The 144,179-nt window shown below is 44.6% G+C and overlaps 2 protein-coding genes across 5 annotated transcripts; one reads left to right on the top strand and one right to left on the bottom strand.

Annotated features, from left to right (window-relative positions):
• Positions 1-23,957: 23,957 nt before the first annotated feature.
• LOC146896197 (uncharacterized) lies at positions 23,958-31,594 on the bottom strand. Of its 2 annotated transcripts, none has more exons than XM_085699118.2 (4): positions 26,153-31,594; positions 25,674-25,741; positions 24,930-25,091; positions 23,958-24,779 (listed from the first exon to the last, which is right to left on the bottom strand). In XM_085699118.2, exon 1 carries the CDS (start codon positions 31,505-31,507, stop codon positions 30,953-30,955), a length of 555 nt encoding a protein of 184 aa, XP_085555244.1. In that variant the 5' UTR covers positions 31,508-31,594; the 3' UTR covers positions 23,958-24,779; positions 24,930-25,091; positions 25,674-25,741; positions 26,153-30,952. The 2 variants fall into 2 exon arrangements, with proteins under 2 accessions (XP_085555244.1, XP_085555254.1); XM_085699128.2 differs by having other exon boundaries at positions 25,044-25,091.
• Positions 30,872-118,071, top strand: Klf7 (KLF transcription factor 7). Of its 3 annotated transcripts, none has more exons than XM_048459111.3 (5): positions 30,872-31,006; positions 32,038-32,277; positions 72,042-72,672; positions 105,794-105,917; positions 111,838-118,071. In XM_048459111.3, exons 2-5 carry the CDS (start codon positions 32,176-32,178, stop codon positions 111,887-111,889), a joined length of 909 nt encoding a protein of 302 aa, XP_048315068.1. In that variant the 5' UTR covers positions 30,872-31,006; positions 32,038-32,175; the 3' UTR covers positions 111,890-118,071. The 3 variants fall into 3 exon arrangements, with proteins under 3 accessions (XP_048315068.1, XP_085555228.1, XP_048315069.1); XM_048459112.3 differs by lacking the exon at positions 30,872-31,006 and adding an exon at positions 31,728-31,829; XM_085699102.2 differs by lacking the exon at positions 30,872-31,006 and having other exon boundaries at positions 31,726-32,277; positions 72,042-72,669.
• The last annotated feature ends 26,108 nt before the right edge of the window (positions 118,072-144,179 follow it).

Genomic DNA, 144,179 nt, shown 5'->3' with positions numbered 1-144,179 from the left:
TTGGTATAAGCAATGAACACCATGTGCTTCTTTACACACACAAAATCAATGAGTTTTTTTTAAAATCATAGAGTCACACAATGGATAGATATATGTTCAAGGCAATAAAGCTCTGCCCACCTCCCATGTCATACTCAACAAGACCATGAACATGGAAAACATAGGTAAACCCACACGAAAGTGAATTTTAAAGTCATCCTTACAAAAGCTCTTTTTGAGAATGCTTTACAGCACGCACACACTGAATTAGCAAGTGGAACAAGGACATCACTGTCAAAGAAATGGACAGGTATGCTTTGAAGATGCAGGCTCCAAGTTGCTTAGAGGAGCATCTTTTCAAGACTTAGAGTCCTACTAGGTGGGAGATGCAGGTCCAGTCTGGGAATCCTCTGTGTCAGTATCTGTCTGTTTGCTCCTCCCCACTCTCTGTCCCCTCCTTCCCAGAGAAGCTGGGAAGTCCAGATGAAGCACTGCTACCCCAAAGAACCAAAATCCCGCAGACATGGTAGGGTAATGTAACAGAGACTGAAAAGTTATCTAGCTCCACTTATTTCTGTTCCTAAGTTAATGTTTTCTATTTCCTGTGTTTAATACATTTTGGTATGAACTTTCTCAACTACACACTCTGAATTAAAGAAAGAAGTGCCCCCTCCCCAATGTGTCCAGAAGAGGTTTTCACTGGTCCTATCAGATTCATACAAATCCTCATGCTTCAGTACACGGCTGAAAGAAAAAGCATAAATAGGCTCGAAATTTCTCCCACACATCTTATTTATGTGATTACTTTTCCTTGCAAAGAATTTGCCTCTTGTTGACCTTTAAAACACTTATTAGAATATTTAGCAGTTATTAATGCATGTGTGCATTCACAGAAAGAAGCTAGCTCTTTAGTTACTTCCTGCTGGGACTAATTTAGGTTATAGTATCGTGTATGTGAATTTGTAAGTAATGGAGTCCAAGAGTGGATGGAGGGAAGACTCTCTCAACTTGGGGAAAGGAACCAGATTAGCCAGCAGGTGCAGACACGGAACTCACTGCCTGCTACATTTGGGTTTCTAGATCCAAGCAACCAGACATAGGGCTACTGTTGCCCATCACCATGGCTAATTTGTTGTACATGTGTCACCACAGCAAATTCCAGAGACTGGTTGGGTTCAGTACTGAAATAATTTTTCCTGCAGTTCTGGAAGCTGAAGTTCAAGTTCAAAAGCATCATAGAGATCAGTTTCTTCTGAGCATGCTCTCTCTCTCTCTCCCTCTTTGCCCCCTTCTTTCTCTCTCCCATTTATAGATGAACATTTTCTTCCTGAGTCTGCATTTGGTCTTCTCTCTGTGTTTGAGAAGGTCACTTGACCTAGTAGACTAGGGTCCACACTAATGACTTTATTTTCATTCAGTTGCCTCCTTCAAATTCCTTCCTCCAAACACAGTCACATCTGAGGCACTGGAAGTTAGCTCTATAACATCCAAGTGGGTACGGGGTATAATTTCAACAAGGTGAAGGCTCCTTGACCACCCTGACTGCATGCATTTCAGCTAAGTCGCAGCTGAAATGGTACTGGAGAGTAGCTTTCTTTGATCCAAACAGTCTTTACACAGCTTTGTGAAATGTCTTATTGTGTAGCTATTGAAGAGTTTGTTGCTCTTTGTGCCGGAGATGGCTGCATTCCAACAAGGAATGGAGTGTTTCCTGCCCCAATTCTGTAATGAAAGAACTAGAGGAAAGAAAACTGGGTATATTATGGCTCCAGTCACTGCTACAAGATATTCAGGCATACAACTTTTCGTCCCATTTGGAGGTTTTGTTTGCTTGCAAAGAATGCTATTTTTGGGTTGATGTAAAGTTCAATTCTTTTTCTCCCCATTCAATCCCACCTGAAGTGACGCGAATTTGAACGCTCCGACATATAGTGAAGAGGGTCAAAATACAGTTGGCTTGCTAAGTGACCACACAAGATTCTCTTGCTGGCACTTGCAGGATTTTCTTTGACTGACCAAGTACTTTTCTCCCTAGAAAGTAAACAGAAAACAGCTGTCGAAGAAATGGGTCAGAGAAAATGTATTTGGTCAGGTGCAGGATAAACAGATCATAGATTCGCTAAAATTGTCCTAAATAAAACAAAACAAATCTCCTAGACACACACAAGCCCAACCTGAAGGCTTTCAAAGACAAAACAAAGCAAAGCAAAGCAAAAACAATGAAAAAAATCAAATATATTCATGGGTGGTTCATAATTATCTTAAATTTTGTTTCCTAAAGCTTGATTATTAGAATTATAGGTGATCAAAATATAAAAAAAAATCAACCCAAAACACAGAGTCTGAAGAGAATTGTCCTATGACGTCATGTGTCATGGAGGGCTGGAGATCTGGAGCCCTCTAAATCATAGATGGGATGAAGCGGTGAGTACTGACTGCTCCATCAGGCAGGAGGAAACACCAGACTGACAACAATAAATATAACAACAACTTATTTTTTAGATGACAACCTATTCTTTTAGCGACTAGGAAAGAATGGAAGAAATACAGGATGAAAATAAACAGAACAAAGGTGAGGGATGACTCGGTAGATAAAGTGCACGTTCTACAGGCATGAAGACCCGTGTGCAGCAGAGTGCACCTATAACCCCAACGGAGGTAGTGGAGTCGGGCAGAACTCTAGAACTTTCTGCCAGCCAGTGGACCGTAGATGGGAGGCTCCAGGTTCCGTGCCAGACCCTTGCTCCAGGATTAAGGTGGAGAAGCTGAAGAGGAAGGCAGTTGAGGTAAATCTCCAGCTTTCACAAGTACATACATGGCACATACACCTAATACCACGGACACACCAGCATCACACACACACGAGAGGGGGGAGTAGAGAAAGGCAAAAATCCAATTTGAAGAGGAAAACACAAAAAAACTATTGATTTCATCAAAAGTGAAACAAAATGATTGCTTTGTGTTCGCAAAGAGAATGAGAAATTTGAGGAATCTGGTAGGCAGGAAATTTCAGTGACCTTTTTGGGTTTTTTCCCCTGTTCTCTTTCAATTGTCTCCACCCCTTAGTAAAACTAATACTGTTGCCATTGTCAGCTAACATGAGAGAATTCTGGAGTCCAGGGGAAACTTAGGGGTTTCCCCCCGAAACTCCTTTGCTGTGGAGGATATCTCTCAGCCTTCTAGCTTCCTCATTGAATTTTCTCTTCCCTCTCCTTCCTCTCTCCATCCTTAAATACCAATAGTTTTGTTCTTCCCCGTCTTCTCCCGTTCTTGGGAGATTGTCACCTCCCCTTGCCAGTGACTCCCACCGCGTATCTGAGCCACAGCTCCCAAAGCCAGCTTGCTACAGTCCACCTCTACCTAAACACAGCAGACTGAAGTTTCACCACCTTTGATTGTGGTGGCCAGCTTCCAAATGACCCCCGTAATCCCCACCCCTTGGTGTTTATGCCACTGTATACATACAGCTTTTTATGCCAGAGGGAAATCATAAGTTTAACTCAAAAAACACTGGAAATCGATGGCCCTTGTCCTCCAAGCATGGGTCTTAGAAGCAGCTGCAGCTTCTTTAAGGCCTCTTGCCCCGCTCACTGTCGGTGAGGGCTGCTGCTATATCATGAAAATGAGCCCCATAGAGACCATGTGTTACAAATGGTACCCCCTGCTAGCAACCAGCACCTACTTGCTACCCACCTTGCCTATTCTAGCCAGCCAAACGAGAAATAGATTCTCAGCTTTAGTCAAGCCCCTGATGCCTGTAGTCTTGGCCAGTACCTTCACTACAGCAGACCCTGAATCGGAATCATCTAGCTAAGCCACTCTCAAATACAACCTCACAGAAACTACAAAATAACAGTGTTGGTTTGGGCTACTATGTTTGGGTATTTTTTCATGTTACAAACATATATCCAATACTCCCCACAAAAGCCCATAGCTCCTGCATTTCTCCTCCCAGGTGTCCACACCAGAATCCCAGTTCATCAGTTCATGCAACAACTAATGACAACTTTGGCTAAGATGGTGGGAAGAAAGTGAACTAAAGAGATATTTGCAAACATTTTTGGAGTTTGGGGGCAGGAGATATGGCAGAAGGTATTAGAGAATGGTAGGATGTTGGGATGAGAGGCTTGTTCATTCCGCTGTAGGTTTTCCTGAGCTTTAGTTCAAGTGGAAGGTAAGAAAAATCCAATCATGACGGAAAGGGGGAAATATCACTAATATGTCACCTTTATGGGAGAATGCTGACAATATTTCACATTTCTGTTCACAGTCTTGAAATTTCCTCTATGTAAATGATCACATTTTCTATTTATAATAATACTGTATGTCATTGGATTATTCTACAATGTATGTAGCAAGAAAGGATGATATTTGTCTTAGTTAGCATTACTATTGCTGTGATAAAATACCATGGCCAAGACAATTGGGGAGGAAAGGGCTTACTCAGCTTCCACTTCCACACCACTGTTCATCATTAAAGGAAGTCAGGACAGGAACTCGAGCAGAGCAGGAACTTGGAGCTAGGAGTTGGTGCAGAGGCCATGCAGTAAGTGCCCTTACCGACTTGCTCCTCAAGGCTTGTTCAGGCTGCTTTCTTATAGAACTCAGGACCAGCAGCCCAGACGTGGCACCACCCACAATGGGCTGGGCCCGCCCCCATCAATCACTAAGGAAAAGCCCTATAGAATGTGCATAGCCCAGTCTTGTGGAGGCGTTTCTCAGTTGAGTGATGGTGCCAGCTTTTAACATGTTGGCGTAAAACTTTCCTGTACAATGTTCTTTCTGATCCTGTGACAGGGACCACTGCACAGCGTCTCAAGCTAGGGTGAGTTTATAACTAAAATGACAGGAAGAGGCACAGCGTTTGATGAGTGGGATTCAGCCTTACACAAGGTGACTGGGCCCATCTCTCAGCTGTGTTCTGCCTCTTCCTTGGTGTTTCTGCACTCTTGTGGCATGGTGACGTTAGGATCCCAGCCTGACCACACCCAACATCAGCTCAATGGAGCCAGAGGTAGTACCTTCAGCTAGCTTGTAGGAAAGTCCTGGAGTTCACTCTGATCAAATGTCTACCCCAAAGTTAACCATTACACCAGCTGACAAAAGCCAAACAAACAAAAGAGTATGCCATGAAATACTACATGTGAAAGCTGACAACAAGCAGGTGAGCTGCAGTAGGCACGCAGAAAGAAGCTGTTAAGTTGAAATGTAAAAACAGGGTTAAGCAGAAAATTGTCTGAATATTAGAAAGTGCCACTTGTACCCTAACAAGGTTGGGGGTGAACGGTCTTGCAGGTATCAAAGAAAGGATGACTTCCCTCCTCCATCCACGCCCAGCTATCATTTCATTTCATGCTGGGTCAAAGCATCCTCTACTTTAAGTTCTGAGAGAGAAAGCCATGCCCAAGCCAATGTACCAATGTACTGTTGCTTTTGAGAATCTGATCCCCAAAGACCCATGGGACTTGTGGAACAGAATGAAAAAGAGACCTGTTGGGGTTGGGGGCGGGGGTTGCTAAGGGCAGTGGACTATGGATCCTACAAGGGACCTACTGACACCTTCCCAGTTCGCTGAAATCAGTTTCCAGCCCAGAATCCTGGGTGGATTCCATGGCAGAACAGGGCAGAGTATGCAGATGGGACACCGCCTCAGAACGAGTCTGTCTCGTCAGAGCACACACCCTTCCCAGGAGCGGCCAAAGGCTTTGTCCTTGAGAAGAGGGCTGGGAGAAAGTGAGTCAGAACTGGGAGAAGCAACCAGGGCAGGCCTGCTTGTTCGGGGCACCACGAGCTTTCTACTTAGACTCCTTAAAACGTGGTCTGATAAATGCTCTGGCTCACTTGGGGTTAGCTTTGAACCCACCCAACAGGCTGGAATGTTTAAGGACATTTTGGGGAGCAAACGCCCATTTTGAAAGCATGACCTACAGCCAATTCATGCTTTCAGTGGTGTGTCCCTTCTCATGTATGATCAGACTCCATTTTCTGTCTTCAAGGAGAGCTAATTAATTCTAATGTGCGGAGCTAAAGGATATTTCTTCCTGACTTCTGACCTCACTTCTTTTCAATTCATTTTTTTTTAACAAAAGTACTTCAGAAATGGCAAGTGACACCCTGTAGAAGCACAATGAAGGGGAAGAGGTACACTATAAAAGCATATATTGAGCCAAAAAGACAAAAAGGTATTATAATCCTCATTATTACTAGCAATGAAAACTGAAGTTATAAGCCTGCATTCAGAAACAAGAAATGGGAAAAACGTAGCAATGATTTGTTTTTTGAAGCAGGAAGGGCAGTACTCATCAGCTGGTTTACACTGGTTTTACAGGATCGGTTGTGAATGCCTGCCTTCCAGAGCCTGCATGCTCACAGGAGAAAGAAGCAGCAGTATTCACACTTCAGACCCCAACCCCGGACACGAGACTGATGAAGTTTTACTCATTAACTGCCGCACACTTCTAACAATAGCCTCCAGATATGCTCAAACCCATCTTTTACTGTCTAATTTGGGACATTTTCTGGTATAGATGGTCATAAATCTTGTGAGGAATATTGCTTTCTTTTTTTAAAAGAATAAATGGTGATTCCAAGGCGGGGGCAGGGAGCCTCTGTCACACCCCAACATGCTCTCTCTTCTGCGCTGAGGTGCTCCATACAGGCTTGGGAGCCCATGGGTGCCAGCAATTCTCAGTGACTGCCCCACACAGAAAGGGCACACGATCAAATCTTCCTGCTAAGGCCATCTTGTCTTCCTGGAATTTGTAATATTTTACTGATATGGATGGGGAATATTTTTGAGAGTGCACAGTCATGTTAAAGTAAATACTCTGGAGAAATCCTTTCAATTAAAATTCAGAGGGTTTAGAAATCCGGGCTAGAAAGGATTTCCCTGACCTACAAAACCTAATAAGATTTTTTTTTACTTTCCATTTTATCCCTTCTTATACCTCCTAAGTGTGTGTGGCTGCCCTGCTTTCTTACCTGGTGGCCCCATTTAGCTCTGCCCTCTAGACATTTCAGTCAGCAAATGGCTTTCAAGAATATTTCGAGAAAACTTGACATACTGATCTACTCTCAAGCTCAATGATTTTTTTTCTGATGTAAAAGATAAAGAAACCACTCACGTGTGTAGGTGTGTGTTATAAGTATATGTTCATGTAGGTGTGTGCACACTTCTGTATGTGAGTCCAGAGGTTGGTGTTGGCTGCCTTCTTTGATTGTTTTTCATCTTACTTTCTTAATATTTTTATTTACTTAGTGTGGATGTGTGCACACATAGAGGGCAGAGGACAGCTTCCACCATGTGGGATCCAGAGATCAAACTCGGATTTTTAGGCTTGGTAGCCAGTACCCTTAGCTCCTGAACTGTCTTGTTTCTCTCCACCTTATTTTTGAGACACATCTCTCATTGAAACAGAGCTCGTGGTTGCCTAGGATGACTGGCCCATGACCTCAGAGATCCATATCTGTCTCTCTGTCTTCCCCGTGCTAAGGGTTATAGATGTGTGCTGTGATGCTCAGTTTTGTGTGGATGCCAGGATCTGAACTCAAGTACCACACTTGTATGGTGCGCACTCTCCTGACTGAGCCATCTCCCTAGCCCACTGACAGCAAAATGCTTTTAGTCAAGGGAGATCTGACTAGGATTAGTGGTACATGTTTGTGATAAGAGCACTTGGGAGCCTGAGACAGGAGGCCAGCCTGGGTTATGCAGCAGCAACACTGCCTGAAAACAATTAAACAAACCAAACCAAATAAATCAGTAAAACTTCCCCTCCAACAACAACAATAAAAATTAACTGGGAGATAGGCAAAATCTGTGACGACTGATTAAGGGAGTTAATGCAAGAAAACAGGGATGGGGCTGGAGAGATGGCTTGGTGGTTAAGTATGTTGCTCTTACAGAGGCTCTGAACTCAGTTCCTAGCACCCATACCAAACAATTGCCTGCAACTCTAGCTCCAGGGGACCCTAGACCCTCTTCTGGCCTATGCATGTGCACATACCCACATGCAAACAAACAGGCACACATGCACAAATAAAAATAAATAAATACTAAGAAGACCTGAAAGGAGGGCAAGCAAGGATGAGATGTTTCTGTCGGCATATGGATATGCAGTTAGGAACCGTCCTCTCTCCTGTGGAGATCAGCTGCGGCTTTTCATTTATCACATGCACTATGAATGTCTGGGCTGAGAATTTCTTGGTGAGTTTCACACAACTGCATATGTGACATACAAGTCCAGTTTAAGTACAGTGCCTCAAAATAACTCCTTGACTATTTAGAGTTCTCACTATACAATACTAAATGCTCGGGCTATCCTAATGGCAAGTAAACTCTCTTTCTCTGTAAATGTGTTCTCATTAGGACTCTGGTTAAAAGAAAAGATATTCGACCCAAATTTGTTAAAACACCCACATTAGAGCCAAGAAGCAGGAGATGGGTGAGATGAACGCAGAGTGCAGAGTGCTCATTAGAGTCTACTCTTGTTGGAGAAAGAGCTAGAAACAGTGAGTTCCCAGAGAAGCTCGGGCCAGACACTGAGGAGGCCTATGCCTTGGGGCCTCCAGGCCAGAGCCTGCCCAGAGCACCGAGAAAGCGCCTAGGTCGAGTAAATGCCCTGTGTGACCTCCCATCCTGTCCTAGTGCCTAACGATGTGTTCTGAAGCTATGACAGCCACTACTGCCGAAGACCCAGCATGCGAGAGGAACAGGGGTTTGTGGAAGACTATGAAGTTTAACTGCACAGATCATCTCATGTTCAGTCATCAAAACCCACGGAGGCACTCGCTAAAATTTCCACTGCCAAGGGTAACGAGTCATGACCTCATTCTCTCTCACACCAGTTTTAGTGAAGATGCTAAGAATAGCAAGCAGGAGCCTTTTATTGGATTTTCAGAGGACACTCTGGGGGCTGGGAAACAACTGTCACCTTCAAAGGCTGCCCCCAGATGGCAGAAGATAAGCAAAGTGTCTTATGTACCTCAAGAACCAGGGCAAAGGAACTCTAAGAATACTACACAATTTCTCTCTAAAGAAAGCACAAATTGGACTCCTAGGTTTAAAGGTTCAGGGTTATCCTTAGAAAAACATAAAGGGCTGGGTACGTGCCCCACACTCAGGAGACAGAGGCAGACGGATCTCTGTGAGTTCAAGGTCACCCCAGGCTATATGAAATTGACCCAGTCTAAAAGAGAAACAGAACCAGGTTGTGATGGCTCATACCTTTAATCCCAGTACTTGTGAGTCACATGACTTTAATCCCAACATTAGGGAGGTGGAGACAAGAGTGATATGGCTGGGTGGAGAGAGGAATATAAGGTGGGAAGAGGCAGAAGCTCAAGGCATTCAGTCTGAGGTCTTGTAGAGACAGGATACCCCATTCAGTCTGAGGATTTCTTAGAGGCTGTTCTGCTTCTCTGATCTTTTAGTTTTCACCCACTAATATCTGACTATGGGTTTTTATTGTTAGAATTTGCACTACGCTCCAGTTTGGAGTAGAAATTTGAAATAATACCCTGGAGCTCAAGTTGTGCTGTGCGAAGAACACAGGGCTTACTTTACTATGCCCACTATATAGATTTGTATATAACTTCTAAGTTATTACAAGTAGGAGTACCATGTCTGCTCTTAGCATTTTAAGGCTAGCAACATCAGGAAGTATCCCGAGGACCAAGAAGTGTGGCTGTTTATTCAGCTGACACGGGCTTATGAAGATTCTCAGACCCAATAGCTAACCTGGAACAAATGAGACTTTTCTCAGAAATTATAGTAATGGAGCAGGAACAGTAGCTCCCTAAAATCTAATTCCTCCCCCAAAGGAGGCATCATTTGCGAAATGGAAAGATTGCTACAGAAAATTAGCCCTTACCTCAGAGTAAAAAGGGATAGGCAGGTGAGGGTGCTATCCTGGAGCTTCATGGTGCTGCTTACATACAAGTTCAGAAAGAGGGTATCAAGGAACCTCAGCTTGAAAAAAATTTCTCTTTTTAACAGGTATGTGTGCATGTATGCTTGTGTGCATTCACCCGTATGTGTGTGTGAGAGAGAGAGAGATGTGTTCATATGAGTATTTGTAAGTCAGAGTTTTATATCTGGTGTCTTTTTAAAATTCTTTTTTATTTTTTATTTTATTGATTTTTATCTAGCTCTACATTTCTCTCTGGTGTCTTTTTTGATGGTGACAGTTCTCCATTTTATTTGCTGGTGCATGGTCTCTTGCCAAATCCAGATCTTTGCAGTTTCGGCAAGCCTAGCTACCCAGCTTCCCCAGGCGAACCCCTGTCTCCTCCTGGAGAACACTAGGATCACAGGAGTGTGTCACACTGTCCTAGTTAGGGATACTATTGCTGTGATGAGACACCACGACCGAAAGCAACTTGGGAAGAAAGGGGTTTTGCAATCACAGTTCCGTGTAAATGTTCATCATCAAAAGGGCAGGAACTCCATCAGAGCAGGAACTGGAAGGCAGGAACTGATGCAGCAGAGGCCATGAAGGAGAGCTGCTTACTGGCTTGCTTCAATAGCTTGCTCAACCTGCTTTCTTGTAGAACCCAGGACCCTCAGACCAGGGATGGCCCTACACACAATGAGCTGGGCCCTGCCACATCAATCACTTACATTAAGAAAATGCCCTGTAGTATTGTAGAATATTATTTTAAGATGTATTGCATTTGTTTATATGGAGGAACATTTATGTAATGTTGCAAAGATGAGTTGCATTATTTATGTTGCATTTCTTTAACTCTGTGAAGCTGTGTTACTTTGCCTGTCCAAACCACTTGATTGGTCTACTAAAGAGATGAACAGCCAATAGCAAGGCAAGAGAAATCATAGGCAGGGTTAGTAGGCAGAGAGAATAAATAGAAGGAGAAAACTGGAGAAAAGATCAAGGAGCAAGAAAAGAAGGGGCCAGCTACCCAGTCACACAGCTTGACACGGAATAAGAAGGAAAGGGAAAAAATATACAGAAATAGAGAAAGGTAAAAACCCAGAGGAGAAAAGGTAGATGAGATAATTTAAGTAAGGGAAAGCTGGCAAGAAACAAGCCAAGCTAAGACCAGGCATTCATAAGAAAGAATAAGTCTTCATGCGAATTTATTTGGGAGCTGGGTGGTATGCCACTAAAGAGCAAAGAGCCAAAAAAGTCGACAAAAGAGTACCAAACAGCCAACAACACGACAGCCCATTCTTGTTGAGACGTTTCTCAATCGAGGTTCCGAAGTTACTCGCCAGGAAGGGGCACGACAGCCCATTCTTGTTGAGACGTTTCTCAATCGAGGTTCCGAAGTTACTCGCCAGCACAATTGACCCCTTGTTACCTTGACACACACACTTATTGTAGGCACCCAGGTCGTTCCCGACCCCTTGTTACCTTGACACACACACTTATTGTAGGCACCCAGGTCGTTCCCCATTTTTCCCGAGGCGCTATGCAGGGCTGTTCTGCTTCCTGCTTCCACTGTACCAGCTTGAGGGTGTAGCATAGAGAGAACTCGCCCTCTCCTGTTATGATAATTTCACCAACGGCCCAAGGGTGTAGCTTAGAGAGAACTCTCCCTCTACTGTTATGGTAATTCCACCTGCAAGCAAGGTTCTCGCCAAGGTTCCTGGGTCAGAGAAAGAAAGGTTCCTCTTTTCTCTGTTCAGCTGCTCTTGGACATTGGGTGCGGCCCCCTGATTTTTCTCTTTCCTTGTTCCTGATGGGGGGCTGGTGTCTTTCTGCCCCACAGTATATATACCCTTTCTGCCCCACAGTATATATACCCGACTTATGCTTAATAAAGCTGCCGTTTGCCACTTGCTCCTTGGTAGATGAGCCCGGTCTCTTATGTGTGTCTGTGTGTTTCAACCCTTTAGGATATTAATCCGTTCTCGTGGGCTCGGTTCGGCAAAGCGCGCGCCTGTTTCGAGGTTCGGGTGTCCACAGAAAAGCGCGGAGGCAACAACCTATCACTGTGAAGCCATAACTTTTCCTTTTTTGTTCATCCCCCGAATTCCATATGGATATCAATGTTACAATATCAACATTCTAAATTTTAAAAGTCCCACAGTCTTTAAAAATTCAAACACTTACAAATTCAGTCTCTTTAAAATAGTCAGTCTTTTTTAAAATCCAAAGTCTTTGTAAAATCCCAAAATCTCTTTAATGGTTCAAAGTCCCTCAACTAAAATAATAAACTCAGTGTCTAACGTTTGGGATCCACTCACTATATGCTGGGCTCATCCAGAGGGCATGGGTGCCTTCTCCAGCTCGGTCCTCTGCAGCACATTCTGCTTGTCTTCCAAGTTTCGACAGGTTTTGTTCCGCCACTGCTGCTGCTCTTGGCGGCCGTCCCATGGTGTTAGCATCTCCAAAACGCTGGCATCTCTGGCAGCTGGGCTCTTTCCCCAATAGGCTCTCCTGGGCTCTCCTCGATATTCCAACCTTGACCCGCAGTGCCAAGCCTCAGTTGCTCTCCACGATCCCTGTATGACTTCAACACCAGAAGTACCTGGCTGACTTTTACACTACCAGGCTTGACTGCCAGCATGAGGTATAACCTTGGCCCCCTCTGGAGCACAGCTTCTGTGTGTTGACCCCGAGGAAACACTTCCTAGAAGATTTTACCTCAATGATGCTCATGTCCTATTTGTTTGTTTTTCCTTTTTATTTGTTTTGCTTTGCTTTTTGAGACAGGGTTCTCTGTATCACAGCTCTAGCCGTCCTGGAACTAGCTCTTGCAGACCAGGCTGACCTCAAACTCACAGGGATCCTCCTGCCTCTGCCTCCTGAGTGCTGGGATTAAAGGCGTGCACCACCACCGCCTGGCCTGCTGATCTCTTTTTAATCACTGCCAATTTCTCAGCTCCAGCTAACCAGCATCGACTATCCCAGCAAAGCAAAGGTTCTACTTCAGTGCACTGGTCTCTTGATAATCATCTCAGTTGATTCTTCAGCTCCAGCTGACCATCACCACCGATTCATCACACCAAATGCACAGGAGAGTCTTTGCTCCCCTCTGAAACTTCACAAGCCCAGTCTCCAATGTCTCCCATCATCCTTACCTTTTTTCTAAATATTTATTTTATTAATATATTTTTATTGATTTGGAGGAAATTTCGCATTATGCACCCCAGTCCAACTCATTCCCCAATCCTTCCTTATCTGCTCTCCACCCCTGCAGCCTCTCCAACCCACCACACAAAAGAAAATTAAAATATAAGATAATTCTTTAAAAGAAAAAACAAAACCAACCAAACAGAACCCTTTGCTCCTCCATCTTTCCTGCCTCTTCGTTATATACTCCTTTGTTGTTGTGGCCTTGGGAGCTGTAGTGTGCCACACAGTAGATCCTTTGCCCAAACAGCTGTACTTGCAAATGCTCATTGCAACAAGTGTTGGTCCGGTTCAAGGCCTCTGACTCCTGGTACACCATCAATGCTGGGCTCTCACGAAAATGTCTCTTGGATAGCCTGCTGTTGCCCTGAGTCATGGAGACCCTGCAGTACGATTCTGCAGGACCAGTCCCTTGTCTAGCCCCAGCAGGTCATAGGTGGGGTTGGCCAACTCAAAACTCTTGATGTGAACCTGAGTAGTAGTTGGGGTCAGCCTTCTAGCTCTTCAGCCTTCCTACATGCATGGCCAAGGATGGGGTCAGCTTTTCTATGTGCAGAGCCAGTTCTCCCAGGGCTGTTTGAGGACTTGGGCCAGCTCTCCCATATCCACACCACTGGGACCAGTTCTCCTGGGGAGGGGGGTGGGGCAGGTCTTCCGCTGAGGCAGCTGGCTAGCTTAGGCCACCAGGGCCAGCTCTCCCACCGTCTCTGGTATTAACATGGGTACAGCTGTGGTAGGAGCATTGACCCAGACATGACCTTCGGCTACAGCTCAGGCCTGGATGTCATCACGTTGGTGAGTAGCAGCACAGGCCACTCAGATTGGTGTGACCTTGGTAACAGCGTGGCCCTTAGTCACCAGTGTGGCCTCAGGTGGCAGTTCAGACCCTGGACATTCATATGGCAACGTTCTTATTTTACACACTCCTACAGAGTGTGTAAACTACACTGAGCTTTGAACACTGAATGACTTTCTAGCCCAAACTTCCAAAGTCCTTCCACAGTCCTTCCCAAAATAACATGGTCAGGCCTGCCACAGCAACCCCCCACTCCTGGTGCCAAATTGTCTTAGTTAGGGTCAATATGGCTACGGTGAGACACCAGGACTAAAAGCAACTTTGGGAGGCAAAGCTTTGCTTCCCTCCCAGCTCTACAGAGCAGGCTCATCATCAACAGTGTGGGCAGGAACTCAAGCAGGGCAGGTGCTGGAGGCAGGAGCGGAGGCAGAGGCCCTGGAGCGGTGCTGACTTCTGGCTTTGCTCAGACAGTTTGCTCAGCCTGCTTTCTTAAAGAATCCAGGACCACCAACCAGGCCAGGGATGGCACCACTCACAATGGGCTGTGCCTTTCTCCATCCTTACTAATTTAAAAAATGCCCTCCAGCCAAATCTTAAGGATTCCCTCATTTCAGACAACTCTAGCTTGTGTCAAGCTGACATAAAACTGACGAGACATCCTCCAAGCTTTTATATGGACGCAGAGGATCCCAACTGTGCTCCTCGCTTTTGCACATCTAGTTCTTTATCCACCGGATCTCCTCCCTTACCCCTCCTCTACCTTTAGTGTGTAGCCTGGAGCTTTTATTCAAAAGCACTTAGCAGCTCTGTAGTCTAGATGGGGCTGTCTTCTGTGCTGCCGGGTTGTCTGGTGGTGCAGGTCTAAAGGTTACACCTGGAGCAGCAAAGCCCTCCCTGATAGCCAAGGTGAAGCCAGCCAGGGACCAGGAGTTTTCCAAACTGAAATTCTGAGGACTTTCGTGCCCTTCCTCAGCACAAAAACACTGAGGACTGTGGAGATCCTGGCCTGAGTAGCCTACAGGATTCCTCAACAAACTCAGCTTACAAAAGACTGTGGGAAAGTTGGAGGGAGAGACACACAGCAGAGAACAATTATAAACAAATGGTATAGATTAGCCTAGAATGTTGAAACAGAGTGCAGCATGTCATTTAAACATCATTAAATGATAATATGAGGAGGATCCGGGGGATAGACTTAAGGTAGAGACCCTATTTCCTGAGCACTGTGGGAATTCTTACAGCAGGCTGCTTGGAGGCCAACCAAAATCTCCTAAATCAAAAGTACATTTTTATTTTGACATAATTTCTTTAAAAATTCTCTGAGTTACAGCTAAACTCGCAGAGTGTATGGACTCAGAGAGATAAGCAATAGTCTCTAAGGATCAACATCTATGCTTAAAGTTGGAGTCAGGCCGAGCAGCGTAATGACTGCCTGAGCGGTGACCGAGCAGGGCCAGAGCGCTGTGGACACAGTGTTTCTAAGCAACGCAGCCAGCGAAACGGACCATGGTGCTGGCGCTGCGGTTTGAATGCGATGTGCTTGTGTGTGTAGTCCCTAGTTGATGATACTATTTTAGAAGGTAATAAGATCTTTAGGACGTGGTGTATGGCTTTTTCTTTTGGGCCACCAACCAGCTTCCAAATCATGGCAGGGAGACTTCTTATTAGTTTTGAATGCCCTGTCCAGCTTAGGCTTGTTTCTAGCTAGCTCTTTTGACTTAAATTAACTTATTTCTTTTTATCCACCTTTTGCCTGAAGGCTTTTTACCTCCCTCCCTTCCTCCCTCTCTCCCTCCATTCATTCCAGTCCCACTTTTCCTGTTTCTGTGTCTAGCAGGCTGGCCCTGGGTGTGACCCTCTCTTTCTCCTTCCTCCTTCTTCTTGAGCCTAGATTTCTCCTATTTATTTTCTCTGCCCACCAGCTCTGCCTGTCCCTCACTTTCTGCCTATCTATTGGCTGTTCAGCTCTTTATTAGGCCAATTAGGTGCCTTAGGCAGGCAAGGTGAAAGAATTGCAACACAACTTTACACAATTAAACACACATCCTTACATCATTGAACAATTGCAGCATAAACAAATGGAACACACCTTCACAGGTTAAAGTCATATTCCGCAGCATAAACAAATGTAACATGTCTTTATATAGTTAAATAATTCCATAACAAGGTGGGGTCTCTTTGGAAGAAGTGACTCATCAGGCTGGTCCTACTTCCTGTCCACACTGTCAGGATCCAAGGAGGGGAGGCAGTGAAGCTACAGGCTCCTGCCACCCCAGCCCTACCTGCCACATAACCACCCCTCCATGTTGGACCCTCTCTCCTTAAACTGGGGTTCTCCCTTAAGTTGCTTGTCAGAAATTCACTCACAGTGAAGATAAAGTAACTGACACACATGGCGTCATTGTGGGAAAGAGAATGAGTTGCTCAGCATGTGCTAAATCAGCCCAGGGTTAGATAGGAAGGCGGACTGAGCTCAGTGTAAGAAGGGTGTTTGGGAAGGCTTCAGTACAGCAGGGTCATTCGATACATCACCCTCAGAGTTCTGACAGGGCAGGCACAGACAAGCAAGGCACACAGGCTTCCATTTAGCTCACCTGGCCTATCTCTCCGTGATTGTGCAGACTAGAGGGGCTTGTTTTATCTTTCTGTGCCTCACTATTTTAAATAGGTGGACAGTGGGTAGGGTTGTGCTTCCCATGTTATTCTGTGTCTACAACACCAAGGTAGACACAGGATAGCATGTGTCAAGCCCTAGCACAGGGCCAGTGACACAGCAAGCTTTATGTGCACCAGCTGTAACTACCAGGCCTATCTATTTTGTAGGCCTAGGTGACGAAGAGTTAGGAAGGGTACCAAATGTGTTAGACTATGAAATCAAGAACTTAAAAAGACTTTTGACAGGAAACATAAACAAAATATGAAAAAGTGACATTTAATAACAGAAAGTCCAATGGGGATAAAATAACAAGAATGAGATTTTTTTGATAACAGTGCATGAATTTAAAAGTTTTTAGCTGATTACATTTGATGTAAGTTAATAGATACTTGTGAAAACTAAATTGAAGTTGATTTAATAGAAATACAGTGTCCAACACTGACCCTAAACTGGCGGAAATACAGTTGGAATTCCATTTCATATTCTTTGTAGGCATTGAAAAGTGAGTGCATCTAAAGTAATCAAAATCTGATGGATTAGATGAAAACCTTTTTTCTAAGATTTAATTTTTATTTTATGGACATGTGTTTTGCCTGAATGCATCCATGTATATATGTATGTATGTATGTATGTATGTATATACACACACGCACATATGCATCACATGTGTGCAGTGCCTGGGGAGACCCTTTTCTGGCATCATAATTTCTGGAACTGGAGATTGTGAGCTCCCACGAGGGTGCTGGAACTGAACCCTGGTGCTTCACTGTTGAGCTATCTTTCCAGGCCCTAGACACATACCTTAAAGGGAAATGTTTGTTTCAAAGAAGAAAAGACTCTGGGGAGATTTAGCCAATGTGGTCCTTAGGGGTTGTTCAGAAAAGGGTACGGACCTATGGGGTGGCAGGAACTAAAGGAGACAGATGCACACCCAGCGTGAAGAAGTGAGACATCAGGCAGACATTTAACTCCTGAAATGACTAAGAAACCTAAGCCAATCAGTTATGACACTCAAAGTTCTTCCCTTGCAAGGGTCATCTACTGTTGCTGCCCACTGTCCCCTCACCCTAGGCACTTACCATGCCAATATTGATGCCCCCAGACGTCTCCTCCACCCCACAATGCTAGAAAAAGAATCCCAACATCTCACACATGCTAAACAAATGCACCAATACTGAGTTCTGCTCTTGGTTGGTTCTGAGACAGGGTCCTTTCTATGCAGCCCACACTGACCTGAAGCCTGCAGTTTGCCCATCTCCACACCGTGTGCTGGAACTGGAGGTGTGTAGCATCGTGCCTGCGGAAACCAAGCTCCTTGAAATCGCTGGCATTTCTCATCTTCTCACACTTTCTGCTGTTTGCTACTCAGCCTCAGTCTCCCTAGTTATTTTGGTGGCACCTGACTCTGCTGATGGATAAACGTCTTCCTGGCCCTACTTCCCCTGCAGGAACTAGGACTGGTGAGTTCGCCCTGCTAGGTCACTTCTTTAATACCTGCTGTGGGAAAAACCTTCTGTATGCTGTGAATATGTGTTGCTCTTATTGGTTGATAATAAAAGTTGATTTGACCTATGACAAGACAGAATAAGCCTAGGAAAGTCAAATGGAGAAAGAGGGAGAAAGAAGGGAGAGAGAGAGAGAGAGAGAGAGAGAGAGAGAGAGAAGCCATCCACAAGAGAAGCAAGATGCTAGAGAACAGGTAAAGCCACAAAGCCATGTGGCAAAAATGTAGATTAATAGAAATGGCTTAATTTAAGTTGTAAGAGCTAATTAGTAATAAGCCTGAGTTATTGACCAAACATTCTGCATTTAATATAATAATATAATTTTGTTTATTATATTATTACAAATATTTACAAATATTATTAAAAATTTGCCTGTTTATTTGAAACTGGGTAGTTGGGACAAGAGAAAACTCTGCCTCCATCTATACTTTCATATTGAAAGTGTTCTCATATTTGCCTACATTTTGTTTGTTCTTAGGGGGTCTCCCTTGGCTGGAGGCACATTGAGTATGACCATGGTGTGGCAACATTTTCTAAAAGCCAAGGCTGGGAACATAGGGGTTCAGCCTACTCACTGTAAACCCATGTGGAATCTGACCTGAATTTAGATTTTCACCCAAGAACATCTTATTACCTTGGCAACTTATATTGCCAGTTATGATTTTTGTCCATATCCATTTCTCTTAGTTATTTTGGTTGTTTTACAGAGAGAGAAACCTGCTTTAATGATCCTCTCAGCTGTGTTACTCTCCTTGGTTCTCATTTAGATCTGTCTTCGACTAACATGTCAGTTCTGAAAGGGTAAGAATCACATTCATCCTTGTAGACCTAATCCCCAAACTAGTGCTTGTCAGGACAGGTCAGCAATTGCATCTGAGTAACTGAAATGATACAGCCCCCAATGACAGAGTCTGGGTGGTAGCCTCACCAGAAGTGAAGCACCTGTAGCTCAGTTCTCCCTGTTTAAAAACCAATGACTAAATTCACAGAGGTGAGATTTTTGTGTTCTAGGGACCTTGATTCACAAAGGAAATTTACAAGGGACTAATTTATACAAAAAAAATCACAACGTGATTAGTATTTAATGGAAGGCCTAAGTAGAATGATAAAGGGAACCTATTACATTTATTTTTCCCCTTTATATTTTGTTTTTGCCTTTCTTTAAATACAAAAAGGTTTTTGTATTAAAGATCTTGTTTTTTATTGCATTTATTCATATGAACCTCTGGGAGTAGAAGAAATAATAGGCAAGTATGAAAATAAATAAAAATTGATACCATGTGTTTATCCAAGTGTTAGCAAGGACAATCTTGTATAAGTCAGTCCACTCTGAAAATGAAATCACAGACTAGGAGGTTGCTATGGTAAGGACAAACCAGAAAGGGGAAATTCAAGGTTGCCAAATACTCACTGTGGAACTTGTGAAGGAGATATCTCTCAGCCCAAGTAATCTTGAAAGGCCATTTGTACGAAACCATCTCACCTCCTGATGATGTGGAAGAAGCTTGTAGTTAGTGTCCTTGCCAGCATTGCTGCTGGTTCATAGGAAGGTCCATTATCATTCCATGCTTTGTAAAGTTTCTCTTCTAAAAACAATGTAGCAAATCTGAGTGTATTTGCTGATAGGCCTGTGTTAGGATTTAGCTCTAAGCCTGCAAAAGCTCCTCAGCCTGCCGGGAGCTGTTAAGGTATGGTGGGACCTTTAGGAAGTGGGGCCCATTAAATAAACCTTGTCACAGGAGTGTATATACCCTTGGAGGATACACTGGCACTGGAGACCCCGTTGTCTCTTTCCCTCTGCATCCTGGCCGCCGAGAGGTGACGAGCTCCCCTCACATCACGATGTGCTGTGCTGTCACAGACCCAAAGAGATGAGGTCCAGAAACCATGCACCAAAGCCTCGAAAGCCATGAGCCAAAAGAAACCAGTCTTCCATTTTTTTCCTCATGATGAAGGGAAACAGAAACAACTGGGAACACCTTATAGAAACATAGAAAGAGGTTTGGTGTGGTGGCACACGCCATCAACCCCAGAACTCAGGAGAATCACACATTTGAGGTCAGACTGGGCTAAATAGTGAGCGTCAGATCAGCCTGAATCATAGAAGGAGGATAGCCTATCTTTAAAAACCAAAACAACATGCATGCTGAAGCCTATAAATTAAACATAGTATAGATAGTATTCATATATACAGAAAAATCCAGTAACTGAATACTAAAGTCCCCCGATGCTCAAGGTCCTTCTATAGAGGGGTAGAGTATTTGCATATAACCTCCACACATACGCCTGTGTATTTTAAATCATCTCTTGCTTATTCATAATACTTAATATGATGTAAATACTTAATATGTGTAAATACTTGTCACACTGTATTGCTTAGAGAATGACTGAAGAAAAACACTTATACATATTGAGGACACACTTTGGGTATATGAGTGCCTCTCTGCCCTGTGGTTTACTGAATCCACAGCTGAAGAATTCATGTTGAAAAACAATGGCATGGAGGTCTTTCTAGAAATCCTGGAACTTTTATTTTCTTGAAATAAACTTAATATCATCTGAAGTAATGTTTTCTTTGGTTTAACCAACTGCACAGAACTTGTCATAATGTACAAACACGCCTGGAGAAGTAATCTTATTTAAAACTTTATTTATCATATTTTATTGAAAAAGATCATGAATTCTGTTTATTTTCTATATGTGAACTTATGTGATGTACACACATGTATATATATATGTGTGTGTGTATATATATATACATATATATATATATATATATATATATATATATATATATAGTCAGGTGCTTAGCCATAGACATACATGTGAGTCTATGTACAGAGAGAGATCAGAGGTCCACATTGTATGTCTTTCTTGATTACTCTCTACCTTATATAATGAGATAGGGTTTCTCACTTGAACCCAAAGCTCGCTGACTCAGCCAGTATAGTTAGACAGCTTACCACAGTGATTCCGTATGCCTGCCTCCTGAGTGCTGTGGTTACAGTGGGTTGCAGTGCCCACTTGACACTTAAGTGGGTGCTGGGGATCTAAACTCCCATCCCAAAGCTTGTGGATCAGACATTTTACCCACTGAGTCATCTCTTCAGCCCTAAATCTTGTAAATTATTTGAAAAGCAATGTGTATGTTTCTACAGATGGTAGGAAATCCTCTGTAGGCTTGATCTCAGAGAGATTCCATCTTCTCAAAGGGGTTATGCTGTACGCGTGTGCAGAAATAACGACCGAGCAAAGGAACTGATCTAAAGCAAGCACTCCTCCTATTGCAAGAACCCGTACTTCAGAAAAGCAAAGGTGGCATTAATCTCTAGCACGGGGAGGTCTGGTGGCCTCACCTTTGGATGGCTGGGTGCAGAGAGACTCTTTCTGGGTTGCACTGGTTTTAGTCTTTGCGAAATGGGGCTGCTTTGTCTTCCCAAGTAGTGACACCCAACTTGAATGCAATGTAGGCAAAGAATATTTGTCAAAGAGCCAAAATGAGATAACCCCCAGGGTAAAACATAACCACATTGATCTAAAGGAATCCTGTAAACAGCAAGGAGAGTTGGTTGAGAATGGGAACAGTTCCAGACAGGCACTGAACCATTATGTCTCTGTTGAGACTGCTGGAGAGAGTGTCTTGGCTACTTCTGAGAAGGGCAGTAACCACCACTAAAAGCTGTGGACTTTCTACCCATTCAAATAAGCATTCTTGGTAAAGAAAATTCAGTAGAATTCAAATGAGCCACCAGTCAGCAAAAAACTGCTGCTGACATTATTAATCTTCCAAATTACTCAGATCCATCATATACATAAAAACTCATCATCGGGCACTTGTGGAATAGGTATCCTTCACTTAAGAAATGGTCCCTGTCAGCAAAGTTTGCAGTACAGAGACTTTCTATCAAATCAATCTTATTTTCCCATTGATTTCCATTACAAAATCCAAGATGCATTCTGCTGTTAACTACCATTAACGGCCTACGGAACCCTTTGGAAATGGCACACGTAAAAGAAAAATGATAATATCCCAATAAAAGTGACATTGATATTTAATATATTAATAATAACATTGTGTTGTATTCAACATGTCAGAACAAAAAACATTCAGGCTAAAATATAAAACTGCCTCACATTCACAAAGGCAAACAATCCCTAAAATATGGGACTTAATTTATCACTACCTTTATAACTGTCTGGCGTTTCTATCCTTCTACAGTAAAAGTCACCTTTTATCATTTAGAAAAATCTTCTCATTTCCTGCTGGTTTCTTTCTTTAAATCTTTGTTCAGAAACCCCGGTACTGCACCTAGATGAGGGAAATCAGCCTATCAGGTTTAGTCATAGTGGCTCCACTCTGTGCTGCAGGGATTGAGGGAACTGACACTCCCTGGAAGGGCGCTACCGAAGTTAGCTCCAACCCCAGTAAAGCTAGGGTCGATGCTTCCAGTGCTTTGTCCAAGTCCTAGGACAGAGCCTAGGAACTGTCCAACGACGGTCTGACACTGTCTGACATCTCTACTTACCGTGTTATTTTCAGCCTATACCTTTGCACTACCTGTTGTGTGTTTGACGGAATGTAAGCTGAATGACTAAATTCCCATGACTTTGCTCCCTCTTCATTACTGCTTCTCAGGTCTAGTTTTTCAAACTAGGCAAGTTATTGATGATATTGATTTCTATAGGAATCATGTCCTAATGGTGGGATTAAACATCTATCTAGACATAGAGCCTGGGCAGACACTCTTTTGACAATGGGCTTTTGCTGAATTTTTGAGTTCCTTACTTTTTCGTCATGTTCTATGAAGTTTTGTTAAACAGCAGGTCACTCAAGTTAGAGGGAAAAGCAAAACCGACTGCACCTAGTCCGTGTCTGCTACCAGTAATGCACCTAGTCATCTTTTTACCCAATTTGGATGACCTAGTACAATGCACGCTTCAGTATTCTGTGTTGGCCTTCACATTTTACGTTGAAACAAATATTCTATTAAACTGTTACCCACAGAGTTCTGAAATGTTAAAAACGGGAAAATTGGGGTACAGCTTGAAGTAAAATCAGTAGACTAAATAGTTTTAATTTGTTAAGAGTCCTTGGTTAATTCAACCAAGACCCCCCCCCCTTTTTTTTTTTTTTTGGCTGATCATGTTCAGAGTCCTCACCATGTCAGTGTCTCAATACTGAACCCATACAGAGAGTGAGGTCCATGCTAACTAAGCTCAGAAGGAATAAATGGAATATTATTTATAAATATTTTTTATTGGCATTAGCAATCATGTTGGTCACAGTGGCCCTTCCGTTAGGAGGCACATCTTTTCCCTGCAGGCTGAGCGGGAGGGACGTCAAAGTGTGAGCAGAAGGTGAGCATTGAATGGCAACTAAGACAGGCATTCAACCTTTAGAAACATTGTTCTGTAGACATGTGGCGGTCTGGATGAGGCATTTCTGAGGTTGTGCAGGAAGAAGCCTGCCACTGGGGTTGTGTTCTCAGAGCTCAAGGCCTCGCCTTATTTCCAGCTTGCCCTCCCTGTCTTGCACTTCCAGTTCAAGACGTGAGCCCCTGTTTTCTGCTCCTGCTGCCAAGCTGCCCCCGCCATCATGGATGCCAACTCTCTGGAACTGTAAGCCAAAAGTAAACCTCTTTAAGTTTTCTTGGTCATGGCGCTTTGTCACTGCAGTACAGTGACTAAGGCCAGAGGCCAGATAAAGCTGGCTCTTCTTCCGACTTTGAATGACAGGACAGCTTTCTTCTCTCTTCTCGATCTTCCATCTCAGCCTTCAACATTTACACCTCGTCTTGTCAGTTTTTAATCCACCTCCTGTCAGACACTCTTGTTTACACACTACCACAGAACGCTTCCTAATCTCTCACTTTATTTTAATAAGAGTGTTAAGGGACGAAAGTTATGAATACTTGAAAGTATTTTTAAATTTTTATTACAATTATTAATGCATACTAATTAGACACATTAATGAGCTTCAGTATGATATATCCATGCACGGAAAGTATTTATTCGTGGTAAGACCATTTGTAAGACGGACCCTCATTCAAATGCTCCTCCCTAAGACTCCCCTTCCCCATGAGAACAAAGACAATATAATGCAAATACATTCAATTCTGTTGCAAAGTGAAACTGCAGGTCTGGCAAGAGATATAAGGGTTTATATGCCAATGAAAGTGAGGTCAGGAAAGCCACTGGCAAATGGGGGGTGCAGAGTTAAACTCAAAATGCAGGTAAATCAACCAGGCAAGGTAACTAATTTGCTGTGTCAGAAAAGAATACTGCAAATACAAAAGAACTGAGATCTTCCAAGATGTATATGAAGTCTCACATTTTACAAAATGTTTCTTTCTTTGATTATGCTGCAAAAGTCTAAAAGACAAAGTGACTTAGGAGTTGAGTAATCCCTCCTCCCATTGAAAGGTTTTACATCCTTCCGATATATATGGATAGCCAAAGATGACTTGGAAGAGAAAGCAAATCGGATTTATTGAATTAAGCAAAGCTATGTGTGTGATGAGGGCCTGAGGAAGACTGCATCTTAGTGCTTCGGCTTGCTGAAGAAGACGTGGCAGTTTGCTGAACATGGGGGCAGTTGCTGAAGAAGATGTGGCAGTTTGCTGAAGAAGACGTGGCAGTTTGCTGAACATGGGGGCAGTTGCTGAAGACGTGGCAGTTTTCTGAAGACGTGGTAGTTTGCTGAATATGTGGCAGTTGCTGAAGATGTGGCGGTTGTAGGGAGTCTGACGAGACAAAGGGCATACAAAGGAGAGTGACAGACTGAGCAAGTCCTCAAGGCTGCTGCTCAAATGCTGCTGCCAGTGTGGGGCGGGACACTTGCCACAGGAGGATCTTAGGGGAGACAGTGGGAAGTCACAGGGTGACACTCTTACTTGCTATGGGTCATTTTGGAGGAAAAGAATCCAATTTTTGCCACAACTTCAGAAGAGTAAGGAGAAGCCAGGGTAACCCAGAAAGATCTTGCTTCATTTTCAACTCAAACTTACTCAGCACAACATCTTCCCTTGAGAGTTTGTTGAGATCCCAGACAGGTGCTTCATATTTTGTAGACAAAATCAAGTGAATAAAATTGATGTTTTAATTAATTCCATAATTAGCACAAAGATGGCCCAAACCACATTTTTTTTTGCTAAGTACAACACAGAATAATCTTTTTAAAATTGTTTTTGTTGAGCTATACATTTTTCTCTGCTACCCTCCCTTCCCCTCCCCTTCTATTCTCTCCTGTGAGCCCCATGCTCCCATTTACTCAGGAGATCTTATCTTTTTATCCTTCCTGCGTAGATCCATGTACATCTCTCTCATAGGGTCCTCTTTGTTGTCTAGGTTCTCTGGTACTGAGGCTGGTTTTCTTTGTTTTATGCCTAAAAGCCACTTATGAGTGCTGGTGGGAGAGCAAACTGGTACAGCTGCTTTGGAAATCAGTATGGCAATTTCTCAGGAAAATGGAGAAACAGCCCATCTCAAGACCCAGCAATACCAAAGGATGCTTAATCGTACCACAAGGACTATGTTCAACTATGTTCATAGAAGCCTTATTCATAATAGCCAGAATCTGGAAAAAACCTAGATGCCCCTCAACTGAACAATGGATAAAGAAAATGTGGTATACTTACACAATGGAGTATAGTACATAGCATTAAAAAATAATGGCATCTTGAAATTTGCAGGCAAATGGATGGATCTAGAAAAAGCCATATTGAGTGAGGTAACCCAGACCAAGAAAGACAAATATAATATGTAATCACTTATAGAATAGATATCTTAAGACTTAAAGGTTTTTTATTTTTTTGAGAATTCCATATATAAGCACAATGTGTTTTAATTAAATATACCTCCTTTTCTCCCTCCTACTATTTCTCTCCTATTTCCGTACTACCATTCCTTCCTCATTTCATCTTGGTTTTAAAATCCACTGCTACCTACATTTAGCATTGAGTTTTAGTTTTAAATAAAATTCCAAACAAACTCTAAATTAAAAAAAATATTGCTCTAAAATTCGGTCTCTGTTTTAAGTAGATGTCCCTTGAGGAAGCCTTACTAGTCCTAAGCATAGGAGGATAAGTTATCCATATATTAATAAGGCTGAACTTACCTCTTGGCAATGCATGCCTTAGTTATGTCCGTGAGTGATGTGTCTGTATCAGCTACTTTCATGTCATCGTGGTTCAGTACTCATCAACAACTTAACAGAGGAAAGGCTTATTTGGGCTTATGGTTTTGAAGAGCTGAGGTCCATCCCCACAGGGAAGGCATAGGGAGGGCTCTGTGTGTGGTAACAGGATCATGGAGAGAGTGGTCCCATCTAGTGGACCAGGAAGTAAACAGAGAAGAACAAGACCCAGGCAGGTACATCTTTAAAAATCCTATCACTTGCTGCCTACTTTGGAAAGCCAGGTTTCAACTTCTAAAGTCTCCACAACCTTCAGAACAGCAAGTACTACCAGCTGGGGAATCAAAAATTGAAAACACAAGCTGACGGAAAGATATTCAGATCCAAACCGTGCTTTATATACATACACAATTAAAATGCTTTTAAGATTTATTTCATGTGTGTGAGTGTTGCACCTACATGTGTGTATGAACACCGTTTGTGTGCCTGGTGCCTGCAGAGGTCAGAAAAAGGTATCAGATCTCCTGGAAATGGATCGTTCTGAGCCATGATGTGGGTGCTGGAAATCAAACCCAGGTTCTCTGCAAGAGCAGCAAGCATTCTCATCCACTGAGCCATCACTGCAGCTTCTTATATTAAATTACTATTAATAAAATATTCTCATTTCTGAATTCCATGGCGTTAATATTATTCATTCTTGGGTATTCCCTGTAGTATCACTTCCAAAGTAGTTTATTTATTTGCTTATTTAAGGCAGAGTTTCACTGTGTAACCGTGCATTGTCTGAACACACAGAGATTTGGCTACCTCTACCTCCCAAAAGTTGAAATTAAAGGTATGGACCACCACCTCTGGCCATTATTATTGAAAATCTTATCATCAGTGTTTCCCAAGACAATGCTTACCTCGGAGGCAGATTTTGGAGTCAACCTGGAGGGATATCTATATCTGAATCTGCTTCTGGTACTTAACAGACATGGAAGAATGAGAAAAATACATGCATTCTCTAAACTTCTTCAAACAGACCAACACACCACAGTAGTAAAGACCTGGTGTGAACAACTGGCAGCCGCCAGATACTGCAAAGGCATTCAATACGTGAGTCAGAAAAGTGCAGGCTACCTTTGTTCCCGTGATCTTAATTTGTTGATTATTTCGTACATTGACATACTTAACATGCATTTTTGCAATGTGAAGCTAAGATTTCTAGGCTATTAAAAAATACTGAACAAAATCCTAATACACTCTGAATTGTTGGTCAGCGGAGTCCAAGAGATTCCCAAAACAACATAGATCATTTCTGTTGACCTTGGTTGCCTCCCAGAGGTTTATGGTAGGTCCCCTGTTGTTGAAGACAAGCACTTCCGAGGCCGGACCCAAAGGACCCGAGCTAGATCTGATCTGAAAGATTCCTCTCAGAGGACTAGTTTTCATAGCTCTGGAAGGCACTATGCAAGTGTCCGAGAGAGAAGCAACCCTACCCAGCTGGGATGCCTATAAACCACAACAGCTACCACCATGGCATGGCAACCCTAGTGGCACTCATCTTGGTGGTAATCAACCAACTCTGATTGGTCTTAAGGCCCCTCACCAGGAGGGAACTCACGCCTGGTAATGGAGACCAAGTCAAGTACCCAGGGTTAGTAAGGTCACGGATCTTGGAGGAAAACCTAGTCCTGCATCCTTACACCCACAGGGGAGTGGGGCTCTCACCGTCATCAAAGGAGTGTCCGTTTGCAATAGGCAGATACCAGAGCAGAAAACCACAACTTGTCAAAATTCAGAGAACAAAGAATCTCGAGATGCCCAGCCTCAGTTGCTCAATCTACAACACAACTCCTGCGCCTAAGGCTCGGGAACCACCAAGGAAGGGGAGGCAGAAGACTGTAGAAGCTGAAGGACCAGAAATCCGCTGTGAAGCTGTGTCTTCTAAAAACCCATGATTCCTCACGCTTTGATATGATGATGTTGGTTGTTTTGCTCTTTGGGGGCCCCACCCAGCTCCCAAACAAATACACACAGAGACTTGTTATTACGTATGAATATCTGGCCTTAGCTTGGTTTGTTTCTAGCTAGCTTTTCTTAACTTAAGCAGCCCCATTTATCTTTTTGCCCCTCGGTTTTTTACTGTTCTCTCTCTCTCTCTCTCTCTCTCTCTCTCTCTCTCTCTCTCTCTCTCTCTCTATTTTGCCATGGATGTCAGGCCCCCTGGACCTGGAATTACAGACAGTGGTGAGCAGTCATGTGGGTACTGGGAACTGAGCCGTGGTCCTCTCCTCCTCTTTCTCACTCCTCGATCCTCTCTTGATTTTTTCCCCCTTCTTTTATTTATCCTCTCTGCCTACCAGTCCCACCTCTCCTTTCTCCTGCCTTACTATTGGTCATTCAGCTCTTTATTAGACAGGTGTTTTAAACAGGTAAAGAGACATAACATCACAGAGCTAAACAAATGTAACATCTTTGCATTATTAAACAAATGTTCCAGAACATAAACAAATGTAACACATCTTCAAATAATATTCTACAGCATTATGCTAACAGGGAGGGGGGAAGTGTCACAGGCCCACCCCTGGGCAAAGGATGCAGGCAACTAAAGAATGCTGAAAGCAAGAGAAATTTCTCCAGCAGTGAGCTTCCTGTTGGTTAGACTGTATCAACTGGTCAGCCCTAAAATCATATACATACAACAACACTAAAGGGACTGAGCACACGTACATTTAGACACATGTATGTGCGTATGTTACACAAAAACACATATATACATAGACAAGTATAACAATAACAAAGAAGAAAAAGGCCATGAATTTGTGATGGAGGGGAGAGAACGTGGGAGGATTTAGAGGGTAGAAAGTGAAGTAAATTCAATATCTAAATATGATGAATGTTGGAAGCACACCCTTTGGAGTGCTTTGTTGCATACATCTCTTAGAATGAATTCTCTAATGTCCTATAACACTTTGGAAAAAATTCAAAGTGTTGTTTGTAAGATTTACTTTGTAAAACTTTGTAGGTTGGGTGTCTGAAAGTTACATGGAGAAAGCTTCAATGGCAGTCCTCCAACCCACTAGAGCAATTGTTATAAACATATCTCAACCTAAAACCAAGAAACCCAATATTTTGCCAGGCAGAGCCTCATGCAAAAGTCTTGTAAGTCAGGCACTCATGAGCTTGAAGCTCTGCCAGGTCACTTCCTGCCTATCTGATCTTTGTCAATTTATATACTAAACCTGGAGATCTTTGTCCATTAAGTTAGAATAATGAGAATCCCTGTTCTGGGGTCGTCCTGAGGGTTAAAGGAGGCATCACACACAGAGAGCACAATGTGTGAGATTTACAAAATCTTCAAACTCAAAAGTTAAGATATATTTTGTTTAAAAAATGGTAATAAGCTGGGTGTGGTGGAGCACACCTTTAATCCTAGCACTCAGGAGGCTGAGACAGGCGGATGTCTGTGTTCAAGGCCAGCCTGGTCTACAAAGTAGGTTTCAGGACAGCCACAAGCTTCAGAGAAACCCTGTCTCGATTAATCCAAACCAAACAAATAAAAATGGTAATAGTAAAAATGCAAAAATTTAATTTCCCTGAGCCTTAAATAACAAATCATGAAATCTTGCCTTGATATTTTCTCCTGTATCCAAGTTCTTTTTCTTCTCTTATTACTCATGAATACATCTTCCGCACTAGGATCTCTCAATGGATTTCTGCCCAAGTCCTACAACCAGGTAGTGATGGGGGAAGAGTGGTGGGCATAAGGTCTTCTAACAAATTAATGCAATGGCTTGGGATCTTGCTTTCTTTTTCAAGACCCTGCTTGGTTCCCTATGGAGCCTATTAACTCAGATGCTCTTTAATTTCCTTGCTTAAAGTCTGAAGACAGTGACAGCTAACATTTAGTGCTTTTAATAGTGACATACTACGCGAGGTTGATTGCAAACGGTATTTTGTCTCTTTTGACAAATAAAGGCAGAGATTGGCATTCTTGTTCCTGTGATGGGTAGGCAAAAGCCCCCACTCCGCCATTTGCTAAGGTGGCAGTGGCAGCACCTTCTCCAGGAAGATATCAGTTATAAAATTAATTTGGTTACTTTGATCAACAGAATCTCAGGAACTGAAGGATGAATAAACTGGCTTTTCTTCAATCTTAGTAATTTGTTTAATTTCCTCCGAAGAATAGGGAATTTTTGTTTTACAGAACAAAGTCAATATTGTTATCAATGGACGGGAAAGGTATGGAGTTGGTGAAATAGTGTCTTCCACTGAAGGTAGTTTCTTGTACCTAAGTACCGAATTCTGAAGTCATTCCGAAAGTAGTCCAGCTTTCGGTGTATTTTGGAGAAACTTGTACCACACTAGCCATTTAAAGTCAAGCAATTGGGCAACTCTTAACCACGTGCCCTGCGCAGGTTTCCATCTCCGAGTTTGCAGAATCTCTGCATCTCTAAAGCCCTGCCCCATCCCAGCTGTTTGCACGACTCCAGGAAGCTCCTGGATAAACCTCGTGTAAGGATTCACTAGCTAGCTGCCCGCTCCCATCTGCACCCTAATTCTACCCAGGCTCCCTCTATTCTCTTTCACGCACACTCAAAGACGGGCACCAGTCCCTTAGCCCGGTCTCCAGTTCTGGCCAGAGAAACCAGAGGGCGGTAGGCGATCGGCGGCGCGCACGAAGACGCGCGGGCCGGGGCGGGGACAGCGTGCGGCGTCGGGGGCGGGCGCAGGCTGCGTCTCTGTGCAGCTCGCCTTTGTTCTCTGCCATTGTGAGGCACTTCCTCCTCTGGCTCTTCATTTCTGCACCGCATGGGGAATTCGGAAGGGGCTTTTGGGGTTTACTTTTGGGTATGTGACGCTGTCCTGTGCTTGGCCTCTCCCTCGCTGCCCTCCTTCCCATGCTTGTTGGGGAGGCCGAGCCGCTTGCTCCCCCACACCCCGACGGCTGCGCCGCCACTCAACCGGCTGCACCGCAGGAGGCATCCCAACCCAGCACCAGGGATCGCACCTCCCGATCGGCCACCGGGGCGGCGACCCGTTCCCTCGGATGCGCACAGGGTCCGGGCACCAGCGGCCCGGGAAGAGTCCCGCAGCGTGGGTCGGAGGCCAGCGCGCAGCCCAAGCCCGGGCGCCCCGGCTCCCAGGAGCCAGCGCTAGTGTCGCAGCGACCCTGCCCAGCGCGATCAAGCTCCCCGGCCGCAAGGCGGCCGCCTCAGCCCCCTTATATAGCCCTCTAAAAATAGCTTGCCTCGCACCGCCTTGTAAGGCAGCAGGGAGATCCGCAGCGCGCCAATCGGAGGCCGCTGTCGGGGCCAGGCCCCGCCTCAGGGCCCGCTCCGAGAGCCGCATTGGTCCTCAGTGACTTCATGAGCCCCCTGTTTACCTTACATGGTCACACGCGGCCTAATGGACGCCCTCCTCCGAGATCCCACGGCTGCGCGCAGAGCCCGGCGGAGGGAGGGAGTTTGGGGAGGGGGAAGAGCAGGAGGAGGAGACAAGGGGGGGGGGGGACTACAAACTAGCGAGGATGGGGTGGGGGGTGGGGAGGGAAGGGAAGGGGTGGGGGGGAGAGAAGCGATCGCGAGAAAAAAAATGCAACCTCCCAAAATAAAGAGCAAAGATTGCATTAGGAGCGAACAGCGCTGCAGATATAGATGGCAGCTTCGTGTCAGTGAGTTTGCGTCCCCTTTCCTGATCCACGAACTGGAGTGATTAGAGCCCTGGAAGGGAATCGTTACTCCCGTGAAGTCCCCTTTTCCTGGCAGTCATCTGCACTGTACACGCTGGATCCCTCGCTCCATCCACCCCACTCACTCGCTCCTCTCTCACCTCCTCTCTCCCTCTCTCCTGCATTGATTTTTTTTCTCTCCTTTTTTTAGTTGACTGAAACAAAACAAAACAAAAGGGCCACTGGATGTCTGCCTTCTTGGGGGGTGAGCCAGACAGACTGACAAACAAACAGACCCAGCTGAGCTCGGGGGAGGGTTTCTCCTCCGGTTTTGCCCGGCAGCAGCAGCATGGACGTGTTGGCTAGTTATAGTATATTCCAGGAGCTACAACTTGTCCACGACACCGGCTACTTCTCAGCTTTGCCATCCCTGGAGGAGACCTGGCAGCAGGTGAATGATTTAAATTACTTGTGTAAATCGTGTTGCGGCGGCGGAGACGCGGGGGCTGCGTTGGTGTGGGCTTTGCATTGAATTTTTAAATTTTTTCTTATTTTCTTATTTATTTTTTGTCTGTGTGTTGTTTAAAATGTTTTCTGAAACAATCATATGCGCTTACCTCTCCACCCACCCCTAACCCCTTAGTGTGCTGAGCTGAGCCGGTCCTAGCTGCCTGCGTTTCTGTCACCAACACACATCCTTGCGCACACGTTGTCGGGCTCACTGTCCCCCAGCAGAGACCTGCTGGTGAACTTCTGGGGTTTAGAGGAGCCAGGTGGGAAGGTGGTTGAGCAATGGTTGACAGGATGCCACGCTCCCAAATTCAGGAGTTCTGACCTTCTTAGTACTTAAATCAGGCTCGTCTATTTCAACTGGTGCTGAGGACCAGTCAGCTCTCTCTGTGTGTGTGTGTGTGTGGGGGGGGGGGTCAGAGTGTTTTCCCCAGTTATTTAGCGAGTGTCAATAAAGAACAGGAGCTTGATTTTTAGATTAGTAAGTGAGCTGTAGAAATAGAAGCCAGGTGACAAAAGATGCCTAAGGATATGTACAAGGAGGATGGGAAGATGGATCTTAGGCTGACAACGCATTGTAGGTTTCCTCAGCTAACGCCTCCAGAACGAACAGCCAATACCGTGTCCTTGTTTTCTTTTTTGTTTGAGGTGCCTCTCAGGTTAGCACTACCTTGGACAAAGGGTGGTGTGTGCTTCCTTGCTTCCGACTTTGTCCTAGAGGACTAGTTGAGAGACTCCTAGGGTGCTGAAGGGTACCGGTGCCAAGTTGGCTTGGCATGGGAGTGAGGTTGAAGCCTGACTGGGGACAAGTTTACGGGGCTTTGTGAAGTGGAATAAAGAAAGTGCTGGTCAGTGGAAAGTGCTGGGTCTGCTGCGGAAGCAGTGGTTTTTCCAGCACCGATTAGGAGCTGCTGAGGGGACATTCTGCAGGAAAGATGGTGGTAGGTGGGGGCAGGGCGGCTGGGGAGAGGGGACACGATGGAAAGTGGAAAGTCCAGGAAGACCGTCCAGATTTGGAAGTCAGGAGTGTGAACTTGGACAGTTCATCCGAGAGAAGACCACTTGCCCTTGGGGAGGGCTGTGCGATCCTTGGTGTGTGGCTGCTCCTGTAACTTCCCTGCTCCGTGACAGCAGCTTGTTAAGGCTAATGAACGGCTGGGTTTTCTCTGCCAGGATCGAAAGCAGGATTTGCCAGCTTGAGGCTGGGGTGTAACAGTTGCCGCTTTAGGAAGAGATGTTTACCTCGTGGTATAAGGAGCCAGTGGCAAAGCCCTTGCTCTTCAGACGGTGCCATTGTTACTAGTTGTTCTCGCTTGGCTAGAAGCTGTGAGTTTTCCTCCAGGTATTGGTGGCCTGTGTCTGTGAGTCTGTGCAGGGCATGCATTCCAATCGGAAGACTGGAAGACCTTCGCGGTTGCTGTCCTTTGCTAAAAACACTCAGCCACACCAAAAAGGAGCATGCATCCTTTCCTTTCATCCTTAGCAAGACTAGGTCACATGAAGGAGCTCACTACATCCCTTTCCTCCTTTTCATTTCCCTTGTGAAGTAAGCCAAAATGTTGCCAGAATTTCATTTTCTGAGCAGCCTTCTTTTCTCCCTATCAGCCCATTGGTGTGGAGTCAGTGGCGTATTAACAACCGTCTAGACTGGTTAGGGAAGGGAATCTGTTGATTTAGTCAGCCTGCCCCAGGCAGCCCTTGTTTGCAACTAGCTGGTTAGTGTTGGAGGGAAGAAAGTTGGCTTTATTTGTTACAACATTCCCTCCTGATGAATCACACAACTTTGTTTTGGTTCAAGTTTTCAAGGTAGTAAAGCCTGCTCGTGGAGCCGGGTGGGCTCTTTAGAGGATACCTGCTTTTCTAGATCTGCCTAAAGAATCCAGAAGGTACAGCTTCAAGGAACCATCATTGGCTTGACAATTAGGGGATGCATTAGATCTATTGTTTCCTCAGAAGCCAGCTCTGCTCTTCCTCTCCCCCTCCTCCTCCCTCCTCCATCTCCCTCCTCCCGCTTCTAGAAACCTCTAGCTTAGTGGGTTTTTTTTTAATGGCTAGGCAAAGGAATTCTCATGTCCTCTCTTATTTCTTGCCTCAACTGTCTCCAACTGCCGTCTTCTGTCATCTTAAAATCCTTCTCCAAGTCCACATGGAAACATAACTTGTGGGCAAGCACTTGTAAACAGAGTACCAGGGCCAGGAGCTCCCTGCGCCCGACCCTATGCACAGCTGCTCTGTATAGAGGTAACTAGGACCTGAGTTCATGCTGGTGACAAAACCTTAGCCTTTATCTCTTCCTTCCTCCCCCTCCCAAGCCCCCTTGCTTCTGAGTCTAAGGGGTACTGGTGGTTTTATGCAACTGTTAGTTCACAATTAACCAGATGGTGAAATTTTAAGACTCCTTTGCTCAAAACAGCTCAAGAAGGTTGCTACAGAAACCCAGGCAGGAGGAAGCTGCCCGATGGTGCTATGGGACAGTCGGAGTCTAGAGGTCAAATGAGGAATCATTATTAGATGTTTTTCTTAAAGTGTACAATATACCTGGCCTCGGGGACGTGCGGGAAATAGGGGTACTGATAATCTCATTTGGTTTCTAGAGAATGGTTTTGGATGATAAATCCAAGAACACCTGTGCATTGGAAAATTGAGGAGGTGCTGTTTGTCTTCAAACTTAGGCTGTGGGATAGTTTCCTGTGTGTGTGAGCCTGTGAGAAAGACACTTTGACATGGATACTTAGGCAGTGAGAGTCAACCAGAGTTCCAGCTCCCAAAGTTGTTGTTGGTGTAACTAAAAATCCACATGGACACCCCAGATAAGCAGCCCTCCACCTCTGGCCCCTAACTGCGTGCTTAGGCTCCTGGCCCACGTAAGATCATGTCTGCCTGTCATATAGCTGTAAATCATGCATGTGTGCTTATGTGGTCTATTATTCCGGGGGATTCAGCTGATACAACTCTGAAGGCTACCAACCTTAAGCTCTCGAAAAACCTTCAGGAAATATTTCAGAAGCTGTTTGGACAAAAGTTGAAAACAGTCAAGGCTAGGACAGAAGCTAGAGTAAAATGTAGGGGACCATTTGATGGCAAAGCGAGGTATATCCATAAAGTCAGGAGAAGTCGGACTCTTTGAACTGACTGCTGACTCAGAAAATAAAAAGCTTTTCATATAGGACATTCATTTTCTTCCAGACCCTATAGAGACTTAGAATTTTTATAGATTCTTTATTCCCGGCATGCTGTTTCACGAGGGCAGTCCCGAGTAATGATAACAAGTATTATTTGCACTTAACTTTGCTACATGTCATTGAGAAGCATGGCATGCTTGCTTGAAAACTCTTATGGAATTATGTTCATTGTTAATGCTGATTCATAATTGGCAAATGGGGTCAATTTCAGGCCTCTCTTTTGCTTGGAGAAAATTTTCCACTGCTACTGGAAACAGATAAATAAATCATAGAACATCCTTCCCTCCTCCTCCTCCATCCCCCGTTGTTTTAAACTAATGGCAATCTTGGCTTCTGTGAGGACTAAAGTGTCCCCATAACTCTGCAATTTCATCTTGGTTTCGGGCGTTCTGAAACACTTTTTATGAGGGCTTTTGGTATGGGGCATCTCTAGGGAGAAAACCTACAGAAATGGTTGCCTTCAGGAACAGCCTCATGGTACCAGAGCTGGGATTTGGTGTGTGAGGAGATCTTGCATTGCCTCCCACGGACCTGGGCAGCCAGGTGCTACCTCAAGCAGCAAGACAAAGCAAACTGCAGGATCTGTCCATCTGCAGGTTTGCCACTGTCCCAATTTGCAGGAAACCTTATCATGAATTAGAATTTCTTGGCAACAGCACCACCCTGAGAAATTTGTAGACACAAAGGAGCCTTGGCAACCACGCTGAAAGGATGAAATAGCTGGCTTTTTTTTTTTGTTATGTGATTTGTGTGTTCGTCAGTTACTGTAAATCTATTTCTTTATTTGAAACAGTGTCTTGGTAGAAAAAAAATCAGAACTGCATGATTATGAATATTTTCTGTATCAATGCAGTCGCTGAGTGCATGTGGCTTTAAAAATGAGAGCACATGTGAGTGCCATCAATCACACACTTAGCCTTTTTGTAATAGATCCATCCACTTTTATGTTCTTTTAATAGACACGTCTTCGTGTGGCTTAGGGACTCGCACACATAATCATTCAGTCTACCTGTTTGCAGTTTGGTATTTTAAAGTAAGCAACGATCTCAGTGCAGATACTGGTACTACACCTGTCCTCAGTAAGGGAAAGGAACCCGCTAGTCTTTGTTCTCATGCATCTCACACTGCTCACCACTGTGAGGAGACAGGGATGTTGGGTTCCCTTCCATTTAAAAGGCAAAGTGGAAGATACTGAGTGACAGCTTTGCCCTGAGATGATTTATGGGTGGGTATATTAGAGACCTTAAGTGTTCCAATGTGTCTCTTCTCTCCCAGCCCCCTTCTAGATAAAAATGCCTATTGAGGCTAATTTGCCTCCTCTTAAATGGGGATAGTTTAGAGAGGGTCAGAATGGAGCTTTTAATAGCCATTCTCTTATGACTCTTCAAGTTCTCCCTTCACAGAATCCCTTTTATTTTAGCTGTTGGAGTATAGGCTCCACTTCCTTTGTGCAGTCCCAGCTAGCTCATGGCGGTAGGGTACCTCCCCCAATATTTGACCTGCTAGTTGGTAGATGTACCTGTCTGGAGTTTTTAGTCGTTCTTTCTGGACCTGTTACTGGTGAGTGTATACAATGCCTCCATGGTGCTGGCTCACCTCCTTGGAAGTAGCACACATGTTGGAGCTGGGATTTGCTGAAAGTTTAGGACAGCTCCCCGACTTGACATGAACCATGCCAGAGACTTTGTGTCCTACCAGTCCCTTTGTTCTGTTGAACCAGCTAAGTTCTTGCTTGTCATAAACAGGTGGAAATGTGTTAGCCAACTCTACCAAGGAAGGAACCAGAAAACTCTACAGCTACTGACAATACTTAATCATTAATATTATATATAAAACACTGACAAACTGGAAAATACTCCTCTTTCCCCCACATTATATACCCACTTTAGAACATCCTCAAGAGAAAACACTCTTACTAAATCTCATTTAGAAGTCCCCCAAATAAAGTCTTGCCATTTTTAAGATGTGTGTTTGCCCGAGTAGTTCTGACCCTGCCCTCCAGTTGCCGTGCCTGCTCTGGTAGTCTGCAGTCTGTTTGTCCCACTTCCGTTGCAGGAGCTCTGTCTGCCACATCCTTTGTGTGCGTGCTCCAGCTGAGTCAGCAGCTGCCTTGGGGAAATGAGTCCCAAACGTCCACCTGCTTGAGATACAAGTGACCTCCGGTTCCAGAGGGAAACCATTTCTGATTGACCCAGTGATAGCAATAGTCCCAGTGATGCTGTGTGGGACTTAGCTGTTAATAAATATTCTATTTATAAAGGTATATTAAACCTGTTCCATGGTAAATGTTTCATTTATTAAGACTTGATGCAGACTGTGGTGTTTGAGTCATGCAAAGTTGAATAGGATTGCTGATTCTGCGCCATGCTGCTTCACCCCAGAATGGAACATATCCAACATTAATGCAGAAAAGGTCGCCACTGTAAAAATGACCTCTTCGTTGCTGTCCGTCGGTACCTGTCTTTTTTCGCCAGTGGACTTGTTTATTTCAACCAGGCTTGAGCTTTGCTCAGTTCTATTGTGGGCAAGCTCGGGGCATGGTGGAGCCAGTGAGCACCAGTGTGACTTCATATATTCATAATGTCCAGGAAATGGCGTCTATGTGTGTGCCATTCGGAAATGACTTGACGTAATTAAAATAATTAATGTAGAACCACGTGCAGTATCTATTTCTGAATATGGATTCATTAACATTTCCTGAAGGTCATCTTGGAAGTCTGGCCTCTAGCTTGTAACAAAGCTAAGAACATAAAAGTCTTATAATTTTAAATCTTGAAAGGGGTTCTGGTTTGCGCAACCCTGAAATACTGGAGTTGAATCACTGTTAATACTGATGACTCCAGAGACCAGGACTCAGACACTTGAGTACGTTTCAAATAACTGCTTATGAATATACTTCAGCTAATTTCTCATTCTACCATCCCAAAGAGACACAAGAAAAATCTTCCTTTTACCTTGGAAATGAGAACAGAATCAAAACACACACACACACACACACACACACACACACACACTTTTGTTTACATTGACATCACCCGGACCTAGAACAAACCATAGAATACTTTAGGGAAAATTGCTTCAGCTTGACCCTTCTCTCACTCTCAGTAATCTGTAGTGGTTTTTAAAAATAAAAACTGTGTTCTGCTCTTGGTGTGAGGCGAGATACCCATAGTAATAATGCCACTCTTGTAAACAGTGGTGTCATGGAAGGAGTAGCAGGTTGGTGGGGAGGTGTGTCCAGGTATAGCTCCTCACAGGCTGGGTGGAAGACGGACCTGGGGTTGATAAATAAGCCAACAGTTGCCAAGTGTCCCTGTGACACCCTGCCAGTCGGAGGACTGCATAGAGCAGTCGCCTCTTCATGGTCCAGTTCCTGACAGTCTTCTCTGAAGCGTGCTCGATCCTCTGGAAATGTAGATGGATGTGGGGCTGGGATGCATAAGGTAGGAAGAAATCCAGTCTCACAAACGGATATTTGTACGGCTGCTCTGTCACTCCAGAGTGCAGAACCCTCTTTCTTCTTGTCTACCCCCTCACACTCCCTGCTAGTTCTCATGGGAGAAATTCTCCCTTGAAACTTACCTCATGGTTGTCCTTTGCCTTCTAAGAGCTTAGAAGCTGAAATTCCGCACAGCACCCCCACAGTTAAATTCTTCTGTAATGCCTCAGCGCTGTGCTCTGGTCTCTGGTCTCTGTGAATGTGATGTGCTGCAGGGGTTTCAGGTTGTTCACCGTCACCAAAGCTCTGACTCTTCTCCCGTCTTCCCTCTTCCTTTTGTGAATATGGCAACCCTTCTCACGACCTAGCTGCTTCTCTCCAGCCGTCTTTCGCTGCTCTCTGTATACTCTATAATAAAGAAGTTCTAGATTGAAAAATTCTTTGAGTTGATACATAAAATCAGTGTTAAATCTTCCATTGAGCTGGCTTTGGTGTGGTAGCGCTCGCCTTCAAATTTGGCCCTTTCTGTCACTGCTCTGGAACTGTCTTTGTGTCTCGATCACCTCCTGTGGTCAGCTTTCAAGCCTCCATATTAGTGCCTCCATATTACACTTTAGGATAGGTCTAAGACTCTAAGGGTCAAACTGTTCTAAGGCCAGGCCCATATCACATTGGCAAATTCTCCCTGCTCTTAAGAGTAGCCAGTGGCATCCAAATGAGGCAAGTGGCTTTATCTATCTTTGTTTTTTTTTTAATTTAGGGTTTCCCCCCTTTACCCTTTTTCCACTTCTTCCCCTCTGCAATTTTCTTTGTCTAATTTCTGTATCCTTTAACTTTCAGATGGTTGCTGTATTTCCCAAGAAACCACCCACCTGTTTCCCTTGTCCTCAGTCACTAGCAACTGCTTCTATTTTTTTTAAAATGAATTGTGTCCAATTCTTTATTTCCTTGCAATCTTTTCTTGTTATACTCTTTTCTACTCGGGTTATATTTCTTAAAACAGTGTGCCTTAATTATGATTTTGATAGTTACCCTTTAATATTTACCTGCTAGGTTTTAGTAAATCCAGTAGAGATTCCATAGTTCCTTGAATGCTGGTGGTGGCTGTGGTTTAAGATGAAATTTTTTAACGGTGGTTCTTAGTCACACAGACTAAGTAAATGGTATCCCATTGGGAGAGACTCAGTCAGGTTTCTAGATGATTCTAGTATGTAGCCTCAGATTTGAGCCACTGATATACAGAGGGTTAAATATCAGTCATTACATTAGAGCATTTTATTCCTTGTGCAATTTGAAAATAAGATTGCTGGCCGTTTCTAAGGAAGCAGAACAGAGCTGTTCAGTATTCCTTATCCTGCTTTGTTGAGATGTTGAGTTTTGTTAGGAGTAGCTGCCCAGGGGTTGTCCCACCCTTCTTTTGTTTTTCCAAACTTGGTATGTCCAAGGCAGTTCTGTTTGGCTCACATTTCCTATGACCCACCCCGAGTTTGCTTAACCTGGTCAAATTCCATTTCTAGAAGCTTTGTGGTGTTGGGTATTAGTATCCAGTTAGTGACATTTCAGATAATTTATCCCTGGTAAGTCTGCAGTCAGGGTTCTCCACTTAGCTCAGCCTGCTCTGTGATTTAAAAGGAATCTATGTGTGCATGTACGCCTGTCTATCAGATGGTACAGACAGGCATTAGGGTCCACTTCTCCATTTTTCTTACTAACCACAGTGTTTGAAAGTAGACTCTGCTGATAACAAAAAAAAAAAGAAAAAAGAAAAAAAAATCAAAGGCGCCATCCTTCTAGTAAGAGGAACAAAAATAAACTGTAGAAAAATGACTGCTGGGGCCATTTGGGCGAAGAGGCAGCCTCCAGATCCATGGAAGGCTTGGCTCCTGTGGTAATGACTGTGCGCATGTGGTGATATTCACAGAGCAGCTTTAGAAACGCCTCTTTCTCAAACTGTGATGTTTGCAAAATTGCATCTCCTGTAGCTTTGTCCTTTCATCTGTAAGCTGTCTTTGAAGGGGTATGGTTAGCAAGAGAGACCTCCAGGACAAGCTTAGGGCTCCGAGTTGAAGGATGCTTTTTGGAACGCTCAACCCAGCTGTGAAAATGGCAATTAGCCATGGAGCGATGGCCCTGCAAGGGAATGTCCACCTGCTTTGGACCCCACACACATTCACCTTCCAAGGCCAAGTGAGCAGAATTCAATGGGTGGTTATAGTCTTGGTGCTTACTTTTGGAGAAGGGGCAGATTTGTCCAATCTACAAAGGAGTGGAAACAGATACTACCTGCCCCTGACTTTTGAGCCTTTGTGTTTTGTTCATCTGGGGACCAAAGTCTCTGCTCATGGGCACAGTTCCTCCTCTGGCATTGGAGGTCCCCTGTGAGGAGGCTGTGGGCATAGCAGTTCTTCTGTGATTCTGCTCATACTGAATTCTGCATTCAAAAGTTGTTAGCCCTTAACTCTAAGTCCTCCGCTGTGACTCAAGATTCTTACTTCCTTTAATAATGACCAAAAGATGATTTACTCTGCAGTAAAGAGTTTCACATTAGCCAGGCAGCAGTGGCGCACGCCTTTAATCCCAGCACTTGGGAGGCAGAGGCAGGCGGATCTCTGTGAGTGTGAGGCCAGCCTGGTCTACGAGAGGGAGTTCCAAGACAGCCAGGGCTGTTACACAGAGAACCCGTGTCTCGAAAAATCAATCAATCAAACAAATTTTCACATTTGTTTATGAGCACCTTAACAAACATATATATTGAATTTAAAAGTTCTAAGGGGCTCATAGCCTCTTGACATTAACACATTCATTCTGTAACTAGGAAGCAAGAAAATATTACAGAATTTCCTACTCAGGGGTGAGAAAATTGAGGTGGAGATGATTAAGCAAATTATCTTACTGTGACTGCAAAGTGAACAGGTTGCAACAGTGGTGGTGGATACGCTGTGGTTACTGTTCTTGTTATCATAAAAGGATCAAAATAACACCTAATATGTATCAGATCCTTCCTAAAGATTTTCTCCTTTGAGAGTATTATATGTATGGTTTTATTCTCTCTTCTGCACAACCATGTGAAACACGCAGTGTGCCCGTCCCACTTTACAGATAGGGTCACTGGGGTTTGGACATCCAGTGGCTTCCCTAAAGTTACATGCCATAATAGTGGCTTGGCAGAATCCAAACCAATGCTTCCAGTTTTGTATGTATACGAACTCTTGGTATGGTAGGAGACATACAGGCACAAGTCAAAGATATGGCTTGGTACCAGCTGACCGATAGCTGGTTTATGGGACATCTTGCTTTTTGAACCTTGGTCTTTGTCCTCTCTGTATGTTCCAGGTAGGTGCTCTACATGGTTAATGTTTTGTCCTACACAAATTACGTGGAAGTGTAGTTGGAACCTCAAGGTCACTGCCCACTCTGATTCCTTACCTGGAATGGAGTTGTTGGTTCCCAAGAGTTGGCTCTGTGACCCACCCAGCTAGTGCTCCTAGTACTTAGAACCGGGCAAAGGAATGCACTGACCCTGGAAATCAGACCCAGGGTGACATCCTTGAAATTTTCTTGGCTTGTTCATACAAACGTCCAACCTTTTCCCTTTCTTTTGTGCCCATCTTATTTTTAGCTACTTCTCCTGAGTTTTTCCAGTGTGCACTCTCCCCTCCCCTTCTTCTTGGAGCCAGAATTAGGCGCATATAACTTAATACAGTGCTAGTTACCACACCTCCCATTTCCAGCTCACCTGATGACTGAGCTTACAGCAGCTTATGAGAACAAATCAGGTTTTATGAGATCTATAAATATCTCAGATAGGAATTTTATTTCATTTTCCTCCTTCAAATAAGACATAATGGAAGCACTCACATATACGAGGAATATTCTTTCTGTGATAAAGTGGGGTGTTTGTGAATAGGCCTCTGAAAAGCAATCATTTGATATGGCTGTTCATGTTAGGAGTTTTCTCTCGGGGAGGGGGCGGAGCTGCGCGTTCACTGCTATAAAACTCAAAGATGATATCTTGAAATTTCAAGTTTGGTTCAGCACCTATGGAGAGGTTTATTTTACAGAAGCCAGCCTGTGTATGGACTGCATCCCTTCCTTCAGTGGATTTTGCATCTCTTGTTTTTTTAAAGATAGAGAAACAAGACTAGGGGAGTCCCATTGAGCAATAAGGCTGGCAAACTTCCAGAAGGCGTCCTCAGTTTCTCTAGTTGCTTCCCTTCCAGCTGCCTTCCCTTCTCTCCCTCTCTCCACTTCATGGACTGTCCTAGGAGGACGTCAAACCACTGCACAGCACTGAGGATGCTGTTTTCTCCCAGGTTTAGATTTTCAAAATGTGTTGAAGCTGCTTCATTTCCTTAAGGTGTGTTAACCAATACCTACTAATGGAAAAGCCTCTTTAGTATTGCTATTAATTATTATTAGCCCTTTCCTTTGAATAGTAGCTGCAAGGAACTTGTGAACCATGGACACTAAGTCATGCATTTTAGAGCGTGGGCTTCCTTTGCTATACCGTATCCAGTGCTACCTTTAGAAGTTTATATATAGACTTAACAGAGGTTTTGTTGTTGTTTGCTTTGGTTTTGAGGGGTATTTTTAATTTAATGCCAGACATGACCACTGAAGTTATTTTTTCTTCTCTTTTAGCACACATTTCCCCTCATCTCATCCCCATTCTCAGGGACTCAGTTAACTAGACTAGAATTTAATTTGTTCTTGAAACAGTGAATCATTTGAACTAAGTGTGCACAAGCCAGATGAGGATTTTTCCTCTAATGTTATTTGTTTGCTCATTCATTCATTCATTCATTTCATTCATTTTCTGCTTAAGTCTGAATCCATGTGCAACACGGTTCCAGGATTTGGCTCTGTGCTTCTCCTCTGAAGATGGATCTTTTGTACTCTTCAGTTTTCTGACGCGTGTTGTGGAGGTAGAGACGGGAGCTGGACTGTCAGACACACAAACGGAGTCCAAGGCTCCGCTGGCTTAAAGCTGTGTCTTGTTTGACTAGCACACATGTGTCAGTCTCCTTTATACCTTAGATGCTTTGGGACAAGTTGGCATCTTCTTCAATTCACCTTGTCTCCGATGTTCACATCCCCCTACATTTGTGACTCCATGCATTTGGGGCTGACCCCTAGACTAGCAGCACTCTGAGGCCCCGCACCTCCCAGCAGCTCCTATTTGGGGACAGCCCTGACTCCTCCATCACTCTTATAAGCTGCATGACTTTGTGCATTCACTCAGAATCCATTTTAATGTCTGTCTCCATCTCTCCCATCTTGTTGAATGTCTTTTCTTTGGGGCTGATTCTGTTTTATAAGGCAATTTCCAAATTGCATCTCACTTTTTCCTGGTCATCCAGGTTCTGTTGTAGATGACGGAAATCTGGGGTGGAAAAGACCATCTGTCTTGCCCCTCCCCTGCCCCGCTGAGCAGCTGCTCCAGCGCCCATTTTTTATTGGTATCGGCAGCACTTTCCAACTTGGAAGAAACTGACTCTGGGTTTCCTGTGCCCTGCAACCCCTTCTTCTTCTAAATGAGAGTAAAGTGGAATTTAAAGACGCACATACAGACACACAGACAAATAAACAAAACAAAACCCCCAAACTCTTCAACCCCTTCAGTGCTATTTCTGCTGACATTTAAAATTAAATAAAATTTAATAAATAAAATTAAAACTCAAAATCCCTTTTTTTCCCCGCCAGACATTGCTTGCTCATTAACAAAAAATGTTTTTGTCAAAACCCTGACGTAGAAACATGTGCAGAATTCTGCTGACACTTCAGCTGCGGGGTTTTTGTTTTGTTTTTTGTTTTTTGTGGATGTTGACTTTGTGGGACTTGAAGAAGTGGTGCTCTTTGTACTAAAAAGTCTTGGTATATAATAAAAGACTTTCTAAGGCTCAAGGGCTTTGCCCTCTTCTTGCCATTGACATTCAGAAATTGCCAGCAAGGCACTTGGCCTTCATTTCTAGTGCATTCAGAATGCCTGTATACATTAGGGGTGCTTAAAGGAATTATTCCTTTCTATTGGCTTCCTTATATAACTAAGGGTATCACTTTTGTTGCCCAGATGGGATTTTTTTCTTTCAGGGTCTCTTTTATGTCCCTTTAAAGCAATCTCTTTGAGTGGCTTATTATGAGTTATTCCCCTCTTTCTCCAATCTCTAATTATTTTTTTTTTCTTTTCTAAAATACCTGAATGCTAAGTCGTGACTCAAGGTCGGTCCCAATCTCTCTTTCTCTCTCCCTCTGTGTGTGTGTTTGAATAAGTTTTAGAATCCACGTGCCATTTATATTACTGTGTGAGTGAACCACTATTAAAATGTTTCAGAAAATATTTCTAGCAAGAAAAGAGAAAAAGAAAGAAGGAGAAAGGAATACGGGCAGACAGGGTTTGGGCATGGAGGGACTGCGGAAGAGAAACAGAATGCAGGCCCTTTGCTCTACCGAGATGTGCCTGCCGACCTTTTCCTCCAGCCTCTCGGTCACGAAAGTCCGAGTTCTAAGGACTAGAAGTCCAAGAGCTCTAGACATTTCGTGGGCATCTCTTCTCCTCCCTCTCGATTTGCAAATAACCTGGCTGAGTTTTAGGGGCCATTAAGTCCAAGCCAGGATTGGTCTCTCAAGACTTGTGAACCCTCTGTGCAGTAATATAAACACATTTGCATATTAGCACAGTGCATGGTGTGGGCTCGGCTCGGCCTGCTTGGGGCAGTGCTTGCCAGGGTCAGCTGTGCAGGTTGTGTGAGTGATGTGCTAAACAACACAGCGCCACCTTGGGAGACAGCTTTAGTCCCCTTCAGCTTTCTCTCTGTCCTTCTAATGCGAGCAAGGTCAGCGTTGGAGTATTCCTGCCTTTAGCCTCGCCATCCTTCCCTCCCATGTTTTCACTTTCCTTTCTTTTGATTTTATTACCAATGCCATTACTACTATTTTAAATGAGGAGAAGTTCGAGATCCAGGACATCTGATTGGCAGACATTCAGTTAAAAGCTTATAGTAATCGTTTTTCTTTTATGATTGTCCCACATGAGCGGATATTTTTAGTAAAAACTTTTTTGGCCGTTTGTTTTGTTTTTTTGAGGCAGGGTTTCTCTGTGTAGCTTTGGACACTGTCCTGGAACTCGCTCTGTAGACCAGGCTGGCCTTGAACTCACAGAGATCCGCCTGCCTCTGCCTCGTGAGTGCTGATATTAAAGGTATGCACCACAACTGCCCAGCAATAAAAACTTCTGAAACACGCGTGGCTGTAGTGAGGAATGGTGCACCAGCAGGTTTGCTTTTCTCATAGAAGTGTGTGATGGCGAACGAAGTGGTAGTGGCTGGAAAACGTGAGGGAGTCAGTGTCATAAGCGCAAACCGGAACAGATCGGCAGGTTCTTTTTCCCTCCTGCGGTGCGGGCATGGAAGGACAGGACTGCAGTCTGCAGATGACACGAGGATGTGAGCACCTGGGCGCCATCCCATGGCATCCCGGACTGTGTTTTCTGGATTGTGGTGGGGTCACTGTGGTTTCAAGCTTTGAACTAATGCTTCTTGTCGACATTTAAACCACATTTTTTTTTTATCATTAAAACATGTTGACGTATGTAAAATCAGTTGTGCGTGCGCATGTGTGTGTGCTCACATAAGAGCATGCAGAGATGAAGAAAGGCTAGGTTTGAGGGTGGGACTGAGAGCTCTGTGTCTGAAAGTGGATCTGTTTGTCTAAGTGACTCATTGACGATGAACTGTCACATGCTGTTCCGTCATGGGAAGATGGGGACTTACCTGGACAGGAAGTCCTGGGCTTACTGGGCCCTCCGAGGCTGGTTTCTCTGAGGGTCTTGTAAGTTTCTACCACTGTAGAAGTGAGGCGCAGAGCCGTGTGTGGCTGTATTCGATGTAGCCTCTTGTCTCAGCTGGAGATGACCTTGGTGGGAGTAGGGAAGGGAGGGAGGGAGCACAAGTTTTCCAGTAGGAGGGAACATTGACCTTGGATGGAGTTGCCGCAGGTAGGGAAGGACGTCACGTCTTCATTAACTGGACTGGCCAACCTCCGTGACCTCTTACCTGAGGATGCTCGTGCTTGCCTGCCTGCTGTTCAGGACAGGTCTCGTGCTGACAGGACTTTGAGAATCACGTGTCAGTTACTAAGGACATTCTCAGCCTGTGGTCCCAAGCACTGGGAAGGGATGTCGCTTGTAGGTCTGTGAGAGATGTTCTGTCCTCCTGTTACTTGTGACGTAGCAAGAGTGCAGTGTCTGTAGTGGACAGCGCCCTAGGGCTTCTTCAGTAGTTTCAGATTTTCTAGATGGGAAGGCATGGGCTGGTGTGAGGTATGCCCGGGTACCCCTTTTATCATGTTAGTCTAGCACCCCAAAAACTCAACTAGTGACAGTGTTCATGTAGAGAGGGATGCCTCTGAACGGGGTGTTGCTTTTAGCATGGTTTACTTTTTTTTCCCAGAAATCATTTAATACCCTTCACAGACAAGAAATTCCATCAATTCTTAATATCTCTTAATGCGTTTTTTATCAATTTCATATCTCGATCAATTTACTTCCTCTCAGGTCTCTCTCCTCTTTCCTCTTTCTGCCCTACCAGTAACTCGGTGAGTTCAGTTTGTGCGGCCTGCTGTACATGCCCGTGGGGCCACACACAGGAGAACAGACAGCCTACTGTCAGCTGCCCATTGCTCCTCAGCTAGGACTGGGTGTCTGGTAAACCCTTCCTCCTGCGTGCTGGAATGCCGTGCTGGAATGCAGGCAACCGTAGCTTCTGAGTGCACGTGTACTGCAGTCCTGCCGTGCCCAGGAAACAGCATTCCACAGCCCTTGTCCTCATCCTGCAGATCTTACGTTCTTTTTCCTCCCTTCCTGTGATAGTCCCTGAGTCTTGGGAGGTTGATATAGATGCTTAGGGCTCTGCACTTGGCCTAAGTTTTTATTGCTGTGATAAAACATTGACCAAAACCAACTTGGAAATGGCTTCTTTTTCTTCCAGGTTATAGTCCATCGTCAAGGGAAGCCTTGGCAGGGACCTGGATGTAGGAACTGAAGCTGGGACCATGGAGGAGTGCTGCTAACTAGCTTGCTCTCTCTGCTCGTTTAGTTACCTTTATAACATAGGCCTGCTTGCCTAGGTGTTAAGCTCCTACAGTGGCCTGGGTCCTCCTATACCAACTAGCAATTAGAAAACACTCCCATGTCCACAGACCCGTCTGATTTGAATAATTAATCTTCAAGTTCTGTCTTCTCAGGTGACCTTAGGTTGTGACAGGTTGATGGCCGAGGTTATGACAGCACTCTACAGTCACTCATTCGCAGCCCTTTGGCAGGTATAAGCCACTGTAGTGACTGCTGCCCACTGACAAAGAACCTCTTCTGGCAATGAAAACACAGAGCTACCTCGTCTATGGGTATAAAGAGATATTTAGAAAGCAGTCTGACAACATGAGCATTTACACAAACAACACCAGCAGGTTCTACGTGAAGGTCTGCGACCTCCTCAGCTGTGGGCTTGGCTACATTTACAGTATCAGGCATGAATTCCTTCTTGTGAATGGGTCTCAAATCCACGCAGAAAGTGGTTGGTTACCTCCATAAAGGTCATGCCACCAATACATCTTACTGAATGTATTGGTACAATACAAGGTACATCTTGCTAGGCAGGGTTTTGTAACATTCAGGGTCCACCACTGGGTAAGTCCCATTGAAGATATGATCTCTACCAGTTGCCTTCATAGCTTCTTCTGGCACCGTGAAAGCTGACCAGCAGAGAGGGTGTTTCCTGTAGGTACTGAGACTGATGTCTCAGTGTCCTGCAACCAAAGCATGGTTCACTAGTTTCTTACTACTTTTTACAAGGTTTATAAACGATTTTATTATTGTTGTTGTTGTTGTTTTTGTGGGGGGAGGAATGAGGGAGGTGAAGAGAGGGAAAGAGAGAGAGAGAGAGAGAGAGAGAGAGAGAGAGAGAGAGAGAGAGAGAGAGAACGTGCCCCTGTACAGGTCATGGGACTACTTTGTGGTGTCAGTTTTCTCCTTCCTCCTTTACTTGGGTTCTGGGATTGTGGTCTTAGGTTGTCATTGTCAGGTTTGTGCATAAAGTGCTTTTACCCAGTGAGCCACCGGTTGACTCCAGTTTCTCATTCTTGTCTAAGAAACCAACACATGTAGATGGTATATGGGAGAAAGCTGGTGTCAGCCCTCAATAGCTAATGAAAAGTGCTGTAGGTAGAGCAGGAGGGGTGCTGGGACATTTCCTTTTTCCTTGTGTTTATAAGCCAAACTGAGGCACTAGGGGGGCAGGTGAAGACTGGGTATGTAGCATGTGCTAAGAGCACTAAGAATTTGGAGAATGAAGGACAGATTGGGATAGAAAGGCGATGGAGACTTTACCAAATAACAGGAGCCATGAGAGTGGATAGTGGGAGCTGAGGGGAGGCTGGCAGAGGGGAAGGTATTGGAGAGGTGGTAACGTGGGCATCTAAGGGGGAAGCACCACTTCTAGCCAGCTGCTGCTGCTATGGGGGATACAAAATCTGCTGACAGATCTCAGATTTCAAGAGATGCTAAAAAAAAATCAAGACACAGCAAGAAAGAGCTAGAATTTAAGAATTGTTGTTTCCTGCTTATTTTCTGTCTAAAACACTGGCAGAATAAAAATATTGACTGTTCAGATAAACATTGTGGGCTGGACCCAGCCTGGGTGTTTAGTTTATCTATCTGTTAGGCTTGTGCAGTTTTGTGCCTCTGTGTCCCTTCAAAGTGAAAGTTTGCATTTCAGGGTGACATTGGGCAGTGGTACAATCTACCAGGACTTCTTGGTCTGTCTGCTTGAGTAGGCAGACTTGGAGTCCAGTGCGGTCTCTGGAAGCTCACAGCTCCTGACCATCCTGGCTCTAGATTTCCATGAGGAAGGAGAAGTGAAATTGGGCAGGGATAGTCCTCAGCCTCCTGACCCACTTCTGTAGGGATTTGCTGGGACATATATTTGGCTCAATTTCCCAGAGGGGCAGTTTGCTTCTGGGGTCAGGAATGTAACAGAATACTTGAGTACGTTGCTAGGTTTTGCCACCAATATGATTTACAGGGAAGTGGGGCCATAGAATGCTTGAGGTATGAGTTGGTCAGCCTCTTCATCTGGACAGCCGCACCTGTCTCTGTAAACGTGAATACTTGTGTATATTGAAGGTGTAGCTTTGATTTTTTTTTAAAGAGAGGATTAGAAAGGCTCAACAATTAAAAAAAAAATGGTAAATGATTTAGATTAGGTAGCAGCATTTCAACTCATAACTGTGACAGTTAACTTCATTTGAAAATAGTTTTCTTCAAAAATAAAAAGATGAAATATGTCCTAAAATAGTTCAGAAACTGACTGGTGTTGTCCCAGGAACCCTGACCCCGGGACCATAGAAGTAGCCAGGCCAGGGTGGTGATATTTATATTCAGAATCTTTGCTCCCCTTAAGTAGGTCCCCTTTCTCCTACATTGGGGGCCCCTCGCTGTGCCTTTCTCCTCAAAGCATGCAGTCACTCATTTTTGAAGACTTTATTTTGAAATAATTCTAGACTCATGGGAAGTTTCAAAAAAAGAGTACAAAGAGACCTATGTGTCCTTTACCTGGCCTTCTCCAGTGAGACCTACACACCCTTCCGAAGGCTTGTTTTCTTTTGAGACTTTTCTTAGGAGTGTGGCGAGGTAGGAGAAATGCCTAGGAAAACCATGTGTTTATGAGCAATAAGGACTGGGTTGGGGGGGCTCTGCTCTGCTCCAGCAGGGGGTGGGGGGTGGGGGCTCTGTTCTGCCCTAGCCTCTGTACCTTTCAGATGATAAAATGAAACCCCCAAAAGCCAATCACTTTCCTTCTATAAACAAGAAAAGAAAAAGTAATAAAGCTATCTGTTGTGGATGCTGATGCACATAAAATTTGAATATAAAACATAGGAGAATTCAGATGGATAGTTCGGGGGAAGGGACGAGGTGTAAGAGGATCCCAAGAAAGGGGAACTTGGACTTTCTATAACTTTCTGCTCTCTTTAAATGCTTTTGGCCTTCCTGTGGGATCATTACTTCTTCAGTTTTAAAGAGCAATCTAGGTATGGAGTGATGGACCAGTTATGTTTTCCCGTGCTTGTGTGTGTGTGTGTGTGTGTGTGTGTGTGTGTGTGTGTGTGTGTGTATAGCCTTACAGTTAGCTTGATTGACAACAAGGTTCTTATTTGGTTTGCTGGTTGGACCATTAAGAGAACTCTGTAATAGCCACTGCTGCTTTCTCAGCAAAGGCAATAAATGGATCTTTCCTCTTCCTGTAGCCTTCATGGAGTAGACGCAAGAGCGAGAGGCAGGTGAACGTCGGATACCAGCTTTGTTATTGATGAAGCTGCATATAGATCCATCAGATGTACTCTCGATCTAGCCCCTTTATGTCTAACCACTTTTGCCCAGAATTGAGCTTCCGGTGGGCTGATGTGTAATCGTCCCCGTCCTTCCCGGCTTCAGTGGAGCCGCTGTGTCTTGGCCCGTGATGGGGTAGAATCGGGTAGAGGGCAGCTCCTCTCCAGGGAGAGGTACAGGGTGGGCAGGAGGTGACAGCTGAGCTGTGTGCTGACCTCTTCTCTTTTTCTGTTTTCTTTTCTCTTGGGCAGCAGTGAGTGGAGTAAAAGGAATTCTGGGCGGCTGAGTTCCCAGGGTACCTTGAAAGAATTTCCTTTCATCAGTGAAGGTCTCGATGGGAAATGGAGAGCAGCAGAAGACAGCTTTCCAGGGGTGTGAGGGGAAGTTTCGGGGAGGCCAGGGGAATTGAGGGGGAGGAGGAAAGAGAAGAGCAGTACCAGCAGATATTGGCCTTGCTCAGGGGCAGGGTTAGAGGGAATATTTCCTCTTAGTGTTGGAGAGAGTGGCAGAGTGGAGCTAGTGCGAGATGACTTAGGGAATAACTTTCGGACCCTCAGTGCGCAGGTAGTGTCAGTAGAGCAATGAGAAGACAAGAACCCTGGCTGCCCAGCCTTCTACTTCCCTGTTCTCTGTCACTTTACATCAGCACAGTTATCCCCACTCCTGAAGTCAACCGGCCTTGCTAGAAGAATCCCTCATCTACCAACAATGGGTGGGCATGTGAGAATGGTCATGCACATTCATTGTAAGCCAGGGGATGCTTGGTCTACAGCTAGCTATAACCCAGGCTTCCCCTCCTGTTTGTTTTCTTCCATTCCTTCTGTTTAATTCCTCCTTCCTTTGATTCTTCCTTCTCTTTCTTCAGTTGATAGTTAAGCTCTGTGCTACGTGTTGAGGATGCTATAGTGAACCAAAGGGGCATTGTCGCTGTTTCCATGGAGATTAGTGTACAGGGCTGGAACAAGAAGGGAGGAGAGGAAATGTGGAAGAGTCAAGTATCCCTGGGACAGGAGGAAAGGGACGCGAGGCCAAGAGTGGATGGTGTTCAGACACATCTGACATAGCCAAGGAATTTTCCTACCCATCTTTCTAAAACTGGCCTCCCAGAACTTTCCCCAGATGTGTATAGTTATTACTCAGAAAGACTCTAAAAGGGAACAGATATTTGATAATTCTTGCAGCAACTCTTGAACACCTGCGTTTCATTATTTTGAATCTGCAAAGTTGTTTAATTTTCTTTCTCTGCATTTAGCTGGAGTTTGCTGTTGCTAAACAAAGGTCTTGTCACCCTCCATGTTTTCCGTATGGTGGCACTTTGTATCTGTTCCAACGCGGAGCCAAAAATTAGTAGAAAGTCATGTCTGTAACTGAACATGCGCACACATAGTCTTCTTTCCTAAACAGCAAGTGTGGCAGTCAGTTCCAAAGCACATACACTGCAAAAGGTGTTAGAAGCAGTCTAGAAATTACTTAAAGAGGTCTGCAGATTATGCACAAATATCACTCTATTTTAGATAAGTGTTTGAACAGATTTTAATGTCTGATGTAGGGGGGGTTATTCTAAAAATTAGCTTCCCACATACTAGAGTTGAGTGTTGTCATTAGCATTGAATCAATGTGTTGTTTAAAGCTTTTTAAAAATTCCCTTGTGGGGGGAGGTGAAAGAAAAAAGGAAAGTTAGTAGGTGTCCCTATGTGACTTAGTAAATCATGTCAGGCAAAAGAAGTCCCAACAAAGCCCATAAATGCAAAAGCAGCAGGTGGTCCATGATCTTCAGGGGTGGTAGTTTGTTTCTGAATGTAGATTACGAGGAATGTCCTGGTCCTGAAGTTCTGCTGGAGGCCCGATGAGGGAGATGCCATCTACTCTGCTGACAGATGTGAATATTTGTGAGCAGGCTGCAGGAGTCTGATCTACTTGGGCCTTTCTGGGGAGAGCCATGCTCCCTTAACAGCAGACAGACTGAACGAATATCTGCATTTCAATAGGAAATGGTCAAGCTTCTATTTAGAATCAAAAGCTAGAATCTGAGAAGCTGAAGGAGGCATTTGCTTGGTCTGTGTGGAGGCTGTGGGGACTAATATGCACCTGAAAGTGTGCTTCTTTATGTTTCATGACAGTTCGCTGTGTACAGGCGGTCACTGGCGCTACCGAGGCCTGGTGTCAGGAGACAGCACATACTTGCACATGAAGGCAGACATTAGGAGTCTCATTTCACTGGGTATTGTGAGCTTTGGTGGTGGTTTTGACCTGGTGATGGGGGCATTTGGATTGGGTCACGAGACCTCATGGAGGGGAAAGTGACCTTTTTTCTTGGGTGAGAGCCCGAGGCAAAGCAGAAGTGACTCGAGCCTGGTGATGCCAGTGTCTTGGCGAGGTTAGCGTATCTCCTCTGCCTTTTGTCCTGGGGTAAACAAACCAGAGCAAAATGGAAAGTATTCATTTGGGTGTTTGAAGGTGACTCAAATCCAAGTGGGTATTTAGTGACAGTGGAATGCTTGAGGAATTTATAACCGTACATGAATGGACGTCATGTTTGCACGATACACTTCAAACTTTTGCCATAGCCCCCTGGCATGATTTTTCCCACCTTGGCATTCAAGAAGCTACCAGATACTAGACTTTGCTTGGTGTAGCTGTTCTTGGTGTCAACACTTGGACCTGGAGAAATTTATTTTAAGGAAACCCTGGTTACTCTGTTGCTCCTTCAGGGCCTCTCCTCCTTGGCATTGATAGCTTAAATGGGTAGACGGTATCCTCTTTTGCATCTGGCAGCCCCTCCCTTCTGCCTTCTAGGCAGTGGTAAAGCCCTCTCTCATGATATTGCAGAGTCCATAATACTGCTATATTGATTTTGCCAGCTGCAGTCATAGGGGGCATGTGGGGGCTGGGCCTGGAGCATGCAGTGAGCTGCTTCCAACTCTCTCCAGCTTTTGTCAGTTTGGAAGCTGCAGACCGAGTTCTGGCATCCTGAGCACCCCATCCTAAATGAGGGATCCTTGCCTCTAGAGCTCCTCTTAGGTGACCAGCATCGAACCCTTGCTGTAGCAAACACAGCCCTCCATAGCCAGGTGTCCTGGCTAGATCTGGATTGCTCCCCACATCCAGAGAAGGCCCCCCTTTCCCCGGAGCAGTGAGTGCCATTGGCTGCCACAGTTGGGTCACAAACTCCAGTCTACAGGAATGGGAGAGGTTTCCTCTTTGCTTAGAAAGCCAGGAAAACATCCACAGTGAGAGGCTACAAAAGAGAAAAACACGCTCAGGCCATGAACCTTTGGTTGGATCTTTGACAAAAACCTTTCTGAGGGTTTTGAAGGAAAATGTTTCAGTGTATGAAAATCTTTTTGTCGGGGACAAGTTTTTCTCATTATCTAATTTCGGTGCCCCTTCCATTGTGTGTGTGTGTGTGTGTGTGTGTGTGTGTGTGTGTGTGTGTGTGTGTGTTATGCATATGGTAAACCTAGCAAATGGCTATCCGATAGTTGTTTGGTGGGGAGACTTTCTTAGCTCACTTGGACTGTGTTTAGGAACCTCTCTTTTCTTTTTTAAGCTGTTTAGGATAGAGGTCATGTGTGTATTGATGTCTTACTCTGTTTCGTTCTATTTTGCGGTTTGTTGTGAGTGTGCTTTATGTTGGGAGTATAAATCTGGAAAAGCAATGCCTAAGAAGACTTTGTGAAGACACATAGCTTCAGAAATATCACTTCCCCACGTTGGTACAACTACCTAGAGAAGAAGCCAGGCCCTTTCAGTGAATGCCCCAGTAAAGCTGAACCAGAGAAAACTAGCCAACTAGTGACCTGTAGCTGATCGCCATTGGCCTTTTCTGGGCCTTGCTGGTCTATTTCTCATTGTTCCTGATTATGTACCATGTGCATCAGAGCCCCCTAGGTGGGGCATCTTTTCCCAAATGCACAGTGTAGCTTTGATGTCTCGAGGCCCTCCCTCATGTGGCCTGTACTCCAAGAATGGCATTGTGCTGCCCTCTACTCTTCAAACGCTCGCATTTGTCAAGGTCCACCTCAAATGTGCCTCTGTCACAACATTTTCACTGACCTCTTTAGGAACAATGTATTGGTTCCTTTTCATTGTTGCCAGAGCAATGAATCTATCCCAGGTACTAGTTACACATATACAAGATTACCTTCCATTGTTTGTGTTTCTGAACACAAACACAGCCCCAGCTCCATAGCTAGATGTCCTGACTGGACCTGGATGGCTAGCCAGGAGCAGGAAAAGGGCCATTGACTGCCATGTTTGTAACCATGTTGCAAACAATATGATATACCATGGGCAGTTTTCAGTGAAGTACTGAGCTACAGGATCCCCAGGAGTCTTCATCAGTGCCTGATAGAAAGTAGAAACTCACGAAGTGAGCGTTGAGTTAATATCAGAGCAGAAAAGCTACAGTCCCTGCTTCTCATGGCCTACCGTCTAACCAGAACCTTTTCTGACCTCAGTCATCATCCTAGCGACCAGTCTTACCTATCAGGGAGTCTCGTCACTCAGTCACCTCACAAAGGAACATGCAATGAGAAATAAACATGGCTGTATGAATCTAAATCTTTAAAAATTTTTTCATTTTTAAGTTAATTATGCCTCTCCTGAGCCCACCAGACTCCCAACTCTCAGACACAGATGGCCCTCATTAAACCTGGTGGTTCACAAAACCAAACAGATAGACGTGAACATGACAGACATTTGTGGGGAGGGGGATGGATAGGCAGGGTATGGTAGGGGGCTAAGAGGTTAAAGTTGTCAGTTTGAAAAGTGTCCATGTGTGAGATTATTTTTTAAAAGATGTAGAAGTACGTAGAATACCGGAGAAGATAAGATATTAAAGGGCAGCCATCTAGTTCATAAATACGTAATTTTATTAAATATGAAAATGTTTTCATGTAAAATTTATCTCATTGAATGACCACCAGTTGTGCTGAGCACCATGCTTAGCCCAAAAGAAGTTTTAAGCTTCACGTTTGCTATGGTCATCGCGGTCCCTACCTGGGGTTCCGTGCTGCTATCTCTGTAGTTCATACTTTTTACTGAGACACTTTGTAAGAACAGGGATTGTAGCAAGGGGTACGGAGCAAGAGCGTTAGCCAGATCTGTGTGCAATGGCGCTTGTTCCGTGTTCTTTCCAGTGGGTATCTCTCCAAAGGGCATTGTCTCAGAATTGGGGAGAGCAGTTCAGGTCTTCCAGGTCGGTAACTCCCCTAAGATTCAAAGAACTGCACAGATGTGCCTGGAGTTTTTCCCCCTCTCCTTTTTTCTTTCAGAATGGAAGCCTCAGTATGGCTCCTGTGGGTCATTTGCTTGTGTTAAACACTTGAATTTTTCAAACGTTCAGGAGATTTCAGATAGCCTTCTTGGATTTGAAGCTTCTTAAAAAAAAAAAAAAAAGAAAGTCAACTCTGGGTCTACATTTCCCATGTGAGACCAGCAAGCAGAGACTATGTTTCTCTTTTAGATGGTGTGTGCAATCCAGTTGACCATAGTCCCTACTCCTCTCGACTGTCTTATTCTTTTCATGAATACATCTTATTTTCTTTGGCCCCTCTTTGTATTTGAGAACTATTGATTTTTCAGGAAGAGGATTTAATGGCTACAGGCATCTATCCACAGAAATATGCTATCATCTGCCACAGTGTAACAGTTGGACTTTGTATGGGAGATGGGATAGACACTGTAGTTTCAAGTCTTTATCATTGAGATTCCTGGAAACATGGCACTTTTATATGTAGAGGGATCAGAGTGGTAAATCCTATCTCCTTTGTGCCTAGCTTCTTGCAGACAGGCAAGATTTGGCCATAAGAAGTTTATTATATTTACAGCCAGAGGATTTTCAGGTATTGAAAAGGATTGTGTATAGCTAGTCCATTTTTATTAACACCTTTAGTTTCTTGGTAAAGAAACCAAGAAGTAAGGATCAAATGACTCACTGAGGGACACACAGTTAATTAAGTAAAAGCTCTGGTAGAAGTTCTCCTGGCTCTGGTATGCATTCTTTCTTCTATATTTTCCTTGATTTTGCGTGCTTTCAAAAGTCCCAAAGTTGAAAGACCAAGCTCTTCTGGACAATCTGGCTGTTCCTTTCTCCAAAGTTGCTAACAGAGATGATCCACACCATCCATATCTGAGCCACACTCATCTCTATTTATACTGTCCCTTTTCCATTTAGTCTCTTACTACCAAATGACTGTATACAAAATGCTATAAAATTAATGTTTACATTCCAGGTAGGAAGCAAAGCCGTATGTCTGATGGATCTTTATGTTGGTGGCCAGGATTTCTACACCTAAGGGAAAAGCTCACTCTTCTGTTTTCCATTGCTCTATTTTCTCCTCCTCTTCTTTAAAAAATATTTTAAGTCTTATTTTTATTGTTTTATTTATGTGTCCACGTGTGTATCTGTGTAGGGCTATGTATGTGCTCTTCAGTTTAACTGTCCTCGGAGGCCAGAGGCATAGGAGCCCCCTGAATCTCAAGTTAGGATCTCTTGCAAGCTGCATGACATGGTTGTGGGGAACCAGATTTGTGTTCTCCGAAAGAGCAGTGTACACTCTCCAGCACCCTTGCTTTTCCTTGTTGTTTTAAAGATTACATTTGTGTGTGTGTGTGTGTGTGTGTGTGTGTGTGTGTGTTAGAGGGGAAGCCAAGGAGACCAGAAGAGGGTAGCAGATTCCTTGGAGCTGGACTCACAGATAGTTGTGAGTTGACAGATTGGGTGCTGGGAACAAAACGGCGGTTCTCTAGAAGAGTAACAAGCTCCCTTAGCCACTAAACCATCTCTCTAGCCCTTCTCCTCCTCTTGATGCTCTTTTCCTGTGTTTCTTTTGTTATCTGCCTTTTCTTTTTGATTCTTAGATAAATATGGATGAATGATTAATAATATTGGTGTTAAAAAAATGAGTCAAGAGGGACAGTGAGTTGGTTGAGTGAGAAAAGGTGCTTGCTGCCAAGTTTGGTGTCCTGAATTCAATCCCTTACATGGTAATGTGGTAGAAGGGCAAAACCAGCTCACACACACACACACACACACACACACACACACACGATGTTAAAGAAGAGAGAGATAAAAGGAAAAAAGGAAGCAAGAACCACTATTTTGAAGAGCAGTGTGGGGGAGGGGGATTGTTGGTTTTCATTAATAAACAAATTATATTTATTTAAGTCAGGAAATATTTTTAAAATGTTGGATAACAGGCTCAAATCCCTCATTTTATATATATTCCAGTTTACATAAATCTAGTATTGATCAAATAACTCAAATGAGGCCTTCAGTATACTATATAAGTTTTCTCTGGCCACATATTAACAACTTACACTAGTTTTATTTCTTTACATTTCAGTAAATTACACTGGAAGTTGAGAGATTAGAGTGACTAAATCCCACTTACCTTCAGCAGTTTCACCAAAGTGTGGAATAACCATAGAAGACAAAAATGGAATAATAATGGGGTGTCTTCTGAACCAAGGGTACCCAGCCCAGTTTTATCAGAAATGAGAGAAAAATACAAGCAAAAGCTTCTGAAATGAAGCTCAGGATCTGTGGGTTTTTCTCATTTAGAAGATTCCATTCCCTCATCAGAAAATCTTATTCCCCAAAAACTTCTGAGGGATGTCATGTGTTGAAGTTTTAAACTGTACCTGAGATCCCAGGTTGAAGGCTCGGGATTGGACCAAAATTGTCGAACCTAATTGTTACTTGCCAAAACTTTTGATTCTATCTCTGGTTTTATCAGTGATTTGGCTGCTTAATTGTGAAAATACCAGTTTTCTTACTAAGTCGGGTTTCCTAAACATTGGAATTTTAATCCTTGTAGCCTTACAGGGCTTCCCATTGGGACTCCCAGCCACGAGACTATGAAAACTACTGATAAGCCTTTTAGATGGTTTTCAGAACATGAATTCTGTTTGGAAAACAAAAATCATCATTTCATATGGATTGAATTTGAAGAGTCCTACTCCTCTGTGTTCCAGTTATGACTTGGCTTCTTATCTGACAGCTTTGTTTGTTTGTTTGTTTTGTTTTGTTTAGAGAAATGGAAGGTTTCTGTAGATTTCTAAATCAATAAATCATTGGTTGTCATCTCAGAGTGCACTTTAAGAACTCTGTGGATTCTCTCCTCTCCATTCACGGGGATGGTAACAAATGCTGAGAGTGTAGATGTCATTGTTGTTTCTCAAGAAAATAAGTCACATGCAAGAAGAGCTTAAGTCATTGAAGATCAAACTAAATATGACCAAACTTGTGCAATGATATTCATACAAAACATCAAAAGTCCCTTTAATTAAAGCAGTGGCTCTACTGGGGCCCACATTCCAGGATGCTCAGAAGAGAAAATATGTTTTCTTTATAGACAAGTTTTATTAGCAGTGATGTTCCGGTATGTGGTTCAGGTTAATTAATGATGTAGTCACCCTGGTGTCTTGCTATGAGCTTTATTCCAGTAAGCGAGCACTCGGAAATCGCATTGGCTTATCTTGTCATACCAAAAAGAAATCCATAGTTTGGACCATTGTAATATGTTTCTATGAGGTATGTCAACAAAGTAATTTAGGAATTCTTACATGAATATGGCTGTTGACTAAGAATTCATTCACTATAAACAGTCAGTGTCCTGTGCAGTGTCCTCAATGGCTGTGCACATTCTTAACTATTTTATTGGCTGAAATGATTGAGACTTCAAGGTTCAGACCACCCACAAATTCCAGAGGCACTGACCTTCATTGTATGAGGAGATTTGTACCAAGGGCCATTTTTCCCCCCAGGGGAGTTTTTTTATTATTAATTTTTTATCATGGTAATGTTTTAAAACTTAATTTGGGTTGTGCCTACATAGCAACCTTCCTTGGAGGTTGAAACAACAAAGCAACTGGATTGGAAATTAGATTTCCCCCCTTCCACAGCTAATGTAGTTCTCATTCCTTTGGGAGTTCCCCTTTGCATGGGCTGATGATTTCTCTGGAACTCTATGGAAATTGGTTCAGACAGGAACAAAGGGGAGAGGGGATGGCAGTGATGATTCAAATTAGTGTCTCTTCTTCAGTGAGAGTCTGGTCGCTTGAAAGTGCGTGTCATCTGATGTCAGTCAAGCCGTCTAGGGTTAAGTGAGGTGCCAGAGTAACTGGAATCCAAACTTCAGGGTCTCAGCAGTGAATTCATCCTGTCAAGATGGCTTGAATTGTTCATTTGAAGCCTGTACTATCTTCACGTGGTTCAGAAATGGGCCACACACAATTTTACTTTTCATTACATGATAGAAAGCCATCTCTTTTCTCTTCTCCCAGGCAGCCCAAGAACGATTCCTAGTGCCTAACATAGTGAATTAGAAAGGGAACAGCTTAGCAACCCAGAACAATGACAGCTTTAGGAAGAGGCATTCAAAATACATTAAAAAGAATATCCACGGCTGCCAGTGGCATGCATGCAAACACATACACACAGTCAAGGGAATCCTGCACAGATACTATTCAATATTTTTACCTTCAGCTCTTGGCGGTTCAAACACCATCCCCTGTTAATTGAATTTTGGCTTACTTCCAATGTTTGAGAGCCTGTACCCATGAAATAATGACCTGAAATAAATAGTATCTCTCAGTAGAAAAGTAGAGATATCTTTTTATGTAAAATTCTTAAAAGGAACAGAGAGGAATGAAATGCTTCTATGTTTGGAAATTACGGGAAAGATGGACAAATGGGCCAGTGAAAGGATTTCGAAGGACCTCACCCGTGGAAGTGAAGTGCTCCAAACGTCAGAAAATGGTAGTTTCTGGAGACTTCTAGGTTTGAATGGATTTTTCAGTGGAGGGACTGATTTAACGTTTGATGACTATATGGCTACTAATCCTTTAGACTAGATTGTTGTAAGCGTCCATGCTTTGGAGACTGAATGACTAGAGTTACCTTTGTTGTGGACATCCCATTAGGTGACAGAAATGGGAATAAATGGTAGAGAGTGGGGTGAGCCTCTCTCCGTTGTTACCCTGTTCCCTCAGGACAACAGTTAATAAGCACCCATCATGCAGGTGCTGAGAGAGGTGGGTTTCTTCACCTGCGTGGCACTTCAAGTACATGATGCAATATGGCCTGCTGACAGGAAACAGGCCAGTGATTGCACACGTCTGGAACAGACAAGCGTTAGCAGCCCAAGGAGACCTTGTCTTCAGGAGAGGCCGTTTCCCTCCTCTTTGATGGATGTGAATCAGCAGTTACCTTCTAGTTGAAATGATAGAGCCTGTCACATCAGCATGACAGCATTTGGGGATGGATTTCCAAGCTCGAGAGATCACCTCAAGGGTTGTCTAAAATTCCCACTTGAGACATAACTTCATTTATTCATTCAACAATTCCGATTTTGGGAGTGGGGTTAAAGGACATTTTTGCTGGGTGCTGCAGATTTATTGGAACGTTTCAGCCTCTACTCTCTGGATCTACTGTTCTTGTAGGAAAAGGTAGGCAGGTAAATATGAGAGTCAAGGGCTGAGATCAGTCCAGGACTTTGTAAACATTAAACTGCAAGTCCAACAAGACAGTGTGGGGATGAGTGGATGGGGTCTTCGGGGCTGGTTTGTCTAGGCGGTCACAGCAGGCCTGTCTGTGTAGGTGGCAGGGAACCAAACCCTGACAGACCAAAACAGGGCTCATGTGCAGGATCCCAGGAGCCCACGCTCTGGGTAGTGGGAGGGTGGGTACGCTGAGAGTTGTGTCTACCTGAGGAGTGTAATGAGTGTTAGAGAGAGGAGTGGGTGGGGGAAAGGCAGGTCAGCAAGGCATAGGAAAGAAGCAGGGGGTTGCGGTGTCTTATCTGCAGAAGTTTTGTGTGTGTGTGGGGGGGAGTTTGAACGCATGGTTCACGCATCTTGTAGAGAGGCAGATGAGCCCTTGCTTGGGGAAAGCGGAGGGGCCAGGTGAAGAAAGGAAATCCTGACCCAAATTCTCAGGCTCGGGTTCTTTTCATCAGTGGGAGTGGGGGTGAGGAACAGCCACAGAACAAACAAGAGCATGGGGTCCACTTGTCCACACTGTTCTTCTCTTGGTGTTTTCTAGAGTAAGAGAAGAAGGAGGTGGCAAGTCTGTGAAGGCAATGGACGTTCCTTCCGCTCAGGCGCCTTCTGTCAGGCCTACCCCATGAAATGAAATTGCCGCTCAGCTTAGACTGTGAGGTTTATTCTGTGTCGTAAACATATAAAGTTTTCCTGAAAAGCCCTGAAACAGACATGATGCTTGTAGTTCAAGCTTCGTGAGAAATGAGCAGGGACGACCACCCGCCCTGTCTCTTGTGTTTTTTCCACTGAAGTGGTTTTTACATTTATCCCACTCCTGCCTCCCCAGAATTGTGGTCACTGATGGCTTTTCCACTGAATCCAGGGTTAGTTCATTCATTCACCTACCCACCCATCACGCATTAGACAAATGTACAAGGCAGGTCACAAATCAGGAATGGGTTCAGATGCCATTGATGCTCCCACACCAGCTACATTTACATTTTAGATACTGGTGAAGCCAGTAGCTATGTGGAGGCAGGAAACACAAGATCATAACATTCTGTAAAGAGGATTTCAGAGAGTCCAGACTCTGAGTTCCTGCTCAGAGACATGTCTCAGGACACTGTGTCGGTTCTCCAAACCCTTCCCCTCCCTATGGTATCAGCGTTGAGCCATGTCTCGTGCTTCTGACCCTGCTGTCCATGTGCGGGCTGCACTCTCAGTCTGTCCGTCCTATTTCAAGGACTGTGCCTACTTTAGACATTCAGTTCATTCTTCCAGTAGATGAGCACACTGAGTTCAGGGAGGTTAAGGTTGCTCCGTCATGCGGCCATCTTAAATATTTTACAAAATCGATTCCACGGGCATACAATTACACAAAATGACAACAGCCTGAGCAAGGAAAGCAGCTCGGCGCTTGCTCTCATTGTGCCCTTGGCTGCCATTTTCCATGGCCTGGGGAGTACAGCACTCGCCTTGTTCCCTGCTTTGTCTGTAACACTCTGCACCAGAGGTTCCTGGAAGCTGTATTTTCAAAGTGCCTTCTGTGATCATCAGCCACGAGATTGCATCTGCCACTGAAAGCCCCAGTGGGCTTTGAACCTGTTGTTCTTGGAAAATTCAAGCTGTGAGAGAGATAGGAGAATGCTGTGCGTGTGTGCGATGGTGTGTGTGTGTGTGTGTGTGTGTGTGTGTGTGTGTGTAGGCGTGCGCACGCGCGGTGTGGAAGAACATGTTTAATTAACCCAGTGGAGAAGGACACGTAACAGTGGCCTAGGAGGAAGTCAGTGAAATGAGTTTACCAAAAAAAAAAAAAAAAAAAAAAAAAAAAGGAAAGAAAAAAAGGAAGAGAAAAATCCCAGTAGCCTGAGTCAGGCTGTGGAGTGTTCTGGGAGAGGAAGGGGGATGATGTCATGTTCCCATCCTGGTTGCTGAGAGTGAAGGGGCCCAGGGAGTTTGTGGAGGGTGTGTGCATGTGTACACAAGGTTAATGGGAACGGGTGGGGTGCGGATGAGTGAGCTGTAAAGCAGGATTAATAACCCCTTGTCAGACCTTTCTCCGTTACTGTGTTTTTCAGTAATTTTAGTTTGAATGAGAGCTCTCTAGCCAATTAATGTTTATTTGTTTCTTTTGGCAAGGCACAGTGGGGGAAGGGATTGAGATTGGTGAGTTTAAATTTTTTGTTTTGTTTTTGCATTTTGGAGGAAGTGTGTAGCATGAGCTTGGATTTTCAATGATGCCCCTCCTCCCATCTCTTAAGAGGCAGGAGGCAAGACATGGCCAGCTGGTGCCTTGAACTGGCACAGGTGCAGAGACCGTGGGGGTGGGGAGCCAGGAATAATTACAGGTTTCTGAAGCATCAGGCCCTGCCTGACACAAGCACTCGTCAAGAAAACTGCTCTTTATGGGAACTGAATGGTGAAGCTGAGCGTCCGTCAGACTCACCGTTGTTCTTGGGACATCATCAGTGCGAGGGAGTCCTCCTGGTCCTGTGGGCGCTGAGACGCCCTCCTTCTCAAACAGGGGATGCCTAGCACTGCCACCAGACATAACAGACTTTTCCTTTAGGGCTCTCCCTTTGAGGATCTTGTTTAATGTTCAGATCTAGTCCATTGCTCTTGACAGCGGTATATGGAGTCATTTTCTTTGACTCTTCTTAAGGCACAGGTTTTATTTTGTCCATGCAGATATAATAATGACTACATCTGGGACATTTACTGAAACTTAGCTTTGGGCTACTAAGTAGCAAACAGTACTTTCACCGGCTTGACTCTACATGGTGGCTTTGTTGGAAGAGAAGGATAGAGGAAACTAAGTGTCTTCTCTATCTAGCTATTCCGGAGTCTTAGCATCTAAATCACTCCAGAGCTGGGATTTAGTTTTGTTCCATGGGGAAGGGACAAGTGAGCAGCATTTCTGAGGGCTAGCTGCAGACCCATGTACTTCAGTTATTTTTCAAACCCATTTCCAAGTGTTCTGAGAATGAATGAAAACAAGGCAGAACCAAGTTTAGAGGTTCTGCTTGTGCTTGGTCCATCTCATTCCTAGTTGATGCAGGGAAAGGCATTCCAAGTTGGAGAAGGTGGAAACCCAGTCTTCCTCCTAGAACCTGAAGCTCAGCTTTGTGTGCAGTGCCTGACATTAGTATTTGGATTTGAGTTGTTTCGGATGATTTGCTTTCTGCATCACAACTAAAGATCCCTTGGAAGATGAAAGGGGTGTTTGAGGATGCAGCACATCTTGTACCCAGGAAAAGGAATTTCAAAGACACCATCCTCTTCCCAAGCTTGTACTCCCCTCTCCTTCCTTCCTGGCTTCCCCAGGGAAACATATACAAACAAATATTTTCTTTATCTGTTGGAAATCATTTGGGGAGGAGAAGCCATTGAAGAGATTTTGATACAAATTTCCTAACTTTCATGTTTGTTTGGAATTAAATTAATTTTCACAACATTGTCACAGAATTTAGAAATTACTAGAGGGAGATGTTTTAATTTGGTTTCAGCTCCAGCAACCAGTTGATGTGAGAAAGAGCCAGGAGGAATGTGATCTTGCATCTCCTATAGTTCTCTGGTTGTTTTGTGGAGCTCAGCGGTTCTGTCAGCAGTGTGCAATGCTGTTGTACCTATGTAGTGTGCTATTGATGTGTTGGTTTCTTTTTAACCTACTAGCTAAAACATGCAGTAAGAGATTGTTACTTATATTGTATTCTTGCTTACTCGAATTTTCTAGACAGAATTCTTCCCTTTCCAACTTCCTACCCGAATGTGCTGATCATAAAAATCAAGGAGGTGAAAATTATCTTGGGGGAGTGACTGTCTAAGCTGTCGGAGGTGGGTTAGTGACACCGGTTCGTATGCACATTCTGTCCTAAAGTATTCTCAGTGTGCCTATGCCCTTTCTCAATCAGCTTTAAAATGTTGAGGCAATGGACTTTTCAAGTGCTTGGAAGTTGAAATTCTCCCACAGGCTTACGGGGTTTGTCAGTGGTGGCTCTTCTCCTCTAGCCACAGAGAAAGATGGTACCAAATCTCTCTGGTTCCTTTTCCATCTTTCAATTCTGATCTAATTTTAAAAGAGTAAAAATATGTCAGCAACTTTGATCTTGTCATTCTTTGAAAAGAACAAAGCCATGAAGTTCCCATCCATATCAATCTCTGTAAATCTTTTTGTTGATTTAGGAGTTGGATGAGTCCTTCTCTTTCGCTAGAAAGCTTAAGCAAAAGCACATCCTCAGAGGCCCTGGGAGGAAGGTTTTAGAAGTGTCCACAGAGAGGGACCCGATGTCCACGCCCATCAGTAGCTTGTCTGGTACCATGCTGAATTTCCATTCTGGGATGTGTCTGAAGATTTCAGAGCACACACACACACACACACACACACACACACACACACACACACACACACACAAAGTGAGCTTTAGGCCCCTCCCTGGAGAAGGCAAGAGGTTGCTTCCCTGCTTTCTCCCTGTGAGGCTCTTTAGGGACTGTGGCACCGTGGTTAATAGCACGTGGCAAAACCGCATATAATAATTGGCAGAAAGAGGTTCCCATGGGCAGCCAAGTGCAGTTCACCTGTGTGTAATTACCTGGGTGAACATTCTTGCCTGGAACAAGCGCTCACCCCTTCCTTGCCAGGAGCATCATCATTGCCACTCATTACCTTCCTCAAGAGCAGCATCAGGTCAAAGGCTGATCTGAGAGGAAGCCCGACTTTGTATGTTTAAAAAGTACAAGTCTGTATTTCCATTTATTTTTTGCATCTATGTGTTTTGCCTAAAATTGTCTTATCTCTGTGTAGGCTCAACTCTTGACCCTGCTAGGTGAGACAAATGGGATGATTATGATAGAGGACAACTGCCAGAAAGACCACAAATGACCATTGATTGATTAGCAAATTACATATCGATTACTGGCCTTTTATTTCTTTGACTTTGCATTATTCCAGAAAAAAAAATCATTAGCAGAATGCAATTTATTTTCCTCTGTTTTTTTATTTAACTTAATAACTTGAATATACATAGATCCAGAGTCCAGAATACCTGTTCTGCCATGGTTATTAAATAGTAACAAAAGTGTTTCACCTATGGCGTTGTCTCATGTTCAAATTGAGATCAAGGATAAAAATGAAAACTTTTTATGAGCTAAAAGGTTTGAAAGGGGGGCGATCCCGGGTACCCTAGGCTGAAGCCTGCTCTTCTTGCTTTTATGATCATAATCGTAAGCATCCAGACATCCCGCCACTCTGTCCACATTACATTTGTTTTTGCGGATATGTTTCATTGCCCAGACTTGGGAAAAAGTGCGTTTCAACATTTGGCAATCAGCACATTTCCTCAGCACCCTGTTTTGTAGATCAGGCTTCCTGTGGGACATGGACTCCATGCTGAGATTTGAGTGAAGAAGGATTAGTGGGAGGGAGGGCGAAAGAGTGTATCAAGCCTGTGAACTTGAGGGGAAGTAACAAGGAAAAATGAATGAGGAAACCCTTCAGGGAGGCGTGGCGGGGAGGTGGTAACGGATTGGTAGTTTGGTATAATTTGTAATGAATCGGGCAGAGTGGAACAAAGCCATTTGGTGACTTTGCCATCAGATACCCAGGTGCTTTACAGTTGCCTTGAACCTGTGACAGTAACTGTTTACTGCCAGCGAGGAGATGCTTGATAGGCTTGTGTGCTGCAGGACTGGAATTTTCTGGTTCTCCTTCAACTTTGGTTTCTGGACCTTGTCATAGAAGAAGAGGCTATGGCCGTAACAGGTTTGAAATCCTTTTAAAATCATTTTCTATTGTTTATTTGAGTGGTGTGAGACAGAGACAGAGAAGAGATGTTCAGGTCAAAGAGCCCATATAGAGATCAGCTCCCTCATTCTACACATGGATGGGGGCCTCTAACTCGGAAGTCAGATCATCAGGAATGGCGGCACCTGCTCACACGGAGCCCTCTCCTCAGCCCATTCTCCTTTTTTTTTCTAAAGCCAGGTCTTGGATGGTTACCTTTAACAAGCTTGTTTTGGTAGCAAAGGGGCTGGGAAAGCATGAAGTGAGTAATGAAGGAGCTTTTAGGGTGAGAGCTTCAGAGGCAGCTCCAGGGATCGTTATTCGGAGACGGGGCAGAGAAGCCGTGCATTTCAGAATTGGGTATCCCAGCCTTCACGGAGCTCATCTGTGACTCATAGGTTTATAAGGAAATCACTAGCACTTGGGAACAGGCTTTCCCTTTGCTGAAATTAATGGCTTGTTCAGGATTCAGGCTGATGCAACGGATTGAGCCTTAAGTTGTGTTGTTAGATCAGGCTGCAAGAAGCCTCTGTCACCAAGGTGAGGTAGTAGACGGGCATAATTCGTGTCTTTAAACTTGACGTCTGCTGACCCAGACTTGGAGTTTGGTGGCTGAAGTGTCATCGAATAGAGAAAAACATATGAACACTATTCAAATTTATAGCCTAGAGATAATCAGCTTGCTGATGTTTGCTCAATTTCATTCTCCTTCTTTTCTTCAATATAGCTAACTACAGTATGATGATCACTACCAGGAAATTATCATTGGGGAAAATACCATTAGCTAGTTTATATACTTTATTTGAATTGCATTATTTTCCCATTATTTTATTTGTCTAAGATCCATTATACTTAAAGTATCATATCATTTTGTCTCTTCTGGTCTGTGACAGCTTCTCAACCTTGCTTTATAGTTTATGACCATGACATTTGTAACTGGCCAGTTGTTTTGTGTAATGGATTCTATTTGGGTTTGTCTCATATTTTCTCATAATTAGATTGGGCTTATGTATACCACAGAATCTTGTAGTACCCCATTGAGCATATCATACAGGGCTTACCAATCTGACTTGTCACGAGTATGTTAACTATAAACAATGGTTCAGGTGGTATCTGCCTGAACCCCAGCATTCCCCACTGGGAAGTTATCATTTTTGTCTCTGGATTTAACATCTCGTTGGGAGATACTTTAAGAGGACAAATACCTTGCTGCTTATGTTTCCCACTCTTGCCTTGAGCCTCCATTGATTAGTCTTACCTGATATTGTTATTGCTTTGTTGTTTGCCTCATGCTGGGTTTTTAAGTACTGTCAACATTTCTCTCAGCCATATACTTGTCATCTCATATAAGGAAAAAACTATCTTTCCCCTCCATTTATTTATTTAATAGTCCATTTATAGTAGTGTGGGGTTTTGCTTTATTTGGGTTGTAATCTATTACCATTATAAAATTTCCCCTCACTGTCTTTATTTGGCCACTGAAGACTTCTGTAAGTTGGAAGCATGATGTTTTTACTGCACCCCACTTCCCTTACATTTCCTTATCTTCTGGGATCACAGGATCTTCTAGGCTTAGCTAGTTTTAGTTAGTTTTACTCCAGCCTGTGAAAGAAGTGTTTCTCTAGTGAGCCCTGACTGTCTTTGCAGACTATATAAACTGACAGGGTTTAGGTTCTGTCTCTCCCTGTAGACACAGAAACCAAGTGTGTGACAGTAATCCTTGCACAGGAGACAGAGAGCTACCACAGGACATTTAGTAACCCATGACTCAGCTGATTTTTACCTGGACCGTTCCGCGTCTCCTCTTTGGGCAAAAGGGCAAGAAGCGTTCTGCTTGTGCGCCCGAGGCCATCTTTTAGTGGTCACTTCTAAAGCTGCCTGCCTCAGCGAGATGAGCCATACTCTTGACTGTAGTGTAAACCTCAGTAAACTTAAAAGCTTGATATCTACAGTCTGTTATTAGATCACAAAGAAATGAAATCAGGAAACACTAATAGATATCTAGAAAAATCTCCAACTATCTGGACATTAGCATACCTCTTACTTGCTCCCCATCATGATGGCTGTCTCCACTGAAACGGCTGCAGAATAAGGAGTGTTACAAAACCATCTCCATGAAGAGATAAGAGAAGCAAATAGATTTAGATGACAAATACATCTGTGTAGGGGAACTATACAATTATGTTCCCGTTTGTGTGTGTGTGTGTTTGTTTTGGTTTTTAAACTTCACTAGGTGTTGGGTGGGAGAGTTACTTGGGTAGCTGACTTTTGAAAAGTGGAAGAGACAGAATGAATGACCAAAGCAAGAGTAGTTGGGTGCCCAGCACTGTCCCTGGTGGGGGAGGAGGAACTTAATAGTTTTAAGATTAAGGTTTTTTAACACAGAAGTGAATCCACTAGAGCGTTGAGGGCTTCGGCATTGGAAAGAAGGTAATGATCCATAGCAATTAGGTGGAGAAAGAAAGGGGAAAATGTTTAGGCATAAAATTCAAAAAAGGGGTCCAGCAAGGTAATACAAATTCTAGATCTGAGAAAGTGGCAGTATTGGGTTATTTGTTTCTAATATAAAGTCCCTGGAACTGAGCCATTTAGTTGTGTAGCTGGCAAGTAAAATGTCAGAACTTAGGAAACCTTCTGTGATGAGCACTCCATGTTAGCAGGGAGAATTCCTTCCTCACTCACCTCGCAGCACCTTAGAAACGGCTGCAGTCACCTCACTTTGTGAATTCACGCCACTCTTAGTGCGGCACTGTATATGCTGCCCCTACCTCACATGTATGACCGCAGCTTGTATCATATGAATCCCTGAGCCCTACTTCAATCATGAGAGTTGTTTGTATGAATACTTGTAATGTGAATGTTGAATGAATACGGAAACCATTCATTAGTTCATGGCGTTAGACACCAGCTGGGAAGCCCAAAGCTGATTTTTAGTTATGAATCTGGTTCTCATTCAGAAATACAAAGATTTACCTGGTCTGACCAAACACCAGTTGGTTTAAATGTTGTCAAATAAAATCCTAACAGACACAATGTGTCTATATATGCCATCAGAATATGTTCTGACCAGGATAAATCCCTACAGCCAGACGCTCGTTGAATAGAAGCACTGTGGAGGCAGTAAATCTGGAACGAGTCACATTTGGAATTGCCTTTAGCATTAGAAGAAAGAGTGGAGGTGGGGTGAGTGTACAAGTCAGCAAGCTCATTTCTGGAGGAGCCTGGGACGGTGAGATTGAGGAGAACTTTGGAAGGCTAACATATTTCTGGAAGAGCCTGGGATGGTGAGATTGAGGAGAGCTTTGGAAGGCTAACATATTTCTGGAAGAGCCTGGGATGGTGAGATTGAGGAGAGCTTTGGAAGGCTAACATATTTCTGGAAGAGCCTGGGATGGTGAGATTGAGGAGAGCTTTGGAAGGCTAACATATTTCTGGAGGAGCCTGGGATGGTGCGATTGAGGAGAGCTTTGGAAGGCTAACATATTTCTGCTATGAAAGAGCTCCTACCATCTTTCAAGGACTTGGGAGCACCTTAGCCAAAGATTTGCAGAAGCTATTTTTTTTTGTTCCTCTCTATTACTTGAAAGTTCTATGATTTATAATCTTCTATCTTTCATAATCTTTCACTCATTGCCTAAGCCAAGCTGGCCAGGGACTCAGAGATTTGCCTGCTTCTGACTCCTGAGTACTGGGATTAAAATTATACTCACCAAACCTGGTACCTTTTATAAGTCTTAACTGTTGTCTTTGAACTTATTTTTGCTGGATAGTCAGAGGTACCAAGCAGTAGTATTGAGATTCATTTATCTTTCTACACAGTGGAGAGTAATTGCAGTTATTATAATGTACTAAGGACAACAGAGGTTTTGTCTTATGTCTTCAAGATTTTATAATAGGCATTCTGTAGAACGATATCCATTCGATGTGGCCATAGAATCCAGACTCAAGTCAGGGCTGGCTCTTCCTGACAGCTCTAGAAGTTGCCTCTTTTATTAAATATGTGTAGAACACAACTTGTAAAGTTGACTTAGCTTTGTAACTTGTTCGAGTCTGTCTTGAACATTGGATTGGGACCATGAACAATTTTTGCTTCTATTTGCATCTTGCTTCCACAGCAAATCCTAGTGGTGCTTAGACCATCTTAGCTGCTGAATTGATAGAAACGAAAGAGACCGTGTTGTTGTTAAGGTTCTGTGGATTTCACAGGTGTGAGACAGTCCTTCTGTGACTCCAGTTTTCTGTCTTCTACAGTAGTTGAAGTCATCACTGTGGCCTTGCTGCGCTCCGCAGAAGGACTCAAAGAGTACATATGAAGGCATCAGACTCATAGGCAAGAGCATTTTCAGACATTGGCCATGAAAGCCTTCACTGCAGTTCCTGTTTGCCTCCAGGTGTCCTTAGCCTCTGATGGTTACTTCTCTTCTTCCTTCCCCCACAGACATGCCTTGAGTTGGAACGCTACCTCCAGACGGAACCCCGACGGATCTCGGAGACCTTTGGCGAGGATTTGGACTGCTTCCTCCATGCCTCTCCTCCCCCGTGCATTGAGGAAAGCTTCCGGCGCTTAGACCCCTTGCTGCTCCCAGTGGAAGCCGCCATCTGCGAGAAGAGCTCTGCCGTGGACATTCTGCTCTCTCGGGACAAGTTGCTATCTGAGACCTGCCTCAGTCTCCAGCCAACCAGCTCTTCCCTAGACAGCTACACAGCCGTCAACCAGGCCCAGCTCAACGCAGTGACCTCATTAACGCCCCCCTCATCCCCTGAGCTCAGCCGCCATCTGGTCAAAACCTCACAGACTCTCTCAGCCGTGGATGGCACGGTGACGTTGAAACTGGTGGCCAAGAAGGCTTCCCTCAGCTCAGTGAAGGTGGGAGGGGTGGCGGCGGCCGCAGCCGTGGCACCAGCTGGAGCAGTTAAGAGTGGACAGAGCGACAGTGAACAAGGAGGGGTAGGGGCTGACTCGTGCCCTGAAAACAAGAAGAGGGTCCACCGCTGTCAGTTTAATGGATGCCGGAAAGTTTATACAAAAAGCTCCCACTTAAAGGCCCACCAGAGGACTCACACAGGTAGTGGTACAAGTTGGCCGCAGGTCATTTCTTCCTCTTTTACACATTCCCCTTGTGGTGAGATGGGATTCTTTTATAAGAGGTTGCCTTCCTACTTTCTAGGAGGCAGGAGAGCTGGCTAGGGAAGTGAAATGACTTACTTCTGACTCGAGGGTCTTAAGTTCTTCCAGCACAGTACATGGGATTTTCACTGCCTGGCTGAGGGGGCTGGTTTCGGAGGCAAGGCTAACCCTGCAGAGAACCAAGGACTAAAGGAATGGGACTCTGGTGTGGCCCACAGACACATGTGACATTCCCAGTACCCCACATTAGCATCCCTGAATATGGTTCTGAGTTTGATCCACACGGAAGCTGAAGAGGTACATTTCAGAACATTCACGGCTGTACCTGGTAGCCAGGATGGTCCTAGTCACTCTTCCCCCAGCATTCCTGATTTTTTTTTTATCAAAGTCACAAACAGCAGGAGGGTTTCAGAGTTCATTAGATGTGATCATCCTATAATTAATTGGCATCTCCTCTTTTGCATTGTTCTCTGGCGCGTGCTTTATGGAGAGGTGGCAGAATTGCTTTTTAATGAGCTTGTTACCGAGAAGTTGCTGAAGTGATTATATGGCTGTGTGTGTGGGAAGGGTGGTGGGGAGGGGACTGGATATTTCACTCAGGATCTCTGCGCTACTCTTTGGGGCAATGGGATCATTTGGAAGTGGGTGTTTCACACAGGAGAGAGAGGTGGCACCATTTTCCTTAAGACTGTCTTTATTTTCAGTTTTGGGACTGGAGCTTGGGGTCACATCTCTTCTTGATCGGCTGAAGTGCCTCGAGGAGAAATTCCTGGAAATGGTGGTGTGTGAGTGGGTCGCTACCAGTGCATCACGTGTGTGGTTTCTGTGCACCGCTTAGGGAGCAACCCCAAAGGTGTAAGAGTAAGACAGTTCTTAGCGGAAAGTAAGGAATAGCCTGTGAGGTCAGAGAAAAGCCTAGGGCCAGTGCTGGCCTTCAATCTCAGCACTCAGGAGGCAGAAACAAGTGGATCTCTATGGGTTCTAGGTTAGTCTGGTCTATATAAGTGAGTACCAGCCTAGTCAGGGCTACTCAGTAAGACTCTGTCTAAAAACACAACCAAGCAACCCGGCGACAGTGTGGCTGTGAGGGTCTCTCTCAGCTCTCATGTTTGGGATCTATGTCTTTATATGACCATGAACAGTGTTCCTGAAGGAAAATGCACCCTGTGTGAAGAGAAGCCACCTGGTTGAACCTCAGTGGTGTCCTCAAGCAATGAAGAGGCCTAGCATTGCTTCCTGGGTCCTGACTTAGGCAAGCACCCACAGAACTAAGCAGAAAGCACTGCGTGACTCTTGCTAGGTTTGTGGAGTGGTCTTCCTAACACAGACTCTGAATCCGCATCCCAGCTTCAGATTCTGTCAGAATCCGAGTTCAACTTCTCCAGCTCCAGACACTAAAGTCAGTGCTTCTTTCTGTGGTCAGCCCTTTCCCCTCCCCCCTTTGTTTTCTTTTTCTTTTTTGTTTATTCAAGACAGGGTTTCTCTGTGTAACAGCCCTAACTGTCCTGGAACTGGCTCTTGTAGACCAGGCTGGCCTTGAACTCACAGAGATCCGCCTGCCTCTGCCTCCCAGAGTGCTTGGATTAAAGGCCTGTGTCACCACCACGCAGCCCTTTCCCTCTCTTGATACTATTCGAAATCATTTTAATTTTTATTTCTTTCTTTATTGAGTCAGAGAAGAAAGTCATGACAAGGCATTACAATACCCTCAGGCTAAAGAGCAGAGCTCACCCCTTCTGCTCCCCAAGGAAACCAAAGAAAGCAAAATGAAGCAATGTTGTTGTGATATGCTGAGCTGTGGAATATGTGATTATAGATGGTCACCTTCCTGAATGTTTGGCACTAACCAGGTTACCTCTTGGCTAGAAGCTGGACAGCTCTGAGGAGCAGAGTTTTAGGGAGTGGTGGGGAGTGTCTAGAGTGTTTTCCTCTTCCCACCGTGTGACCCCAGAGGTGTCCGAAGGATCACCATGATAACTGAAGCATGATATGGGGATTTGTTTTTTGAAAATAGGTGCTCAGAGTGAGTACCAAGGTGGGGCTTGTTATGCATAACGGCTGCAGCTACTTGCTTTGTAGTGGACGTAAGTGCCAAGAGCACAGGAAATGTACTGAGAGCAGCAGTGTTGAATAGCAGTTGGGCAGGGTGTCATAGTCAAGTTCCCTGGGGTTTGTGTTCTGCCTCTACTACTTCCTAGACTTATGATCGGTATACATTATCTTCTCTGGGCCTCCGTCTCTTCGTCAGTGAAGAAGGATAAGTATGTCCACATTAAAGTTTCAAAGATTGAATGAGCTGTTTGCTTGGCAGACAATCGTAGCTCATTAACAATAGTGGTGGAGTTGTTTTGTTATCATTACGGTTGTGGTGATTTGGGTTCTTACTCTTGGTTTTGACATTGGGTAATGATAAATGAGTGAGACAGCTTTATGTAAACTGGACACAGGTCAGTTAGCTGGAGCTAAAGAAGGCTGAGTGTCCTTAACCACAATGTTTCAGACTCCCAAACTCTCTTGTGGTGTGTATGTATATGTGTTTGTGGGGGTTGTGGGTGGGTATGTGCACACACATGCCTATGGAGGCCAGAAGTCAGCATTCAGTGCCTCCCTCAATCCCTTTTCCCCTCTTAGTTTTTGAGAAAGGGGACTTAATGAACATAGAGCTCATTGATTGGCTAGACTGACTGGCCAGTGAACAATCAGGGTCCTCCTGTCTCCACTTCTCCAGCTCTGGGATTATAGATGACTTGGTATCTATCTGTCTGTCTGTCTATCTATCATCTATTTATTTATTGAAAATAGATTCTTTTCTCATATAACATCCTGATCAAAGATTCCCATCCCTCCACTCTTTCCAGCCTCCACCTCTTCTCTCCCAGACCCATGGCTCCCCTACATTTCTCCTCAGAAAAGAGCAAGTCTCCAGGAGACAACAACCAGATACAACAAAGCAAGATACAATAAGACAAGGCAAAGCCACTCATATTGAGACTCAACAAGGCAACCCAATAGGAGGAAAAGAGCCCCAAGAGCAGGCAAAAGAGTCAGAGACATACTGGCTCCCACTATTACGAGCTCCACAAAAACACCAAGCTAACGTATATGCAGAGGACATTGTGCAGACCCATGTAGGCCCTGTGCTTGCCACTTCAGCCTCTGTGAGCCCCTTTGAGCCTTACTTAGTTGATTCTTCAGGTCATGTTCTCCTGGTATCCTCCATCCCCTCTGACTCCTTCAGCCTTTCTTCCCCTTCTTCCTCGATGTCCCCGAGCTCCGAGGGGAGGGGCACCATAGAAAGCTCTTCTTTAGACTCCTTACATATATAATGTCTGTCTGTGGGTGACTGCACCTCTTCTGTCTGTTGCCAGAGGAAGCTCTCTGATGTCTACTGGACAAGGCACTGAACTATGAGTATAGCACACTTCTCATTATGGGTGTGTTTGTATTTCAAGAGCAGAAAGTTCAAAGTCTGGGATACTTCTGCACCTAAGCTTTTTGGAAGGATCTTCAACATGCAGTCAAGTGACTCCCATGGCTGATTTGTGGGTGGGAAGGGATGATGCCGTTGGACACCAGGGTGCAGGGTTAAACTGGTCCTGCAAATTCTAGCCTAGGGAAAATGGCTTTCCCCAGATAGCAAGGGAAGCAGTCACCACCTGGACTCAGAAGTGCGCTGCATTCCGCTGTCCTGGAAGAGGAGCATGGATGGGGAAGAGGAGCGGTTGCTGTAAGAAAGAGAAATAGATGTGAAGGGGAAGTGGGGAGAGGAATGGGGGATGGGCGAAGGACTATGAATTAATTTGGATTAAATGGATGGGAATCAGAAGTATTTATTTGGAATTGGTGTGAATGGGGCACATGGGGAACTGAAAATGAAGGTGATAATTTATGTGGTGTGGATGAACTAAGATAATGAGAAAAGCACGAAGGGTAAAATCAGACCAAGTGCCTCCCTATAGAGGAGATGGGTGGTGCACGCCTAAGGGCAGAGGTACATGGCTGTGGGAACTGGGGTGGGAAGGTCTGCTTCTGATGGAAAGAGTGCAGTGGGGAGGACCAAATGAAGAGATGAAGTGTTTAAGCATGGACTCTGGATAGATCCAGGCAAGCTATTCAAATAGAAGATTCACTCCAAGTCAGTGGAAATATTTCTTATTTTTCTGGTGTTTGGGGATAGAAAAAGAAAGACCATAAGGAAAGGATCCCAGAGAAAGGAGAGAGATTGGCATTTTGTTCTCTAGAGTTATATATATATATATATTTGCCTTATCTCTTTTCTATAGTAATATGTTGCAAAGGAGACACAGTTGCAAAATGAGATGAAATAAGATAAAATGTGTGAGCCTGTGTCTTCTCCACAAAAAGACAATACATTGTTGGTGACGTGAATTTGTGCACATGGGGGAATTTTTAGAGTGTTATTCATTTAGTCTTTATACAGATGGGATTTCCTAGGCTGGAAAAATATGCATTTTGTTTTTCTTTCTTCTGTGACAGTTTTTGAAGATGCTGAATCCTGCAAACTTTCTGGCCCAGAGAATATCAAGCAATGGTTTTTGGGTTTTTTTCCTTTTCCTTTTTCTTCTTCTTTTTCTTCTTCTTCTTCTTCTTCTTCTTCTTCTTCTTCTTCTTCTTCTTCTTCTTCTTCTTCTTCTTCTTCCTCTTCCTCTTCCTCCTCCTCCTCCTCCTCCTCCTCCTCCTCCTCCTCCTCCTCCTCCTCCTCCTCCTCTTCCTCTTCCTTGTAACAGATGTTCAGTTGGTAGGTTGGGTACAAATACTGTTTTCTAAAGGAGAAGTTAGGGATTGGGGATCCAGCATCCAGCATGGAGGGGTAAGGAGATGAGACAGGAAACCTGATGATGGGAACATTGAGGAAAAGGATCTGAGTGAAGGGAGGTGTGTGCACGCGTTGACGTGTGCTCCACTCATGTTTTCAGCTGCCGTGCCATTGTACAACCTGCCCCGCCCCCTTCTGATCTGTGTAATGTCTTTCTCATTCATTGACTTGCGTTGACCATAGTTTTCTCATCCATCTGCCTTCATGTAGTTGAATTATCCTTACGTTTTGTTACAAGGGGAACCTTCTCTCCCAGTGTTTAAGAAAATCTCCCCTGTGCTCATTTTCATCAGCCACAGCTTCTTAAGCTGTGACCATCTTTCTGCACAGACACAAAGTTGATCTTCTTGATCTCTGCTCAGAAGAACGATTGAGGTGGCAGTGGGCTGTGTACACAGAAGGCCTTTCTTGTTCAGCGACCCGTAGAGAAGCATGTCCACACTCATGACAGTAGAAGTGAGCTGTGTAGACAAAGGCAGGACAGAGGCCAGCCATTCAGTCTGGGCTTCTGGGTCACCCCAGAGGAAGAAGGAGTCTGCTCTCCTGGGTGCTTCTTGGAGAATCCTTTCTGTGAGGTGGGGTGTTGAAGGCCATGTGCAGGAAGACACAGGTTTTACATGGAGGAGTGTAGCAGGATGCTTTCCAGCTAAGGGAGCACAAGTGTGAAGTTTGCTTTAGCCTTTAAGTCTGCTTTGGGGCAGTGTCAGTTGGAATCAAGAGGTGATATCGTTTATTTTCAAATGGGAAGGTGAATAAAATATTTCAAACAAAGGGACAGTGTGGGGTTTGGAAGGTAAACAGAAGTGATTATAAACTATGCGCAGTGAACGTTCTTTAAGGTTTGCGTGTAACTTGTGTAGTTTTCTTGTTCAGCAGACTCTTGAAAAGTGCTGCTGCATGCAGGCATTGTTTACATCCCTTATGAACCTGACCCCTCAGTTCTCATGTTAAACGGCGCAAGTACTGTCTTGTTTTATATAGGAGAAAGTGACTCAGAGAGGTCAGATGATTTTCACAGCACCATACAGCATCACCCATCTCACAGATGACTAGACCAGGATTTGAATCAGACAGTGCTTTGGTCTGAGATTTTAATTTCCATGTTCAAACTAATGACAGAGGGAAGTAATTTTTTTTTGTGTACTCTTTTTTGTTGTTGTTATGTTTTTCAAGATAGGGCTTCTCTGTGTAACAGCTCCAGCTGTCCTGGAACTAGCTCTTGTAGACCAGGCTGGCCTTGAACTCACAGAGATCTGCCTGCCTCTGCCTCCCAAGTGCAGGGACTAAAGGCTGCGCCACCACCTCTGAGCTCATAATCTATTATGAAATGAAAAACATAGTTTAAATATAGATGACAATGAAAACGTCTTTAGGTAAATAGTTACAAGTTGGAAGTACCTTAGATATATTTCTCTTTAGGCACCTGGACTCAGAACAAGGAAATGGCAAAGCTAGCTACTATTAGTATGGTTGTTACCACCTTCAGCCTTAGGATTAAGGAGAGAATTGCTTGCAGATATTCCGATTCATGTGTTAGAACGGCAGATATTAATCACTTCCCCAGTAAAACAAGAAGGGCAACCAATATCACACACAGGGGAAACTGAGATCAGAGGTGAGACAGACTTAGAACAGGCTGTTCAGTCCTCTCACTGACAGGCTGACAGTTGGACCCAGCTTTCCTTCCACCTTGTGGGTCCTCACCCTTTGTATCAGGTTTTCTCACTTCCTTTATTTGTTCTCCAGCTACGCTTCAGATGCCACTAAGTGCCGACATTGCTTGCCGCCATTGTTGCTGGGACAAGACACCTGGCAGTCTAGGGCGGGAAGACTGTATATCAGCCCATAGTTTCAGGGTGCAGTCTGTCATGTTTAGAGGACGGCTGATCCTCTCGTGACTGCAGGGAAGAAGTGGAGAAAATGGATTTGGATTCTCAGTCTGGCACTCCAGGTCAAGGAGTGGTGTTGTCCATAGGTAGAGTGGGTCTTTCCACCTGCTGAACATGTAGATTTGAAATACTCTCACAGACATACTACCCTAAGACAACTTTAAATCCCGTGAGGTGAAGTGGACAACCAAAATTGACTGCCACGTTGCTCACAAGTGAGATCCACTGTGGCACCGAATGACCGTCAGAGAGCAGGGAAGGGCATTCTGAGAAATCTTACAGGAGAATGGGCTTTTTATCTGAATGGGAACAACGGCCTTTATCAGTCGGGGGAGGCAACAGGGAAGATCCCCCCGTTAAGATGTAGCTTTTCCCTTTTTGGATGGGCGTTTAGTGATGCTGTTCATGTTTTTAATTGACAGGAATGGGATAATACACTAATTTATATAAATAAAAGACCTAATTCAAGGTTAGGCATATCAGCAGGATAAAATTAAATACCTCAGCATCAAACTGCAGGGGGCTATTGGCCCACTTTCAACTTCCTCGGTGCCTTGGATAGGGCTTCTTTGAATTTATACAATAGCAACTGAAATGGGGACAATTTAAAGACATTAAAGGGGCCTTTAAAATGCTAAGACACATGGCTGCTGATGCCGTTTATCCATGTGTTGAGGCAGAAACTCATTAAGCCTCTATTAGGGCATGAAAAGTAAAATAAGGGTTAATCATTCAGTTCACGAGGTAGGGAGAGCTCACTAGTCTGGGTTTAGCTTAGGAGCTTGAAAAGAAGATGTACGAGATGAGGTGGTCAGAGACAGTTGAGGGGAGAATTTTATGATTCAGAGAAATCTAGTCTTCACTACATGATAATCTAGTAATACGAACACTCTAAACATTTATGAAGATAAATTTATCTAAACACATGTTGGGTAGAATGGTTTAAACTCAGCACATACACAACGAGCACATTAATTTTATCATTATAGTATAGTAATAAAATATAGGCTTCGTAGGACGCCTATTCCAGATGTCCTTTTAATGGATAATTGGTGTTCACACAGTAAATAAGTATGTTAAAATAAAAGAACCAAGAAGGAAGAAGCATGAAATTACTCAGGATTTTGTTGCTCTGTAGAAGCTCTTCCTGCCCCATCTCTGACAGCGTGTGTCTGGTCTGCGTGAGTGGCTTCTTCCTTCTTCCAGTCCCCCTGGATGTTCACCCTTCCAGGTAAACAATGCCTTCGCTAGACCTTTCCCCACCCTGTCCTTCTGTGGCCTCATGTCACGTGTCTGTTTATACTTCCATCTCGGTTCCACGTCTGTGGGAAGCCTGCAGTATCTGTCTGAGTCAGGTTTGTTTCATTCTGTTGACTAAATTTGAATCTAGTGGATGGGAGTTACAGGTGGACCCTTGGCAGATCATCATTAAGAAGCAGCCTTTCACATACAGTAGTTCTGAGGAGCCAGTGAATTGCTTGGGCATCTGGGCTATTCTGTTGTCTACACGCATATCAGGAGAAAGTCTGACCCTTCCCATCCAGGCAGTTCCTGATCCTACCCTGATGGAGCATACTGAGGACCTAAATCCCAATTCCTTCTTCTTCACTCCTTACCCAGATACCTGATCTCCTTCTCCAGTTGCTTCTGTAGCCTTCCTTAAATTAGGATTCAGTAGCAGTGAATAAGGTTGATTGGTGGTGGCTTACATGTAGCTGAGGACAATGGGATGATTTCTTCTTTTAATTTAAAAGTCTAAATTATGTGAGGTTATAGAATTTTCATGGTCTTTTAAACAAGTTGAGAGACACAATGGAGATTTTAGAAATTGTTCCATCCCTGCTTCTTCATCTCTGGTTCTCTGTCTTCCTAAGACTAGCTTCTCTCCTGTGTTATGTACAGATAATATATTGACATGACAGTCACCATACTAAATGTCAGTGGAGACTGACCATTAAAGTAATCAAAAGGTAGCAATGTTTTAGCATGCTTGGTATTTGGCCAGCCAAGAAGGTGTTATTCTCCATTCTTACAGGGCTCCTGTGCTCAGATAACTGTTCTCAGCGGTGCTGTGACCTTTGGGGCTTATGCAATGGTGCTCAAACCCCCTGAATTATTTAGGAATATGTATAGCAAGAAGAACTTTACCATGATTTGTTCTGTATTTCGGTTGCCTTACCAGCACTGTTAAGGCTTACTAAAGAAGCTAGCCAGGGATTGACTCAGAGCTGGACCCCATACTTCTTCAGGGAAAGGAAGATCAAGGAATATCCCACTGCCAGTTCCTTAGGAAGCTCAGATACAGCTTTGTTTGAGCCAAGCCTCTTTGATAGGTTTCTCTTCTCTTTTGCCCTTGTAGCTTTTTCTGTCCTCCAAAATTGTATCTGCCCTTAAGCACACTCTTTTGTTGGTGTTTTCAAAATAAAATGCATTTATAATTTGGAACTCTTTGTGTTTTAAACCATCATTCAGTATCATACATATACTTGGGTTTCTTTTGTTGTTTTGGCCTTTAGAGTATAGCCTCATTTTATCACCATGATGAACACTAAATATACAAAAATCAGGAAGGTGGTGCATGCTGCTTCCAGGAAGTTCTGTTTCAAAAATTCCCAAGTATATTGAGACAAAACAGTCTCACCCAGTTTACTGGATGAGCTAAAGCTAACGAAGCTGCCAGTCAGTTTGTTGCGTCAAGAAGGTGGATGCTCTCTTCCAACTCTCTTGTCTAGTTTGGTGTGCTGTGTTTAATTACGTCTTCCTCTGGATCCCTCGCTTCCATATCAGGGCAGTCTGACGGCAGAGTATGTGTTGTTCTTATATCTAAACCATTGTCAAAGGAGGAAGATCCTAGAATTCTGGTTGGTGCCCTGAGAAGAGCGGAACTGTCCAGGGTTTGCTAAGGAATAGGCTATAAGGAAAGGTTCACTCTCATATATATTCCACTGAATAGCAACATCAAGGATAGCAGGAAATATATTTTAGAATAACTGTAGTAAAGTCATATTTAAATTTTGTGTGTTCATGGAGTTTGACGTCACTTTAGTGGGATTCACTGCTTGGTTATGAACTGATTGATAGCATGAAGATGGAAGCCTCCTACAATGGGACACACGGCATCCTTTGCTTGCACGGAAATAATGATTGCTAATATTGAATTCTCAATTGCTCATGAGCCTCTTGAAACTGGTATTGGTATTTTAGAAAGAGCAACAAAAGATACATCTCCCTTTTCTGATACAGATAATAAGACGTTTTATGTTCCCAGTGTTCAGAGGAGCATCAGAAAATCAATATGAATAAATTTGAGTACACAGAAGATCCCACCTATTGGAAGATGCAGAGCATAGCAAATGATAGAATGCGTTAGAAATACTTCGGCTTCTCTCACATGCGAACGCTTGCATGTAGAAGAGGTTTCATAGGTTCCTTAGACATTTAGGCAGAGGGAGTGTTGCGGCTTTTCTTTTTCTTCGTTCTTTGTTGTTGTTGTTTAGTGTTTCAAGGCTTACAGCTAAACTGAATTTGAAACTAAATACTGTCATTACAGAAGATTTTTTTTTCTGAGTTCTTCCAATTTCTCTGGGGACAAAATAATGGTTGCTTGAAGCAGAGGAGAAACAGTAATTAGGGCAAATAGTAATACTGTGCATGATTGAGGAAAATGTGGGGTGGGGGAGAATTCAGCAGACAGACTTGTACAGCTTGTTACTAGGAAACCACATCAGCATTAAATACAGTGTGCTAATTGGCTATCCTGTTTCTGCCTGGGTACCAGCCTGGGCCTGCTACACAGCTGTTTCTGCTCCTTCTCGTTGCTAGGTAACTGCATCAGTCCCCCTCCCTCTTTGTATTCTGGAGGGTAATTGGCTACTTCTGCTCCTGGTGTTGCTGCTGGGTACCAGTCTGGGCCTGCTGCTCTGCTGTTTTCCAGAGGGATTTAATGGGGGAGGGGAGGAAAGGAGAGAGGAAGATATGCTGGCAATTAATGGAGCATAAGTGCAAATTCTACACAATGTCTGGCACCTGCGTCCCCTCATCCTGCTTTCCCCACTAAACCCTTTAGCTCTGAAAAACACATTAGGCTCTTGAAGTCTTTCCTTTCTCTGCATGCCTTATGAGTATAGTTTAAAAGAAATACGGCATTTAAAGACCAATCACATAAATGATAGTTTGGGTCTTATGAAAAAAAAAACCTGGCAGACCGTTACACACTGGCATCTGATAGAGGCACCAACAGAATCTACACAAACGTTAAAATTACTGTCACTAACAAAGCAGCAGCTTGTGTCTCCGGTGTAATACCACTTTCTCTCTTAAATGGGTGGAATTCTTTTGTAAGCCTCTCCTTGATACACGGTGCACAAAGTACAGACAAAGTGAATCAAAACACAATAGGATTTCTCCCAGTGGTTTTGTTCCCTACAGAGTGGTAGGGGAAGGCTTCTGGACCCTGCTGACTCGGCATTGTGGGTTTTGTTCCTCTGATATGCACAGCACATATTCAATGCTTAAGGACGGTACATTGTTGCAGCCGCAGGGAATTACAGTGCATGTTTTTGCACAACTTGATCACTCGTGGCAAATGACCAAATACAAAGCAAAATACTGAAACCAATCCTGGGATTCTTAAAAGAGATTTTGGGGGGGAAAAGTAAAAAAGCATCATTACAGTTGTCAACTCCTGTTCAGGTTGAAGTTTCCAGTTTACATTATGGAAATTCTCCCTGGAAGAGAGGAAGATTCTTCAGATGTGAAGTCATGCTCCAAGGACATTTCCCTTTCAGTGGTTGGGAAAGTCTATGTAAACCGGGGCCCCTTGAAGAGGCAGCTCTCCCCTGGGAAGAAAACTTGGTGCATGCGGTGTGACTGTACAAAGAAATAATGAGCAAACTTGACACCCATGGCTGCTGCTGGCTTCCCATCCTAAGTAGATCACCATGCCCTTTTGGAAGTGCAGCAGAGGAAAACCCTGCACAGACAGGCCCTTCTACTGTGAGTTCAGGTCAGGCTCCGCGAAATCAGGTCTGTTTAACAGGGCTTTAAAAACAGTGAATGGACTCACATTGTGCTAAGTGGATGGAGAGACTGTGGATTGTCCCATAGTAGCGAACCAGCTGGCCATTAGTTGCATTCAGTGAGCAAGAGACAAATCTCACCTTTAGAGGGTACCACAAAGCCGGTGCGGTTGTATTTCCATTGTCTGCACTCGGAGGACCCGTTCTTAGTCACTCCTAAGTGTTGTACAGTGAAATGCAGCCATTTGTTCTTGTGGCACCCCCAGAAGTCAAGTTGTATATTCCGGTGAGGAGCATGTTGTTAATTGGAAGGTTTAATCATTGTTGGTAGCAAATCACCAGAATAACATTTTTTAAGTGTGTATTGATTGTCTCTAGTTGACTTAAGCAGCGTGTGAATTAAAAAGTCCCAAGGAGTTCTCAGGATTTGCCGTGCCTGGCCCTATTTGTCTTTGTCCATTACTTGGATATGACAATATGGCCTCACTATATTTCTGACCAGGGGGCTTTGAAGTCTTGGGTGATTGGTGGTTAGTTCCAGTGACAGGTGGGTATCAGTACACACTTCTGAGTTCCTGTTGTACTCTCCAAGAGAACGGATTTATTGTCTTTGGGCATCTCCATTAATAAAAACGCGTGTATCCAATCAAGTATACTTCGGGGTCTGAAGGAAGGAGGAATATCACATAGAGCTTCAACTTTGCTATTCTCTGCAGTCCTAAAGACAGGCTTGCTAGCTCTCATGCTTCACACACCTGATGCTGTTATTCCATGAAGGCACTTGGGACCTCTAGACAGAGGAGTCTGATCACTGCTTCCCAGCCAGCGTCAGTGCTAGCTTAGCTGTATTGTGTCTTGGTGGGGTCCAAAACGGGGCGGGGGGCAGCATTGGGCAGGGGCAGCCCTCTGTTTGGGAGTAGAATCAGCTCTTCTTCCCCTTCAGCTTTTGAGCTGGACACCGTGTGTTTACTCTTTTACATGGCCACCTTCTCACTAGGGCAGTGACCTGCTCAGACACCCCCCCCCACTCTTAAGCCCTGAGGCTAACGAGGTTTAGCAGGAATATGAAAGTCAGCAGTTTAAGGGGAAACTGAGGACTACTTTGCCTGGCTGAACAGCCCCCTACAAGTGCAAACAGACCTTTGAGTCCAGCTGTTTCCCACAAATGTGAGATCATCAGTTGCTAAATATGGTGGTTCCCAGCTGAGAGTGGGGGAGAGTTGGCCCTCGGGGGACATCTGGCAAAGTCTGAGGATACATTTCATCTCCCATCTTGGTGGGGGTGGAGACTGGTAAAGCTAGCATCTGGTGAATGGAGGCTAAGAGTCTGCTAAATTTCCTGTGATGCACAGAGCAGCCTCACAGCTGAGGTGGAGAGATAGTTGCCTGTTACAGCCTCGTCATCTGCTCCCTGAGTCGCTATAGACAACTTGAAAAGTATTTCCTAATCACTTAAGATCATCATCCAGGTCTTCCCTTCTGTTTAATGGTCATTGACAATATGGACCAAATAGATGCATTTCATACGGTATTATTTCTGTTGAGATTTAGAATCTATGCTGTTTCCCCCATCACCCTGACTGCTAGATGCTTTCCTTTCTAGATTAACATTCATGATCATCATCCATATGGCTTTTACTGATGGCTCCTGACCTGTAATCATTTGAGATTTTGCTAAGGCAAAAATTTGAGTTATACAAGCTTCCGGGTTGCTGGAAGTTGGCCTAGCTGGCGAGGCTCTGCATTACCATGTGACATTGTCTTTCTGTGCCTGTCTGCTCATGTGGTGTAGTCACAGGGATTTATGATACCCATCTCCCTGCTATCAAACAGATGAACTCTTACAATACAGAAGTAAGAGAGATGTATTTCCAGCCCAAAATGTTACTTTTTTCAAGGAAACTTTGCATTGTATTTGATTGATGCTTCATTTCGTTTTCTGTCACTCACTGTGTAAGTCTGCATCAGCCCTGTAAGGAATAGCCTACAAGTGTTTGGAGTTTGTAGAGAGAATTGTGCCATTTCAGGGAAAGACTTAAGTGGTACAGCCTAATGCACAAGTTTTTTATATGTGCATTTTGTGAGACGTAAATTATGCATCGGCCCTCTTAGCTGTATTCACGTGCATAGAAAATAAGATTGTCAGCCACGCTCTCCCCCAGATACAATGGACAATGTGCTATTATAATTGCGAGGCACTGGTCTTGCTGGACATAATACTGCTGACAGTATTGCTCTGATACATGTGGATGTGGCTGAGTACGTGACATCTGTGGCTTTCGCACGGATTAGCTTCTCCATTGCCACTTGGAGAGATTGCCATTAGTGAGCTGGCCTCATGGGGTCATAGTAAGTGTCATGTTTTGGATCACAGTTGTTATTGGACCTTAGTTTTAGACCCTGTAGGGAATCAGTAATATTTATCTCGATGACCTATAGATGGAATGGTTATTTAACCGGTTCCCCGAGCAGATGTGCCAAAGAAAGGAGAAGCTAAGCCATTGTGACTTGAGCTGGCTTTGAGGGTGAGAAGGCAATTTGGGTGCCAAGACTGTTTCTACATTGTTTCATTACCCAAGTATGCTATAATGTCCCTTATATCAATAGTTATAGCTTACAAAGCACACTGCTGTTCACTCTTTCAATAACTCGCACCTTCCTATGAGTAAGTTATTCTCATACCCATTTTACAGGCGAAACACACAACAGAAGATTGCTAACTGTGATCTGGTAACTATCACGAAACTTGTCACCCTAGTTCCCCTTCAAGCCCTGTTGTTTCTTTGGGGAACTCTGACAACACAGAGGGAACATAAATTACTAACTAGTTTCTGTTCTGCTTAACTCACACGCAAGACAATATCATAGGAAGGATCACCTCGTTCAGTCGGATGGCGAATTCGGAATCGCTGAGAGAATGGAATGTCTTATGTATTCTGTCCATGGGGATAATAAGGAGTCTTAGGTGGATAGTCCCAAACAAACGTAAAGCATCGATTCTTGCAATGATATCTAATAGCAGAGAATTGGTGGCCGAAGTGGAAACAGAAAATGCTGCCTGGCCCCTTAGCAGCCACCACCTTTGGTTACAAGACTGTGAAGTCAGATGAAGATATTGTAGGAAATTACTCTGTATATGAATGGACCTCATGTCAGTGTTTCATTCTGATTTTACTTTTTTCATAGTCTTCCTGGCAGTGTTGGAAAGAATCATTTTGCTTGTATGAAAAATAAGAAATTAGGAATAATTCTGTTTGGTCCCTCCTCACCCCACCCCACCCCCAGTTTTTTGAGGCTCATTATGAACAAGCTAAACGTCTTCAGAAGAGGAAGCCATGGGAAATGCAGGAACTGTGTGTCCACTAGTGAGCCAAAGCACTAACTTGGACCAGGATGTACTATGATCTCTCCTCTGTATTCAGAGGAAGCACACAGTGAAGAAGAATGGCTGTTCTCTGCCAATCTGTCTAAAGGATGTATGGGGACCGCAGAAAGATGGGCACTCACATTGTCTTCTAGAGATCTGAAGGAAACAAATACACTAACACCAGCAGACAAATTCTGAGAAGGCAAGGGAGTAGCACACCTCACCCCTCGGCTCACTCCTCTGAGGCCTGTTTGCCTGGGGGTTTTTCTTTGTGTGCTCCTCTACTCTCATGAATTGCTGTGTTTTCAAATCCGTTTCTCCCTTTCATTTTCTCCTGCCAGCTAAGGAAATAAACTTAAGAAGCCATTGTAATTGGCTTGCCCTACCCCCATCTCCATTTGATAATAGACTTTAGCTTGTTTGCCATTTGCTATTGAGCATTGAGTAGTTTCTAACCTGCCTTCATGTCCTCTCCTCCCAGCCCTGCTGCCACAGGGTTTTCTGTGGTTTTCCTCGGTGTCCCTCCTACCAAAACCAGAATGTTTAATGATCAAAGCCAAGGACTGGAAAGACTCCTTTTCAGCCAAGGAAAGCCTGCATGCACCCTTCCCACGACTGTCATTGTGTGGCCTAGCAGGGCCATGGGCACAAAGCTTATTAGATCAATTACCACAGGCTCGCTTTTACACTTTTTTTTTTTTGATCTGTTATGGGACGAATAAGGCAATACTTAACATTAGCTGAAAAGCTTTTGCTCTATTGAGATGTTAAGTCTTTGCGTACACAACTACATTGTCCAAGCACGAGTCCTTTCAGATGTGATGTAGACTCAAACCACCAAAATTTTGAGATCTGTGGATCAAACCCATATTGACATGGTTTGAAAAGTCACCTGACTATTCTTATGTGAACACCTGCTGCAAGGAATGCTGGGAACCCATAGAGCTCCTTGCCTGATGCCACATCACAGGGATCCGGCTGGCATTTGGCAGATAGTTTCTGTGTGACAAGTGGGGGTGGGAGACTGTGCAGAAAGAGAGGCTGTGTATATGGGGGCCAGTGGGGAGGACTTGGGAGCCACTGGGGCCCAGGCAGTGAGGCAGCCTGTAGAAAACAGCAGTTATAAAATATAAATGTATTTATTATTATACTGGGCCTGTGCTATATAATTTTACAGCCATATTTGTGATTTACGGCTGGAAATCCATATGGAGGGGAAGCTTGCTAATTTATCCAGATTGACAAGGAGGGCTCTGAAGATGCTCCAAGAGGAAGGAGGGGACGAGGCTGAGAAAATGGCCTCCTGAAACAGCCTCTGAAAGGTGGGGGTAGGGGCTGCTCTCTCAGACACTCCTTTGTTCATTTATTTTGATAAGCAGAGCTAGGCTTTAATTATTCATGATAATGCTTGCCCTGGAAGGAGCAGGCCTCCGATGTCACGGCAGCCGCAGGCTGGTGTCCGGTTCTCTGCACAGTTAACACTGAAATGTCTGCCCTGCTTTTCTCCGTGTGAGTTCCTGTGCTTTCTCCACCTGAGACCTGAGAACTAGTCTCAGTGACACCCAGTCCCCTCTCTGGGGACTCAGTATTGACTGGAGTAGAGGGAAAACGTTGCATTTCTGAAGTGTTCTGAACAAATTGGGGAGACCAGTGGTTCTTTCCATGTTCTGTTTCACTGAATTTTTATAGGGAGGGCAGATTTTTCGAGTTCAGGAGCTTAGGTGTCTGCATATAGTAAATGGTCATTGAGCTGGACTGCCCTTGGAGCCTGAGGATCATTGTGAAGCCTGTTCGCCTGCACTGTTGTGCTGCAGTTTCCTAGGAAGGAAGCGAAGAAAAGGTACCCGTACCCGTAGCAAAGAGCCCACCCCTTGCAGCCCACTGGGACCCATTTGCTGCACTCTCGTCCTCTTCCCTGGACTTAACATCAATTACCATCCTCATTTCCGGTGGCATTCCAAAGTGTTTCTTGGCTTAGCACAATCTGTAGTAGTTGTTCTGAGCTCCTGAGAAAGAAAGCACTTTGGAGCGGTGTGTGCTTTAATTCCACCCTCCCCAGGGCATCTCTGATGCACGCCTCTGAAAGGAGAACTTTGTGCATGCCGGCTACTGCAACCTCAGGATACTTGATAAACCAGAAATATTAACAATATCATGCTGAATGGCTCATCCATCCTGTACATAGTTCGTAGAGTGAAATCCACGGTGTTAAATGTGGCCACCGGAGTGCTTTTCCACAGGAAGATGCTATGAGCATCATATCTGTCGTTATAGCTTTTTTCTACCACTTCCGGTTCAAAAGCAGCCCATCGCCCCAATTAATTAATTCTAATACCGTTTTATTTGCTCACTATCCAAAGTACAACTTCAAATGCAGTTAATATAAACAGTTGTTGTGCTGTTTTGTATGCCTTCCATTACTGCTTTCTTCCCCCATTTCACAGACTGTGTATTGCTCATTTAGGATGTAGCTCCACTCAGATCACTCATGTTGGAAGTACTCAGGATTTGCAATTCTGGAGGCTGTCTGACTGGATGGTACCAGTCTATAAGCCTGTGCCATCTGGCCCCTGCCTATTCTCCAGTCACACCGAATAGCTCCCGACTGTATGGCAAAGCTTCTTCTGGGGAGAGGTAATACACAGGCCTACTCACCGTGAAGTAGTAATCCACCAACTTGGTGAACCAGTGAGTTTTGTTGATGTTAGTTACTGGAACAGAAAGGGCTCTAAAGACAGCTGCATGTCCAATCCCCTGCATAGGTGACAGCTCACAAAAGCCAGGAACCTGCTGCACCAACCACGATGCCTTGGACCCTGGAGGAGGTTTCTAGTCTTTGCAGGCTACATTCCTTTGTTTCTTCATATGTTAAAAGTACTACAATGTAGGTGTATCAAAATGGCTCTGGCATTCTTTCCCATTGAAACATTTGTTTTATGAGAACATATTTCCAAAGAAATGTAAGCTTCCTTTTTTTCTATTTTAATTGTTCAAAGAGGTGGTACGATAGAGATCATGTATGTTAAGTAAATTAAGGTAAAATTGCCCAGTCTGAAATCTGCACTCTTCCTCTCATACTCTAGTGGATTGGCAAATTGCTTCATTTCTCATCTAGAAAAACAGAGAGGACTATCCTGGTCTCTTGAGAGAATTAAAGAGCAGAATGTAGAAGGAGTGGCGGGCTGGGTTTGGGCGCCACTCTGTAGAAGGAGTGGCGGGCTGCGTTCCCGCTTGGATCCCGTCTAGCTTACCCCCGAAATAATTACACGGAAAATGTATTCTTTTAAACACTGCTTGGCCCATTATATCTAGCCTGTTATTGGCTAACTCTTGCATATTGATTCAACTCATTTCTAATAATCTGTTTATCACCACAAGGTCGTGGTTACCGGGAAAGATTCAGCATGTCTGACCTGGCAGCTTCATGGCGGGTGACTCTCTGCCTCTGCTTTCTTTCTCCCACAATTCTGTTCTGTCTTTCCTGCCTACCTATGTTCTGACCTATCAGGCCAGGCAGTTTTCTTTATTAATTAACCAATGAAAGCAACAGATAGATAAAAGACTCTCCTACATCAGCAGAATATACATAAGGCAGCTCAGGGACTTCAGAGATACATTATCTAAAATGTGCCTAATAAGTGTTAGCCTGGCCCATCCCTCCATGATGTGTAAAATATGACCAGCCAATAAAAAGAGGTGGAATCAGGCCACAGTCTTAACTCGGTGATTGTTCACTGTCTTTATTCAGAGATAAATTTCTTGTCAAGCTTGTCTGGGTGTACGTTTTGTTCCTCTCTCCAACATTCTCTTTCATCCTTTCTCCCCTGGCCCTGCTTCGGGTAGATACATAAATCTATTAGGCAGACACAGACATTTGACTCTGTATCTAATAGAAAGGGTTGCACACTTCACTGAATGGGATATGTGACGTGGTGAGTTGCACGCCATAGTTGAGCTTACATAGTGTGGTTCAAACCCTTCGGTTTCCTAACCATTGCCATGTCGTGTTGAAAAGCTGGAATATGGAGGCGTATCTCTACTGAAAGAAACACCGGTCTGGACATACGCCACTTTCTTATGCTCGTTTCTGTTATCATGTGACTTCATTGGGTCCTAAACAGAGCGTTTGTGTCCAAGATTGAAGCTAGTTGAAGATTACGTGTAAGATTGTCTCTTTTATCAGAAATCTGGGCTCTTAGCTCTGTTCTAAGCAGCAGGTCAACACCTAGACTCATCCTTGTCCCGTAATCCTGTCCTCAGGGCTCACATTTTGAAGAATTGCTTGTCCCTGCTATTTAAGGTGGCTCCCAGCAGGTCTGCTTTCCAGGGACCCAGTTTTCACACAGTTCTTTTCAAAGTGGGAAGGAATGGGGCTGTCCCAGCCCTTACAAGGGCATTTGTCACTTGCACTAATATCTGATGAGCCAGGGCTTAGTCACATGTCAGCAAATAACTGCAAAAATCATCTGTCTGCCCGTCCGTCCGTCCGTCTGTCAGTCCATCCAGCCACCTATCGATCCATCTGTCATTGTTTGAGACCTTTTGAGGTAGGGTCTTACTGTGTAGCCCAATCTTCCCTGAGCTTGTAGCCTCCACGCCTCTGAAATACTCAGGTGATAGGGTATGTACCACATTCCTGGTCAGATATAATCTTTATTCTTGGTGCTCATCGGCTTAGCCAAAAGTCAGGGTGCTCCTACTGCAGGTGAGAAGTTCACAAACGGAGGCAGTAATTGACAGTTGGTGCTACATGCTTTTAGCCTATAATGCAGACATCCTAATATAAAATGCTTGGCTTGTGAAATTCCCAGTGTGGCACACGGTCAGGGGAAAATCCTACAGCATTCTAGTTGGTATGTGAAAGTTAAGCTCCTCTTGGGGCGGCAGAAGTTCTGGTTGGGAGTTTTCCTGTGCATTTTGCATGCCATGAGAATATAGTTTTCATTGGAGAAGTCTGTAGTGAATACCAAGCCCCCAGCTTGAGAGGGCACGCACACAGGGTCAGGTTGGCCACATGCTAAAATTTCTTGTACCTCTTCTCCCTCCAGAACGCAAAGTCAGATTGCATTGGCATTTTCTTCCCAGTGTGCCTCCATTTTTCAGCAGAAGAATAAAGAGAAAATATTATAGCTGTGGGTTTAGCACTGAGAAAATGCAGCCTGTTTGGGGTTAGGACTCTGTAGTCTGACAGATTGTGTGGGGGTGCTTCTGCATATGTGGGTGTCGGGTGTTTGTAGATTTGAGGGGAAGAGGAGGTCGAGTGTGTGATAATGTAGATTCTATAGATGACTTTATCACTGTGTTTTCTTCTTGATTATCCCATGGGGAAGCATGAGACAGAGGACAAACGCTGATGGACAGGACAGTACTTGAAGAAAGGCGTGTGTGTGTGCTCACATCAGGTTAACGGAAGTTCTCTACCAGCCTTCCAGGTCTTGGGAACATTGAGGTGGATTGCTGTTGCCCTTAAAGGGACCATTGGTTTTGTAGTTCTAGGCCTTGTAAAACAGATTTCTTAGTATAAGTGTCTTCTAGACCATGTCTCACACAGAAGGAAGGAGGGAGAGGGAGACAGGGAGAGACAAGGGGGATAGCATGCCTACCCATGCTAGTGACAACTTCCCAGAGCACAGGCTTCTGGAACCATGAAGATCATATGTTGTATCAGGTTCTGATCATACAAGTGTCACAAACTGGGCCTCTGGCCTCAAGACCATCCATCTGAAATCAAGTCTCTTGTTCTGGCTTTTACCATCTGTCTGTCCGCTGGTAGTATTGCTTCTCACGTGTTCACCCTTCACCTCCACTATGATAGGCCATTGCTGCTGCTTGTCTCTGGGCCTTTGCATGTGTCCCTTCTCTTTGGAATGTTCTTGAACCTGGCATCCTTCAAATTTCAACATCTCTGCTCTCCTTCGGTGGCTTCTGTTTTAATGATCCTCATGAGTTATGAGGCTTTTCCTTTCTACATGACAGCACACACACATGTGTGCACGCGCGCGTGTGAGCGCGCGCACACACACACACACACACACACACACACACACACACGGCCCTGCATCATTTGTGCGCATGCCTGATGCTTTCGCCCTGGGATTTCTCCGATGGAAGGATTCTTTCCTATTCACTTTCCTCTCTAGCCATGATATTGGTGGATGCATATTCAAACTAATGCTGGTGGAACCCAGTATGTCACAGAGCAGGGACTGACAACGAATTAGGATTAAACCTGATATGTTTACTGTGGACAGAGATGAAGGAAGGGTTCATTATCTTTATGATAATGCATCTTAAAGGTCTGTGGATCTGGTAGGCAATCCAGTGCCAGTAGGATCCCACACTCTGAGCTTAATATTTATTGAATTGTAAGTGTAAAATGTCCCAGTTTAAAAAACACTTTGCATCTGATGTGAGTGAGGAAAATCAGGACACAATATTGTGCCATAGGAAGATAACAATCTACAGGCACTAGAAGACAGCTGGTCATACTGAAGATGTATAGAAGGCTAAAATTTGGGGAGGAGGCAGAATACTTCAGTAGGGGTGACATGTGGAAGACAGACATCTTATGAGTGGATGCCAATGACTCCAGTAAGTGGAGCTCTAGGGAGGTGCTGGCATTTCGAGAGGGTGCAGATGCCATGTCTTAGATGTGGTAATTAGCTGATGAGAAGAAGAGTGGATCACACCGTTTCTTGGACACCTTCTCTTAGCTACCTCGGCAGTGGGGACAGTGGCTGCCCTAAGTTGTCATTTGTGGAAAATGAGAAATGTAGATTTTTCTTTTTCTTAGACTTTTATACTAAGGTAGGATAGATGGTTGGATTGATTTAGACAATGGAGAGATTCAACTTCTGATAAGAACGTTTGATTATTTAGGAAGAGGTTTTAGTAGGTTATTGATGACTTAACCCTTTACTTGTTTGACATGTATCACTAAAAGAACTAGATCCACACATATTCTGTTGAAGGCAGCTCATCCAGAGGAGGTTTCTGCCTCCATTATCTCTGTGTAAATTCTCTAATTTGAGCTTTTTTAGGGGTTGATAGACTTGCGTTTTTTGACCCGTTAAATTTTAGAGCGAATTATCCTATGAAAATTCATGTGTTTAGGCTACATCTCTAGCATCAGAGTTTTATAATCATGGAATAACAAAATATCATCATGATCTTAATCAAAATATACTCATTCCAGTCATTTTATAGCTTCAATAAGCAGCCCCGCTGTGGGTTTGGATAATCCTGTCCTGTTTTTTAAAATATGTATCATCTCTTTTCATAGTTACAACATATATTGTAGGAAGCCCACTTCTCATCCTGATAGTAATTCGGCCTGTATTCTTCAGTTTGTAGTTAGAACTAAAGAAAGTACAGCACACCCAACGGCACGTCAGATGTCGTCAAGTGGATGTGTCGCTTGGTAGGTGCCAAGCATCTCAGCTCTGGCTTTCTAACGCTGCACACTCTCACTGTCCTGACCGACCCATCCTCGCCATGTTCTGTGATTCCCAAGTCCCATCCGCCCCTCATTGTCCTCAGCTTCCCCAAAGAGTGTCGCATGCACCAGCCCTTGACCAGACCTCAATGTTCCCCAGTTGTTCTTTTTACTATGGAATCCCAGTCAGGAAGAATGGACTTGCCATTACACTCTGGGGCTTCAGCCTTTGAAATGGATTGGCTCTTTAGAGGGTTCAGGCATTGTCAGAAAGGCTTCTGAATGAATGTCTTCAAGATTCTTTATGCTTTATAGTTTTTGATGTAGTGAAAGCCTGCTCTTTAGTCCTTTTTGGCTATTTTTATAATTGAAAGTGAATCCCAAGGATTGGCCAAAGGTGAATTTAAATAAAGCATATTTTTAACAATAAATTTTCTACCTAAATATCAGCATGAATGGTAGAAACTTGACTTAGGGAAGGATTATTTTGGTAGCAAATGGAAGAATTATCTTATGCATTAATTTCAATTTGTTCACATGGTGGAGAAGCTGTCCTATTAAAAGGAAAATATGTGTGCTCTAGTAACTTTCTTCTTCAAATTTGACATATTCCTGGTCTTTAACTGTTATGTTAACCAGTAATCAGCAAAATATGTTAAATTTTCAAAAGGCATCAAGCGTTCGGTAGATTAATTTCTAAAACGGCTGATAAAAATCATTTTTAAAAGTAAACTCAAACCAAGTACAAACAAAACAGGAAGAAAAAAAACTTTTGTAAGTAGCTTGGTGCTTTAGAAAATGGTAGTAGTTAAACTATCTCAAGTTCAAGAGCTCATGATTTCCTGTTTCATAATTTGAGGGCATAGAGTGCCAGATGTGGGTGCTGCTGGGGTTTTATTTGGTCCCCCTCTCCTTTTCTCGGGGGGGGGGCATTCTTTGAGACTGCTGGCCTTGAACTTGCTATGTAGCCAAGGATGACCTTGAATTGCTGCCTGGTGCCTAAATGTTTAAATGAGTTCACAGTTTTGAGGAAATAGCAATGCACCTATCTTAATCATTGTGTTGTGTTGAGGATATGATGTTCACTGGTTGTGCTTTGCTCAGCCCCCACTAGAACATGTTAGAACACTTCATAGATTTTCCATTAAGCAAGAAACTAGACTACAACTGTCCTTCAGGATTCTTTGGCTTATGGGAAGCCTGGTGGGGTGTGTCTCCAAACACATGGGACGGCATCACGTGTTGTGCATAGAAAAGGCTTCTTAACTTGCAACAGATATTTCAGCATCTAGGTTGCCACCTTCATTTCATGACTGAGCCAACATTTCAAACACAGTCACTTATGTGTACGTGACAGGGGCCTTTGTTCACACCGTCTTCTCTGGCCTCTCACGTGCCAGATCCTTTTTGCTACCCCCATCACAGATCAAAGTAACACCTTCCATTGAAGTGGCAGTGTAGTCGGCCAGTCACACTCACACACCAGCTCTCACCAGGGCAGGTGAGCTCGTGTGCCAGAGCACATGGAGGACAATGAGGAAGTTGCTTTTCATCATCCACCTTGGGTTTTGTTGTTGTTGCTTTTGCTTATTTGCTTTATTTTTATAATTTATTTTTATTTGATGTGCATTGATGTTTTGCGTACATATAAATCTGTGCGAGGGTGTCAGATCCCCTACAACTGGAGTTACAGATAGGTGTGAGCTGTCATGGGGATGCCGGAAATTGAGCCTGGGCCTCTGGAAGCGCAGCTTGGGCTTTGAATCACCACCCCTCGGGCCCACCCTGCTGAGTCAGTCCGCCTCGGCTGCGCTGTGTACTTCAGGGTAGTTGGTACTCGGGCTTCTAGATGAGTCTCCTGTCTTCGCCTCCCACCTCACTGTAGAAGTGCTAAGATTCTAGATGTACACTACCACATTCAGGTGTTTTCACACGGGTTCAGGAAGTTGAACTCAGCCATCAGCCTCTGGGCGTGCCTAGGTAGTGCTTTTGCCCGCCAAGCCATCTTTCTAGCCCCATGGACTCCGAGGACACACTGTTTTTATATGACAAAGGTAGAACTGAATGATCTACTTCCCCCTTTGGAACAATGGTTTCTGAAGCATTGACTAGGAATTTGCTAGACACACAGATTCCTGAGTCTTTATCTAGTGAATCAGACACTCTGGGTGGAGTCCAGCTGTTTTTTTTTTTTTTCCCCTAGGCCTTAAGGGGATTCTAATGCAAACTGAAGTGAGAAAATTCCTGCAATAGGAGATTATGCATGCCAAGAGAGGTTGCTATGGGAGATAAAAACCACAAAAATAGTAATTATGTTGGGCTTCTTATTGCACTTTGTGGATATATATAGTTGAACACATATATGTCAAAATTCACATATAGATGTTAATGGCCTAATACGCATGTTAAACTTTCAGTGGTGTAAGTTAATGTACTCCTACAAGGAGTCTAAAATATTTTGTACTGTGAATAAACACACACACACACACACACACACACACACAAGGAAAGAGAAAGTTTATGCTATGCTCTGTGAATAAAGAGAGTGAATTAATCATGGATCTTGACCTCAGTGAAATTTACTCTCTGGCAAAGAGGAGACTCCATTCATCTATTAAATTTGGGAGGTCAGATAAGTGTTCTTTGAGTCTTTGGATGAACATTTTCTAAATGCTCCAAGTATGTGTTCCCATGCCCTTACCACGTGGTGCAGTTTAAACTTACAGAGTTTCCTTCCTTCCACATGTTTACTGCCTTCACCTTGACATCCTGGCTTGACTGTCTCTTGCTCAGGCTTCCAAACGCATGCCCAGAGAGTCTCAAAGCAGACTGTCATTAGAAGCATAGCTCAGGCGGGATATGATTTCACCTACTTGTTTTTGAACAGCCATCTTAAAGTAGATACTCAGGCTATGGAGAATTCAGCTAACCTAAGATGACCATTGCTTTATAACTGTTTGAAGAATAAAATTTAAAAAAGAATAGATAGTAATTTGCCCTGAAAATGGATAAATGCTTTGTGTAAATGCAGTAGCTTGGGTCCTAGCGCCTGGGAGGCCTTGGGTGAGGGAGTAACCGGTGAATGGTAAATCAACATGAAGTCCAGATTAGCGAAGACACTTTATTTTATGTAGTAGCTATTGGAGATGCTTTCAATATTCTGGGCAGGTACAGTCTTTGTCTTAGCTTTCATCAGTCAGCCAATTCTTTATTGGAGAAGAAGAGAAACTACTTAAGATGCAATTGGAATCAAAGAGAAACCTGGGCAGTTTTCCAAAGCGGAGCCCATCAGTAACTTGGTACTGGTACCTACAGCCTAAGCTGGCAAGGCCAGCTAGTTTGCTGGGTGTTCTCTTTCTGGTGTTAGGAAAGTTTCATGGCATTGCCTCTCCTGATGATTCATTCCCTGTGTACCACACTGTAGTCTTTAGTGCTGTTGAGTGGGATGTGAAAGCAATTGGTGGATGTGAAGGCCTTTGGTTGTCCTTAAATGAAAAAAATGAACCCATTGCAGTATTTTCCATCCTCTCCATTTCCTGATCTGAGAAATTTCCGTGTTCTTAATCCAAGTCCTGAAAGGACAAGAGCCCTGGTGTACCAGGATGCCTGGTAATCACATCACAAATAAGTAAAGACTTAAATTAGTCTTTTCAGACCTCTAACTATGTCAAAGTTCTCCTCCTTTTAAGACATGGATTCAAAATGATGTTCTGCAGATCAGGAAGTGGATTTAGAAAATTTGCATGTACAGTGCTCATTTCCAAGGGTCTTTTAAAATCCTTGCGTGCACGATTCTGCTTCCTGCTCATATTTCCTGCTACCATCTGTATCTTAAAGGTGAACTTGAAACTCGGTGCATCTGCTCCATCACGGATGCTCTCCAATCCAGCCCCAGAGGTGACCTTTAGAACTGGACTTCCTAAGTCCATGCACTTCACTCTCCAGGGGGCAATTGCTCAGAAGGCCCAGGTCCTAGGTCTGAGATGAAAGTGGTCAGGATGCTCTTTTTTTCCTCTGAGAGATGGAAAAGAGATGGAAATGGGGAAGTGGCCTGTGGTGGTGAAGCAATTACGTTTAGTCCACTTCCAAGAAGAATGACAGATTTAAACAGCCATGCACACATTTTACCTCTTAAACCAGCAAGGGATTAGAACTCACACCAACTTTCTTGGTCCTGTGTGGACTCCAGTCTTTGTTGGCAGTGAAGCTGCCATAGGTTTGAAGACTTTATCATCATCATCATCATCATCATCATCATCAGTATTAATATAGTGTGTTCTACTGCACACTGCTGTAGATGGATGCTTTGCCTAAAACTGACAGTCTCACAGAGAAAGGGAACAGTAACACACTAATGCCATGGCACACACCAACACCACGCCATCTCGTTTCCAACGTGGCACACACCAGCACCATGCGGTCTCATTTCCAACATGCACACACCAGCACCACGCTGTCTCATTTCCGAGTGAGTAGGTGCTATGGAGAGAGGGACAGTCTGCACTTTGTCTTTTATTTCATCTTATTTAGAGACACAGCTGGCTTTGAATTCTGCATCCTCCTGCCTCCTTCCACCTCCCACAGGCTAAGATTGCAGTTTGTGCCACTGGGTTCCCTGTCACCTGCTTTTCTTCAGAGGCTAATGAAAGTGGGGCTACTTTGAGCCAGAGGCTGAATGAAGAGGTGTATGAAGGAACAAGAGCCAGGGCATACAGAGGCCCTGAGGTAGAAGTGCCTTTAAGAAGCAGAGCTGCTGGCAAGATGACGATTCCTAGAAGGGGAGGCTGGTTGATGAGAAAGGTATCAGGATTCAGGTCATGCTAAGTGCACACTGTAGGGCTCTGTGGACTTGGGACTTTTTTCTGAGAATGATGGAGAACAACTAAACATTTGTATTTCATTTTAGCCTTGTTTGAGGTGGGAATGGTTATGGTAGCCTGGTGTAGTCTGTTGTCACCTTTCACAGAAAATGGTGTGTGTGGATGTGTGGAGGTATGTGAGGGCATGTGGGGGGTGCATGCTTGCATGCACACGTGTATGTATGCATGTGAAGTTCAATATTGGGTATCTTCTTCGGTTACTATTATTCTCTACCTCTTTTGTTTTGAGACAGTCTCTCACTGCACCTAGAGCTCACTGGTTTTGCTCGGCTGGCTAGCCCGTGAGTTTCAGGCATCCTGTCTCCACCCACCTAGCTCGGAGATTATAGGTGTGTGGCACAATGCTTGCTTTTTTTTTTTTTTAATGTGGATGCTGGGATTCCAAATTCAAGTCCTCATGTCACCTACTGAGCCATCTCCCCAGCCCTCAGAATAAGATTTTCAGATACTTAAGACAAAACCCATAGAATGTCAAAGAAGCCAATTGTGTGGGTATGTCAAGGTGCCCTGAAAGAGACACATGCTGTGGTTTGAATTTTCAAAGGTTTCTGTGAAGAATTAAACTGTAAGGGCCAAGAACGGAAGCAGATCAGTAGCATGGAGCTAGAGCAGCTGCTTCTCTTTGCCTTCCAGGACCCTGGTCTTAGAAGCCGGGCTGTGCAACTCCATCTTTTTGAGTGCAAGAGAAAAAAAAAATGTATAACTTCTATTTATATTTAATTTACAATCTTTTTGAGTGCAAGAAGAATAATGTATGACTTGATTTATATTTAATTTGCCCTCATTCTTTTTAACGATTGCTCTGTTGAATATAGGCTTTACAATATCCTAGCATGCTAGGACTTTAGTACATTTATATAATTCATGAATAAATCTACATGTGTTTGGGCTGCATGGTCAGAAAGTATTTATGACAGTGTTGTTTGATCCATCAGGTCTGCCAGTTGCAATTTAGGGGGAGTGGCCCTGTGAGAAGCAGAGAAAATGCCATGCTGGTTTAGAGCGCACTCCATTTCAGATCCACTTTGTGGGAACGTGTGAATTCTTGCTGTAATTCAACCTCGATAAATGTCAGTTGTGTTTCTCAGGCACCCTCACCTCTCCTTAAGAGCCCTCATCCAGCAGTAAATCACCTCTGAGGTGGCATGTCTCCCTCAGGGAAACAAGTTTTGTGATGTGATTGCCAGGCAGGCAAAGTGGTTCTTGATATTCAAACTGAAATCTGGGGGTTGTGAAGGGTGCTCTCCTTCCTGCCCTGGGAGCTGGGCACATAGTAGCTGGGTGTGCAGTCGCCTCCGGGAGGTGCACACCTGCCTCTGTTCTGTGATTCACTGGGGACTCTGGACCTAATGCTTTATGTGTCTCTTAGTCTGCCTGTCTCAAATGCCCTTCACCTGGACATTTTTGTTCATTCTTGGGGTGCAGCGGGATGAATGCAGTGAGCCATTCTCGATGTCCCACAACTGTCATGTGCTTTATTTTTATGCCCTGGAGGAGTATCTGGATAGACAAGAAGGAAGTCAGGGTGAATGAGAAGGCCAGGTGGGGAGAAGAACTGGGTCACGTCTTACCTCGTCCGCTTACAGTGAGCAGCCGCTACCATCCCTCTGGTCTTCTCCCCTCTTCCTCATCCACCTTCCTCCTCTTTCCTCTCCATCCTTCTCTCCCTCCCCCTCTTTCATCTTCTGCCTCCCCCCTCTCCCTTCCTCTCTCATCTCCCTTTCTCCCTTCTCTTTTCCCCTCTCCCCTGTCTTTCCTCTCTACCCACCTCCCCCCTAACCCCCCACTCCTATCTTTCTCCCTTCCCTTCCTTTCCCCTCTCTTTCTCATTAAAATTATTTTCTTTTCCAAACGGGGAAATTCCTTTATATAGAAAGAAGATTAAGCCTTTCATGAAATGATCAAACTTTCCCTTAGGTAGGACTAGTAGAATACGAATTCATGCCTTTTAGGTCTCGGTGGGTCCACACCTCAGATCTAGTGAGGCATTGGAGTCTATGGAGAAGCTATCCTGACCATGGTGAAAATGCTAACAAGAATTTTACAGACCTGCCTCACCAATACAGACCAACTTAAGGATCTGGGCCCAGAATGTGGAGGTACAGCAGCCTGATTCCTGGTCCTGATGAGAATGCATATCTGCACCTCCGTGTGTCTTTTCTGCTCCTCTGACCTCTGAGCCCTGTGTTCAGGCACAGAACCTTCATTTCGCTGAATTCTCTTATGATTACTTAAATTTTCTCATTAATGAGTATTTGCAGAAATGGTAACTTGAAGATAAACTGATTAGACATTGAGGAAAACAAACCTAAAGCCAAAAGCCAGGTCAGTGAGTCACCGTAATGTAATGGGGCTCAGATGTCCTTTGCACTCCTGCCTGACCACAGCCAAGACAGTGCGGGGAGAACCACCCTGAGCCGCATCAGGCCTAGGCTGCCTCACTCCACTCTGCACTCTGCTGCCAGAGTCATAGCCACTGGGGCTCTGAACCTTCCTGCATAGGACAACTGGTGTGTGCAGGGAACAAGCCAGGCAGATGCAATATTTGGGGAAAAATAACTGAAGCTTAATTTAAGAAACAAAACAGTTAAAAGGATTCAGCAAAAAAAAAAAAAAAAAAAAACTTTGAAATGAGAAAAATAAAAACCCTAACTGCCCCTGATTCTGTTCCCTTTCTTCTCTGTCCTTTCTGGACCCTTCCCAACGTGATTAGCAATGCTGGACCAGCCAGTTCCAGGGTGACATTGATCTGGAGCAATGGATATTGGCTGTGGCTGTGGGATTCATAGTATTTCCTCAGCTCCTTGGTGTCATTTGACCATGCTTGGTTCCTGGAACTAGGAAACTCCAGTCTTCAGATTTATTATTATTATTATTATTTGAAGGTCTTTGGGACTAGAAGGCATTTTGAGTTTTTGAGCACTTAGGTGCCTTGTTCATATTTACATAGATATTTTTGTGTGATCGATGTCATTAAGTAGCTGATGCCCACTAGTCTTTCAAACAGGGCACGGGGTCGTGGGGGGTGGGGTAGCTTGCTTTCCTAGGGCATCCCTCTCATTCTGAATGTACCTGAAGAGCACTCTGGTCTTTTCTCCATCCACATACTGAATAGCTACTCTAACTTGAACTGTCTCCTTGTTTCTCAGCATTGAAGCTGACCACATTGACTTCAGCCTTAGCTGTCTGGAGTCATGAGCTCTCAGTGCTTTTTAACTTGACATCTGATAAGGCCTTCCTCCAAAGCAGCTCCTCCAAACACAGGAACTGGGGAAGAATTGACGTTCATTGTGGGTACCTGGCCCACAAAATCTGTTGTACGTACCATACTTATTTTAAAACAGATTTTCTAATAAGTCCACTGACTCCCATTGAACAGATAGAGGCACTGAGTAATGAATTCAGCAATGTCACAGGTGTGCTGACTCACAAGCTGAGGGGAAATCTCCACGCTTGTCTTTAGCAAGTCCTTTTCACATCAGGAGCTAGCAATAAGGTAAATCCAATATTGCTTGCTGCACACACACGTCCACAAATGAATCCTTTCTCCTAGGCTCCTACCATTCCTTGTACTCTTGGGAGAAATTTGTGTCTCTCTTCTCCTCTGTACAGTGTATTGCAAAGCAGTGGGCTTACTTGGGCAACAATTTAATGAAGTAAGAATTTCAAGCCTGGGTGGGTGGTGGTGGCGCACACCTTTAATCCCCGCACTGGGGAGGCAGAGGCAGGCAGATCTCTGTGAGTTCAAGGCCAGCCTGGTCTACAGAGAGAGGTCTAGGACGATGAGGGCTACACAGAGAAACCAGGTCACGAAAAACCAAGGTGTGGGGGGGGGGGGGTGGCGGGTAGTGGAGAATTTCAAGCATGTTTGATTTAATTTCAAGTCATAAAAATAGGGAACTGTGAGCGCTTTTTAGTCAAGTTTAAAGGGAAAATGGTACTGTAACAGGTAATGTTTTCTTAGATGCGTGCTGGGAGACAGCTGTTGAAAACGCAGAAAGATGATTGTATCCATCGTACTTTGGATGGGTAACCTCTGTAGCCTGAAACGTGTGTGTGTGTGCTGTGTGTGCTTTTGTAGCTGTGTCTGTGTGTGCGTGCAGATGTGTGCTCATGAACACAGAGGCCAGAGGTCAGCATCGTGGCTCCTTCTGTCATGCTCCACTGTGGTTTTTAAGATGATCCCTCAATGAACCCAGGGCTGCCCGGCATGGTTAAGCTGACTGGCTGGCTCAAGAATGCCAGGGAGCAGCTTGTCTCGCTGTAGTGCCGGGACTGCAGGTGTGCACAGCTGGACACATGGTGTCAGGGTGTCACATGGGTGTGACACTGGTCACATGGGTGTCAGGGTGCTTGTTCGTGTGCCATCTCCCTGGCCCTCAAATTGTACACTTTATAATGTTTAGCAATAATATGAGTCTCCCACGTGCCTGCTACTGTTTCTAATTAATTCGTAGTGTGTAAGCTATCTTGTTAATTTTTGCAAACCTTTTAGGGGTACACACTATTGTTATCTCTGAGAAGACAGGTCTAACTTGCCCAAGGTTAGACAGCCACCCAAGATTAATCACCCTTGCCTGTGGTCAAACACAGGACCCCAGGAAGATTGACTTTGAGTCCCAAACCACTGCGCTCACCTGCCTTTCAGTGGCAGGGCCTCCATGTCATGATTTCATTTGGGGTTTTAAACATTTTTCTACTTAATGAGGACCAGCTCACTATATAGTTAGAAGGATAAATATTTGTCCTATTTGATGACAGATGTGATGGATTTTTTTTAAAAAGAAAGCCCCAGGCAAAGTCATGCACATTTTCTTACATATTCCTCCATCTGTATTTACTCTGTGAAAAGGTCGCTTGAGCACAAGTGCTCAGATTTCATGTTCCTCAGCAGCTTCTCTGTGGCTAAAGCTTGCTCTACAAATCGACTTCTACAATATTTTGTGATGATGTATATGCTATCCAGTGCGAACACTCTAGAAGAGAGCCACTGAGTCATGGGAACCTCCCAACTAGGACCTCTGGGAGGTTTCTTCATGAATGCCAGGAATTGGGAAGTAAGTTTTATCTTTCTCTCAGATGATGTCTGTCCATCCAGTCACATTTACTGGAAGGAACACTGTTCTGGGAGCCTAAGGTGTGTCTCTCATCACTTAACTATCTGGCTATGAGTTGCGGGGGAAGAGGCAGGGAAGGGAGAGACAAAAAAGACTGAAATGGTGAATTACTGCAGGTTCTTGAGAAAAATGGAATTAGAAGCATTTGTGGTTCGGATGAAAATAGCTCATTTCCTTTCTGCTCGGACCACGGGGCTCAGAGTGCTCCGGGGAATAGAAAATAAATAAAAATTGATTCCTTACCAGTTGAAGGAAATGCCCTGACTCTGGGAACTGAAATGACAGGCCCAGAGCCGAAGACCGCGTAGAGCCACTTTTGAAGGTTAAAAAAAGGAAAGAAACAAAAGAAAACAACACCAGGAGGCTTTTAAAAAAAAAAAGTGACATTCTATGTTAGGGAATATAGTCTACCTACAATGATCTGAGAGGCAATTTTCTGAGACTGACCACCAGGTAGCAGAACCTGAGCAGGTGTGAAGTTCTTCCTTGCTGACCATGGTCCTTCTATGTCTTCTACAGGTGAGAAGCCTTACAAGTGCTCATGGGAAGGATGCGAGTGGCGTTTTGCACGGAGCGATGAGCTCACAAGGCACTACAGGAAACACACAGGTGCAAAGCCCTTTAAGTGCAACCACTGCGACAGGTAAGGCCGCTTAGCAGCTGCTGGACTGAGGGGGAAGATCGTGCAGTAGATTGGAGGCCAGTCCACACGTGTGATGTGGGGCTAGTCACAGGCCTGGCTCAGGCCCAGCTCTGGTGCAGTAGATTGGAGGCCGGTCCACACGTGTGATGTGGGGCTAGGCACAGGCCTGTTTCACGCCCAGCTCCACGGCCCTAGCAATGCCTTCTACTTATCTACTGCTGAAAAAAAGTGAGAAGCAGCATGCTCGTACGTGGTCTAAATTCAGGTTCTCAATTTGGCTGCACACTCTTTACTCAGAATTGGCCTTGAACTGGTGCTGGTCACTGGGTACAAACAAGACATCAACACTGCCTCGCACAGAGGTGACGGCAGAGAGAGTTTCAGTGTCCTGGAAGAGGGAATGAGAATCAAACGTCTCATCGTGTCTGCCCTTCGGTCTTTCTATTATCATCCATACCACCTTTCCTCATCTTTCATAGTGAAGGGAAGAAAAAGTTGATTCATGGGAGGAAGACTGATTTCTGAGACTTTTCTCTGAAGCAGTGTTGGAAGTGAGTTTTCTAAAGGAAAGGCCTGGTCTTTGGACATCTGGACTATTCCTTCCTCAAGGAAGATGTGCTTAAGGATCCAAAGATGGCAGTACTCCCCAAATCACCCTTAATTCAATTCTAAACCTTCAGCATTTGATAGTGGAAGGATCACGTAGCAACAGATAGTAGCCGAGTAATAGCATCTGACAGCCCTGGCATTATCAGCCGATAAACCCCAAAATGGAGACTCTGCAGGCCAAGGTGAAGGCAGGATTAGGTTTAGACATAATCAAATAATGGGCTTGCATCTGAGCATGTTATCCTTCTAATCCTATTTCTGTGTTTAAAAGGAAGCTTAAGAAAATTAACCATCTTTTTAATGCAATACTAAAGGTCTCAGTTATGATGAGAAAAATGCTTCTAATACAATAAAAGCCCCTGAAAGCCTCAGGGCTCTTCGGCTTCGGACAGGGGCTTGCAGGATGGTAGGAGGGGGGGAGCAGGATGTCCGCGGAGGCCTGGCTGTCCTTGGGAGGAAATGAGATCTCCCTCACTTCCTGGTCTCCCAGTCCCTGTGCTCTAGGCCAGCATCTCCCACTGGCCAGACCTTCCTCTGAGGGTTTGCTGCTTGGAGAGCAGAGCGGGGATGGCCAAGTCCCTGCTCTGCCTAGTGAGTTCTCCTTCTCCTCCCCCATTCTTCCGGAAGAGGCTATTTTCCTCTTATCTCCATACTCTAAGAACTAAATAAAGATCCCCTGCCTCCTGGAGTGGAGAGATAACCTCCCCCCAGGGCTGAGGAAGTGGGCTCTCACAGCTATTGTCTCCCACTGCCTGGAGGGCTGTCTGCAACCCAGGACTTGGCCCTCGTTCCCTAGAAGGCCTCTGGAGTGCAGCATCTTTTTTCTTCCACACCCCAGTCAGTGTCTCTGTGTTTGGCACCATCCTCCAACCTCTTTTCACACATCCTGGTTGAGTCCTCCCCAGCCCCGGCTGATAAGGAAGCCTATAGGTGGGAGTTGGCTACGCCCACAGGCCTGTGAAGAGCTTTCCACTGTTGTCTCCTGGGACGGAGATGAGTCTTTGTGAGCTGTCAGCGTAGTAGCAGAGGTACTCCGCCCATCTCTTGAGGGAGTTGAGGCTGTGACTTGGAGAAGGTGGTCTTATGGGTTGGCCTCGTGCTTAGAAGCGGACAGTGGGCACTTAGGGGGAAATCACCAGGTCTACTCACTGAGGAGTTCCTGACTTGATACATTAGCGGTCAGTCATCCACTTGTGTGACTGATGTGGAAAAATATTCCCAGCCTGTTGGGTGTGAGGGAGATGGCGGGGATGGGAAATCTGGTGAGTCATTGCCTTCTTTTCCTCATCAAAACACACCGTGGCCTTTGGAGATGGAATTTGTTGTCGGTGGCACAGATTCAGTGATGCTGGGGGAGTTTGAGTAGACCCTATGCCCTAGGTCAGGAACCCATTTTCAACCTCAGGAATAAGAGCAGGAACTGGCTAGTGTGTCTCATGACAGGCAGTACCTCTCATTTCACCACTTAGGGTGCTAAGAATAGACAGATCTGAGAGTTGCCGTGAGGCCCCAGAGCACATGAAAGGAAAGCCCGCAGTGATGGGAGCTGCCATTCCTTAGGAGACTTTGACCTTTGGACACTGAGGATATCTACAGCGGCCGAGCAGGATCCTGTGTCCTGTTGGCTTCACAGTGTGTGTGAATGCATTGTTCCTTGCCTCAGACATTACGCAGTTCAACCCCTTTTCTGTAGAAACTCAATGAGATTTAACCTCTTTTTTTCTTAAACATACCCCTTGTATAATGTACGCTTTTATTTTGTGTGTGCGAGTTTTAAAAATACATGAAGCAATTAAATTTATTTGCTTCCTCTGCTCCCACTTAAAATGGCTAAATGTAGTTTTATCTAGAACAGTTGTACCTGACCACCATAGGTTCCTATTCCCAGACGCTGTCCTGGACTGGAGCTGGAGAGCTTCACGTGATGATTGCTTTCATACTGTCCCCACCACTCCGTTGCCTCTCCACTGTGAAAGCACTACTTTCTGTATTATTTCCTCTTACAAGGAGCAAGCACTATTTCTTCACGCGTAGAAAGAGATAGTCATGGAGTGTTGTGCATTTGTTAGACTAGGCTCGATGCACTTACATCCTTTCCCTGCCTGGCCCCCGAGGGCACTGAGTTTTGTGACTCCTGGCTTCAAGTTCAGGTTGGAGGGAAAACCAGTGAGGACTGTATCACATCCTCAGCCCCAGACAGAGCCTGCTGTAGCCCGACAAGTGATCCGCGCCAGCATGACAGGTCCTGTCTCAGCCTAGAGAGCATGAGGCTAATGATGGGCATAAATGGAGCTCCGGTTCCACAGGGAGCAGGCTGGTAGAATCCCGGTGGGCTTGGTACCAAGGTGGTCAAAAAGGTCTTAGACAGTTGAGAGCGAGTGTTTTACTTTTACAGCAGTTTGGGTGATAGAAAGAATTAACTAGGTCAGCCGCCTAGTCCTCTAGAGGGTTGCAGTTGGCTTAGTGTACATTCAGAGTGCCCTGACCGTAAGCGAGAATGACTACAAGCTTCACCATGTACCGATTCCAATCACTAAAGACCTTGTTATGTACAGTCACTAGGCTGTTGTGTCATGAATACCTCCTGGGGTGTGGGAACCTTAAAACGACTGACATTTAAGATGCCCTTCTAGATGCTCAGTTTGTCTACTCTTTTCTCTTTCTATGCAGAGCTCAGGAAGTATAAATTGTTAAATAGAAATTCATCTTGACTAAGTACCTAACCTGGTATATTGAATTTGAGTGGAAACCTTAATGCTGGGGAATCTGGTCTAAGTCTAAATATCAGACATTTCCTGGAATTTAAGCAAATGAAGATGCTTGTTTGGGTCACTTGGCACGCATCTGTATTTCATGCCAGGCTAAAGGACTTGGCTTTTTTCCTGAAAGATTGGAGGATAAGGGTAGATAGTTGAACATATATGGCTAGATGTCCTGCCATAGTAGCAGCAAATGGAAAGCTGAACACGTGTGACGGAATAACATTCCACATCAGGGATATGTTCCCAGGACCTGAGAAGGAAAGCAAAGAGGCCCCTCCTCATTTCACCAGTTCAAATCCCCACATGCCCTGGAGACAGACTGGATTCCAAGAGCCTGCTCCGTTGTTTTCCTCAGGTCCTAATTCCACCCTAACCACTGATCCTCTGAGTTGATGTTCTGGTTGGTGTGGCAACCTGCGACCACAGATGTCTCACATTTATTTACATTGCAAAATCCTTCTTGCCAGCCTGTAGCTTCCAGGTTCAACATAAGTCCCTCTTGCTGGGCTGTGGTCAAGGTGTTGGTAGCCTGCATTCTATCTCGAAGGTTTTTTTTTGGGGGGGGGGTCTGTTTCTTACCCTTTTCCAGGATCTAGCAGCTGCCCGTACTCATTGTTGGAGACTCCAGTCCTCTATGTTCAAAGCTGCTCTGCCTCTTTCAACCCCCCCCCTTCCATTTTTAAAGACTGCGCTTTGATGATGGAGGGGAGGGATAGTCTCCCAAAATGGCGTGGGCAGCCTGTAGATACTAGAGAAAAAGCAAGGGGAGGCAGTGAGCGAAGGCAGGAGAGACAGCAGGCCCATGACAGTCTGGAACTGTGCAGGTTAAAAACTGAGATCCTAAAGATTCGTTAGCTGTGTTAGTGTTCTACGTAAGTCAGATCTGCTTCAGAGTTAGTTCAGAGGGAGTGTCTAGGTAGCTCCCTCCCTCCAAATTAGGGCCTAAAATAAGCTGCTGGGGCTGGGGCTGTTGTTCAGGTGTCATTGGGTTAGATTGTTTCCTGCTGTCTTTTTCCCATTCTGTAAGTTTTTCATTGTCTTCTGTCTTATTTCACATCATCTCCTTAGGTCCTGTTTTGGGTGTGTACCTGTTTAAGGACTGGGTATAGACAGAGGATGTAGAGACTGTTGGGGTCAGGGGTCAGGGTGAATTTGGGTTTGTTTGTTTTAAGAATGAACAAACACAAGGAAGTCTTGCTTTGGACAGGAAACTTCTGCAAACCTGAATGGGCGGCGGGTTTTGAGTGATGGGGCTATCTCAGGCTACAGGGATACCAAGGAATGTTTTCATAGGCAAGGCAGGGGCTGGCTTACGGAAAGAGGGAGAGAGGGAGGGCACACAGCCAGGGTTAAACTGAAGTTAGTGTGAAAGGTTATCTCTTAGCACAGATAATTGTCAGAAATGCAATTCGGTTTGTCTTTAAGGCTGGTTCAATCCAAGTTCTCAGATTTCATCCAGATTTCTGTTCCTTTCACCCTTCTCTCTGCCCCCTTCCTTCCCCATTAGGCTGTTTCACTGCTGCAATGTAGGCACTAGCAGCTCCAAGCTCACCTCATAGCGATTTAGCATTCCCGGTTGAAGGTGAATGTCTCTCTTCCAGTAATTTCAGCAACTAAGACCTGCCTTCCTTTGGCTTCTGTGGGTCATGTGACTGTTGCTTAGCAATCACTGCCACCATAGCTTTCACCTTTGAAGGAAGGTCAGCTTTATACTACTGAGAGCGTAAAAGGGTTTCTACCCGAGAGACTATTGTGTGTCTACTATCAGTAAGGAGGAAGGAAAATGACTATAAGCATCTGCCAAGGAGGGCGCTTGGTTATAAAACTTAAGCGCCAAGTGTTGGTCCGAAACCTCAGTACCAGCCTCCATTCCACTCCTCCCACCTGTGTAGCCTCAGCCCAGCTCTTTAACACACACAGAAACAGACAGACAGACGCATATACCCAGACTGACTGACTCATGGAGACGTCACTAGGGTAGTGTTGAGGGTATGCTGGCACAGTGCCTACATACTCCTCGGTCTGTGGACACTGTTCGCCGTTCTCTGCCTTGTTGTGCATGTATTATACCTGTGTGAGCCCGGGGGAATTACAGGTACTACATTCCTGGGCTCTCGTAAGGCCTGAGACTGCAGTCTGGGTGTCGAAACATCAGTGCTCCGCCAGCTGATGATGATACAGGCCAATTATTCATTACTGTATTTACAGTGTATGAGCGTGATGTACATTCTGAAAGCATCTTAGATAATTATAGTTATGATTATAAAAGTTAATGTGCATTGACATCTTACTCCATGTGGTGTGATGTTCTAATACTGGTTTGGTTTAATCCTTAGAGCAATTCTGTGAGCTGCAGTGAGCATCCCTGTCAGCCACACAGCTGCTGGAAGAGCTAGGGTTTGAACTGAAACAGTTTAACCCTAGTGGCTCCTCCGGTTCACTTCCTCTTTCCGTAATTCATGTGTGTGGTCTCTCTTTAAGACTGATCATTTAGTAAAGTGATAGAAGCAGCTGGGCCTCTCTAACATGCCTATTGTTTGTTGTTCTAGGTGTTTCTCCAGGTCTGACCATCTTGCTCTCCATATGAAGAGACATATCTAAACAAAACAAAACAAAAACAAGAGTCAACAACAACAACAAAAACAACAAAACACCATAAAGGCCAGAGTTGCCATGGCATCAGCCAATGGCCGAAGGAAATGCCCTGAGGTGGAGGGCTGGACTTCAGGCGGGGAGCACTGCCTCGCAGAAGAAAGTTCTCGCTTACAAACCTCTGTGTACATACTTGTACACGCACACATACACACACCCTCACACACAGACCCACACACATACCCACTGTCATGCACTCAACTATATTTAGAGTATATATGTGTATTTCTTATGCCTTGCCCTAGCCAGATGGTAGAAGACGAGGAAGAAGGAAGCCAGGTGAACTCAGCAAGGCGCTGGCTGCTGACTCCACCCCTATTGGAATTACTTCCCGCTGTTGCCAATGGAAAAAAAGCAAACAAACAAGCATGGATGTCTCCATGGTGGCCAGCAGTGTGAGGGGCTTATGTAACTTTGCTTCTCAGTGCAACGTAATAAGAGAATTCAACATCTCCCGGTTGCGTACGTGTAGCACTAACGTTTCCTTTTAAATAGTTGGGGGAATTGACCTAGCAAACCAAATTGCAGTTTGGTAGCCAAACTTAACTCCTGGTTTATTTGTCCTTTGTGTGTGAAAAGTCCTGCTATTCCGTGCGTCACGCTTCCTCCCAGAACTGTCGGTTGGTTTGGGTTCTTCTTAGGACCCTTGAGCTCTTTTGAGTCGGTACCAATGGCCTTAGCGGCGGCGGCAGCCTGTGGATTCCCATCTTACACCTCTCTGGCCTGAATCTCTCTAGACTTCACTCTCAAGGGAGGAGTTTTCTTTTCTTATCTTTTTGACTCTCGCACATCATATGCACTAGGGATTCTGGAAACTTCTAGCATGACTGCAAAGTGGCCAAGAGAATAGAGTCTTTGATGACAAGTCACAGTATACCCCTTGAGCCTCACCTTCTTGCCAGTGCTAGATTTTTTCTTTTTAATCTCTCTGATTTTTTGCTAAAGGAAACTTGAAAAAAAGCTTATTTGGAAGCTTAAATGTTTTATCTTTTCTCCATGGACTAAACCTCTCCGGGACTCTCGCAGCACCTGGATGTCCAGCTCTCGAAGCAGCCAATCAGACGGGACATCACAGTTCTCTCATCCCTCCTTGAGGCGTGATGACCTCCGCTCACAGGGAGCAGCTCCTGTGCTGTCATGGCTACCCTAGAACCAGTTACAGCATAGATGTCGCTAGTCTCCAAGGGCAGCTGCATATTTAATATAACTCTGGGTTATGACCTGACAAAAAGCCAAAAATATCACTCTTTTCCAGGAGTGGGGAATCTGAGGATGCCTCCCAAGTCCAGAGGCATCACAAAACATCATCCCATCCCTTCCCTCTTACCCACTGAGCTCATGGTACCCACTTGTTAAATACATTCTCCAACATGCCATTGTGGGAATGAAGGTTGTCCGTTGAGGAAAGGATGGAGGTGTCTCTCTTGTGATGTGTCTAGGGGTATTGGGGGCTTTCTTTGGGGGAGGGGGAGCTGGTTCTTTTGGCTAGGCCCACCATGACTTGTGACCTAAAGCACCCAGGATCAACAGAGGCCTCATATTTACTCCAAAAGCTGACTCCAAGGGGTTATATTGCTCACTTGCATCTCACACACATACACCCAATGTTGGTCTCTATCTTCCTGAATTCTTAGCTAGCTGGCACTGGCCTAAACTCCAAAGACTGCCTTTAGGACCATAAACTGTCCTATGCAAGCAAGCGGGGTGGTTATTAGGGCAGATTGTATATTTTGTATATTCTGGGACCATCCCTTCAAGACATGTCTAACAAACAAAAATGGCATTTGGTCCACACATGGTTGCTGCTCCTTCATACCAGCCGGCTCCCTCCTGGCCTCCTCTGACTGCTTGACTCATTGACTGTTAAAATGCGACCCCATACATATTTGGGATGCAAAGCTGAAGTCTTTTAAAGGAAATAATAATAATAATATAAGCAACACAAACACATATGACAGCAACCTTCAAGATCCTTGGCACTTGGGTTCTCAGCTTTCTACAGCTTCTGTTTCACTGAGATGTTGAATCTACTCGTCTGAGGGTGGAAGGACCTCCTTGTCACAAATGCTATAGCTTCCAGTGGGACACCTGGAGCATTTAGAGGTCTGGCCTTTAGAATTTTCTTTTTTATTTTACTTTTTTTTTCAATTTAGACCAAAAATAAATAAAAAAGAAAAGAAAGCACCCTAAAATACACACATGCGCGTGCATGTACGCGCACACACACACAAACACATAAACACACAAACACACACACACACATTCCATTTGCCAGAAGCAATTATGTATATGTTAGTTGGAGGGTATTAAAGAAAAAAGAAATCTGTTTTATCCCAAAGATTTAAAAGCGGACACGACTTATTTCCTGGAGCTCTGCTTACTGACAATCTCATTCTCTACTACATTTGAGTGCATTTTGCAGCCAGTCCGTCCATCAGGGCACGCTATGGGATTATATTTGAATGTGTGGTGCATCCTCTTTGGGTGAAGGATGTGTGAGGGACCTTGAACCTCAGCTGTATTAAACTGTAGCTAGCGCCTCCAGTCAGTGCACTAGATGAAACTTTACCCAGATTCTGTTGGTTTGTTTCTTTTTTTTTTCTTCTACAGCAGCCTCTAACATGAATGCACGCACACGCCAGGGATGGCATTAAGCCATGGCTGTCACGATTCACAGATGTTCTCTCCAAGGCTGGGGCTGCTCTTGCTCTCAAAATGTTATTACTAAGGTTTATAGTGCTTAATTTAAATTTTGTACTGACCGTTGCAAGGCTCTATTTAAAAAGAAAAGGAAAAAAAAAAGAAAAAGAAAAAAGTGAAAAAAAATACACAAAAGAGTAATCATTGCTATTTGTCCCCCTTCGTCATCTGTGGTTTCATTTGAATGTGGCAGAACAAAGGCTCCTTGGTCCTCTTTGGTGTCTGAAATGTTTGGTAATTTCCCTTTTGTATCAGTGAGGTCCTCTGTCATCTGCTCCTGCCCTCTCTTGGAGCACGATGCACTGAGATGCCATGACGGTGCTTGCTTGCTTCAGAGTCCTTTGTTGACTGTGGGAATCGGCCTGAGAATTTGGTGGGTGCTAAGCGCGTGGCTTTGAACCTCTTCTTCTCTAGCCCCAGTGGGCACCTGTGGAGGATCACTAGTCTGCAGCGTGAAGTGGGCAGCCCTTGGACATTTTGGAAATAGGTTTGTGGAGGAACCATCGGTCCTTTTCAAATTGCCGAGGTGGTCTCGAAACCTCTCGTGGGGGAGCAGGTTTTCCAAGAAATAACCTCAACATATATTTTGCTCCCAAGAGGACTGGTTACCTAGAATGATGTAATGGACATTTCAATCACAAAAATCTCTTTCACGGTTTAAAGCATTACCTCCCAACAGTCCAAGGGGTCTGAAAATTGAAAGGACAGACCTGGCGTAGTGTGTCATAGGCTGTCCTCTTGAGGGCTCTGTCCAGGGTCCAGACTTGGCTGTGTAGAAGATGTGTTTCTAAGCCACCGGCGATTTCCTTTGCTTCCAGTGTCGCCTCTTTCTCGTCCACACGACGTCAGGGATGTGGAGACCTGACATTGCCATGCTGCTCCCGGCTTCTGGCCTCCGGTCCCACTGTCGGCTCACTGGCCCAGCTTCATGCTCACAGTGATGAGCGTTTGGTCCAGAAAAAAAGAGATGTTTGGATTTCATGATAAAGCTGCATTTTTGTAAAAATATTGAAGACCCCAAAATGACATTCATGCTGGCCATTTACCCCTTGCTTTCCAAATTCCTTCATAAATCCTCCCAGCACGCCTCTCCCTGCCGTCACCTCCCCACGCGCACCTCCTCTACCCTCCATCTTCGATTGCCTGATGATAACAGGGTAAAAAGACAGCCAACCTCATGCCTGATGAGCAGGATGGGTTCTTAGGGGTTTTTTGTTTGGTTGGTTTTTGTTTTTTTAACTCTTCTTTGAAATCAGAGAAGAGCTTATTTGGGGACTTGAATATGGGCTAAGCTTCCAAATGATCCCTGTCTATTTGCATCCATGGGAAAGCAGCTGGGGTTGGAGTTGGGGGCTAACCCATACATTCAGAACTTCCTGCCTGCAGCCTCCACTCCTGCATCATCTCCTGGGAAAGCCCAAAGAAACACATTGCCAGTGCTAACCTCAATAATGGTTCTTAATAGTTCTGGGTGACGACTTCTTGGTCACTTTATAACGTCAAAGTCAAAACAACTTTTCCTCCTCTTTTGCATGTGTTCCTCCAAAAGGACAAAGGTAGGGGGCATACGGCCCATTTGAGTACACAAATCAGTCTGCTTACTCCCCTTTAAAAACAAAGAAACAAACGACCTCATATCAACATATGGCTGAAATCTTGCACCTAAAATATTGACCGAGTGGAAATTTAGCAAGTAGTACCTGGCTGAAATAAATTCACAAAAGCTTTCCCTCAAATTTTCTAGAAGTGGCAGAAGTTGGGGCAGGTGGATACCTAGTTCTGAATGCCCAGGTTGCATTTCGGGAACACGGGGGATGCTTGCTTAATTTGGAACTGGAGGGCCCAGCCTGAGCATAGTTTGCTGCCTTCCTGGTGGCCTCTTTTTCTCTTTGAGGATCTTTGGAAGCTTTTGAGATGGACAACAGAAATATGTCAGAGAAAGCAAAATCTGTTTCTATGAAATGTGGTGTCTCATCACTAATGCCTGGGGCTTCAGGGTTTCTTATTTTTAACACTTAAGTCTCCCCTCCTAGGTTCCTCTAGCAGATCCCAGGAAGGGGATAACTAAGCTGCAGTTAACTTTCTGTGCATCCTTTCAATATAGTACTGTATTCTTCAGGTGTTCTGTATCTGCGTGTAAGTCCTCGGGAAACAGGTATCCAAAACAAGAGTGAAATCCAGGCTGTTACTTCAAAAATATCCCTAACAAGATATACTCTTTCAAAACAGGGCTCCCTCTCCGTGGTCATGAGGGAAGGTTGATGTGTTCTTGGTTGGGGACCGTTTATACGATTTTTTTCAACTGTGAGCTCTGACCCCAGCTTCTGTCTACTGCCATAAAAAGGACCCCACGTCAGAATCATGAGGGTGGTGTGTGTGCACACGCCTTCATGGGTGTGCACATGTACCTATTGTACCTTCACAGAAGGAAAACAGGCTACTGAGGTATAAGAGGGGTAGCCACCAGTGCCTAATCTCTTTTGGGGGGATGAATGCTTATAATGCCAGTAAGTAAAAACCACACCCCTGGGAGTTAGTTCCATGTACAGGGGAGGAGCAGTGGGTGGGGAAAGGGGACATTTTAATCCTTGCCCTTGGGACCAGAGGCAGAACAATTTCTGTAAATCGGGTCCTGAAGACTTGGGGGCTCATTGATGGTTCTTAGTTTTGCTTCCCAGCATGCATTTCCTAACCCAAGCTCAGACAGTTCCATTTCTTTCATCTTCACTTCTGCTCCATTCCAGGGAGGAAAAATACACCTGTTAGGGCCAAGATCTCCTTGCTAGCACAGAGGCAAAAATAAATGTTTCATGTCTTTGGAGCCTCCCTCCCTCCCTTCCCTCACCACCACACCCCCCCCCCAGCACCGTCATCCCTGCTCATAATACATGACTCCCCAGCCACCATGACTTTTATTTCTACTCTGTTATCTTCTTCACAGTTGCTTGAAGAAATTTAATTTTGCACTATACATTTTCGTTTTGCCGGACGTGTCTACCAAGCGTGTTTGGAAAGACTTGCTCCCAGCCCCTCCCCTCCCCCCACCTCCCCGTCACATTCTCTCAGGCCTTCTCTGGTATTTATAATATATCACAGAAGTACCCAGTCTTATAGCCCTCGGTTATGCCTTTTTTTGACATTTTATTTTTTTTAAGCTTTTTATATATATATATAAATATATTACTTTGTCAAGTTTTTTTGCTGTACAAAAGTCTTAAGATTTAAAACTATTATTTGTATTATATGATGGTGGTATGTTAATGTTACAAAATTATTAATGAAGAAAAAATTTATTTTTGTTACTGGTCTGTTTCATAATTCTTTTTTAAATTGGTATATTGTAAGATATCTATGCAAAAATGTTATGTGACGCATTTTTATTTAAGAATGTAATATGTGTAATAAACAGTAGAATGTGTTTGGCCTTGGGATGGCTCTCTGTGTTCCCCATCAACTCATTTCATTAGGGAAAAAACCATCAAGGACATACAAATGGCTCCTTATACTCTTCATATAACTTTTCTTTCTTGGGGAAGGGGAGGAAAAGGGTGTCCCCCCCCCTCTCTCTCTGTGTATGTGTGTATGTGTGTGTGTGTGTGTGTGTGTGTGTGTGTGTGTGTGTGTGTTTGTGCGTGTGCATGCACTTCATGGTTTCAGTGAAGTAAAGGAGAAGCAGCAAATGCTTGGAGGTTATGAAAAGCAATATTTTAGAATGAGGTCGATTATGGGATGCTATTTGTTTAGGGAGCTGGGAGAGGCTTATTTGAAAGCAGGTTATTTGATGAGGGAAAGGGGCAGTTTGCTCTGTACTGCTGTTAACCAGAAATGTGTTTGGAAAAGATCATTTGAGGCGGTTAGTGGAGAAGGGCCGAAGGGGCACGGGTAGAGGGAATCCCTGAGGCAAAGACGAGGGAGTGTGCACAGCAGCAGTGGGTAAGAAAGGGCAGGGATGCTCAGCAGGGCGGGAGAGCTCAAGTGGCTCCACAGGGAGGAACAGATGCAGGTACAAGTACCCCAGAAAGCAAGAGAGAGGAGATATTGGAGAGAATCTCAGAAGGAAGGGACTGTAGCTTCTGTGCCGGGCTTCTAGTGGGAGCACCAAGGTAGGAAGTCGGAGCACCAAGATCCAACTGCAGTGTGATCCCCAGCATCTCTTACCCTGCCATTCCCCTAGGGCAACAGTATTATTAGACAAAAGCAACAATAAACACTCTGTCCCATGGGACACACAGCTACTGGGGCTTTCTTTACATGTTTTGGGTTTCCTGAAATGGACACGGTGCCTTAAAACCACTATCCCTAGTCACGTAAGTCTGCGGAGAAATTTCAGTAAGTGTCCACATTAGAAACCATGACTGCAGGGACTCACCCTGCCACAGGAAAGCAACCAGTGCTTCCTGGACAGTGAACTTGAGGAGTCGAGTGGGGGCTGCCAGGAAAGATGGGTCATCAAACAGTAGGTGCTTCACTTCCAGAGATATGCTTCTACAAGTATGATTCTCAGCTACCACCTTAGCGCAGGGAAGCAGCCCAGACAGGCAGACATGACCCAGTGAGGAAAGGCACAGCACTAGACATGCAGAATTCCTGCAGGTGAACAATTGAATTCTCATAACCAAAATCATTCTCTGGAAACTTCTCTGAGCAAGAAGGAGAAGAGGTAGCTTTGCAGCATTGCTTGTGACAAGGCTTGCTAGTCTACTTCGTTGACTTATGATAAGGTATCACACTGGACATTTTAAATGACTTACAGCCTGCACTGGGCTGGAATGCTGACAAGAGAGGGTAAATCTAATAAGTATGGCATAAGGAGATGAGATACACACAGGGAATATTCTAGACCACAGAAGCGCCCTTCTTTAGAGACACAATTTTGCATAGAGTTAGTTGAAATATGGATTATCCATGACACAACCTTTTGAATATCCTTTTAAAAATTATATTTGTGTGTGTGTGTGTGTGTGTGTGTGTGTGTGTGTGTGTGTAGGTCAGAGGACAATTTTCAGGAGTCGGTTTTACCATGTAAGTCTCAGAGATTGAATTCGACTGGTCAATCTTAATGATAAGCACCTTTAATTACTGACCCATCTTGCTGGCTCTTGAGCATCCATTTTATGGAGTATAAATTTGAGGACAGCTCCAGTCTCCGGGTTTCACTTCCCTGGCACTAGAAGACTGTACTTTATGTGAAGTAGTAGTAGTAGTAGTAGTAGTAGTTGTTGTAGTAGTAGTAGTAGTAGTAGTGTGTGTGTGTGTGTGTGTGTGTGTGTGTGTGTGTGTGTGTGAGAGAGAGAGAGAGAGAGAGAGAGAGAGAGAGAGAGAGAGATCTTTGCCCTCTTTGGTTGTGGCAGAGTTTTTGTTTGACATTTTCTAGAAGTATCTATCATCTTGTGAAGTAGCAGATCAGATAAGTGAGATTAGGAATGTCTTAAATAAATAAATAAATAATCAAAAACTACAACTGGAATCCAGCAGTAGTCTGAGTGTGCGGCCTGGCTGTCCTTGGGCATGAGGAATGTGAGCGTGGTGGTCGCTGCAGTCCGAGTTTGTGTATCCAGCTGAGAATAGTGGACTACAGAGTTCGATGGAATTGATAAATATTTAGTGTTTTGTAGCTCATCTTCCACTCACAGATTTAGAAGAGGAGATGGCTGTAATGTCTAACTCCCAACTAGTGATGGGTTCAGGTTGATCTGTGATGAGCTAGTTTCATCTCCAACTCTCAATGTTTTGTCTGATAGTTTTAAAGCTGTCAGTATTAACTGGCTTGAGTTTCATCACCTTTTAAAAGTACATCTGATTTTGCTTTAGCTGTACATACAACCCTATTTTTAAATGATGAAATGGTCCAAAAAATCTACAAGAGAATGGGAGGCCAAGATTTCTGTTTGCAGACATTTTTTCTTTTCCCAAAGCTGCATCCAGCAGTCTGTCAAGACTGAGTAGTCACTAACTACCATCCTATACATTTGCTCTCTTAAGTAGAGAAAATGGGAGAAAATGGTCACACTGAAAGACAAATACTGCAAGGTGTCATTTATAGGGTGAATCCTAAAATGTTGAATTCTTAGAAGCAGAAGGCCACCACAGGTTGCATGGGGCTGACTGGAGGGGATGTTGGTCAAAGAAGATAGAATTGCAATGGGAAGGAATAAGTTCAGTAGGTTATTGGACCACTTACTGACTATAGTCAATTAAAATGTATTCCATTTTTAAAGATTCATTTTTGTTATTTCCTATTGTGGGGGGAATGCATGTGTGTGTGTGTGTGTGGTGGGCTCCATGAAGTCCAGAAGAGAGCAGAGGAACTCCTGGAGCTGGGGGTACAGGCTGTTGTGAGCTGCCTGATGCAGGTGCTGGGGACATAACTCACGCCCTCTGCAAGAACAGCAATCATCTTAATGGCTAAACCATCTCTCCAGTTCCAAATAATTGTATTCTTGACAACCACAAACAGAATAGACCGTAAGTGTTCTCATCACAAGAGACAAATAGGTAAGTATGTCAAATCATATGTTAGCTAGATTGCTTTGAGTGGCCCACCATGCAATTCAAAACATCACATTCTATAAAATATATGCTATTTTTAAAGTTAAAAATGATTAATAAAAATGAGTAAAGGAACTGGAGCCTTAGGAAGACACTTGATTTTATTGATGCCACATTACACATGTGACAGAGGTGGCCACAGTTCCTTGCTTCCTAATCTAATACATTTACTTTCTCCTTCCCTGCTTTGGGGAAACCAAGAGTTACCTTGATGCCTCAAATCACATCAGGCAACACTCATTTCATCTCCTTGCTTCCTCTCCACTTCCCACAGAACGTCCCTGCGTGGGAGTTAGCGTTGTCACGTGGTAGGTAGGAGAGCATCTTGGAGATGTCTGTCAGTGCCACCGTACCGCTTGAGTCAGGAGTTTAGCAGATTCCACTTTGCCCAAGTTCACACAGCACGTTCCTTGCACAATGAAGTCAGCCTAGGGGTGCTGATAGGCAGCCATGTTCTTATGGTCTTGACCGTGGTCCTTCAACTTGAGCCACTTCAGTGTGACGTTCGGGAGCCCTGTGATATCTTTGCACTGGTAATTATTTCCTTAGTTGTGTTCTGCAGATCAAAGTGCTTTTAAGGCATTAAGTATAAGTTTTAGTCTTGTGTTAAGCAAAACCATTCCCAGATCATTGTCTTGATAACTATTTTCTTTTAAAATATAAATGAAAATAAGTAAATAACTCAGAATATAACTACCCATCTTTGAATTGCGTTAAAATGCCCAGTTGCTGCTGTTGGTACTTGAGGGACACTGTTTGTGGCCCACTCTCTGAAGTGTCTGCTGCCCCATTTCCCTTTAGTTGATTGGTGAGTCCCTGAACCTCTCCTTGGAACACATTTCAAATTGATTCTAAAAGTAAGTGCCTATGAAGATTTAATAAAGACTGATTTGATGCCTGGGAAGTTATGTCAGGACACAGCGCTCTTGCAGCCTCCATGACTTCAGATGTGTGTGCTCTGCCTCACTTTCCCTTCTTGAAAGACTACCTGTCAAGACATCCTCATGGTGGGTTCACATGTAGGTTGCACCATTAGCCTGGGAATGGAGCCTCATGTAAGAGGCTCCAGCAGATTCTCCCTTACTCCTGTTCCAGGGTCAACAGTGCCTGGAAAGCATTGTATTCTGGGAAGCTCATTTTCAAAATGGGCTCACCTTCATGCCATGATTCTGGGGTCTCTAGCCAGCACCCACACATGTACACAGACACACAACTCGGTCTCCTAAATGCTTTCCTAATCATACCATGTAAAAGGAACGGTGGGCTGCATTCCCTCCTGGCTCCCGCATGGCTAGCTTTACACCCGAAATAACAACACACAAATTGTATTCTTTTAAACACTGCTTGGCCCATTAGTTCTAGCCTCTTATTGGCTAACTCTCACATCTTGATTAACCCATTTCTAATAATCTGTGTAGCACCTCGAGGTGGTGGCAGGATTCTAACCTGCGGCTGTCTCGGAGAGGAGAGTCATGGCGACTGCATCACTGCCTTCTTCCTCCCAGCATTCTCTTCTGTCTACTCCACCCACCTATGTTCTGACCTATCAGGCCAAGCAGTTTCTTTATTAATTAGCCAATGAAAGCAACAGAAATACAGAAGACTTTCCTCCAGTACTGCACATCTTTCCTGTCCCCTGTCCTACTATTAAATATGTAGACTTTGCCTAATATCTTCCTAGTTTGTATCCCCAACTAGTCCAAAAGAGGCAACTCTTTCTGTCTTACCCATTCTTAATATGAATGCACCTTACTATAAGCAAGTTTATTCTTCTACATGGAAGCAATGAGACAATGAGAAGTGTGGAGATTATAGGTAAGAGAAAAGAAACTGAAGCAGTAGCCGACTTTGGAGGTGTAAGCTGCCAGGCAGGCTACACCTTGCCCATTACTGCCAGACCACGGGGCAGCCAGGGAATCAAGGGACTGAAGCAGTATTTGTCACCAATAAAGTCTTCTGTGTGATCAAAATGAAGAATCTCCAGGAACCTGGGTCTGCAGAGATGATCTCAAGAAACAGCTCCTGGTAAATGGGTCTCCTCTGGATAGATAACCATGGAAATCGCATGTGCCTCTCATGCAGCTGGGTCTGGTCTGTTCTTTGAAGTGACAACTAACTTCCAATTGAGTCTCTTGGATATAAAGTCAACAGGCTATCTTGGCTGATGAGGATGATTGAGCCCCTGGGGGTGTATTTAAAGACACACTGTTGAGAACTCTAAATCACATCAGAGCCACAGCGATGAGGGTGAATTTTCTGTTCGTCCGCAATCTATACTGCTCTTGGCATTAAAACGGCAAACTATTTTGAGAAGTATGTGAGCTGCAATTACACAATCTCTGCTCAGAGAGGCCCAACTGCTAGAAACAAGATGTGCAGACAACATTTCCAGGCCCTGGTGAACTCAGGGAAGAAGGTACAAAGTGCTGGGTAACTATACTAAATAACAGCAAAACTTAAACATGGTCTTTGATTCTGGGAATTTTTAGCACCTTTTGCTCCCCATCTTGGAATCCTGCTTCTTGTTTGTTTGCTGCTGTTTCATTTTGTTTGCATTTATTCTCTTCTTCTGACTTACCTTTCTCACTCCTCTTTCTGCCTGCATGTCACTATGAGAGGAACCCGTTCCAAAGCCCACACTGAGCTTTCTTCTCTAGGGTGGTCCCAATGTCGCGCCCCATCTTTCTTGGAGGTTTTTTCATGCTTCTTTCTTCCTCCTCTGTAGAAGCCACTATCTCTATTTCAACGCAGTTAGGATGGTAATAAATAAAGAATGCATTTAGTTGGTCTTCTGCTTTCTCAAGGTATAGTTGTAAAATGGAAAAACACAGGGAAGATTCCAGCACATCTTCATGTACTGGGCACTGTTATGCCAGACAGTGAGTCTGCCATTTAGAATATGTAAGTCAGTCATACAGATTTCAATATTCCTCACTGCACGTGAACAATAAAAAGGTACATAATAGTAAAACAGTTATCTGATGAGTTCTAGAAAGACAGGGCTGTGACATGGCCAGATGGAAACCACTTCCTGTCGTTTGCAGTCCTTTCTACCACTGCAGGGTCGACTTTTACTTACGGTAAATAGCTAGTCCCCAAGCAGAAACCAACCTCTGTTTAAATGGATGCAGAAGCTTCCTGTGGGTAGTTTTTCTTGGAGTGGGGGGCCAGTGACCAGAAATATTAAACTCGATCAGCACTCGCTTTAGAAGTGCCATTTTCTGTTTCATTCCAACTCAATTTAGACCTCAATGGCCAGGACCTAGAGCTATGGGCTCAGCGAGGGTGGTTTAACAGGAGAGCTCCCCAGAGTCAGAAACACCGATATAGAGATTATAAAACAAATAAGATTTTTGTAAGGTAAATAAATATTTGTTATAGTTTTGTTCTGTAAAAATATGCAATTGTGATTTTACTAGGTTAGTGCACCTGTCATTAGGCACCTGTGACAGAGAAGACAATCCGCTCACCCCACACACATATCTCTTACTTAGTACGGGTGACTTCAGTAGGCAGCCATGCTAGGTCCCTCCGAGGATGTGCTGAAGTGAAACCTCCATGGACCTTTTCCTTTGCATTTTTTACCAAATTCAGTCATTTTCAAGTGTGTGTGTGTGTATGTGTGTGTGTGTGTGTGTGTGTGTGTGTGTGTGTGTGTGTGTGTGTGGTGCATGGATCAGAGGAGGAGAACTTTTGGGAATCAATATCTTCTGTCTTGGTGACAGGCACCTTCATCCAAGTCTCATCCCCACCCCCTTTCTGGGTCTTCTCTAAGCATGAGCCTCTATGGTGACAATGCTTTGAGGAGATGCATTTTCATTTTGCTGGCTTTGTTCCAACTGCCTTGTATGCACTTGGCAGCTGACCCTCTATGCAGCAGTGCTGTGCTCTGACGAAGCCATAGCGGGATGCAGGAACACTGAATCTGAAGGTCTCATCCTCTTTGGGGAATAAGATCACAGTTTGGGTCCCATCCTGGGCTGCAGAGGAGCCAGTGGCACTCTGTCTTTAAGTCCTGTAAGGTTTTGAACCTCTGCCTCTCCCTTCACCATAAAAAAAAAAACCTAAGACCAAGCACTGGAAGGAACCCCATGTTAGAAAGAGCTTGAAGTATGTCTGTCTACAAAATATTTGGAACTAAGTCCAGTTCTATGTCCAAATGTTCCTAGTCATAGTAGGGGAAGAACTGTGTGTCACAGCTGAAGAATATGGACTTCTCTGTATTCTGAGAAAATTACTCTAAAAATAACCTCTCTGGAAGCCCCAACAGAAAAACACGAACAGAGAGGAAATTGTGGGATTATGGAAGTTCTTCCTTAAAATGTTTAGATGCCAATTCTTGCCTCTCGTCTTCACCTGGCCTACAGGACGGGGATGGGGATGGTGTGGGTGACTTGGGGAACAGAAAGGACATGCAGTAAATCTGAGCTAATTTGAAAAGGGAAGGATGAGCTAGATACATGGTAATCAATAGAGCATGGCCTTGTTCTGCGGTCGGTGTTAACGGCTGCGCTGCTGGGACGTGATCCTGCTGCACCTAACCCTGAGTCAGGAGAAGAGACAAGCGTTCACAGCACGTCTCCCCTGTGCTTGGTGGGCTGGCCTTTTCCATACAGGGACTCCTCAGTTTCCCAACTGGAGAAAACGGTTATGGATGAGTCTCTACATTTTTCCTTTTTATGCCTCTGTGTTTTTCCCATAAAAGAGGAAAATGACCAATTTCTACCCCCCTCCCCCAGTCATTTGCAGGACGGAATGTACGAATTCGAAACATTTCCTTCTGAAAAATTCTGTTGGGAGAGCAAACAGGGAAAGCAGAGCCACAGTGAGCACAGGGACTCGATTGTTCCTCCGCTGACTAAGCCAGCAGGATGCCTTGCTCTGCCACTGTGCAGGGGGACCAGGCAGAACGGGCTTCCTGGCCCTGGAAAGGAAATCGCATGAAAATGCTTTGACTGAAAAGTGAGTGCATTAATTGATTGTTAATGACTGTGCAGCCCTAAATGTCTGGAATTTGGTTTAGATTCAATGTAATTTGACATTTGCCAACCATTATTAAATCCCTTTGATGCTCCCCCTGCGCAGCCATGATGAGCAGCTGATTGACGCTGGGGCATGGAAAATGCAACTGGCTGGGCAGGGAGTCAATGGGTGTCTGGAAGTCAGCCATCCTCCCCTCCCCCCGGGTGGGTGGCCTTCCCCACACCCTGCCATCTCTGTTTCTCTTACTCTTCTGCGGCCTGCTTTGTTTCCCTGGTTCTCAAAGGGACATGCTTTCCAACACCTGTCCACCTGGCTCAGAGCGAGACGTCCTCTGTTCCAATGTTTTTCTCTGAATTAGAAGTCAGCTTCCCCTTTATGATTTTAAAAAAAATACTACAGTTGTATCAAGGGTTAAGAAAAAGGTGCAGAGATTGGGGATGCCGAAAAGGTACTGTGGGAAAAATAGTAGCTGTGGGAATTTGAGGAATTTTCTCTTTCCCCTTCCCCTCCCTCCCTCTTCCTCCCTCCTTCCCACACTTCATTTCTGTTTCCCACAACTCCCTTGGTTCCTCATCTCTTGCATATGGTGCGACGTAGCTTCACCATATCCTCCCAAGTAACCCAGTTTCGTTCCTGGAACGACCTGTCACCTGGCCCCCACAGAAACTGAGTCTGGGGACCTCATTCCAGTTTCCTTGGAGAAAGAATTTGATTGTCCAGGTTCAGGTCTGTAGCTCACGGTTGGCCAGGGACATATGTTTATTTTTCTGGAGCCCAGGTAAGTCATCGGTAGGCAAGGAGCAAAGGATATGGCACCCAGGGAGGCTTCTGCGGGGCAGGGCACAAGGCCTGTTCTTTCTTCTTGAGATAAACTCTTAGAATGTTCCATCTGGCCTTGAAAACAGTTGAACTGTGTGTGTTGGTAGTTAGTGAGGAACGCCTGCCTTCCATGACGACACCCACTCGCCTCAGCAGGAAGGACGGTTCCTCCTCAGTCAAGACCATTATCACCCATTTGTGGAAGGTTCTGGAGGAAAACATAAGAATTCTTCATTTAAAAAAAAAAAAGAATTCTTCATAGCAGCTTCTATGAGCTAAGAGCGGAACACAACCGTGGGTGAAAAACCCTCAGTTCCACTCCGACCGAGACGGCCTGATGGGAGAATGGGGGCACGTGAAGGCTCTAGACTCATTTCCCTAGCTCTCTGGCTGTGCCTCTGATGAGCTGTGTGTCCTGAGGTCCGTTGCTTGGCCTCTCTGGGCCTCGTTCCTTCAGCTGTACTGCAATAGTTGCAAATAAGAAAAATGGGCAAAGCAGGAGGGAGGCACCAGGCCATTTCCCCTTCTGCTTCAGACTTTTTTAACTGCACTCTTGCAGTTTGGAATTACTTCCAAAAAATTTTAATATTAGTTTTACAACCATCAGAGATCCTTGAGCACACACTAACCATGAATCATCTACCACCTGTACTGTCCCAGGCTCTCTCGGCTCTTTCCAAGATGTTTGCGAGAATCACCTGAGTCCATGCAAGTGAATGATGATGTGTGTGCACCCTGGCACATTTGCTGGGGGTGTGCGTGCACCCTGGCACTCTTTCTAGGGGTGTGCGTGCACCCTGGCACACTTGCTGTGGAGAGATGTGCACCCTGACACACTTGCTGGGAGTGTGCATGCACCCTACACACTTGCTGGGTGTGTGTGTGTGTGTGTGTGCACCCTGACACACTTGCTGGGAGTGTGCATGCACCCTACACACTTGCTGTGTGTGTGTGTGCCCTGACACACTTGCTGAGGGGAAGTGTGCACCCTGGCACACTTGCTGGGGGAGTGCCTGCACCCTGGTACACTTGGTGGGGGAGTGCCTGCACCCTGACACACTTGCTGGGGGAGTGTGCGCACCCTGGCACCCTTGCTGGGGGAATACTCAGCATCAGAGACAGATATTCTAATCACGGATGGGAGGGGACAGGGCGGGGAGGGGTTCCTAGTCGGTGTGTAGTCCTATCACAGTCTCTTTGCCTGCTCATCTGGGTCCCCAAACACAGTGTCCCCAAACTCATCTCTGAGTCTACCTAGAAGCTGATTTGTTCACACCTGACGTGGGCTTTTCCCAGCTTCTTTCTGGCCCTTTCTCCAATCCCTGAGAAACTAACCAAGGTGTTCTCAGAAAATGGAACCCGGCCAGGAATGTTTGTCATTTTCTTAGCTAAGAGTTGCTTTTTTTCCACGTTGGGCCTCTGATTTCCTACAGTTCTTAGATAGCACTAGGAGGAAGAGGGCAGGGAAGCGTGTCCCTTAGAGGGGCTGTGCTTAAGTTTGCGACCCCCCCCTTCCATTTGGAGTTCCCTTCAGGGCTGCAGCAAGCTAGTTGCTCTGTACCAGTGCCCCCCACCCCATAAAAACACAGACGACACACACACAGACACACACACAGATACACACACACACAGAGACAGATACACACACGCACACACATGTACACACACACAGGAGGACAGTGTCTTTGATGGTGTAACTTTAGATGGTCTCTACAGAACCATCCTTGTATTCTGTTCCTCCTCAGAAACATGATTTTCCCTTGACTTGCTTGTTCAATGGTTTGGATTTCCTTCCAAATAAAATGTAAGTAAAACCAAAGCACTACTGTCCTTAGAAAACAGTCCTGCCTTGAGAAATGGCTTTCAAGAAATGGTGGAGATGGAAGATGAGGAAAAGGAAAGGCACCAATGGTTCCAGAAGCATCCCCACGATGGGCTAAGAGGAATTTCAGTTTTTAATGTCTGTGTGTGCATGTGTGTGCATGTCCTTGTGCACAAGACTGCGGAGGCCAGAGATCAAGGTCAGGTCTTAACTCTCTCTATATATACCTTCTCTCCCCTCACCCCCGCACAGAGACGGGGTTTCTCCTTGGCTGTTCTGGAACTCACTCTATAGACCAGGCTGGCCTCGAATTCACAGAGATCTGCCTGCCTCTGCCTCCTAAGCCCTGGGATAAAGCCTGTCCGGTGCCACCACTGCCCTGCTACTACCCTCTTTTTGAAATAGTCTCTCACTCAGTTTGGAGCTCACCTATTGGCCTAAGCTGACTGGCCAATGAGCTCCAGGAATCCTTGGATCTTTGCCCCCATCCCCTCTCTAGTCACAGACGCCTGCCTTTATTAGCCATAGATCTAGACTGAGGTCCTCCTCGTTCCCGCCAGGCTAACGCTGTACCAACTGAGCCATCTTCCTTCGATGGGAAACTTGGTAGTGACAGTCACAGCTGATCATTTGTGGTGCTGTGTTTCTATCTATGATAGTGCAGCTTATTTCAGTGTTTTAGGATCTAGATTTTAAATAATAGTTTACATGGCAGGGGACTATGAAAACCGCCATTATTTAAGTCCAACTCCCCAGCACCACCTCCCTTTGTTTTTGAAAGAAGACACCAAAGACCAGGGAGGCTCAGTTACATGGACCCTAAAAAGGAAGTGTTGCTATTCTAATAATTCTATTTCTCCTTGGAGTTCTATCCAGCCCGTACCAAGCAAATTTAACCCACTGTGATAGGCCGTACACAGATTTTTATGTTTATAATTGAGTTATTCCGGAAGTTTGCTCCAACGGTGTGTTCTACTCTGTTTATGTTAAGATAGGTAGCTTCACTGTACAAGCTAAAGCACAGCTAAACCATTGCATTTGTTCTTTTACAAGAGGAGGCATTTTCATTTGCTGTTGTACGGCACAGGAATTAGAACAAGAATTAATTAATTTACCAATTTAGCTAATGAGTATACAGTAAGCTAAAGATTGTGCTGAACACTGGGAATACAAAGACGCGTGAGGCAATTTATACTTGTTAGAACTGTGTGTTTGTATTTACTCGTTTGCTTTGGTGGTGACAGAAGCTCAACATGAAGAGGCCTTGGACAAAAGGGAGTTCATTATAAGTATCTTAGCATATATATAATTTATTGCAGGAATATAGGAGTGGAATGCGACTTCTAGAACCATTAGGACTAGGACCTCAAATGCACAGGGCCTTCCCCTCCACTCATTCAGTTCGCTGTTCTCTTTCTAGAGACTTCTACTTCTTTGCCTTCATATCAGAAAATGTGGCCGCCATAACTCCAAAGTGCACCCCATCAGAATCAGAGACACTGACATCTGGTTCTTGGAGACAATACAGCAATTCCCAGGGAAAGCCACTGCTGGGCTCTGTTGGGGTCAGGAGCTCATTTTATAACCACTGACTCTTGACTATGAGTGGCCTCCTCCTCTCCAGTCAGGGGCATACCGTCAGTCAGTAGGGGCCAGCTGCAGCTTCTCAAAGGCCTAGGACCTCTGTGATAAAGGCTGTGATACCCACGTGAGATCTGCACGAGCGTAGGTGGAAAGTGGGTGCTCCTGGAGGAGGAAGACAGCCCCAGAATCATGACACCATGTGCATGTGTGTGCGCACATGTGTGTGCGCATGTGTGCATGTGTATGTGTGTTGCACGCGTGTGCATGTGTGTGTATGTGTGTGCGCGCGTGCATGTGTGTGTGCGTGTGTGCACACGCACTTGCGGGGGTGTGGAGGGTTGTGGAGGGTCAGCATACCTGCACATGTGTGTGGAGGCTAGAACTCAACCTCAGGTGGCCTTTCTCAGGTGGTACCTACCTTGGATTCCTCAGACAGGGCCTCTCAGCGGCTAAGCTGACCAGGCACATGCCTCAGGGATCCATATGTCTCTGCTCCCTCAGGACTGGGTCACACACACCACGGCACCCATGGCGCTGGGCCTAGCGCAATAAGCACTGAGCCAGCCGAGCTAGCACTCCTACCTGATGCTGTCTTTTTTAACATGAACTTGATTGCAGACACATGGATTTGCTTTGCTCAAAAGCTCGTGGCTCTTAAAAGGAGAAACTTCGTTGCCTAAAGAAAGAAACTGGGGAGGGTGTACAGAGAAAAGAGAGGGTCGTTCGAGTGAGTCATGAAATATGACAATAAAATTGACGAGGGAAAGGTATTCCAGGAACAGGGAACAGCATGTATGGAAGCTCAGAGGCATAAATCCGACACAGGCATAAAAAGATAAAATCAAGAAGCATAGCAGAATCCTGCACCCTCTGTTCCTTTGACCCATCTTTTGTGGGGCTAAGGAAGTCCTGACCTTTGACCTATCTCCTGTGGAGCCAAGGAAGTCCTGAGATAATGGCATACAGTGCATAGAATCCACTGTGATAACATCTGGGCATTGTTCAAGGTTTGTGGGGTTCCTCAACAGGCAGAGTGGACAGGGTCCCCAGGCAATAACTGAAAGACAGCGTGTGAAAGTGTTAGCTAAGATTCTGATGCCTCACTACAAAGAAAAGAGACCTTGGATGAACCTCATAATGGCTAGAGGAGGCTTCTCCAAGGTGGTGACATTGGAACTAAGACCTGAGGAGGATGAGGATCCATGGAGAGAGGTTCAGGAGAGCTGGGGTCGGGAAGCAGGCTTTCATGGTCAGAGCATGGGGACAAGAGGATACTAGAAGGACGAGATGCTGGCCAGGGGTTACACTAAGAGCAAGAGGGAGTCGCTGGCCTGCTAGAGCTGCAGCTCCCCTTGTCCTGACTTTCACAGCGAAATAAACTCTCTGCCAGGTGAAGAACATCTGTGTCTAGTCCGTAAGTGAAAAGACTGAGATATTCTTACTTCCTCAGTTTCCCTCTCCTGCCCAGTCAACCAGCCTCGAGTTCTTGTTTTCTAGAACAAGCCCAAAGTGTCTTGGTTTCTTTCTTCCTTCATCTGCGCTCCACTCAGTTGTCTAGGCTGTGGATGCTGCTGAGCCCGTGTTCCACTTGGTGGGATGTCTAAGGTCACGGTCAGCACTTGACTTTTAAAGTGTTTTCCATACGTATGATCAATCTTTTTCTTCTTTTCTTTTCTCTTTCTTTCTTTCCTTTTTTTTAATTCCCATCTTCCTAGTACATTTCAACATGATAAAGAGATCAAGGGATTTTGGACAGGAGACTTGAATTTTATGTCCTAGTTTAAAAGACATGTGGCCTTGGGCGAGCAGGCCCTAATCTCTCTCAGCTACAAACCCCTTCTCTGTGAGTGTCCTATTACACAGGGCTTCAAATAGATGTGAAAATGTTTTGAAAGCAGAAAGGAATTTTTATGTGAGTGATCAACTTTATAAAATTGTATTTAATCCCATTTCCTTTTGTATGTGACCTCTCTGGTTCCTATTCTGTAAGACAACAGAAAATACATTTTATTATAGAGCACTGGTGTCTTGAGCTTGCAGGATCCTGATTCTTAAAGTCCAGCCTGTATGATGTGTAGCCCAATTGATCTTTCTGCTAATATGGAAATGTAATTGTCCTATGCAAATATGGTAGTCACTGGACAATGTACCATTGTGTGCTTGAAATATGGCCACTGTAGCTTAGGAACAATGCATATTGTGTTTTTTGCATTAGTCAAATTAAATTTAAATATTCACACGTGGCTAGTGGTTGCTCAGTAACCACTACAAATCCAAGGCCTCTGTATTCTTGGGGTTCTGGTCCATATAGCAAGGACCACCCAAGGACCTTTCTAACGATGCTTTAAGATAGACAATTCAGAAGCAAATAAGTCAATTCAAATACTGTAAGGACTGAATCCTTACCCAGGTTTCTTGTTTTTGAGTTGAATATAATTCTAGACTTTTTTTAGGGTCATAGTTTATGTATCAACAAGAGGAAAGACTTCAAAACAAGAGTCTCAAGTAAAAGGCAGCCTTGGAAGACAAGCTGCCTAAGAAACAGTCTCCTGGGAGTTATATTTGAGCATGGAGCTGCTCCAGATCTAACAGACTCTCTTTCTCATAAGGAAAAATAGCTGTGGAAAACCAAGAGTTGAATTTTTAAAAAGGGTGTGCGTGCCTAACCAGGGATTGTTTCATGATGGTTACAGTCTCGAGATCACAAGGGGTTTCCCTAAAGAATTTGGCTACACACACACACACACATGCACACGCACACGCACACGCACATGATTATCCTCCTATGTCTGGACATTTAGACCGTAATGGACAAGCTGACAGAGAAAGGAACAGAAAGAAAGGAATGTGGTAGAGTTGTTTCGAGAAGACGAGGAGAGCTCAGCGAAAAGGAATCCAGACTGCGGAGAAGACGAGCAGAGGGGGAGGTGTTGAGCTCTAAGAACAGCTTCTGGAGGGGAAATGAATACAGAGATGAAACCAAGAGGAAGAAGAGAGAACAGATTGGGGTGGGCGGGGTGAGCAGCAAAGAAATTGAAGCTCCATTTGTTAAAGATCTCCCCCCAACTTGTGTTTGTGTGTGTGTGTGTGTGTGTGTGTGTGTGTGTGTGTGTGTAGAGGGAGAATCAGAATCAAAAAATAAGAATGACCAGAATGAAATTACTTTGTAAAGAAAGACAGGGACAAGTTAGTATGGACAAAGAGGGACGGCTGTCACCCATTTAATTAAGGAGCTATTAGTGGAGCAGGCAGGTAGACATGGGGGGCCTTTGCTGTTTTAGGAGCTACTGAAATTCTAGATAATAGGAGTGGAAGGCTGCAGAGTTATTGAGACCCAAAGTGGTAAGAATGCTAACTTAATTGATAATAACATTATACTTAGTACAATGCTTGGGAATTTAAAAATCACACATTAAATAAATTTAAATGACTCTGGTTACCATCCAATTATGATTGTTTAAATAATGTAATATAATTAAATACAAAAAAGGTATTCTAAGCAGTCACTCTCCTGTTCTGAATTCTCATTTTAAGCATTTGCTGTTTGATTCTGCGTCATAGCTGGAACCCCAGGGTCAACTCTTTCTGAACAGATGCAACTGTGCAGAAGACAAATAGTGAAGATAGCTTCAAGACCCCTTATTTTATTATCATTATTTTCTCCTTTCCTTATTCAACGGACACAACGGTTAGCTTCTTCCTCAGACACCAGTGGTTTAACTTAAAGCAAAGCAGACCTGTGGTCACCATGCTTGACAGCAATAACTCATGGGTTCGTTTAGAGTCATGGCTTCAAAGGGTGCCGTCCTTCATGATAGAAAGGCAGGGGGAGCATCTCAAGTCACCTCGTGGTAGACCAGGAAGCAGGGAGCAATACAGGAAGTTGCCAGGGGTAAAAAATTCTCCCCAAGAATCCATGCTAGACCTATGCCCACTGATCTACTTCCTCCAGCCAGGACCCACCTCCTAAATTTCCAAAGTCTCCCAAAGCAGCCTATCTGCTGGGATCAAACACTCACAGGGCGAGGCTGCAGGGGACACTTCACATCCATAATGTCCAGTTTGTCCCTTCACCTTGCTCTCCCCAGCAAGCAGGTTTTCTGTCAAGACCTCTAGCATTCTTCCTGATCCTACTGGCTAAGCTTGACTGGTCGCACAGAGGTTTAGTTAGGCAAGGGGGCATCACAGAAAACTGTCGGGATGGTGGTCTTGAGTTTGCGGACCATAGATTGGTGGCCATGGCCTTTCGTTGCCCGAGATTGTCATCTGCCTCCTTTATGGGCAGCCAGGCCTCCAGATTCTTCTCAGTTGGAGTTATAGCCTCATTGTTGGGAGGAAAAATAAGTTGACACATCTCCAGGTTTGTTTGAAATTATCTTCATTTTTCTGAGAATATGCAGCATTGTAAACTCACTTTTTAAAGCACAGAGAAGGTTCTTCAAGCCTGTCCAGAGACAGTCACAATTCCAAACTGTTGCACCTGTTCAAAAAAATTAGCATGCACGTTAACCTACGTACAATCTCTCTCATCTACGGACTGCCTGTAGGATATTTTTTCAAACAGTGTATTGGCTACATTTCTACATTGATATTCTGTGCTTCATCAACTCGAAGATGCCTGGGACTTTAAAATTCTGTGCCCACTGAAATGAGGAAGTGCTGCTGATTATCATTGGCAGACTCCCTTAACTGGAAGAAACTAGTTTTAGATATAATATACTAATTTATAAAAAAAATATACAAAAATTATATAACATAATATATGTGCCCCCCCCAAATGGATGTTTCTGTCAGTTCACATACTTCTTGTTTGCTTGCTTGCTTTGCCTTTTGGTGACACATTCTCATGTAGCTTGTCCACGAAATACTATTCACCAAGGCTTTCCTTAATCTTCCATCCTCCTCCACCTCTCTAGGACTGGGTTAGCAGACATGAGCTACCATTACTGACTTTCATGAACTTTTAAATGTGTTTCTTTGTACATCTGTCTTTTCACTTCCTATGGTTAAATCCCTAGAAACAGAATTGATGAAGTGCAAATGTGAATTAGCTTGGTTCAGCCATTCCGCAATGAATGTGTATTAAGTATAGACAATTTTTGTTAATTAAAAAAAAATTAATCCTGGTACTTGAGAGGCAGAGACAGGCAGATTTATCTCTGTGAGTTTGAGGCCACCTTGGTCTATAGAGAGAGTTCCAGGGGCTACATTGAGAAACCCTGCCTCAAAAACCCTAAATAAATAAATAAAGTTTTTTGAGGCATGTTTCTTGGTGTACACCTTTAATTCTAGGACTGGGAGGGAGAGGCAGGCAGATCTCTGTGAGTTTGAGGTCAGCCTGGAACAAAGAGAGTTCCAGGATGGCAAGGGCAGCCCCGAGAAGCCCTGTCTCCAAAAAACAAAATATAGAAATAAATAATAAAAACATCAAAAGGCCTGATACATGGAAGTGATGAATCCTGGCTGTTCTGGGCAAGGCACACTCACGGGGTTGCCTTTACAACATCTGTGTGAATCTAACTAGTGCTCGCCTAAGAAAATCCCCAAAACATTCCCCTCGTTCATGGTTCCTACAGTTCTCAGTTCTCATCTTTTGTCCTGGCATCTCCAGAACTTTGAGATAGTGACGCCTGCAGTGGATTCCCGGATAAAGGGAAAGTCTGTGAGTTTTCAGAGAGCCATCCTTAACAACGGGAGTGTTTGTGATAATCGACCTGATTGTTACCATTTGCAGGCGACAACAATCGTGGCACCCGTAACTAGAAAACGTTTCCGGGTCACTTTCCTAGGTTCTTTTGTTCATTTGATCTGAAGTTGCAGATGCCCCTGGGTGCCTGACTGTGGGCAGCGATGACAGCCATGGACAACCCTGTAATGGGGAACAGTGGTGAGATGTGGTCACATGTAAGTCACAGAACAACAGAAAGACAGGGTATGATTTAGTATCAGATGTGTAGACATTAAGTCCAGAGTTTGAATGTGGTCTGGAGACAAAAATCCCCTCTTTCTCTGAAAGGGACCAAGACAAATGCTAATTTGCCGTGACCCTCCGGCAGCACAGCGGTGACACATGGTCTGTCCCTGTTCAGGGAGCATCTGTGTCCTGCAGTGTCCCTCAGGACTGTGAGTCACATCAGCAATGCTCAGTCTTTTCCTGGAGCATCTAAGGCACAGCTGTATCTCTGATGTCCTGTATGTCCTAGAGGGGAGGCCAGGGCCACTCAACTCCAGGATGAGGTGCACATGACCCGGGGCTGTCACTCTAAGAAGGCGGGAATTCAAGGAGCACATTTCCATGTTCAGTGGTGTGGAAACAAAAGTCTCACCCCCAAAGCGGGCTTTTCTGTTCATCAGCAATTCCAGTTTGTGGGTGTGTGCTTCCACGCTGAATTTCATAAGAGAGAGGGAAGGAAAGAGAGATGGTTCTTTAAGGATACAGAAATAGTTCCTAAAGGCAGATTCACATGACTTTTGAGAAGCACTCCACCGCTGTCTGGCTGCAGGGCTCCAATCTAATGAGAATGGCAAGAAACAGGCCACTCACTTGCTCATACTGAAAAAGAACACATGCACCTGCCCCGGGCCCTTCAAGGCAGGGCATATGTTTGTAAATGGTATGCAGACTGCAAACTCAAGGGTGGGGCTCCAGATGGGAGGCAAAAGAGACAACTGGGCCAAATGAGTAGATTTTAATCAGAACCGTGCCCAGAACACCCCAGGGCATTCGGCATAGACATGGGTCCCAAATATACCCCAGACTTCCTTAATCAGAATCTTGGGCCAGAATGAGCTTTATTTTCCAAGATTCTTCTGGCAATTCAAACTCTCCTGTGATTAGAAATTACTAAGCCTGGGAAGGTCAGAGAGGGTCAGGCAGCCTCATTCCTTATGTATTGGGGATCCTGCATAATTGAAAAACAAAAAGTGAAAATTGAGCTTTAAAATTACACAAGTAGGTAAGCACATTTTAGATACCGTAACCTGTGTCTACAGTTAGCCTAATCACAACGAGCATAAATTGCAATGCAGCTTAATATCACAAGGTAATTAAAAGATTTATGAAAATAATTCTTAGAAACCATTGGTCATGTGATGCAAAAATGGAATGAAAGTTTGAGACTGTGTGTATACTTGATGATTTCCATCTTCTCAGGTCTGACTGAATGACACCACCTCACCTGGAGAAACGATTAAAGTGTGGTGATGATCCCATCTTTCCTTTGTTAATGGGAATCCCAGGCTTGGCGATCCTCTTGCCCCTCCTTCTATCCTGATCCCTCAAGCATCCCCTGTGGTCAAAGTCCTGGGCCTCAGCTGCAATGGTGAAAGACTCTTGGGATTTAGAGTCAATAGCAATGTTCTTGGAGACGGCCATGTCCCCTCTATGGGAAAACCGTTACTATGGATATCAATGACAGCTGCTCACATTTGAGGTTCTCCTGTTATCTTCTGGTTCAACATTAGGGTCATAAAGTAGATCTTCCGTTCCCATCCCAATGGTCCAGATGTCTGAGAATATACAACTCAAGAGAAGCAGCTTATGCCCCCCAGTACAGGGGTCCTACAAGTCCTGTCCCAATGGTGAAGACGGTGCTTCTTGATTTGGCTTTCACATGACCATCACATCTATTCCAAGCACTCAAGCACACCCAAGCACACATCAGGTCCTAAGCTGATGACACCAGACACGGCCTTAAGATTTGGTGGGCAGAAGTACATAGAACTGAAGACAGGAAATTCTGAAGTGGACAGGCTGGTAGGAAATCTGGTAGGGCTGAATGGCAGATCTGGTCTTCATGGGGACAGGTCTTTGCCACCTGCCCCTCTGCCCGGAGCCTTTCCTTTCTTTCCACATCTTGAGCCTTTATGATGTCGGTGCAGTTACGGTCTCATTCCATGATGTCTGCTCTGAAAGGAGTTCCTCTGCTGATGGAATGTGTCCCTAAGCACACCCTTCAGACTGTTGAAATGCTCCTCCAGGGTCACCCCAGGGACACTCACCCTCCAGACCCACATGAGAGCAGCATTTTCAGCTCTCCACTGCAAGAATCTTTCAGAAGGAAGCAAGAAGGCTCCCTTCTCACCGCTGCCTCTGTGTATTTCTGTGGCATCAGGAAGCAATGTGACTGCTACTCTCACTGTGCCCTGGCATCAGCACCACCAGCATAATATGCAGTTCCCCAAGCCCTTGCTGTGGCAAGTCTTTCTCTGTACTGTCAGCCAGCTCCCAAATAACAACACGGAGACTTCTTATTAATTATGAAAGCTTCGCCATTGGCTTAGGGTTATCCCACTAGCTCTTATGATCTATGTGATGTTATGTGGCATTACCTCTCTTCCATCTTGCACCCCCTGTTACCTCCCCATGTCTCCTGCAGGCCTGGTTTCACCCTCCTCATCCTCTCTCTCCCCTGAAATCCCACCTCTACCTCCTGCCTAGCTATTGGCCATTCAACTTTTTATTACACCAATCACAGCAATATTCCATAATATCCCATATAGTTTGCTGTGGATGTGGGTTGCTGGGTTCCTGTCTCCTGCGTGTGGCTTTTCTCTCTCTGCCGCACTGCTCCTTTGGGTCTGCTCCTCTTTCTGGTTTCTAGACGTCATGATTTGCAGAAGCTTTTCCCACTTCTCCCCTCTGCTGTCAGCTCCCTCTCCTCCCACTACTTTCCCACTTACGCTCTAAATGACACCTGTATGTGTCCATCTCATGCCCACTCTGGACTAGTTTTCCCTCCATCTCCTGTAAACTCCACTTCAATACTACACCTTCTACCTTATAAAGATGAAGTTCATCATTTTTCCCAACTCCGAAACCCAAGTCATTATTTTCTCCCTTAAATTCCCAAATCGTATTCCCTTCTCAATCTTGAAGCAACTGTGTGTGGTTTCAGATGTGCAGAGACGGAGAAGAGCAGACTCAGCTCTGTGCCATTCAGGAACCAGGCCATCTTTAATACGTGACATCTAAAGAAATCTGAGATGTTGACATCCTGAGGGCAGGGGAGACACAGTGCATTGAGAATCCTGGCTGGGGGATATCTGTACATGGGCCAGATTGGACAGTGACACAGAATTATGCCAGCATTTCACTGGCTACATTCAATCACCCAGACTAATACCCAGGAGATATCAAACGTTACCGTGCTGGGGGTCCAGAAAGGTTTTAATGAGTGACTGCTGGTTTTCAAGTTTCCCTGAAATCTGTATTCGAAGCTATGAAGGAAGCTCGCTCTCTCTTGAGCTCCTCTACCATCCAGTTGGTCAGCAGCTCTTCTTGGTCATTCCTCTACAGTAGCCCTCCCCATATCCAACCTCACGTTCCCATCCCTTAAAGCTTCATCCCTTCAGCTCTCAGCTCTCATCATCTTTCTAACTTGACCACTGCGATGATCTTTAAACTCGGGCCTTTCTCCTGTTAATCTCTCACTTAGCTAACAAACACTTCTCAAGCAATGTATTCTGGAGACCAGGTTAAACAGCAAAGAGGAAATGAGGAAATGAATAGATTGCTAATCCCACCTGGAAGGTAAAGACATACATGCTCTTCTCAGTTGCTTGCTTGTGATGGAGTAAGGACAGGATACAGGACACAGTGTGGAAAGGGCTCCTCCTTCTCTTACCACTTCAGCAAGCAGGATACATGACTGCCCTGCGCACTGCCCCTCGGGTCCTTGGGGTGAGCGCCCCTCACTATTTCCACCACAGTCTCTGCCTCCATGCTTAGTTATCACACACATGTGTGCTCATGCTTGCTGGGCTTGTGCCTCCTCCCTCTGAACTGGGTGCACCAAAGTGTAGGGACTGCACAGAGTGCAGAACAGTCTGACACAGGGCAGGACGGCAGCTAATCGGGGACTAGCAGTCTAAGAGAAAGAGAAACTTCTCAGACTGTAGCCGGGCTGGTGATGGGACAAAGGAGATTTGTGGGGCTAAGTGCTTGTTCAAGGCTAAGAGGGGGTATGGCTGAGGTTCAGGCTTGGAAAGAAGAGAGTTGGGGCAGAAACTGTATTCTATAAATTCTCTCTGTGTGTGTGTGCGCGCGCACAGGCACACGCATGTGCAGAGGTGTGCATGTGCATCCATTCCCTCTAAACTGATGAGAAGCCACAGGAAGACCCAGTTAGAGTTTTAGATCTGTGCTGTTCTTTCTCGAAGTGATTGGAGGAGAAGAGATGAGGCTGGACAGCCGGGGAGAAGACAGAGCAATCCTAGTAGTGTGGGCAAAGCAGCTCCAGTGCTCTCCGCACTGTTTGTCCAAGGTGCTGCCTGGGATGACACCGTCCCTGCAGAGAAAAGCCTCCAGAGGGAGAGCAATGCAGGGAGCTGGGTGACTTTCCAAATCAAACCATGCCTCCTCCTAGGGGCTTCCCGTGATTGCCCCTTACTCTAAATCATTGTCAACTTTCAGAGTTAGATGAATCCATTTGGTTTCCCAGTGTTCCTTCAACTTCTAGCGTTGGCAAAATTGACCTATTTATGGCATTTCATTAAAATACTCACATAGGAACATAATCTGATCACACTAATTCATTTGAGGTTGTTGGTCACTGGTTACAGGAGCTTTCCCTATGAACTGGAATCTTAAGGGGGCGGGGAGGCTTAGTTCAGGTTTCATGAGAGCATGTCTCCTTGGGCTGTTACAGCATAAATGTAACCCATGGTTTTACTTCAGTTTGACAAATCATTTTTGATGGACTTTCTGGCTCTCTTGGGGAGAGCATTGAGTAAAAGGAATGACTGGCACCCTGCAGACAGTGCCCTCCTGGAGGCCCTGAAGTCAGATTCTACTGTCCTGTCGGTCAGGAGTTCCCTCTGGCCTGGACTTTTCATGTGTCCCCAATCAGGTATATTCTAGCCGGTCTGAAATGGCTTAAGGGAGCACGCAGCCCTTTGTGAGTCTTTGATTGACAGGCTCACGGAGCAAGGCAGCAAGGGACTATATTTTAGTCCAAGTGTGGCTGGAGGGCTGCTCAGTTCTGAAATGGAAATTTCTTGCTCCCCTCCACCTTTGTCTTGCTGTTTCCCACCTCCAGAGTCTAGACCACCAAGGCCAGCCTTGCACGGCAGAGGGAGAAGACAGCTGCCGAGGACTCAATGGGGTTTTATTTCTTGAGTGCCTGTGCTGTGAGGTGGAGAGGAGAATTCTGTTTGGAGAAAGCAGAGTAATTGACACCTGGAAAGCCAGTTATTCACAAACTCCAGGAAGCAAAAATGAAAAAGCCCTTTTGTATCAAGCCCATGTCTCTCCATCAGGGCAGAGTATGCTCGCGATAATTGCAGCCAAGGTGAGGTGCTGGGCAGCCTTGAAACATCATTTATCCCCCTTCCTTTGTCTTCCAGACCATGCCTTGGAGCCTTCTGTTTTCTCCATCTGCTCTTCTTCCTTTTCTTTTTAATAATAATTAAAATCACAGGAACTTCTGCTTCATAGGGCTTTTCTTTGGATGTCTTCCCCTTTTCATTTTAAATGACTGCGTTTACAAGCAAGGGTTCCCCTCGCCCCTTTTAAATAAAGCCTCTGTCCCCAACTGCACTCAGGACTGCAGCGTTTGAATCAGCACCATGTCTGCAGGCTCTGGGTGTAAACAGATGTGACCAGCAGGTCTAGCTCAGAAGGTGTTCACCAGTTTGTATAAGGAGATAAGAAGACCCATCTCACCCCATTTACAGAGCAAGATGGAAATGTCCACCAGTGTCCACCAGACAGGGTAAACTGAATTTAATTGGAAAGGTCACCAAATCTCTTGATTTTTCTTTTAAATATTCAGAAGCAATGTTTTGTGTGCTCAATGAAAAATGTAATCCAAAGGACAACAAAGCAAGCAACGCCAGTGCTGCTGAGGAAGAAGTAGTAGCAGGTGGGCTGCTGGGATTCTGCCTGCTCTCATTGCCCACATCTATGATAGGACTGACAGCAAGGAGCAAATGGAAGAAATTAGGAAAATCAAAGAATTTTTATCCCCCACAAGCTGAGGATCCTGGCCCTGGGGCAATCAATAGTTGAGCATGCTACCTTTCTGGACACACCCTTAGACTGCAGGAGCAGGCGCTGTTCCACACTTGCCAGCAACTCAGAAGCTTGCAGCCTCTCCCTTCTCCCTGTCCCCAGAGGCCCAGGTAGCATGCTAATATACTACATAGCCATTTTAGATTGTATACTTGGCAGATTGTCATTTCGCTTTCTCAGAATCAGATCCTGAGAGGAACATGAACTTGATCCACGCCATAAATCAAGTTCTAATAAACGGTGAGAGTCTTAACCCTTCTCTTGCCAGCTCTCTTCCCTGTGGAGCTCTGAGCACCACCTTAGGCTTCCAATACTGTGGAAATGATTTAGACTCAAACAGACCTTATATTTTTTTTTTCTCACTGGGTCTCTAAAGCAAATCATAGAGCTCACACCCTATGTTTACATGTGGAAAGAGAAAGGCCAAAAAAGGCGGACAGGAATGCTTTGACAAGTCAGTCTTTAAAATAAATAAATGATAAAAGTTTATGGAAAAGGAGAGGGAGAGGAAGTCACTGGGAAGGATGCCCCCTGGGCCTAGCAACACTCCCTTTGTTTGCAGTAATTCCCCTCCCCCAATTAAGGATGTGTCTTCCTTTGCTCCTTATTAATTTTCTCTGCTGCTCCTCCTTCAGCCTTTTACGTATGGAGGACAAAAGCCTCCACGTATTCCAGAGGCTGCACTGTTCTGTTGCACAGGCTGACCCAGAACTCACTAGCCGATAGTGCGCTACAGGTTCCAGGCCACACCACCTGTGCAGGCAGAAGGCTGTGGGCGGAAGGGGGTTTGCACCCTTCACAGCCTCTCCTTAGCAATCAGCATTTGTTCTTTCCTTTGGATCTTGAAATGTAGATGTTAGGTAATATCTGTCCTCCAAAGATTAGAGAGCACACTGCCTGGAATCCTTACTGGCCACTCTCTGCAGTTCCTGTGTCTTCTCAATACATTTGTGGGACATCACGACAATCTTTAGGTTTAATGTGACACAGGAGTGCTGGTTGTGGTTTGTTTGTTTGTTTTGTCAACTTGACACAAGCTAGAGTCCTCTGAAAGAGGGAGAGTAATTGCCTTCAGAGGGTTGCCCATAGGCAAGTCTGCAGGGCATCTGCTGTGGGTAGTTTATCTCTGGGTAGGTGGTCCTTGAAAGACTTCTGTACCCCGATATTGGGTTTCTCCGCTGATGCAATAAATCAGATCAGGCCAAATTATTAAGTTCAGGTTCAATGAGCAAAGCAGTCCAGGTGATTCTCAGAGGAAGAAAGCAGGGGTGGGGGGGGAAACCACGTGACAGGTCTAGCAAGGCGGGTCTTAAATACCCTGTAGGCATGGTCTTGAGCAGCTGTAGAGAGGAGCTGACCCTTGGTGGGCTTTCTGAGGGGTGGGTCAAAAATGGAGGAGTGGGGCTGGGTTCCCAATGGAACCTGGACAGGGTTTGGAATGGGGAGAGTGAGGCTGAAGCAGAGCTTCCAACTGAACAGTCCTGGGTGGTGTACAAAAACAAGCTGAGCAAATCAGGAAAAGCAAAGAGTCAGTCAGTCTCTCCACAGTCTTCTGCTTTAGTTTCTGCCTCCAAGTTCTCACCTTGAACTTTTGACCTGACTTTTCTCAGTTTTTGACAGTATCTGTGAGGTACCCTAAACCCTTTCCTCCCCAGTTTCTATTAGTCATGACGTTTGATGGCAGCAACAGAAAGCAAACTAGAGCAGCAGGGGCAGGGTGGGCGTGGTTTCCAAGCTGAGGGCTCCAAACACAGGTCCTTCCAGAGCAA

The sequence above is a fragment of the Myodes glareolus genome, chromosome 1 (genome assembly GCF_982192425.1).
Source record: "Myodes glareolus chromosome 1, mMyoGla1.1, whole genome shotgun sequence".
Lineage (NCBI taxonomy): Eukaryota > Metazoa > Chordata > Mammalia > Rodentia > Cricetidae > Myodes > Myodes glareolus.
This window is presented reverse-complemented; position numbering and strand designations above follow the sequence as displayed.

Bases quoted from the DNA above. Each gene is read 5' to 3' on its own strand.
- LOC146896197 (XM_085699118.2), bottom strand. From the start codon at position 31,507: ATGCGGCTCTCGGAGCGGGCCCTGAGGCGGGGCCTGGCCCCGACAGCG.
- Klf7 (XM_048459111.3), top strand. From the start codon at position 32,176: ATGGACGTGTTGGCTAGTTATAGTATATTCCAGGAGCTACAACTTGTC. The intron at 72,673-105,793 runs GTGGTACAAGTT...TGTCTTCTACAG, and splicing joins CCAGAGGACTCACACAGGTA to GTGAGAAGCCTTACAAGTGC. The intron at 105,918-111,837 runs GTAAGGCCGCTT...TTGTTGTTCTAG, and splicing joins AAGTGCAACCACTGCGACAG to GTGTTTCTCCAGGTCTGACC.